Here is a 144,179-nt window from a genome sequence, read left to right as displayed (position 1 = left end):
TTTGGGTTTTCAGTCTTTCCTAGAGTAGCTTTGGGTTTCTCTCTAAATGCTTTGGGTTTTCAGTCTTTCCTAAAGTGGTGAAGGGTAGTGGAAGAGATGAATAAAGGTAATGGAAAACATTTGCTCTCTGCTAGTATTATCTGCTGGAATACATGGAAGACTAAAAAATATTTTTATTTTTTGTTCTGTGCAACCAGATCCCGTCCAAACTATTCGAAAGGCTAATATGCAAATCTCAGAGTTCATTAATGTGGAGAAGCCTAATTCATCTATAAGGGAATTGCATTATGGTTGTCAAATTTCAAGGCCACCTTGATGGTATCCATCTAACGAGGGTGGTTTTCTTTTTAGCATTGATGCATCCTTCGACTATGTTTCTTCCCAAGCTAGATATGGAATCCTTGTGAGATCTCCTTCTAGTAGGTTGTTTGATGGTTTAGTCAAATCTTTTGTGTTCATGTCTCCTTTAGCAGCGGAAGCTATGGCCTTTCGCAAAACTTTTAGATATGCTCATAACCACAATCTACAATCGTGTTTTTTTGAACAGCTAGTTATGCTGTGTTTTTTTCCTTTAACATCAATTTCATGGGATATAGAAGCTTTCATTGAAGATATTAAAGCTTTTATGTATTGTAATTCCGGTTTTTTTTAAGCTTTATTCCACGATCTGTTAACAAGGGAGCTAATGGGGTAGCAAATATGAGTAGACTAAACTTGTTAACTCCAAGTTGGTTGTATAATCTTCCTCTCCAGTAATCCTCACTGTTGTCGGAGGATGTGTGTAAACGTGCTTCTGTTTTTGAATGAAATATTCCTGTTTTGACCAAAAAAACAAGGTTAATATACTTAACAAGAATGAGCTTCATTGAAATGTAAATGATAAACTACTATAAAAAATATATATGATAACAATTTATGCTGAGAATTATGATATTTTAAATTTTAATTTTATTAAAATTAAATAGAAAAAATATGTTATAATATAAATTTTAATTATGATAGTTTTGCTTGAATTAATGCTGAAAAATCTCTTGAGCACTTATTGTTCTTTTTGGGTTAGCTTTGGGTTTCTCTCCAACTTTGGGTTTTCAGTCTTTCCTAGAGTAGCTTTGGGTTTCTCTCCAAATGCTTTGGGTTTTCAGTCTTTCCTAGAGTGGTGAAGGGTAGTGGAAGAGATGAATAAAGGTAATGGAAACATTTGGTTACTCTTTGCTAGTATTATCTGCTGGAATACATGGAAGACAAAAAAATATTTTTATTTTTTATTCTGTGCAACCAGATCTCGTCCAAACTATTCGAAAGGCTAATATGCAAATCTCAGAGTTCATTAATGTGGAGAAGCCTAATTCATCTATAAGGGAATTGCATTATGGTTGTCAAATTTCAAGGCCACCTTGATGGTATCCATCTAACGAGGGTGGTTTTCTTTTTAGCATTAATGCATCCTTCGACTATGTTTCTTCCCAAGCTAGATATGGAATCGTTGTGAGATCTCCTTCTAGTATGTTGTTTGATGGTTTAGTAAAATCTTTTGTGTTCATGTCTCCTTTAGCAGCTGAAGCTATGGCCTTTCGCAAAACTTTTAGATATGCTCATAACCACAATCTACAATCGTATTTTTTTGAACAGCTGGTTATGCTGTGTTTTTTTTCCTTTAACATCAATTTCATGGGATATAGAAGCTTTCATTGAAGATATTAAAGCTTTTATGTATTGTAATTCTGGTTTTTTTTAAGCTTTATTCCACGATCTGTTAACAAGGGAGCTAATGGGGTAGCAAATATGGGTAGACTAAACTTGTTAACTCCAAGTTGGTTGTATAATCTTCTTCTCCAGTAATCCTCACTGTTGTAGGAGGATGTGTGTAAACGTGCTTCTGTTCTTGAATGAAATATTCCTGTTTTGACCAAAAAAACAAGGTTAATATACTTAACAAGAATGAGCTTCATTGAAATGTAAATGATAAACTACTATAAAAAAATATATATGATAACAATTTATGTTGAGAATTATGATATTTTAAATTTTAATTTTATTAAAATTAAATAGAAAAAATATGTTACGTTATAAATTTTAATTATGATAGTTTTGCTTGAATTAATGCTGAAGAATCTCTTGAGCACTTGTTGTTCTTTTTGGGTTAGCTTTGGGTTTCTCTCCAAATGCTTTGGGTTTTCAGTCATTCCTAGCGTAGTGAAGGGCAGTGGAAGAGATGAATAAAGGTAATAGAAACATTTGGTTGCTCTCTGCTAGTAGTATCTGCTGGAATACATGGAAGACAAAAAAATATTTTTATTTTTTGTTCTGTGCAACCAGATTCTGTCCAAACTATTCGAAAGGCTAATATGCAAATCTTAGAGTTCATTAATGTGGAGAAGCCTAATTCATCTATAAGGGAATTGCATTCTGGTTGTCAAATTTCAAGGCCACCTTGATGGTATCCATCTAACGAGGGTGGTTTTCTTTTTAGTACTGATGCATCCTTCGACTATGCTTCTTCCCAAGCTAGATATGGAATCCTTGTGAGATCTCCTTCTGGTATGTTATTTGATGGTTTAGTCAAATATTTTGTTTTCATGTCTCCTTTAGAGACTGAAGCTATGGCCTTTCGCAAAACTTTTAGATATGCTCATAGCCACAATCTACAATCGTGTTTTTTTGAAACTAATTCGCAGCAGCTGGTTATGTTATGTTTTTTTCCTTTAACATCAATTTCAATGGATATAGAAGCTTTCATTGAAGATATTAAAGCTTTTATGTATTGTAATTCTGGTTTTGTTTTAAGCTTTATTCCACGATCTGTTAACAAGGGAGCTAATGGGGTAGCAAATAGGCTAAACTTGCTAACTCCAAGTTGGTTATATAATCATCCTCTCCAGTTATCCTCACTGTTGTAGGAGGATGTGTGTAAACGTGCTTCTGTTCTTGAATGAAATATTCCTGTTTGGACAAAAAAAAATAAGGTTAATATACTTAACAAGAATGAGCTTATTGAAATGTAAATGATAAATTACTATAAAAAATATATATGATAACAATTTATGTTGAGAATTATGATATTTTAAATTTTAATTTTATTAAAATTAAATAGAAAAAATATGTTACGATATAAATTTTAATTATGATAGTTTTGCTTGAATTAATGCTGAAAAAGAAAGTGGTGCAACAATTAGTTTGATTTATAGAAACTATAATTGACTTCAAAGTTCAAAGAACATTGAGGGGCTTTAATTTTCTGGAATGACTAGAAACTTGAGGGTTAGGTTCATATCATAGCCACTGAGATTTATGGTTGTTTTAGTTTAATGTTAGGCAGAATTAGAGAAATAAATTCAAGAATAAACAGGCCAACTTCCATGATCAAAATTGGGATGAATCATCCACAATGGAAGTCAAAAAGTTTACTACTCCAATAGAAATGCAGCGGTAGCACCATTATTCATCAACCCATCAGCTTAATGTTGGTAGATAATCTTACACTAAGGTCGCTATGCATCACTAATATCACGCAAAGGTTTAAAAAAATACAAAATCCATGAGAGCATTGAGCAATATTGAATTTCAACAGGAAGAAAGGTTTTTAAGATTTTGATGACACTATATTAACTATTAATTAATTATTATTTTTTTGGCTAATAATTTATTTTGTATTTGAAATAATAAATTTTTAAAAAATAAAATAAAGTATTATTTAAATATCTTTGTAGATGGTTGGAAATTCTATTTACACATATATAATGAGCAAGAGTTGTGAGGTTTGAAATTGGAATCTAATGGGCTTTTATCGATGATGCCGATTTCAAGTCCAATTTGATATCTTGTAGCTCAGTCAGTTAGTCGCAGCCTTACCATGGAATCTAATGGGCTTTCATTTATCTGACAATTTTTAATGCCGTCACTGCCATTTGATATGCGCAAAAAAAAAAAAAAAAAAAATAAATAAATAAATTAGAAAAACCCCGCCTTAACTTTGATGCTGTGAGGGGGTAAGGACGAGGAGACCTTTTTCCCATTCTAAATCTCCATAACTTTGCTCATATAATATTATATTATTTTTTTTACATAATTTATTTATATATATATTTATATATTTAAACATTATAATTTTAAAAAAATATAAATATATTATTAAAATTACATTCAAAAATTTTATTTTTAATTATATTTTTTAATAAATAAAATTATATTATATATTAATAAATTAAAATTTAAAAAAATCTCCATAAGAAAACTTGCCCCCATCCCATAGCATACCCACTCCGATACTAAATTCCTATAGAACAAGGATGGAGAAGCAATCTTCACACATAATCCATCGTATTGCAATTTCAGATGATGAATCGTATCTAATAATGTGTATAGGTTAGAGTTTTTTTTTTTTTTTTTTGTCTGGGCTACTCTATTATTGCCAAGACTGCAATTTCGGCAAATTCAAAGAAAGCAGTCCAAGTATATATGCAGCTTTTTCATGGCTACAGTGACTCAAAACTTCTCACAACACATTTATAATTAACTTTGTTGTCAATGGTGACTAAGAGAGGTATGAAGAAAAAAATATTGACGAAAATTCTGCGATTAATTGATTTATATAATGAACTGACTGGGAATTCTTTTTTTTTTTTTTTTATCAAGAAAAGTTTCCCTCAATGAGGAAAAACTTTGTTATCTTTATTCAATAAAATTTCATTCAAAATCAACTATAAATTTTATTTTTTTTTTCATATAAAACAATCTAAATAATAATCCAAAACAATTTACAACATAAAATAAATTTAAGTGAGCCGTTCTGTTTTCGAACTGAAATGGGAAGCAAAGCCATGACCAATATGCCACAAGAGAAGCTTGCTTTCTTTTAACTGGGACCATAACTGGTTGGAAAATGTGCATTACAATACAAAACGAAATATGCCAATGCCACTATGTATGTCCAACAACAATCTGCAGACAATTTTAAAGTATCCATCCATCCACATCAACTGTCAGAGGAAAGAGACTTCACCATCCTAATTATTCACCTAAATCTTCCAAACGCCACTGCTACAAGACATTTCATATGAACCACTTAGTTATTGCATTTTTTTAAGCTATTTATTCTCTTGTGTGTATGTGTTTGTCGGCATTTTAAATAGAATAAATAGCTTAATATATATATATATATTGAAATTTAATTGAGTTTTGAGTGCGTTTTAATATTTTTATTTATTTGGAAGATATTACTTTTATATATATTTTTTAAATTAAAGCAAAGAGATAAATATCATATACAATCATATAATATTTATTTAATGTAGAGTTAATTATACTTTTTTTTTGTTATGAATTTTCTTTAATGATAGAGTTAAAATATGAAAAAATATTTACCATAAAATATATAGAATATATTTGTCACAAGAACTCAAAAAATAAAGGCTATAGTTATTAAATTACGAGTTAACTAGCATGATGTTATATTTTACCTGTCAAAATCACTAAATGAGTCAATATATATATATAATTGAGGAAAGATCGTGATTTTAAAATATAAAATTGAATAAAAAAATAATGAGTTTATGATCTTATATATTTAAAATTTTTTAATTTATTACAAGTTAACTCGCATAATGTTATAATTTTACCGGTCAAAATCACTAAATGAGTCAAAACATATATAAAATTGAGGTAAGATCGTGATTTTAAAATGTAAAATTGAATAAAAAGAATAATGAGTTTATGATTTTATATATTTAAAATTTTATAATTTAAAATATTTATTGTTGTCCCTTATAGCAACTCAAGAAGGGGGTAAATTGGGTTCTCATTGCAAAATTAAAGACTAAAAGAAAATTAAACACAAAGAAGAGTAGACGAAGAATGATGACACAAGAAATTTATAGAGGTTCGGCTATCCCAAGCCTATGTCTTCTCCTCAAGGCCCTCCTTGAGAGTTAACTCCACTAAAATTCTTCTTTAGGTGAAGAATAAACCCCTTACAATCACCACAAGTGCAAATCCTTACTCTTTTACAAATCCCTTTACACTCAAGAGCTATTTAAAACTCTATCATACTCAGAATTATAATAAGTGCTCACAACAACCTTGAATGAACTCTCAGAATAAAGAATTTATAATTCAAATATCAAGTTCTCAACATTAACTATGGTAGCTCAAGTTCTAGAGAGAGAGAACGAAGAAAATTTTTAGAACACAATAAATTTCCAAAAAGATTGTTGTTGTAAAACTTTTTTCTAATCATAAATAGTGCTTATTTATAGTTTTTGCAAGAAAATAGCCGTTGGGGTTGCATTAAATGCAAAACTAGCCGTTCAACCACCCAAAACTCTGTTTTATCGAGTTGCAAAAACTCAGGTTCAGCTACTGAAGTTATTTACTTCGGCTGTCGAAGGTTGGAGCGCCAAAAAACTGCTTTTGAAAAGTCACTTTCGGCTGCCGAAGTTCCCACTTTCAACTACCGAAGTGCTCTCTGGATAAAATGGTTTTTAACGCTCAAAAACTATGATTTAAAGAATGAACTTCGGTAGCTAAACTTTCCATTTTCGGCTGCCGAAGTGCTCTCTGGACAGAAAGTATCAAAAGGGCACTTAGGCTTCAAAAATGCGTAACTTTTTTACCGAAACTCGGATTTTCAATCCGTTTGAACCGTTGAAAAGCTAATTTGATAAACTTTTCAATAAAAAAACTTTCAAAAACAAATTTGCATTTCTCAAATGTGAAAATTTTATTTTACTCCCCCTTGATCAAGAAAAAGTTATAAGTAAATACACTAAGAAATTAAGAGTTTAAAAAACTCATAACTTTTTAATCCGAACTCAGATTTTTTATCCGTTTGAACCATTGGAAAGCTAATTCAATGTATTTTGTAACTAAAATACTTTTCAAAATTAATTTTGCATTTTTAAAAAATTTATTTAATTTTCTCTTGACAAAGAATTAGGTGAAAACTAAGTTGAACAATACATTTTTAGTACCACCTAGACTTGAGCCAATACAATTAATTAAATGAGATTTACAACATACAAAATAAATAAAAATTACATTGTAGGGTCCCATAAATATTTGCTTCTTTATCTTGCTCTTCCTTAATCTTGATTTGAAGCAATTCGACAATTTTAAATCTAGGGCCTACAAACTCAACACAAACATTTTCAAAGTATATTTGTAGCACATTAATTATTTATTATCATCAAAACATAGGTTAAGACACCTAAGTCTAACAATCTCTCCCTTTTTGATGATGACAAACAATTAGTGAATGAGGAAAATTAAGCACAAGTGAAGTGTGTATTTTTCAGAAATTCTCCCCCTTAATGTACTCCCCCTTTCAAAAATAGTTTGTGCCTTAATAAATAGAATTTGGAGAGCACATAAGAGAGGCTTTGACTCAATGAATGCAATGCCATGAGTCCTAGGTGAATGATGATGCAAAGTTATTTTTATATCAAAAACAATTTAGAATGTATATCAAAGGATTACCAAGAAGCATCAAATAATTATACCCAAAACATGTATCCCACTAAATCATCATTTATATATCATGTTTAAAGCCTAAAATTTGGAACTATTCATCCGCTAGATAATTCATCCACTAGCTATATATCTCCTCCTTTTGGCATCATCAAAATGCACTCTAAAAGGAAAGACATACAAAAATTATGGCATCATTCAATGGCTTACCACTGTGCCAAAAGCTTAAGCTTAAGCTTTTAGCATCATTGTCAATTCAGTAAGCATTTAAAGGATAATTCCAGTTAGAAGGTTTACATTTGAGCACAAAAAGTGATACCATTAAGGTGGTTATATGGTAGCTTAGCAAATGTGCATAATTAACTTGATTTGAAACTAAACATGAGTATAATTATGTCATTGAGACACTTAGAATACATGTATAGTATATGCTCAATCTAGAGGCAACATAAATAGATATTCTCAAGAATAGCCTACAAAGAGCCAAGAAGACTTCAATACAAATTCACTAATTTCATTTGCATAGGACTTGTAAAACCATCAAGAAGTCTATTCAAAGCAGCAATAGAATTTTGGCAAATAACCTTCATAGAACAATCAAGGAAAACAATCTAAATTAATGAGGAATTGTATTGTGTTCATATGACAGCCAAAAATAGAAAACCAATATTTTGTTCATATGAACAGTCATGTGAATAGTAATGTGAACAATAAAGTGAACAGTAAATCACAATCTCAAGCATCAAGGTTGTCAAGCATACCTAATTCTCTCTTAATGAAATTAAACCTCTATAGAGCTTTTCATCAATCGGTTTTCCTTTTCCATCATTGTCAAGTTTGGAGTTTGTGCTCATTGGAGTTCTACTTGGCTTGCTATTTTGCATTCCAAACATCTTGATAAATTCTTTGGTGTACTTGGCTTGGTTGATGAAGATGTCATCCTTAGCTTGTTTGACTTGAGGCCCAAGGAAGAACTTGAGTTCTCCCATCATGCTCATCTCAAACTCACTCTTCATGGTATTAGCAAACTCTTCACACAAACACTCATTAATAGCACCAAATATAATATCATCAATATATATTTGTACTGCAAGGATGTCATTTACATGATTTTTAACAAAAAGAGTTGTATCAACTTTTCCTTTTAAAAAACCATTTTGCAAAAGAAAGTTACTAAGCCTTTCATGCTAAGCTCTAGGAGCTTGTTTCAAACTATACAAGGCTTTAGTCAATTTAAAAATATGGTTTGGAAACTCATGATTTTCAAAACCAGGAACTCCTCATCAATAAACCCATTTAGAAAAGTACTTTTAACATCCATTTGGAAAAGCTTAAAATTCATGTAAGATGCATATGCAAGCAAGATTCTAATGGCTTCTAATCTGGCTATGGGGGCAAAGGTTTCATTATAGTCAATGCCTTCCTCTTGGTTATAGCCTTTGGCTACTAACCTAAATTTATTCCTAGTTATGTTTCCATCCTCATCTAATTTGTTTATAAACACCCATTTGGTGCCTATGGATGGATGGTTCTTTGACCTACTAACTAAGGTCCAAAACTTATTCCTTTCAAACTGATTGAGCTCCTCTTGCGTTGCAAATACCCAACTCTCATCAATAATGGCCTCATCTATACTCCTAGGTTCTATTTGAGAAATGAATGCAAGGTTATTACATATATTTCTAAGAGAGGATCTAGTTGTTACCCCTTTTGATGTATCACTGATGATTAAGTCTTTAGGATGATCCTTCTTGAATGTCCAATTTTTTAGTAGATCTTATTGAACTTCTTGATATGGAACTGGTTGACCTTGTTGTTCTTGAAGCTCAACTTGATCAACTCCCAAGTCCTTCAAGGGATCTTCCATGTGCTGATCTTGAATTCCACTAGATTGAGGATCTTCAAGAGTCAACTTATCAAGATTACCTACAACATCATCACAAGAAATATCCTTTCTAGGACCAAAGAGGTTAGCTTCATCAAATACCATATGCATTGACTCCTCAATAACTAAGGTTCTCTTATTGAAGACTCTATATGCTTTACCAGATGTTGAGTATCCCAAGAAGATACCTTCATCAGTTTTGAAGCTAAATTTATCTAAATTATCTTTGGTATTCAAAATGAAGCATTTACAACCAAAAACCCTAAAATAACCTATTTTAGGTTTCTTGCCATTCTATAGCTCATAAGGAGTTTTCTTTAAAATAGATCTAATCAAAACTCTGTTTGAAACATAACAAGCCGTATTAATGGCTTCTGCCCAAACTTAAGTAGGCAAATTATATTCATTTAACATAGTCCTCCCCATGTCTAAAAGAGTTTTATTTTTTTCTCTCAACAACACCATTTTGTTGGGGAGTCCTAGGAGAAGAAAAATTGTGAGTGATCCCTAGTGAGTGACAAAACTTATTAAATTTCTCATTTTCAAACTCTCTACCATGATCACTCTTAATAGAAGATATTTGAAAACCCTTTTTGAAAATCTCTCAAAAATATTAAAACATTCATCATTATGAGCGAGGAATGCAACCCAAGTATACCTAGAGTAGTCATCAACAATCACCAAGGCATAATATGCACTACCTAAGCTAGCTATTCTAGTAGGACCAAACAAATCCATATGCAATAATTGAAAGGGTCTAGAAGTACATACCTTACGAATAGATTTAAAAGAGCTCTTGACTTGCTTACCCATTTGGCATGCATTACACACCTTATCCTTTTGAAACTTGATCTTTCGCAACCCATCAACTAGCTCATCCTTGTTCAAGTTTGTAAGAAGGTCCATGCTAGCATGTGCAAGTCTTCTATACCAAGTCCAAGAGTCATCACTAATAGAAACAAAATACTTGACATCTTTGTTAGACAAAGCATGTAAATCAATAACATAAATATTTTCAATTCTTTCACCAATAAACAACATTTTGTTATCACTTATTCTAGACACAAAGCAAGATTTATACTAAAAAATAACTCTATAGCCCTTATCACATAATTGACTAACACTAAGCAAATTATATTTTAAGCCATCAACCAAAAGCACTTTGTCAAGAATAGGAGAGTTTTTCTCACCAACTTTATCTATTCCCATAATTTTACCTTTACCATTATCATGAAAAGTCACTTGCCCACCTCCATCTTTCTTTTCAAGTGAAAGGAAGAGATTGGCATTTCCAGTCATGTGTCTTGAACATCCACTATCCAAGTACCACTTGCTTTCAAGCTTTGAGGATTTCAAGCACACCTACACATAATAATTCAATTTACTTTTGGTACCCAAATGTACTTGGGTCTTTGGGGGTTAGTAGTTTCATTATTAAAATCAAATATTCTACCATATCCAAGATGGATTTTCCTAATAGCACACCTATAGTTGGTGTGACCAAACCTGCCAAATAGTGACAATGACCATTGAACCTTCTTATTCTTAGTCTATATGCATGAAAGTGTGAATATGGTCTCATGTGACCATTCTTTTTATGTCCATTATATGTATGTGAGCATGAGGCATGGTGAGTGTGATGATGGCTATGAGACCTAATAACATGTCCCTTATGGAAGTTTGGTCTAGGTGCAACTCTCTTAGATGTATATGTCTTATTTACATTTTGTCTAGAAGCATTTTGATGAATTGAGATCTTTGTAGTTTCATTTCCACTAGATGTCTTTGGTTCTTGTCCTCTACGATTAGAACCCTTTAGATTAGGCATTTGAGGACTAGGCTCAATAGAACTAGATGTGTCACACCCTACCCGTCCATAAGATGTGACATGATCCCATAGTATACCTAATAAATTACCGTACTTCGCCTACTGATAATCTATTAAATATACTATAAGGGATTTTGGCAGAAAAATTCCATTTAACAATTTGGCTTGGTGATAAAAATTTAAACTAAATGTTTTCAAATCAATTATATGTCATAAATTTTATTTAGGAATAATTAAGCATTTTAAAATTTTTACGGAAAATCTGCGTGGTTACGGCTAAAATTATATAAAAACAGTTATTCATAACCTGTTGAAAAAAAAAAACAATTTACAAAAATATATCATATCCAATTGGAACTCGATCAACTCATGAAGTAATTTAAATGTTTGCATTCATTGAAATAACAAAATTAATATTACAAAAATTTACATGTAAATATAATCTCAAAATACTATTACAATAATTTCAATCCCAAATTTTTATTACAAACTTTTATGTACAACTGCTCGAATATAATTACATACAAATCGCTACATGATTACATCAAAATCTAATGTACAAGAGTATACATATGATATTCCTGAAGATAGTCTCAAAACGTCTTCAAGTGATCTCACTCAGTTGCTCTATATTTTCTTTTACCTGCGACAGCATATAAAGCTATCACTGAGTGGTAAACTCAGTAGTGCACAAACTAATAATTCAAAACTTAATACAAGTCATGCCTTAATAAATCATAACAAAAAGAAAAGCTTGAAATCTTTAAATTCTTCAAAATTCATAACGTCTAAAATCAATATTTTCAACCATGCTAATCATTCGTTTGAATGACATTTTGATCAAATAATAACAATTTATCCACATTTCTCTTGAACCATGAAAATAATATAATATTTTTCAATCACTAACAAATATCTATTTCAATCATGTTTTATCAAAGTATGCAGAATTTAAGGGTGTTGCCAATAATTCACACAGTTGGACCCATGACACAAAAATTCACAATCAATGTTGTGTTATACACCACGACAAAGCAAACTCTCCCAATAACCGAGGCTAAAGGGAGGAACAAAGACTAGCTAGTATATATGAGTACTCATCCAAACTCTCCCTCAGCTGGTAAGCCAGAGAGAAAGCAACTCAACCCTAAACCAGTGGAGGAGATATCTCACTAGACAAGCTAATGAGAAACACAAAGCATATTGCCATGTCAATTGTGGTTTTAAAACATATTTAAAGAAATTTCATTCACAAAATACCTTTATAAAAATAAATAGACGCATTCAATTATGGTAAATTCATGCACAAGGTTGACAACACATCAAGTTTGCAAAACACTTCTAAGAACAACCGGCCCACCCCCTTACTACAATGAAACCAAGGGCTAACATCTGCATTTTCATAATATAAAGTCATTTCATAAATCACAATTTTCGAAACAATGTAAACAATTCTTTAGATACATAGGAAAATCATATTTGGTTCATACAAATTTCATTCAACAATTTAAAGCTCTCAATGCAATAAGAATTATAAAACATTTATATAAATATATTCAAATACATTTCAAAGTGAAAAATAATTAAAAAAGTTAGTTGTGCACAAACCTTATTTGACTTCTCTATTCTTGACTTAATCATTCCCTTTCTTGGAAGGTTCTTTTTATGTTGATAATTATCCCATAAATTCATAATTTAAAATTATAATTTATTATTGTGTCATGCTTGCATAATGATGATGTCATAATTCACTTTAATTAAGTTTTCTTTTCTTTTCTTTCTCCATACCTTTTCATTTTTTAATCTATTTTTTATAATTTTAATTTCCTACATTTTAATGGATATTTAGGCCAAGAGTCATCTCTAAGGGTGAATTGACCTTATTGCCCCTTATCAGTCTGATCAAATTTTCTAGTAACACTGAGTTACTTCCTGAACTCTGATTCAATTATTTGAGCTTGTTCTCTATTCTTTTATGTGGTTTTCACAATACCATTAGCTTCGCAATTATCCTTAGGCCTGAGGTGTCACATGGTCTCACACAAAATTAGGGTAGTAACTGAGCTCGCAGTCACTTCCCATTTTGGTCACCCATCGCCCGGACCTCAGCTCATTTAACTGATTATGCTTTATTTTTCTTATTTTCATTTCACCTTCATATAATTTCTATTAATTTTTATTTATGGCTTTTCTAGATGGTTTAAATATGGTTCTAAACATCCTGATTGTTCAGACAGACACTAGTCACCGGAATAGTAGAATGTATAGAAATGTCCAATGTGAGGGTGTTACAAGATGCTTTAACAAAGATGGTCTTGGAAGGAGGTGCTTGGGCAAATTTACCTTAGCCAAGTCCATACTTAATGCTAGGAGACCTTTGAGAGTCCAAAATTGCATCAAGTTTATCCTTTCCTTTAGCAAATTTGGAAAGAGAAGTTTTTAACTCAACAATTTCATTTTTAACTTCTCATTTTCTAATGAAAGCTCATCTAAGGATTTTTGCACATTGCTATCTAAAGGTCGATCAATCTTAGATGAGGTCTCATTCTCCTTCCTTAAACTAGTAAGCTCACTTTTCAAAAGTTTATTTCTCTTATAACTTAATTCTAGTCCATCATTCATAACTTTAAGAGCATTAACTAGTTCATCATAAGAAAATTCAATAACATCATCATTTAAAGTTATCCCATTGGAGCTTTTCTCCATTGCCATGAAGCACATTTGGGCAACTTGATCACTAATCTCCTCACCTTCACATATTGTGGATAATGAACATTTTATGCTTCTTGTTCTTTTTTATTCTTTTTCGTCGTCTTCCAAAGCAATTAAGCACATGTCAATCATGGAGTGTTCTTTGAAGCTTTGTTCATAAACGTTATCCACTTGCGGTATTTGCTTCATTTGTTGATGAGAGGAATAGTTTTTGGTGTACTTGTGACATCTTCACTTTAGATAGTACGTACGTTCTACTGTTCCGATGACCAATGTTTGTCCGGATAGCCAGAATGTCTGAAACCATATTTAAACTAGAGTAAGAAATCATAAATAACCTAAATAATGACAATAAAAATTAAGAAAAAATTTAAAAAATGAAATGCAATGAGGTTAAATGAGCCAAAGCTACGGCAATGGGTAACCCTAACGGGAAGCGACTGTAAAGACAGTTAGCAATCCTAGACCCATGGGAAAATCCTGTGAAATAATTTTTGGGACTCAAGTGAAAAGTTATTGAGGCTCAAATGACAATAGAATGTTAAGAAAATGCTAGGAAAATTTTATAAATCGGTACAGACAATTTTAGCTCAATAAGCAAAATGAAGGGCATTTTGGTCATTTCATATTCAGAGATGATTCTTGACCAACTTGTCCATTTTAATAAGTAAGACCCATGTCTTAAAATATGAATAAATATTGCTAAAAATTTAATTAAAAATGAGTACAAGAAAAAAAAAAGAAGAAAGAAAGATAAACCGAAAACTCGGTAAGAACAAAATTTGGTCAATGAAATTTAAAGGTCCCACATTAATAAAAAATGAAATTTGTTAAGTTAACAAAGCTAAATTAGTTTAATTAATTAAAATTATAAAAATTAAATATAATTATTTAATTAATCAAACCAAAATGATTAGGAATTTCAATTTAATTACAAAAGTGCCATCTAGAAATATTTACAAGTTTGCCATTATAATTATTAAATAATTATAAATAAATTTAAGAGATTAAAATGACAAAAAAAGTGGTCCATTCTAGCACTTTCAGCCAGTACTTCTCTTTTCCTTCTCTCTTTCTCTCATTTCTTCCATTGAAGCTTAGGAATAAGCTCCCAAATACCCAAAGTTTCTATAGATCTCATAGGGAATTACAAGAAAATGTTGTGTTAAGCCTTGGATTGAAGAAACCAAGCAAGAAAAGAAAGGAATTTGAGAGATTTTGTGAAGATAAAATTCTGCTAGAAAGGGAAACAAGAAGGGATTTAAGTTTTGATTGATGAAAAAGGTTATTGGAGGCTAAGGAAAGCAAGAAACTAAGATTAGCGCTATCAAATCCCTTGGATTTTGAAGTTGTACCAAATTAATTTAGGGTTTGCTAAATTTGGGAATTTTAATTGTTGTATTCTAAATGATGTAATTATGCCTAAATTAAGTCAATTTGACGCTTAATTATTGATATGAATTGATGAGATGACCTAACTATTGAGTGGGTGTGATGTTGTGTTTTGAGGCAGAATCTGGACCCTTAAGTCCAGCAGGTTTAGATGGCCATAAGTAGAGCTAGATAACTTCAATTGGAGTGAGGCCAATTGGAGGTGAAACTTAGGACATAATGGCATATTTTTCATGAAGAGACCCTACCCAGAAAATCAACCCAAAGTGACCTAAAAATTGCCTAAATCTGGGTAATCAAAATCTGGACCTGGAAAATGATCAAATGAACAGTATTTGTTCAAATGGCCATAACTTTGTGTAGAGAGGTCCAAATGACCTGATTCTTAAACCCATAAAAAGCTTAGCCATAATAGAACAACTTTTATGAAGAATAAAAACCCAAATTCTAACCATAACCAATTCAAATTGCTAGCCAAAATTAGGATATCAAAACTGCCAGAAGCCAAAACTGTCCAAAATTCTGGACATGACCAATCCGGCCAGTTATGGTAATTTGACCATAACTTGAGCTACAAAACTCCAAATGGAGTGATTCAAAAAGAAAAATAAAGTAGAGACACTAATGAACAACTTTGATGAAGAAAAGTTAGTCAAAATCCTATTGTAGATTAGTCCAATGGAACAGTAAACTTAGGAGACAAAAATCTGAAATTTTGAAAATACTTCTAGGATGTTTTGAATTGTAATTGGCAACTAATGCTAACAAATTTAAAACCCAAAATATGGTATTACCATGAACTTAGGATTTATATTTCTATTATTTATGATAAAGTCAATATTTTGAGTGAATAGTAATGTGAATAGTAACCCCAATGATATAGAAAATAGTATAATAAATTAGAGAAGCCATTATGATTATTAATATAAAATGTGATTTAGATAAATGGATTGTTAAATGTATAGATGAGGTAAAACTATTGTTAGGAATTATGTCTCTTTTGCAAATAGGAAATAATACCTTGCATAATTAATGGCACATGAGAGACAAAAAGAATAGTTGGGTACAATGGTACCTGAAAACCATTATTGTGAATTGTAATCAATATGGATGATATAATGAATGCATAAATTATGATGAATATATAAACTATGTAGAATTGTGATTTAGAAATTTATGCTTCTATTAGGAACAGAATTAAAATGATAAAAATTATAATTGGAACTTATAATGAAATAATAAAATATATGAACACTTAATGGTACTAAGGTTCCCATGTATTGCCTAAACACGTGTGTCAGATTGGATAGATTGGTATGTCAATAGAGGATTATTTGAGCAGTACTGCATAAGGCTTTATGCCTATATTTATGATGCTCGCATTCATGGCTTATATTGTCACACCTTACCCCTCTGTAAGGCATAACATGATCCCGTAATATACTTAATGAATTACCGAACTTCGCCTACCGATAACCCATTAAATACACTACAAGGGATTTTAAAACAGTTTTATCTTCTTTTGAAGGTGGTGAGCACTTTTGGTAGGTATTAAAAACTTTTAATTGAAGTTAAAACCATATCTCAATATTTAATAAATTTTAGATTTTCGCAAATTTTGTAAAAATTTCGACAGAGTATCGTCTATAATTGGGAAAAGCCAAAACTTCAAAACCTGTGAAAACACTTCCAATAAATTCATTTCACAACCCTAACCTCTAATAATATCACAAATCAACACAGTCAACCACAATTCAATTCAAAATTTACATTTCAAAATATTGTCAAAATAATTTAATGAACTCATAAACGTTGCATTAAGATTAATTTACATACACAAATCTTAGTTTACAGAAAGAAAATCTAAAAATAATATTATTACAATTTTATTTGTGCAACTGCTCAAACTACAAAGATACATATGAACAATATTACATCAAACTAAACTACACGGGTATAAAATAATACCCATACAAAAATTCAGCAGAGTCCCCTATCCAAATAGCAGCTCACTCTACTGCTTTCTCCTTTCCCTTATCTGCGATAGCAAATAAAGCTATCGCTGAGCATGATTTACTCAGTGGTGCACAATAAAAATTTAAAATGCTGGAAATAAACATCCAATGTTAAACAATAATTTAAAGCATTTCGCAGTCACATTTCACAATTATCAAATCAACATTTATAATATAATTTTGTCAAATAATTTATAAAGCACAGTGTTGCCAATCCATACACAACTTAGGTCATGACACAAAATTTTCGTTCAATACTGTGTTGTACACCACGACAAAGCGATCTCGACCCCACTAATCAAAATCAATGAGGGAGGTGGCTAGCTAGCTATATGAGTACTCATCCGATCTCAACCTCCATTGGCAACCCAGAGAGGGAGGAAAAATAATCGATCTCAACCCCATAAATGGAGGAGGAATAATATGGTATTGTCATGCTAAGTGTGAATCCGAAATCAATTTAAAGCAAGGTATTCAAATATTTCATGCAAATCGTAAATCCATTTTCATTTCCATTTTCCATACACAAAAGGGCAACACCATAGTTTTAGAAACTCATAAATAACACAATGTCTTTTTCAACTGAAACACATAATTTTTAGTGTTTCAGTATCAAGTCACATAATTAATCCAATAAATAATTTCATGCCTACTTAATTGCACCCCTAAAATTGCTAAAAATAGAATTCTTTAGACTTTGCATTTTAGGATTACTATTCATGACACTATTCAAGTCAAAATATTAACTTTCTCATACTTAATAGGTATGTGAATTCCCATTACACCCACATACCACATTTTTGGTGTCTAATTTGTTAGCATTGGTTGCCATTTCAATTTCTAAGCCTCCTAAGAGAAATTACAATTTTTCAGTTTTGGTTCACTATTTTCTACTGTTTCATTGGTTTGATTAATGTAGGAATTTGGCTAAGTGTCTTCCATCAAAGTTGTTCCTTATTGTCTTAGCTTTAATTCCCTTTTTGAATCACTCCTTTTAGAATTTTGTAGCTCAAGTTATATCTATTTTTCTAAGGCTGGCCGGATTGATAGCTACCCAGAATTCTTGGTACCAATTCTGTTCTGGCAGTTTTGATGTGCCGATTGTAGCTCACTTTTTGAATAGGTTATGGTCAGAATATGGGTTTGTGTTCTTCATAAAAGTTATAGTGCTACATCTCAGCTTCCCATCGGTATAAAATTCAGATCATTTGGACCTTCCTAGACTAAGTTATGGCCAAATAAATAAACACTGTTTATTTGGTTATTTTGGTACAGTGACAGTGTGCCAACTCCGGGTTTGACCTAATTATTCACTAACTTAAAGTCATTTTCTGGGCAGGGTTTCTACATGAGGATTGTGACATTATGTGTCTACTTTCATATCCAATTGGCCTCACACCAATTGGAGTGGAAAAATTGCAGTTTTGGTCCCTAAAGTGGACCTTGGTCTAGCTGTCTAGAATTGACTCTCACCAATCCGAATTTGATTTCAATTCTCATCACTTCAACACACTCCATTTGGCCCCAATTGATCATTTCAAGTCTCAATTAGGTCCCATTGCATCAATTACTAATTTTCCTCAAAATTTTCCCCAATTTCAATGGTTCAAGAACCCTAATTTCACTACTTAATTTAATTGGTGCAATTAAAGTGTATATTCATCTTCTACACACTAAATCAAGCTTACATACCATTTTAATTTCATCAAAATCATGTAAACCCTAACTCATGTCATGTTGGCTGAAAATCTCTCCAAGTCCCTTATGTATGATTTTGTTTAATTTTTACACAATTTCTAGTTTAACTCATGCACATGAGCATAAATCTAAAGAGAGATTTAAGAGAATAATCACTAACCTCTTGGTAGCTTTTCCCTCTTCCAATTTCTACTTCTTTTTATGAATTTTTCTTCCTCTAATCCTCTTGCAAAAGCTTGATTATAAGTTTTAACTAAGAAATTTAGGGGATTTATGGGTTAAATTTGGGGATTACTCAAGCTCAAAATTGAGCTTTAATGGAGAATGGAGAGAGAGTGCCGGCTTGGTGAGGAAGAAGAAATGAAAATTTGCTTTTTAATTTTTGTTTTTATTCCCATAATTGACTTAGTCAAAATTTTAATTAAATGAAATTTATTTATGACTTCATGCTTAGGTCATGTAGGTGATGTCATGATTCTATTTTTATTTTCTTTTCTTTTTCCTTTGTTTTCTTTATACTTCTTTAATTTAAATCCATATTTTGAAATTTTAATTTCTCACATTTTATTGGACAGTTAGATTATGAGTCACCTCTAGGGGTGAATTGATCAATTTGCCCCTCGCCGGTCTGATCCGGTTTGCCAATAATTCAGTATTTCTTCCGGAACCCTGACCTAATTATTTGACCTACTTATCAACTCTTTTCTGTGATTTTCTCTTTTCTACTAGTTTCGCAATAATTCTTAGGACTGCGGTGTCATAATGTCCCATTCAAAATTAGGGTTGGAACTGACCTCGCAATCACTTCTCGGTAAGGTCACCCATCGCTGTGACCCCCGGCTTATTTAACCTTTTACGCTTTGTTTTTCTTATTTATAATTGACCTTTTGGTAATCACTATTAATTTTCATTCAGGGCTTTTCTAGGTGTCTTAAATATGGTTCTAATCCTTTTAATTGTCCAAACTAATACCGGTCACTGGAACAGTAAAATACACAGACCTATGCATATAGGGGTGTTACATATATACCTGATTATTTGTTATCATGGCTTTTCAGCCATATTGATTGCATACGTGGTTGATGTTTCATTTTTTATGTCCCATGGTATGATAGCTCGAGACACCATGGTGTCCAGTGCCCAGGGACCCGCTTATCCAGTTTAGTTAACTTGTCATAGGTTACTTGGGCAGTAAAATAAATTAAGAATATTAGAAATTAAAATATTAGAAATTAAATAAACGAGTTAGAAAGACCCGAAATAAATTAGATTAGCTCTAAGAAATTATTTATTAGAAAGACATGAAATGATCTAGATTAATATTAAAATTTATCTATTATGAAATAACTCTAAGAATTTTAATTATTATGAAATGATATAAGATAACCTAGGAAATATTGAGAAAGTGTTAAAAAAGATTAGCAAAAGAATTATAACTTAAATAAACTTTGTAAATGTGTCTTACATAATAATATAAGCATAAATTTAATATTTTTATATTATCTTTTTATGTTGTATATTAATATTGTAAATTTATGAACTAAGCACCTCCAATGAGAAATAAACAAATAGGATAAAAGATAGTTACTATTAGAAATTTTGTATGAGATTAAATTAATTCTGGATTACCCAAATCATGCTTTATTTCTATCTTTATTTGTATATTATTTTCTTGTTATATTATTGCACTACTAAGCAGAAATGCTTAGCTCGATGGATTGTTTCCTCGCGCAAATACTGAAAATAAAGCCCAGTGGACATTAGACTGGAATTTTGGAGTCTGGATCTGCAAAGTGTTCAAGATTGTCACCTCCTCAGCAATGTATGTAGATAAGGTCCATACAGATCATAATAATGTATTCTGTACATTTTAAATATTTCTTATAATGTAATGTAAGTTGTGAAAATGTAATTAATATTTATGTAATGTAAATAAATAAATTAGCTAGTTCATATGTAATTAATTTGTATATCATGTAAACTATGAATTTATGTTATGAGTGTATAAATTATGTATCTTAATGAAGTTTAAAAATTTTTATATATTAATTAAGCATGAATGAATTTGTACAAATGAGTATGGAATTGCATTTCATAATGATGTTTGAAATGATGAGATGATTATGGTGAATATGAATTGAAATATTGTTGAGATTTTTAAACAGGTAAATAGTGAGACACGCCAAATGGTAATAAATTAGGGAAAACTCCGTCAGTTTCTTCTATGAATTTAATTTATTTTAAAATATAACTAGTTCAAAATTTTTAAACGGATAAAGTAAGATAAAATAGGGTGTTCCGGCACTGATGTGACATGTCTTACTTGGCTACACTGTAGATGAGTGAGGGGTGTCACAATACTCAACTTCATCAACTTGACAACAATGGTTAGAATTATACATAGAATCAACAGAATCCCATATATCTTTAGCATTGGAGCATTTAGAAATTTTAGCATAAGAAAAATCATTTAAAGAAATTCTCAACATATGCAAAGCTCTTATAATCAAAGAAAACATATACTTGTCATGCTTACTCCATTCACCCTTTGTCTTTGGCACATGCACACCATCTACTACTTTGATAGGAATGAAGGGACCATTTTCGATTATATCCCGTAAATCCACTCCTTCTGATTTAAGGAAGTAATACATCATATTCTTCCAATAGAGAAAATCATGTCCATCAAAGAAAGGAGGTTTTACTATCGATTAACCTTCTTGTGCATTAAGGGTTGTCATTGATCTTTACTCCAAGATGATTATATCTTGTAGAATGGAGACTAGCTCTGATACCACCTATTGTCCCTTGTAGCAACTCAAGAGGTAGGTAAATTGGGTTCTAATTGCAAAATTAATGACTAAAAGAAATTTAAACACAAAGAAAAGTAGAGGAAGAATGATGACACAAGAAATTTATAGAGGTTTGCCTATTCCAAGCCTACGTCCTCTCCTCAAGGCCCTCCTTGAGAGTTAACTCAATTAAAATTATTCTTTAGATGAAGAATAAACCCCTTACAATCACCACAAGAGCAAACCCTTACTCTTTTACAAATCCCTTTACACTCAAGAGTTATTTAAAGCTTTATCACACTCAGAATTACAATAAGTGCTCACAACAATCTTGAATGAACTCTCAAAATAAAGAATTTACAGCTCAAATATCAAGTTCTCAACATTAACTATGGTAGCTCAAGTTTTAGAGAGAGAGAATGAAGAAAATCTTTAGAACACAATAAATTTTCAAAAAAATTATTGTTGTAAAACTTATTTCTAGTTATAAATGATGCCTATTTATAGTTTTTGCAAGAAAATAGCCATTGGGGTTACATTAAATGAAAAACTATCCGTTTAACCACCCAAAGCTCTATTTTATCGAGTTGCAAAAACCTAGGTTCGGCTGCCGAAGTTATTTACTTCGGCTGTCGAAGGTTGGAGCGCTAAAAAATAGCTTTTGAAAAGTCACTTTCGGCTGCCGGAGTGCTCTCTAGACAAAATAACTTTTAAAGCTCAAAAACCATGATTTAAAGAATGAACTTTGGCAGCCAAACTTTCCACTTTCGGCTGCCGAAGTGCTCTTTGGACAGAAAGTGTCAAAATGGCACTTAAGCTTCGGAAATGCGTAACTTTTTTAACGGAACTCGGATTTTCGATCCGTTTGAACCGTTGGAAAGCTAACTTGATAAAATTTTCAATGAAAACACTTTTAAAAATAAATTTTCATTTCTTAAATGTGAAAATTTCATTTGACTCCCCCATGATCAAGAAAAAGTTATAAGTAAAGACACTAAAAAATTAATAGTTTAAAAAACTCATAACTTTTTGATATAAACTCAGATTTTTGATCCGTTTGAACCATTGGAAAGCTAATCCAATGTATTTTGCAACTAAAATACTTTTCAAAATTAATTTTGCATTTTTGAAAAATTTATTTAATTTTCCCTTGACAAAGAATTAGGTGAAAACTAAGTTGAACAATATATTCTTAGTACCACCTAGACTTGAGCAAACACAATTAATTAAATGAGATTTACAAGATATAAAATAAATAAAAGTTATATTATAGGGTCCCAAAAATATTTACTTCCTTATCTTACTCTTTCTTAATCTTGATTTGAAGCAATTTGACAATTTTGAATCTAGGGCCAACAAACTCAACACAAATACTTCCAAAGTATATTAATAGCACACTAATTGTTTATTATCATCAAAATATGGGTTAAAACACCTAGGTCCAACATTTATTTTTAATTTATCAAAATTATTGTCATTTGTTTATTTTAGCATCATTTTAAATTTTTTAATTTTTAAATATAGTAATAACTATTTTTTTTTACTATAATTATCATGTATATATTTTAATTTTTTATATTTTTTAACTGTTTTTATTACATTTCAATTATGATAAATTTGATTTAATTCTTATATATTATTTATCAAATATTTCTATTATTTGTATTTACATCTTTTTAAAGTTGAAATTTGGAATTATACTTTCAAATATGATATATATATATATATATATATAAAATATTAAATTCTTAATGAATAAAATATTTCATTTAAAATTAAAATAATTTGAATATAAAACTTAATAATATATAAGGTTTTTTCCAATAACTTTTAATATTTAAATATACATGAAAATTTATTTATATATTTATATAAATATGATTATATTTAAAAAAAAATATTTTAGTCTGTTGTAAAATCTTACGATTTTAGGATATAATTTTATATTTTTTGACCCATTTTAGATTAAAATGTGAGTTTCACTCCATTTGACAGGACACCTAAACATGAATCTTATTATCTATGATAATCGTATAACTAAGTTTAATAACAATTAAAAAAATAATTTTCATCATTATATTGATACACATATGAATAAGAAATTCAAATTTGAAAATCTCAGACTTCTCCTTTTTTTTTCTGATGGAATATATTTATATGTGTGAGTCCAAAACATGAATTTATTTATCCAATTTGAAATACTAGCCAGTGCTTATTTAATTAAGTAGTTGAGTTTTTAATGATTAGTACATATGATAATTTGAACATTTATTTAAAAATTATGAATATTCAGCTGCTAAAATTTATAATAAAAATGATAGTACTATATGACTTTTAACTATAAATTTTATTTATATTTAAAAAAATTGATTAAATTTTATTTTAATCGTTAATTTATTTATTATTTTTATTTCAAATTTGATATCTTTCTTAATTTCACATAAATGAAATTTTGTAAGTGTTTGAAAGAAATAAAATTAATTCAGATTTTCTCTTATTTGGCAAAGCCATTGAAATGATTAAGCTTTTAAATCAAATGCCAAGGCTCATGAACTTTGAGAATGACTCATGATTACTTATTTATTCTCAAATTTTTAAATATTCTATTTTACCCCAGCCTTTCTTTTTATGAAAATTAAAAAAAATAATATAATAAAAGTAAACAAAATAAAATCTTAATATGAATTTAAAAATATTTTTTTAAAAAGAGATTTTATTAGGTGTCCTCAAAGCACTTACTCATTCTTTCACAATGAGATGGAATCCATATCCCATAATTTATGGAATAACTATATTTTTATGAGTATATAATATATTAAAAATTAATGCACCGAGAGTATTTTTTAATTTTTTTTTAATAAAAATATAATTAATAATGTAGTAAAATATTTAATTTAATTCATGTACTTATTAAAAAAATTTAATTTAGCACATTTTTAATTTTTTATTTAATTTAAGTTAAAATTTTAATTTAAATTTAATTTAGCCCGAAATTTAAATTTATTGATTAAATTTTTTAATTTAAATAAAAAATTAAGAAATTTAATTTTTTAATTTTGAGACTAAATTACTTAATTTCTTGTTCTTAATTTAAATCTAAAAATTAAATAGATTATTTTTTTAGTTTTTAAGTAAAATTAAGCTTAAATTAAAATTTTTAAGATAAATTAAATAAAAAATAAACTACATTGAAATTTCTCATTTAGCTTTAATTCCTAATAAAATAATCTCATAAAAACAAATAGCATTATTCATATTTTATGCATAAAATTATATATAAAAATAATTTGTGCTTAGGAAATTTAAGAGGGTACTATTGTCATTTGGGAGCATGAAATTCAAAAGGAAAAAGACGAAGTTGGACCAAATAGACAGGCGTGGAGGGAAATGGGACCAAAATCCACAAACTAAAGCCATCTTTGTTGCTGTTGCCACAATTATGCTACGCTACCCAATTGGCCTTTTTCTTTCCATTTCCATTTCTCCACGCGCTCCCTTTCCCTCCCCCTCTCCACGCTCTTATTTATCTCGGAAAATTATACAATATTATAATTAAAAAATATATAAATAATGTACTATTTTTTATTGAATAATTCGTCGTTTATTTTTATTGTATTTTTAAATAAAAATAATATTTAATTATTATATTAATATAAAAATTAAAATCAATATAGAATAAATTTATTTTACTAAATTACTATGCTTGATGGTATATTATATAATTTTTAATAAGCTAATAAAATGAGGCGAACCTGAAAAAGAAAAATTTTTCCAAACTCAGCAGCCATCTCTTAGTTTACATTTAAGCGCGTGCAAACCAGTGCAAAAGTAGGAGAAAACTATAACATATAATTAATATAATTAAATTAATAAATTTTATTTATTTTATAATAAATAACTTATATTATTAAAATATATAAAATTAACGAATTTTAATTTTTAATTGAAATAAAATAAAATAATAAATAAAGATATTTTATAAAAAATAATTTATAATTTAAAATAGATAAAAAGAAAGTGAACCTAATTTTATAATATGAAGGGAATATTTGATTTAAGAAAATGGAAATTTTAATCATTTGATGAATTTTTGCTATTTCATTAAAACAGTAATGCAAATCATTACATGATCCTACTCCCACTCTCCTCTGTCAGAATCAAACAAATCAAAAGGAAGCAGCTCCATCCTCATTTTCTGTCAACTCCACCTCTACTCACTTTCCTCTCTCTCTCTCTCTCTCTCTCTCTCTCCTCTAGCGTTTCCGCTCTGCAGCAGGAGACGAAGAAAGCGGCTGTTTGTACTTTGTAATCTCGTTTCATACAACACAAAAAGAAAGTTTCTTTCTTTTGGCGTTTTCGCTGGAGAATTTTAGTGCCATTCCCTCTTCTTCTTCTTCTTCTTCTTCTTCTCTCTAGCCTTTACGGAAACCTAATCTTCCTAGGTATCTTAATTCTCTGTTACTCTGTTTTTTTTTTCCTTGAATGTTTTCTGCTTTTATTTTCTTGTTTTCAAAATCCTTACTTTTTTCTCGACTTTTACCAGCATACATAGCATAGCATTTATGGTGGAGCTTTTCTCTGGTTGGGTTTTGTTGTTATATGGGATGGGTGGACTATGGATTTTGGATCTTATTTAAGGACTTGGGTCGGCTTTGTTTTTAGTTTAATGCATTAAAGTTTGGTTCTTTTAGATCTAATCGATTTAGTGGTTTACTGTGTTTGTTTGAGAAGAGATTGTAATACTGTTTGTTTACTGCTAAGTTCTTTCCTATGACCTACTTTCGTGTTAATTGACTAGATAAGATAATTGGTCTTTATGGTTAGTTCAAACTGCTAAAGAAATTGCTTCTGTACTTAAAAAGAATTCAAATGCTCAAAATTAAAGGTTTCTTTTAAAAAATAATAATTAATGGCTGAGTATATTGATGCGACAGCAATAAAAATTTGGTATTTCAATTTTTTGTATCATGTGAATTTTGATATGATTATAATCAACTTCTGCTGTCATAACCAACTGTTTTGATATCGGGTATCAATTCCCATGCACATACACTTTGGGAAACTCTCTCAGGAAAAATGGGAGTGACAGTTAAGTTGTTTGCACCCTGCAATTTCATAATTAGTGCATAATGGAAAGTACCTGAAAGTTCCTGGAAAGGGCTTGTGTGGAAATTGATAATGGGATGTCACGAGAATAATGCTACCTAGTTAGTCAGCCACATTTTTTTTAATGATTTTGAGCTGGAAATAGGAATATGAGGAAAATACAGCACTTGTTTTACTGACAATTTAAATTTAAGTTTGGACATTTTTGTGCATTTTTAACAATCGTTTGCAACTTCTGCAACATGTACCACTTATTTGAATATGCAGAATGGAAGTTATGTATTTTTAACGTAAAGCTGGTAAGGTTCGCTTGTTTAAAAACCTTGATTTCTATTTGAATGGTTGCGAGAATGTGAACTTTTATCATACAGAAAGACAAGATGTGGACCTTTTTTTATCGCTGCCATTGTTATTAGTTCATGCTATTATTTTTGGAAACTGAGGTGTCATTTTTATGCAGTGCTTAAAGTATTTATGCGATTCACCATTCAATGAAGAATTGACTTGGTGGTGTGTGAATTCTATCAAGTTGAATATCTGAGGCTCTGAGCATGGACAAAGTATCATCAGACTGTCCATACCCAGGATGCTTTTTCTGCGTCATGAAGGAAGGAAATCCAAGCAAGCGCAGAGCAAGTATATTGAAATTTTTCAGGGAACTTCCTTCACAGGATGATGATGGCCAGGTTCTCCCAATCAGTGGTCTTTGGAACACTGCCATGGCACATCCCAATGATCCTGAGTTCATTGAGTTGGGAATATTTGAATGCATGGCTGCACTTATATGGAAGGGTTTAAAGAATCGCAGGTGGCTTTCTCTCGATCAGAACATCTACATTCCTTATTATGCTGCTCATATCATTGGATCCTACACCATGAATATGGAAGAATTTGCGGAAAGTGCTGTCCACGCTGGTGTAATTCCTCCCCTGGTTGAGCTTTTGAGGGGGAGATTGACATGGGTTGAACAGAGAGTGGCAGTACGAGCTCTAGGACACTTGGCTACATATGCCAGCACTTTTCCTTCTGTAGCAAGTCATGGTGAAATACTTGAGCTTTCCATTCAACTTGCAATGAGTTCACTAGAAATTGTTTACTCTCATTTTTACCAGTATGTTGATAGAAGGCTAAGTTATCATTGTGATTTGCTTACTCGTGGCATGGGAGGTGTTGAAATGGAGTCCAGGAAAGCGGAGGAATGGGCTAGTCAGTTGCAATGCTGGTCACTTCAGCTTATTAATTGTTTTGCTTTCAAGCCTGAGTTTATTCCTACCATTTGCAAGCCTGAATTCTTAGTAAAACTGCCAGGCATGTGGGGTGGACTTGTTAATGAGAATTCACCTGCTGGTATTGGTTTATTGAGAACAATTTGTCATCATAAGCTTGGTAGGGGACCTGTTGCTAGCTGTCCTGGTATAATTGAGGCATTGTGCAACATTGCTAGCTCGTCAGATGATTGGCAGTATATGGCTATAGATTGTCTTCTTTGGTTGCTTCAAGATCCAAATACTTGCCATAAGGTAAATGGAATACCTACATGACATGTTCTTTTTTCTTTTTCTTTTTGTTTTCCAGTATCGTTGTTGCCATGAAAACTTTCTTTTGAGTTGTGATGATAATTATATTTATTTGATTTTCTATTGAAAACTGCTTAAACTGCATACTATTGAACTTCCTTCCTGTCCTGTTCTTGTTTAGCACAAATTCATTTGTAACTCTCAATGCAGTAACATTTGTTTACTATAATAGTTTTTCAATTCGTTTATGTTATTGAGGATGCAAATAGTGATGTTTGATGGACCATCTTGCTTACTTTGGAAATTACTGCTGGAGTGAACGTTAAGGTTTTGGAACAGTGGAACTTGGTATAATTTACCCTCTAATTAGTGAATGAGATGTTGAAGATCATCTTGTGAACTCATTCCCATTAAGGATTTCGACTGACAATGTGCCTCAAGGATTATGTTTTAAGGATCTAGACATTTCATATTCTGCATTTTTTTTTTTAAATTTGAGTACTGATTGCTCTATCCATGCATTTTATTGCAACAACCTATTGATTTATGTTGTTTAGGTGCAAAAAAATCATCAAAAAATCAAAGCATGCATATCTACATGTTTATACTCTGTACTCGGTGAAAGAGTGCGGAAAATTCACTAGGAATGATATGAGTTATAATAATGAAAAGTATATGTGTGGATCTGCATATAAGTATGAGTCTATGTGAGAGAGAGAGAGAGAGAGAGAGAAGCTCCATTTAGGTGGTTTCTTCAAATTTGTTCAATCAGGTAATGTAGCAAGCATGGTCCACAGGATGCAAAGTACAAATAATGCAATTTTTACATTATTCTAAGTTTTCTAACATAATGCTAACTATCACAATCCATTGTACATATTAATACTTGTTCCTATTAAATGACAATAAGTATTTCATTTTCTTTGATTTGTGGATGTTTTAAGTTCGAACTTCCAGGGGAGATGAATCATCCAGTTTAACAAGTGCTGATGAAATTGCAACATTATGTCATTTCATATAGAAGGAAACCAATAGCTTGATGCTAGAAATGCATCTCCAAATAGGGATTGTAATAACCATTAAATATTTTGTTTTGGATATTCAACTTTAGAATTTTGTTTTCTTATTGTTACTTTACCTTTTTTATAGGTGATCGATAAGGCAGTTCCTGCCCTGATAGACCTTGCAGAGATCAAAGCTCTGGGTGATCAAAAAAAGCTTGGTGATTCCATTGTTAATGTTCTTCAGGATTGTATTCAATCACAAGGGACAGGGCGTAACTCTGTCAGTAACCACACAAAAGAACTGATTGGGGAATTGTTAAACTCAAAACAAAGAATGAAATGGGAAAAGAATATGCCAAAGGAAGATCTACATATCAAGCAGGCTGCAGCATTAGTGGTCAAGCTTGAAGGAAATTCCTTGTTCTCATCAGGAAATATATCTGGAGCTGCATCAAAGTACTCTGAAGCATTGTCATTGTGTCCAATGAGATCCAAAAAAGAGAGAGTTGTTCTATACAGTAATCGAGCTCAGTGTCATCTTCTGTTACAACAACCCTCGGCTGCTATAAGTGATGCTACACATGCACTTTGTCTTCACAACCCTCTTAATCGTCATGCAAAAAGCCTTTGGAGAAGAGCTCAGGCTTATGACATGCTGGGACTAGCTAAAGAGAGCTTGTTAGATGCCATTCTGTTCATTAATGAATGCTCTCAATCAAATGACCCTGATCTATGTTTGAGGCACAATAAAGTTCCTGACTATGCGGAGCGCCTAGTCAAGAAGCAGATGCGTGCTGCCTGGTTATTTAGAGAGGCAGCTATCAAACATGGGGGTGTCCACTATGAAGGAGATGCTGGTGATGTTTATGGCCAAGACAGTGATGATTCAGAATGGGAAACAGCAAGCGAAAGTGATATGGGAAATGATGGAAGAGGTGAAATGGGTGATGATGATGATGATAGTGAATGGAAGAATGAGGATGAGAGTAAAGATAAATGTGATAAGGCATAATTAAAAGGTACCTTTCAACATTTAACTAACTAATTCTATATTTCTAAGTGATTTATTTACCCAATGTTTGAATGAATAAAAAAAATTAAAAATTTACAATATTTGACAATGTTCTATGGCCCATGAAGGGAATTTTTTAATCGACAATTATATATTATTAACCGCTCAAAGTTATCCTTCGATTGATAATGTATTCAATGCAACCCATGCACTGCTTCTTCTCCTCTCATAGTCATACAGGTCTAACATATTTGTTCCGTAAGTGGTTCCATTTACATATGTGTGTGTGTGTGTGAGAGAGAGAGAGAGAGAGCCCAGTCAATTTAGTATCTCTTTTTTCGATCCATTATCAATGGCCTAGTGAGAGTTGTCTTTACTTGTTTCATCAGATTATGACCTCCTTCATCTTGTAACTCTCCACAGTGTAAATTGTGGTCGAAATAGATTTAAAGGTGTATTTCATGGATGGCCCACATTTTTCTCCCTGAAGTCCTTGTGCTTTAGGAAAATTTGAACAGAGCAATGATCCAGCATATTGTCCACTTTTCACTGTATAGCAGTCCACTTGTTGGCAACAGTCCATATGGCCTTTTTGTCTTTGTTCAGCTTATGTTTGATTCTGCAATTGTTTATCCAGTTCTTGATATGTAATGCATATGCTTATGTTCATTGAACTCTTAAATGTTGTGTTGGACCCTTGATTTGGTACTGACATAAAGCATGGGTACAATGTGCAGCTTGCGGAAATGAATCTTGAATTTGGAAGAGGGATGACATAAAGATGCCTTGAACAGATATCTTGAAACTCATCAGTGCATTTGAGTTTGAAATGGACTACAGAATCTAGCTTGGTTTCATGAGAAGCAGGTTCAATAGAAATGTGTAATTGGTCATTATGTTTAGCAGGTAACAACTGTTCTATAGATTCTATTATTTCTTTAATTTCTGTTCCACAATTCTTGTTTTTTTCAACTGTAGAAAATGGAAGAAAAGGTTTTGAGTGTAGAGAACAAATGTAACCTAGAGGATGGGAAGAGCTATTTTTGAGTGATTTAAAGAAAGCTTTTGTGTATATAAAACCCTTTTGGGTCTTTAAAGTATTAATACTCTGTACTTGGATGATTACAGTAGTCTTCATCAAGGGTTCATCATTTGTGATATATTTGACAATTTTAGGCATAAAGAATCAGATTCCATGAATGTTAACAGGTCAACATTTTGAAGCCCTTTAGGGGTTGGTCTCTCTGCTGATATACAATGGCATGAAACCTTCCATTCTCAACCTCAACTAGCATACTCTATTGCTTGTGTGAGTCACTTCCACATTGTAATATGCTGCACCCTAATTTCAAACAGCTTTTTATATTTCAACCTGGATGTTCCACTCTTACCCTTGTTGATGGAATTACAGGTTTATATGTATTTTTACATGGCTAAATGTTTAATTTTACTCCCATACTTAATGGGATGTTCATTTTAGCCCATTCTTTAATGTGCGTTGAGGTTTGAAATGTGAAATGTCTTATGAAATAGACATTTCATTGTTAACAACATTTTTTAAACCTAAGTGACGGTAAATGCAGTGTGATCATTCAACTTTGGTTTGTCCCATCCCTAAAAAATAATAATAATAATAATAAAGAACTTTGATTTGCCCACAAGAGTAATCCATGTTGAATTTGAATGTTGATTATTAAGTCATCTGTTGCACACCTATACTGCTCACAGGCTCACGCTGCCTCTGGAAAATGGCCTAAGCTAGCAGTGCAAGTTGAACTTCCTGTAGTGCACTAGAACTTCTTAGTGTATTTTACAATTTAGTTTTTGAATTATGATAAAAAATTATAATTTAATCTTTTATATATTTTATTAATTAATAAAATAATTTTTTTGTTGAAGTTCATGATTAGTTAATCATAATGAAAGCATTCATTCTAAATATTATAAGGAATTAATTTTTTTTATAAATATTATAATTATATAAATTAAATTTTTATAAAAAATGAAACGCAATAATAGAAATATATTTTAGGATTAATTTATTTTTCATAAAAATAAAAAAAAAATTATATTTTTATTGCATTTTAGAGATTAAATCTTATTATAGGAGGGTAGGACTGGATTAGAATTGAGAATACTGACACTACAAATATAAATATTATGGAGAGTTTATTGGGCTTTTATCCATTGAACAAAGTAACACTTGCATATTACAACAGAGGGAGAAAGGCATTGAAGTGTGAAGAAAGGCATATTTTAATAGAATTTTTTTCTTTATTAATTTGTCATTTCATATAAGTTATCTTACATAAAATAATCGATACAGTATATAATTTTTTTCAATAGAAAGATATTATTATCCAATACAGTCCAATAAATGAAAAGAAATATCCATTTAAAGGGAAGAAATAATATAAAATTCAATAAGAGTAAATTTTTATCAAAGGCAGCTCTTAGTTAAAAATTATTTATAATATATAATAAATATATTAGATTATATCTAAATAAAAATGAAAGAGACTGATAGAGAGAATTGTTAGGTATATTTAAGTTGAATTGAGATTATAATTTATTAATTTATTAAAATTAGTAAAAAATAACATACTGATAAATGTATATTTATTTTTTAAGTTTATATGTTTTCGCATTGTACAGTTTTTGTATAAGATAAAATAAAAATAAAATTATTTAATAATAAAATAGTTAAATTATGTATTTCATTTTCAGTTGAAGTCTAATTAATGAAAAAAAAAATCAAATTGGGGACTTTATTTGTTTTTTTATTAATTATTCTTGAAGAGTGGGAAGATATGCATAAAACAGGAAGCGGAGCGCACGGCATCAAACGCCATTCCATCGGTAAGCGCAGCCCAACTTCCCCACATGCGCACTCCTTTCTTTTACCTACATGTGGGGTTGCCATAAGAACCGCCAAATACAATTCTTGAATTTAGCTTGAACGAGCATGATAATCCATGGCATGTCATGGACTGAAACAATATATTTTTATAACATTAAATATAAATTTATATTAATTTTATAAGTATTAAATCATAAAAATATAAAAATTTAAATTTTTTAGCACGATTATTTTAAATTTCATAATATTTTTTCTAAAAAAAAATTTTATGTGTAAATATTATTAGTAAATAAATTCATTTTTAATATATTATTTTAACAAAGTAAACATTGTATACTTAACAAAAATTAAAAAATTTATATATTTTAATATAATACGCCTTTTATTATTTAAAAGATGGTCAATAAATTAAATAATAATTATAAATATTTCTTAAATATAAATAATTAATTTATTTTTATTAATTTTTATTTTATTATAAGTGATCAGTCTTACATCATTAAAATTTAGCTCAAATGTTAAACTTACTGGTAAATATTATATAGAAATTTTAAAAATTTTAAAACTTTGATAAATTTGACAAATTACATAACCAATTATGTTAATTAAAAAAAAAAGGTGTAATTTCATTAGATAATTTATGAAATTTGTTAATGAAAAAATATATAATTATAATATCATGAAGCTCAAATTTTTATTGTGCACATGAAACGCATATATATATTATATCTATAGTTATAACATCAATAATTATATTTTATTTATAATTAATTAAAATGAAATATAATATTTTAATTTAAATAAAATTCTTTCTTTGAATTTTTAAATTAAAACTATTATTTTAATTTGATCTTAATTTTTTGAACATAATTAAATTAAATAATGCTATCATTTTTTTATATACTAAGTTCAATTTTAAATTGTTTATTAATATTTTTATTTTTTTCTATATTTATCATAATCTTATTTTGTAATATTATTGTGTATCACTATTTTTATAATTTTTTTTATGTAATAACATAGTGTTTTACATTAAAATACTTAAGAATGAGCAAGAAGAATTTCAATATCACTCATAATAATATTTTATTATTTAACATTTATTAAAAGTAATGTATATCTTTAAAAATTCATTAGACTCGTTTCTATATTTAAAGAAAAATTAACTCTTTATTAGTATCATGTGTATTGCTAATGCATTGGCAATGTTCTATAATTTATCTCGTTTGAAGTATATATTTTTTAATTTTGAAATCAAAATCAAAGTAAAATATTAATTTTCTCAATGTTTCCTTAATTAATGAAATTAAAATTGATATAAGTAACTTTTTCTTTAATCAAGTAGCATGAAAATAAGATTTCTCCATTGATAATTGACAAAAATATATTCAATTTTATACATATAAATTATTTAAAAATGTCAACTAATTATAATAAAAATATCAAAATAGGAAAAAAACATTCAACCTTTTATATATATATATATATATATATATATATATATATATATATATATATATATATATATGTAATAAAATTTTCAAATTCCCTATAATTTAAAATGAAAACTTTGAAGGATTCTTAGATTGATTAAACACATTAAACACAATAGGTTTAGCATATAAAAATAATGTATATTCACATTGTTAAAGTATTTTTAAATTATTAAAAAAAATTAAATATGTTATAAATTACATAAAAATTTAAGAGCAAAGTAATTTAAATTATTTGTTACTTACGAATCAAAATTACACATAAACAAATAATTTTAAATAGATATTATGAAAATGTCTATAAATATTATTTTTTAATACTTTTTAGATAATAATAATTACAAAATTATAACAAAATAATAATAGTGTTGTCACGACCCAACCTATGGGTCGGACCGGCACTAGGACCTGGGCCAGCCTAAAGCCCCCGAGGCCCGTAGTAAGCCTAACTGTTCATTAACCCAACTCTAAGGCCCATTTGGGCCCAAATTCAAGAAATCAAACGAACAGAGTCCGGCCATAAAATGGACTTTCCAACGGGGAGTTTTCGACTCACCCGACCTGTAAACACAATAAATACTCAATTGGGGAGCTCAGCTCACCCTCCACATACTCATCAGCATAAAAAAATAAATGGGAGCTCAGCTCCCTCATCCAATCCATCAAACATGCATAGAATATTAAGTTTACAGGTCCAAAATAATAATTTAGTTTACAGACCCAAATCAAATAAACATTTCTAACACATGCGGAAATTCTAAGATTTAACCAGTTTATACAAACATTAGTAATTGACCTGCGAGGGAGAAAGCAGGTTAACCTCAAAAAAATATCCTCCTGTGGCCTGTAAAAATTTTTGAACAGGAGTGAGCGTTCGACTCAGAGAGTAAAATATCAATTTTAACCATAATCTCTATAACTATCTAGTACTAATGCAAACTGTGGAGTGAAATGCAACATCAGCAATAAATTCACATCAGAGCATCAAAAAGGTAATTTGGAGCACTCACGCACCCTGTAGCATCAATCATAATATATGGGAGCTGATCCCCTATACAGCTCTCTTAAATCTAACCTGGTGCCAGCGAAGAACTCAGCTCGGACTTCCACTTAATAACCAAATCGAGGGTCCCAGCGAAGAACTCAAGCCGTGACTACCCCTCGAAGGATCGGGTCCCAGCGAAGAACTCAAGCCGTGACTACCCGTCCTATCCATAGTCCACACCACATCACACGCACGCCAACGCACGCACACTGCTCCAAATTACCGCAACAATATTCATGGCACTTTAACAGTTATCAATGCAACATAAATCGTGCCTAGAGTTTAACTATATAAATATATGCATATAAGTGATGCATGGGCATGCTGAACATATAATAATATCGAAATTACAATTAAAATTAATATTTTACTCACAGACTTGACGACAATCACTTTGTGGCGGTGGCGGAGGAAGAAGGTCATCTCGCTCACCTGACAATTATATTACAATTATTTAATACAATCTGACTCAATACAAATAAAGAAAAAGACCAATACGTCCTAAGTCGTGCCGAAAATCCGGCAGAGTCTCCCCTATACCTAGGACCTACCCAACCTGCAAAATGGCTCAAAATACACTTCTATACTCACAATCCATATATCCACAACTCAATCACATCACACAGCCCCTCATGGGCCCATCAAATCAATCATCCATCACAATATGTAAAATTTCAATTTAGTCCCTATAATTGACCATTTTTGCAAAAACTGCCCAAATCAGCTCTAAAAATTCTAAACTTTGCCCCGCGGTCATTAGCAATATTACTAAGCTATTGCAAGAAGAATCATAATTTTCTAAGCTACCACGAATATTTTATGGATTTTTAATCCTATTTAAGCACTAGAAAATTATGAAAAAGCAAGGTTCGGGTTTACCTTTGCCGATTCCGACTTCGGGAACGCGCTCGGGACGTCTGACAATAGGGGGCTAGCCAAAACCTCGGTCCAATTCGGAGACTTTTCCGTAGCAGTCGTTTGGCCGGAATTTATGAACTTGGTCAATCGTCGAATTTCCGCGAATCGAGGATACCTACACGAAGCCCATAACACGGGGGTTAGTACATAAATTTTTCAGAATTTTTTAAGCTCATTAAAGGCTCGGAAAAACACTGCGAAGTTCCGTGGGACCCACCGAAAAACGGTGTCGGAAAAATTTGAAATTTATGTCGCCGCGAAACTCTCGATGAGTGGAGCGCGCTGGTAGCCTCGATTTTCTCGTGGGATTCACGGTTTTCGAGAAATCTAGCCCAAAAGTCGAAATGGGCTAAAATCTTCCCGAGCAAAAATCGGACAAACCGCTCGATGGATTTCGGCGTTCTTGGTGTCTATGGAAAGCTCTCGCCGAGTAGATGATTTTAGACACAAGACCCGGTCCAATTGGTGGCCGGATCGGCCGGATTTTGGCCGGGAAGTCCAACCGTCGCGCACGCGATGCGCGTCCGTTCCAAGGCCGTTTTCCGGCGTTCCAGGCGGCGGCCGGCCTTGGGGGAAGGCCGAGGTGGGGCGCCGGCGAGGTGGGGGCCTTGAGGGAAGGCGGCAAGGGGAGGAGGGAGGAGAGAGAAAAGAGAGAGAGAAGAGGAGAGGGTCGACGCGCGCGGGAGGGAGGAGAAAAAGAGAAGAAGACCGGTCCGATTCGACCGGTCCGATCCGATCCGGTTCGATTCGGCCGGTTCGATTCAGAATACAAAATTTTAAATTTTTACTCTGCCTCGGGACCGAAAACGAGGTCCAAAAATTCCGAAAAATTTCCAGAAAACTCAGAAAAATACGTAGACTCCAAATATATTTTTATTTTTGCCACATGGTCTTTAAATAAATTTTTAAAATTCATCAAAGTTTATATTTTCAGAAAATCGAACCCGATTTTTAAAATCCGAAAAATCTCAAAAAAATTCCTAAAATTTAAATAAAATTAAAATACCAAAAATGCTCATAAAATTTAAAATTTTGTGGTGTTACAAGTGTGAATCAAAATCTACTATTTTAAGGTAGTGCTTATAGTAAAAATAAAAATAAAAAAACATTAGAAATCCTACAAAAATAGATCAACAATTTATTGTTATTATATTTTTTTGGGTAATGAGAAAAAAAATGATATTTCATTAATATAATATAATATTGATTTATAAAGTAAAATTTAATTTAACATAAAATGAAGTTATCTATAAAATTGATTTAATAAAGATAATAATAATTAACAAAAATCTAATAATTAAATTGTTAAAATAGATTTTTAACAATTTATTGTTATTATATTTTTTTGGGTAATGAGAAAAAAAATGATATTTCATTAATATAATATAATATTGATTTATAAAGTAAAATTTAATTTAACATAAAATGAAGTTATCTATAAAATTGATTTAATAAAGATAATAATAATTAACAAAAATCTAATAATTAAATTGTTAAAAAAATTAAAACGATAATAACAAAATATAGTAAAAAAAATAATTTGAATTTGCATATAAATATTTAAGTGATTTAAAATTTAAAATAAATAAATAAAATTTGAAAAATCAATTATAAATTAAATACTTAAATAAAAAATTAAAAAGGTGGGATAATATATTGAAAGATTTAAAGATATATCATGTAAAAAGTTTATTTATTTCTAGTGACAAAATAAAAAATTATAAAAAAATAAAAACACAAAAAATAAAGAATCAAAGTAGGATAAATTGATTATAATATCGCGATTAAAATAATAAATTATATTTTATTAAAATTAATTTATTTTAAAATTAATTTTAATAGAAATAATAATAAATAATAATTTAAAAGTAATATATGTGTGTGTTCCTTACCTTTTAAGGGAGCATTTGCTTACCGTCCCATTGGCGTGCGTCATCATAAAATTTAATTTAATAAAGATAATGATAAAAAGTTAAATTTAATAATTAAATAATTAAAAACAATTAAATAACAATAATAGTAAAATAAACTAATAGAAAATAATTTAAATTAATACTTAAATAGTTAAATAAATAGAAATTTAGAAATTCAATTAATATAATAAAACATATAAATAAAAAATTTGAAGGAATTCAAGCATTCATTCTATTCTACTTAAAAAAGTTTAACTAAAAAATTTTAAAAAACAAAAAACTGAATGTATGAAATAATACCGTTATTAGATTTTTATTTACTACTAAATATTTTTTTGATCCGTGCTTTTTGCTACCACCATAAAATCTCTTATAATATTTTATTCAGATTGTATCGTTAACATTTTGAGTAAATTATAATCTAATTGTATGAATCAATATATTTATAAATTAAGTCATTTTATAACATATATCGTAACAAGTATATTATATTATTTTATACATATTTTTTAATTATTTAATTTTTATCTAAAAAATATACTATATAATTAAAAAGTGATTTAATCATATAATTAATAACTATAAAATAATTTTATGTATTCATAATAAAAATAGTAAAATTAATATTAAGCTACAATTATATAATTTTTATCTAAAAAATATACTATATGATTAGAAAGTGATTTACTCGTATAATCAATAACTATAAAATAATTTAATGTATTTATAATAAAAATAGTAAAGTTAATATTAAGTTCCATATATATGTCATGACCCAAATTATGAGCTGGACCAGTACTAGGACTCCAATGGAAAGTCATTGACTCACCCAACCTGTAATCTCAATAAAATACATTTGGGGACCTCAGCTCATCCATCAATTATCCATAACTCTAAAATAAAATCAATGGGAGCGCAGCTCCCTCAAACATCATAAGTAACCAACCACACAATTATACATATATAAAAGTTAATAAATTACAATCCCCGATTTAATAACATTACAGTCCAACTAAGTATTAACTCCGCCTAAGTAGTTTATGCTTAGCCGGTCCCAAGCCCGGATAAAGGAGGAGGGTTGCGGTAGGTGACAACCAGCGTAAAAATTTCGTTACACCCTATGATATGGATTCAAATGATATAAACGTTGGGGCGTCCTCTACTAACGACGTGCTACATCGGAGCCCGGGTGTAGTGAGAAATATGCAAGGGTGTAGGGCGTTCACCGAAAGCGACGCGCCATGCCGGCGCCCGGGTGTAGTGTTAAGTGAGCAAGGGTTCCCACATCATGGACGGGTGTGGGTAAAGAAGTTAGTCCATATGACAGATAGTAGAATAAATAGTGGAACAGAACACAAGATAGACATAGAAAACAATAGAAGATATCATAGAAGGAGACCAATTAGGAAGGAGCAGGATAGGAGAAGGATCAGGGTTGGTACTTGGAATGTTGGATCACTTACAGGAAAATTAATGGAGCTTGTGGATACCTTGGAAAGGAGAAGGGTGAATATTGCTTGCATTCAGGAGACTAAATGTGTAGGAGAGAAAAGTAAGGAAGTGGGTAATTCAGGGTACAAACTGTGGTTTACCGGAAAGGAGAAAAACAAGAACGGAGTGGGCATAATCATAAACAGGACATTGATAGACTCAGTAATAGCTGTGAAAAGAGTAGGAGATAGAATTATACTAGTAAAGCTAGTACTAGAAGGAGAAACAATAAATATAGTTAGTGCTTATGCCCCACAAATAGGACTAGATAGTGAGAGTAAACAAAGGTTTTGGGAAGATATGGATGATTTAATGCAAAGCATACCGAATGAAGAGAATGTTTTCATTGGTGGAGATTTGAATGGGCATGTAGGAAGTGATAGACAAGGTTATGAGAATGTTCATTGAGGTTTTGGTTTTGGCAGTCGAAATGAGGAGGGAAAAAGCATCCTGGATTTTGCTATGGCATACGACCTAATACTAGCAAATACCTACTTTATAAAAAGAGAGTCACATTTAGTGACTTTCAAAAGTAGGCAACATAGAAGCCAAATCGACTTCCTCTTAACTAGGAAGACAAATAGAGCTCTATGCAAGGATTGCAAGGTCATTCCAGGAGAGGCTTTAACAAGTCAACATCGGTTGGTGGTCTTGGATGTCAAGTTTAGGAACAATTCAAGTAAGGTCAGAAGAAATAGTGTAGCTCAAACAAAGTGGTGGGAGTTCAAAGGAGTAAAGCAAGTGAAGTTCAAAAACGAGCTTCTCGAGTCCGAAGTATGGAAGCTGGATATGGAGGCAAATGATATGTGGATACAGATGGCATCAAAGATTAGAGAAGTAGCTAGAAAAGTACTTGGAGAGTCTAAAGGACATGGACCACCCTCAAAAGAGAGATGGTGGTGGAATGAGGAAGTACAAAAGGCAGTGAAGAGAAAAAGGGAATGGTATAAGAAATTACCTAAATGTGATAATAATGAGGCATATAAACAGTACAAGATAGCAAAGAAAGAAGCAAAAAAGGCAGTTAGTCAAGCAAGAGCACAAGCCTTTGAAAAGTTATATGAGAAACTTAGAACTAAAGAATGGGAGAAAGATATTTATAGATTAGCAAGGAGGAGAGAAAAGAAATATCAAGATCTCAATCAAGTTAGGTGCATTAAGGATAAAGAAGGAAAAGTGTTAGTGAAAGATGAGGACATTAAAGAAAGATGGAGAAATTATTTTAATGATCTCTTTAATAATAATCAAAATGGTAATAGCATGAATATAAATTATAGAACAATAGAAAAGAATGTGAATTATACTAGAAGGATTCGATCTTTAGAAGTAAATGAAGCACTTAAGAGAATGAAAGTGGGTAAAGCCTATGGATCTGATGAAATACCAATTGATGTAACACCCCCATTGCATAGCCTGGTATATTTCACTATTCCGGTGACCGGTGTCGGTCCGGACAATTGATGGGATCAGGGCCACACTTAAGACAATTTGAGAAGCCATAAACACAAATAATTAGTAATGTTTAATTAGTTAACTATAAATAAGAAAAACATAACATAAGAGGTTAAACGAGCCGAGAGTCACAGCGATGAGTGACCTCTGCGGGAACAACCGCGAAGTCATTTTAAACTCAAATTTCGAACCGTAAAAAGTGACGCTGCAGTCCTTAGGACCCTTATGAACACAGTGGAAAAGAGAAAATCACGAAAAAGAACTGTTAAGTCAGTCAAATAATTAGGTCAGGGAGCCGGAAGAAATATTGGATTATTTGCAAACCGGGATGAACCGGCGAGGGGCAATTTGGTCAATTGACCCCGAGAGCTGACTCCTGACCTAACTGTCAAATAAAATTTGAGAAAAGAAAGTTTTGGAATCGAGAATTGAACTAAAGAACTAATAGAAAAATAAAGGAAAAAGAAAAAGAAATAAAACATGACTTATAACATCATCTAAATGACATCATACATGATGTCAAAAATATAATTTATTTTATTAAAGTTGACTAAGTCAAAATTTAAGATAATTAGAGTTAAAAACAAATAAAAAAGGAATTGTAAGGTTGTCTTCCTCACTTGGCCGAAATCCCCTCTCTCTTTCCTCTCACTTATTTCATCTTCCACCATGGATAAGTCTCACCAAGCTTTTGAAACCCTAAATTAAACATGCTTTCCCTAAAATTCTCCATATAAACTTCATTCTTGCATCTTGAAGAGTATAGAGGAAGCATAAGAAAGCAAGAAGAAGAAGAAAGAAGAAGAACAAAAAGTCAAGATCAAAGGTTTCACCTAAGGTTGGTATTCTAACCTTCAATTTCTATTTTAAGTGCATGCTTGTGACTTAAATGAGCTTAGAATCCATTAAATGAAGTGAAAATATGGGGGAAGGACCTATACTAAAATTTCGGCCAGCCATGGATGTGGGGAAGTTTGATGTATTTTGAATAAATTAAAGGTGTTAGTAAGTTTGAAGGAGTATAGTAGTAGGATAGGGATGCATAAATGTAGTTAAATACAATAATTTAGTAAATTAGGGTTGAATGCTAGGGTTTGTGAACCAAATTTTGGAGAAATGCTTAAATGATGACTTTGGTCTATTATGAGATGAAAAATGGTCAATAATGACCAAAAGAGATGTGTAGGAATTGTTTGAATGAAAACCAAATTCGTAGGTCAATTGGTCATGCTGCTGGCAGCATGACCAAACCTACTTTGAAAGACCAAAACTCAAATTTTACAAGCCCAATTGATATGCCACCAATTGGGGATGAAAATAGACATAAAATAGCACAATTTTCATTAAGGAACCATGGCAAAAAACTGACCAAAACTTGGTGAAACAATTGACCAAAGTGAAATGAGAGCAGGCTGCCACTGTACCAAACTGACCAAATGAATAGTAACTGTTCATTTGGTCATAACTCGAGTTAGACAGGTCAAATTGACCTGAAATTTGGCCAGGGGTTAGAGGAGATATAGATCTAAAACTTTCATGAAGAACATCACCCCAAATTATGCCATTAACCCATTCAAATTATTGAGCAAAGTTGAGTTACCAAACCTGCAACTCTGCAGATTTTCATTTGAGCAGTAATGTTTGGATGGCTATAACTCTCTCTAGAAAACTCGGATTTAGGCGATTCTTGAACCGATAGAAGCCTAAGACATAGTAGAACATTTCATCTGAAGAAAGTTAGACCAAATTATGAACTTAACTTGATCAAATTACTGACCAAAATTGGATCAAAATCTGCCAGAACCCAAGATACCAGTATGAGCGATTGCGTGAGCGATAAACTTATTTTGGCCATAACTTGAGCTACAAAACTCCGATTGAGGTGATCCAAAAATGAGAATAAACTTAAGACAATAAGGAACATTTTCTATGAAGGAAGTTTTGTCAAATTCTAACAGTAGATCGACCAATGGAACAGTGCAACTTCGGAGCACCAAAACCGAAAATTGGCAATTTTGCCAAAATGACCTACGCTTTGAAAAAATGACCAAAACCAACAAGTTTGGTGACCAAAATGTGGTATGTGGGTGAAGTTGGAGTTCCCATACCTATTAATCCTTAAAAAGTCAACAATTTGACTTGAATAGTATAGTGAATAGTAACATGAAACACAAAAACTTTGAGAACGTCGAATTTAACGCAATAGAGCTAGTTAAAGTGAAGTTAAATTTATTTTTGGACTTATGTTAAGTTATGGTACTGAAACACTATGAAATTATGTGTTTCAGCTGAAAAAGACTTGGAAGCTCGGAGAGACTGAGTCAAGGCCTAGAGGCGACTCTAGTCAGGTTTGTGCACAATAAATTTATGTAATTGTTTTCCAATTGAAAATTTGAGTTGCTATACTTTATGAAATCGCTGTGTTATTTATGAATTGTATTGCCACTTTGTGACTACAAAAAAATGACTTTGAAAATTATTTGGGATCTCTCATAAATTATTGAAAATAATTGTTTTAAATTGATTTTGGATTCACACTTAGTATGACAGTATCACATTTCCTCCTTCATTTATGGGGTTGAGATCGTTTATTTTCCTCCCTCTCTGGCTTGCCAGTTGAGGTTGTAGATCGGATGAGTACTCATTAGCTAGCTAGCCACCTCCCTCATTGATTTTGATTAATGGGGTTATAGATTGCTTTGTCGTGGTGTACAACGCGGCATTGATCGGAAATTTTATGTCATGGCTTAAGTTGTGTATGATTTTGGCAACACTGTGTTTATGAAATTGTTTGACTAAACTGTGTTTAATATATTATTTGGCAAAAATGAGTTGTTATGAGCTTTGATATTTGTGAAATGTGGTTATGAAGTATTCAAATTATGTTTCATCAATAAATGATTTATGTATCGCATTTTAAATTTTTATTGTGCACCACTGAGTATGTTTATACTCAGCAATAGTTTAATTTACTGTCGCAGATAAGAGCAAGGAGAAAGCAGCAGAGTGAGCTGTGGGATTGACAAGAACTTCTTGATCCCTTTTGTACGGGTATTGTTTTATACCCTTGTGGTTATTTTGATGTAAATACTGTAATGTCATAAGTATCAATGTAAATTGAGCAGTTATAAATAAATTATAATAATATTATTTTGGGTTTATTTCTGTAAATTTAATATTTGTAAATATGAATTTTCTGCTTTATGCCTTGTTAATGAAGTATTAAAAATTTTGTGATGACCAAATTTGATTAAATTGTGGAAATTGCTTTGAAGTGATTTGAATTGGGTTGATTTGAGTTTTATTGGAGATTGGGAGTTGTGAAAAACTTTTGGAAGTGCTTTTTACAGGTATTTGAAGAACTGATTTCTCAAAATACAGAGGGAACTCTGTCAAAATTTTTATAAAATTTGCGGCAAAATTTAAATGGACAAAAATTTTTACTAGTCCTTAAGCTTTGAATAAATGTTTTTTAATTCTCACTAAAATGCTCACCACTTCCAAAATGTTAAAAAAAATTGTTTCAAAAATCCCTTGTAGGGTACTTAATGAGTTATCGGTAGGTGAAGTTCGGTAGTTCATTAAGTATTCTACGGGATCATGTTATGCCTTACGGAGGGGTAAGGTGTGACAATTGAAGTGTGGAAGTATTTGGGAGATATGGGAGTAAAATGGTTAACTAAATTATTTAATAAGATTCTAAACTCAAAGAAAATGCCTGATGAATGGAGGAAGAGTATTTTAGTACCTAGTTTTAAAAATAAGGGAGACATATAGAGTTGCTCAAACTATAGGGGAATTAAACTCATGAGCCACACTATGAAGTTGTGGGAGAGAGTTGTGGAGCATCGACTACGTCATGATACTTCTATCTCTCTCAATCAATTTGGTTTCATGCCCGGTCGTTCTACTATGGAAGCAATCTTTCTCATTAGAAGCTTGTTGGAGAAATATAGAGATGTGAAGAAAGATCTACACATGGTTTTTATTGATTTGGAGAAGGCTTACGATAGTGTTCCAAGAGATGTCTTATGGAATGTGTTAGAACAAAATACGGTATTTATTAGGTATATACAAGTATTGAAAGATATGTATGAAGGAGCAACTACTCTTGTGCGCCCAGTGGGGGGGGGGACACAAGAGATTTTCCGATCTCAATTGGATTACACCAAGGATCGGCCATAAGCCCTTACCTTTTTACATTAGTTTTAGATGAACTGACGAAACATATACAAGAGAGTATTCCTTGGTGCATGATGTTTGCGGATGATATTGTTCAGATAGATGAGACATGAGAAGGAGTCAATAGAAAGCTAGAACTTTGGAGAAGTACTTTAGAGTCAAAGGGTTTTAAGTTAAGTAGAACGAAGACAGAATACATGCATTGCAGGTTCATTGAAGGCCAAACTGGTGATAGGGAAGGAGTTAGTTTGAATGGAGTAATACTGCCCCAAAGTAATCACTTTAAATATCTAGGCTCAGTCCTTCAAGTAGATAGGGGATGTGAGGGGGATGTTAGTCATAGGATTAAAGCCGGATAGTTGAAGTGGAGACGTGCCACGGGAGTTTTATGTGATCGTAAGATTCCCAATAAATTAAAAGGTAAATTTTACCATACAGCCATACGACCGGCTATGTTATATGGTAGTGAGTGTTGGGCACTGAAAGAGTCGTGTGCATCTAAGATAAGAGTTGCAAATATGAGAATGTTAAGGTGGATGAGTGGCCATACTAGACTAGATAAAGTCCGTAATGAGAGTATTAGAGAAAAGGTAGGAGTTGTGCCAATTGAAGATAAGTTGAGAGAAGGGAGATTGAGGTGGTTTGGTCATGTGAAGCGTAGACATACGGAGGCTCCAGTTAGACAAGTAGAGCACATTAGGTTAGAGGATAGAAAGAAAAAAAGGGGTAGACCTAAATTTACTTGGAGGAGAGTAGTACAACATGACCTAGAAGCATTATACATTTCTGAGGATTTAACCCAAAATCGTTCAGAGTGGAGAAAGTGAATCCATATAGCCGACCCCAAATTTTTGGGATAAAGGCTTAGTTGAGTTGAGTTGAGTTGAGTTGTACAGTCCAACTAAGTATTATGGTCTTACACATGTGGAGGTCTAGAAGTTATATTTAACAGTATAAAACGTAAGTTAATAATAAGTAGACCTGCCAAGAATGAAAGCAGATTAGACATAAGGAAAAGCTCTCCTGTAACCTGGAAAAATAGTGAATAGGAATGAGCGTTCGACTCAGAGAGTAAATATTTATTTTACTTACAATTTCTATAACTATCTAATTCTAATACATCCTTAGAAATGAAATGCATCATCTTCATATAAGTCATGTCATAACAAAAATAATTTAGAGCACTCACGCACCTATATCATATTCACACACACACACACACACACACACACACACACACACAAATATATATATATATATATATATATATATATATATATATATATATATATATGAGGGGCTGATCCCCTTACCTAGCTCTTTTAATTAAGGGCCTACCAATAAGAACAACTCGAACCAGACTTTCGCTTAATAATCTATATGCGGGGGTTAGCGAGATCAACTCAAAGTCGTACTCACTCCGACTTCCTCAAAAAGGACTAGACCCCAAGCGAGACCAGCTCAAGTCAATTTGTCCGTCCTACCTATATCCACATACACCACATACACACCCACGCACAAACATAGCTTCAGATTATCAAAACATAACAACCAAAGTAATGTCATCAAGTAAAAATGCAAAGCAGGACGTGCCTAATATTTAACTATATAAATATAAGTATAAGTGATACATTAGATGCTAGAAATATAATAGTATTGAAATTATAAATAAATAAATATCTACTTACAACACTTTAAAGGTCACTGTGGTGGCTGAGCAGAAGAAGAAGGCTATTTTGGCTCACCTAAATAATACATCAAAATCTATCAATAAATATCTTGAAACAAAATTATAGGGAATCAAAAGACAGACCTAAGGTTTTGCCAAAAATCCAGCAGAATTCCCTCTATACCTTGGACCTACCCAACCTGCAAAATGGTTCAAACAACACTTATAATTCTCAATTTCCCACAATCACAATACATCAATAACATATGGCCCCCTCTTGGGCCCTCCAAATCAATTAAAACTCACAACCTGAAAAAATTACAATTTAGTCCCTGAAAACAACTTTTTAGCAAAAACCACTTAAATAAGTTTTAAAAATTCTAAAATTTTATTTCGCGGTCCTTAGCAATATTACTAAGCTAATGCAAAAGGAATTATAATTTTTTAACATACCACGAATATTTTGTAGATTTTTAATCGAAATTAGGCACTAGATAATTAAGAAAAATTAGGGTTCGGGTTTACCTATGCCAATTCTAATACTTAAGACTCGTTCGGAACGTCTGAAAATGGTTGGATAGCCTATAATCTTGATCCGATTCTAAAATATTTTCGACAGCCTGTTTGTCAGCCAGAAATTACAGACTTAAGCAATTGTCAAATTTTCTTGAAACGAGGGTACCTATACAAAGCCCACAACAGCAGGAGTTAGAAAAAAATATTTGTGGACTTAATTAAGCTCAAATGAAGCTCAAAAAAAATACTGCAAAGTTCGCGGGACCCATCGAAATTTCGGTATTAGAAAATTATGAAATTTATATCATCGCGAAGCTCTCGTCGTGTAGAGCGCGCTGGTACTCTCGGATTTTTCGTGACGTATCTGATTTGGGAGAAATTTAGCCCAAAAGTCAAAATGAGCTAAAACTTTTGAAGCAAAAATTGGACAAAATACTTAATGAAAATTTATGCTTTTGATGTCTATGAAAAGCTTTGAACGAGTAGAAGGTATTTGGAACAAGATTCGGTCCGATCGGTAGCCGAATCGGCCGAATTTTGGTCAGGAAGGTGAAACGGTGCGCTGCACGTACAAGGGGAGAAATGGCGAGATTTCTGGCGATATGGAGGGTGGCCAATGACGGGGAAAGGTGGAGGTGGTGCGCCGACGTGTGGGGGAGGGCTGGGTGGCAGCGGCCGGCTGTGGAGAGGAGAGAGGAGAGAGAAATCGTGAGAGAGAGGGAGGAGGTCGGGCGCGACGTGGGGAAGGAGGAGGTCCGATCCGATCGGTCCGATCGGTCCACCCGGTCTGGTTCGATTGGATTGATCCAATTTAGAATACTTGAAATTAAATTTTTACTTTATTTTGGGATAAAAAATGAGGCCAAAAAATTTGAAAAAATTTTAGAAATTTTTTTCGAAATTTATGGAGTTTAAATATATTTTTAATTTTATCACGTGATCTTTAAATTAATTTTTAAAAATTAACAAAGTTTATTGAATTTAAAAAATCGAACCTGATTTTTAAAATTTAAAAAATTTCAAATAAATTCTCAAAATTTGTAATAAAATAAAATATTAATATCTACATATAAAATAAATATTTTTAAAATTAGGGGTTTAGTATACACTTGTAATTAAAAGATATATATACTTGTAATTAAAAGATATATATACATATATCTTAATAGCATATAATGCATAATTTTATTAAAATTATATAATATAATATAAAAAAATAAAAAATATATAAAATTAATTCTCTAATTTGATTTAATTTTAATTTAATTTTTTGATAAAAAAAAATTAGAATCCAATCAAAACAGTAATCAATTCTTAAAATAATAATTTTGTCTTGGATTACGGTTCGCTGTAGTTGGAGCTCCGAACCGTGCACAGCCGGCGAATGGTGCCAAACAATTAAGCAGCTTGCTTTTTTTTTTTTTTTTTTTTTTTTAAGTTATCCAAAAAGATGAGGATGAACTGCAATGGCTACAGGGTCTTACGCAAAGGTTGCAGTGATGACTGTACCACCAGACTCTGCCTCCAATGGATCAAATCCCCTGATTTTTCAACCCTCCAAATATCGTTTAAATGTTTTGGAGATTTTCCTTTCTCTTATGCCCATTTCTTTCTGTTTCATCATTCTCCTCGTACGCAATCTTTTTGCTCTGAAGATTCTTGGCAGTCTGCAGCGCTCTCCCGAGATTAAGATAAAACAAAAGCCTTTCTACGGGAAATTCTGAAAAGGTAAGAAGTGGGTCTGTTTTGTTATCTTTGTGGGTTTTACTAATACTCTTCTCTAATTGAGTTTTATTATATACAAAATTACAATTTGCTTCTTAACTAAAATTTTGTGCCTAATTGGAAATGGGATAAAATTTGATTGGGCTTTTGTCCTATTTCAAACAAATCATGGTTATTATGTGGTGTAGCGAAGGATGAGAGGGACAGAAGGATGAGTGTCGTTTTGTTTAATATCGTCAGCTAAACGGCGAGGCATGCTAAAGCTTACTTGCAATTGCTTATGACGAAGTGAATTGATTGCAGCGATATGCTTTTTATTGTTGCTTGTGTGCTTTCATTTTGCAGGTGTCCGTTTACTATGGGGAGCCAGCTACGTTGAGTGTGTCGCCTGCCACGTTGAGTGTGTATGTGTAGTTTGCCATTATATATATATATTTTTAATTTTAATTTTCGTTGTATAGGAACCTTGGGCTTTGAGTTTTTGATTTATATATTTGTTAAATGGGTTTTTTGATTTGATATAAAGATTTTTTCCTTCTAAGTTCTAAATCTAGAAAAAGTTATTCCAGCTGCTGATCTGTTGGTAGGTGAAGGTTTATTTTCAGTCATGCCTTCTCTTCAACTGTTGCAACTAACTGAGCATGGTCGAAGCCTCCTGGCCTCCAGAAGGTATTGATTTTTCTTCCATGTTTTCTTTTTTGTCATAGTTGGAAGAAAAAGTTATTCCATAATGTATTGTTTTTGATTGAATTAATGTTCTGTCACAATGTTAGGTCTTAGTATAGTTTATCTCTTCAATAGTCAGTGAATTTAGCCTAACCAATTGCTATTATTCATCAACAATTCAAGTGAGATTTGTAAGATGAAAGCTCCTGCCATCTCACATTCAGTTTTGTACACTCACTTGAATCTAATTCTTTTTACTGCTGGCTAGTAAAATAGGTAGGAGATGAACTAATAAGGTAGCTTAAGGCTTTTAAGCAAGCAGATGATAATTAAGGAAAGGGGATGGTGTGTTTTACAGGAAGCTTTGAGGATGATCAATTGGTCATGATATATAAATACTATAGGTAATTCAGTAAGTTACTGCAATTGATTATGGGCAACGTTTTTAAAATACTTATATGCCATAATACATAGAATTTAGCATGTATGTGGATAGTTTTATGGGTTCAGATTGTTGCGTGGTGATCAGCATTTAAATGAAGTTGTTATGTATTCATGTAGTGATCACCTTGTAATGACTTTCAATTAACTGAATAATGGATTAAAGAAAGTTATGTTTAGTGTTCCACAACATCTTATATGGTAGGGGTCCTCTTGTGTTTGGCTCCCTTTTTTTTTGTATTTTTCAAGTGATATTTGGTATTCTACAAAAGTGCAGGAGATCTCACTCTGGTTTTATCTTCTAAACTGGGATTTTGGAAACTCTACTCATGATCATTTGTCCTCATAAAAGAGACATTTCAATATCATAACTCCTCTGTCTCTCTCTCTCTCTCTCTCCCCCAAATGGAAATCGCAAACAAAATTGGTCCTTTAGTCTTGAAGTCTTGTCTTTGTAAAAAAAATATAAAAAGCCAAATTAATAAGCCATACTCTAGTTGCCTTAGTTAATATGAGCATCTATTTTAAGGGTGCATTTGGTAAGTTTAGGCACCACTTGTTTCAATTTTTTACTTCTCAAAAATACTTTTTAACAAATTTAGATTTTTTTAAAAAGCCAAATTAATAGTTAGAAAGAATAAGTGGTAAATCCTTCAGATCACATGAGAAGAGCTAAAAATGATTGTAAAAGAACAAAATTTTTTGATGGGAAAATTTTTTTTAAAAATTAGCTACGTCCTACTCTATATAGTACATAAAATACCTATTTGATATGAATGAGCATTAAATCACCAAACCAAGCGAGTCGGTTATCGGGTACTTGGCTACTCGACTGTCCAACCGACTCACTGACCAGCTAAGCCCAACCAAGCTCAGCCAAACCTAAAAAGGCAATGTCAAACCCTGGCATTCCCACTGATGATGCCACTGTAAAAAGTAGAGGTGAAAATGAAGGCATTTCCATTTTGAAGGAATTATAAAACTGAAAATAGAAAGCAGAAAACTGTTTTCTGCAAGTAACAAGCTCTCGTGTTTCAATAATTTGTAAACTTGGTTTATTTTAATGTTAATCTTCAGCTAACACTTCGCTAGACCCCTTTAAGCTTGCAAGCCAAACTCGTTGTAGTTTCTGTCGCACCTCTGTCCTGTTACCTACGTACTGTGTTGTTCCTCTTCCATTGTTATTGTATCTTTTTTCCTTCATTTAATAATAATCTCTCTATCTTTCTTTTTTTTTTTTTTCTTAATTTTAATTGTCATCCATCTGCCATCTGTTTGGTTGGCAAACTCTTCTAAAGAATTGTAGATTTGTTGCTTTTTGTCCATCCAATTTGGTTGTGCTTGTGGCATATACTTATTTATTTTATTTTTTCCCCTCTCCCTTATTAATTCTTATATTTCTGCTCTGTTAGATATCCTTATGGTAGAAGATTGTCTATTTAGTGTAGTGTACTGCATACGATTTTCAAAAACACAATCTGTCTTCTCTATTTCAGTGATGAACTTTGGTATATTTGTTATCCAAACAGGAAATCTCTGCTGCTTGCCACTGGTATCTTACTAGTTGGTGGCACTGCTGCATATGTGTCGTCATGGCGTAACTGTATAAAGTCTGATTCTTTTGGTCATTTGAATGGGCTTAAAGACGATAATGATAAATTGGACGGGCAGGTTACAGATGAAGATAATGTGAAGAAAACTATTCAAAAGAAAGGAAATTTGAAATCACTTCAAGTTTTAGCTGCTGTTCTTTTGTATGATATGGGCAAAATGGGAGCAAGGGACCTTTTCACTTTGATAGCCATAGCAGTAAGTCTTTGTTCTATGTGCACTCAAATATTTTGTTTTCATCCCCTATTCCTCTAAGCTTTTCTTGTAGTGAATTGTGTTTCTTGATTGTCCAGCATGTGCTATATCATAGGATATATTCGAAGATAAAATATACAATAAATGCTGGCACAATTTTCTTGCCTTCACCTATGGTTTTTAAAGTTTTTTTTTTTTTCTCCTTTTCTCATTTTAGTGCTCTCAATCATACTCTTCTATCCAAGCTAGTTATATGTGAAAAATTTGCCATTGCATTCAATTGAAGGTCAAGTTATTGCTCCATTTTGAATATAGGTTAGGGAACAAAAAATGACCTAGTATCAAAACTGAATATAGAAGATGGGAATGAGAAGAGATAGAGCAGTAGGAATAGAGTATATATTATTCATGTTGGTGAGGGTTCCTAATAACATTTTTCCTTGGCTTGCCTTAGATGAATTGGGGTTAATGAGGTTTGATTACTTTTTCCCCTTTGATTTATGTCAAGAAACCTCTCAACCTTAAACTCAAGCTTGTAGATGAGAGCTCCAAGAATAATTTTATATTTCTAACAAAAGTCCGCTTGCAAAAGCCCATTGGACTTCAAGCGTTACCTTTCCTTGCGCTGAAAATTTTGATTAATAAAATGGGAGTGGTTAAGATTTGAACTTTGGACCTTTTGGTTTAAAATGCTTTCTTACAATGTCATGAAGCCACTCAACCTAAAAGCTCAAGTTTGTAGATAGGACTCCAAGAATAGTTTTATATCTCTAGTAGTTGAAGAGGCTTAAGAATCCTTGTAAGATTGGATATAAAATTAGATTTGTAAATTTTAACTGCTCTTTTGAAGCCACAAAGTAATTCTGAGAGTTTGTAGGTTTTTAATTCTAAGGAAATGTTCTTGCATCCTAATGAACCATTTATACCATTAATACACATTATATATTACGAAAAGTTGTCTTATTGAAAATGGTGGAAAAAGAACCTCTATAAGCCATTTGCCTCTTTCACTTTCCTCCCTTCTGCTGGTCAGTTTTCACAAATTTTATTTCTGCATTAGATCAGTCTATCTATAATCTGGTGAGTTGATGGGCTTTTTGGTCCATTCTCTAAAGAGTCTTTCTTGGTCTTCAACCCTTTTAAGTTGTGACAGTCTGATGCAGTCTTGGTTCTTGGAATGTCTCATATTAACAACTCAATGATTGGATGAGCAAACTTAACTGAGACACAAAATTTGGTTTCTTTTAGGTTGAAGAGATACATGGTTGTTCACAATTGTTGAGAAAGACTGGCAATGTCTTTTTAGTTACAGAGTGATCAGACCAGCCTTATACTTCTGCAGATAGAAACCATTATATTATTGATATTTGCTGAACTGTTTTCTTTAAATAAATAAACAAAATTGTAATTTTGGGTGCTTTTACTTGGGAACGAGGTTTATGAACATAACACACTGGAGTAGGATTGGTGGTGTACATAGGAGTTGATCCTTGGTGATGGCAAATTCTTTTGTCACTGGGTTTTGTACTGGCTGATGCAGAGTGTCACCAATTGTAAATAATGCAAAGGATTAGAATAGAAGTTGAGGATTATCTTGGATTTTCCCCCTTAATTTTTTGTTGGGTGAGATTCCACTTTCAGGAGAAAAGGTGTTTGAAGTTGGTAAAGTAAATTTTTTTGATGCCATCACACTGGCATCTAACCTTTACTCTATGCACGATCGGGGAAAAAAAAGAACTGTATTGTTGAAATTGTTGCCATGAATTAGAAAAGAAGAAATAGAACCATGATTGGTTTTTGAATTAAATAATTAGTCTGAGTCATGAGTGTAGTTTGACTCATTTGTTACTTTTTACCTTATCTTAGTTAGCCAATCATAGTGTATTTTGTGTTTTTCAATGCATTTTTTTATCCATTCACTTGATGAAAATCTTTGATTTTGCATTATGCTGTTATTTTTCTGTGAAGTTTTGCTATGTTGCTCTTGGCCCCAAAAGTGATGGAAAAATGGAAAAAAAAAAATGAAAAGAAGAAATAACATATAGTGCTTGTCACAACTCTTATTGACTTCATGGTATGAGCATCAACATGATCCATTGTCCTTTGAATTCTTTTGTTCATTTATTTGCTTGATGCACAAGCAAATACACTGTGGATATACTCATTTGATTTAGCTTGAGTTGCATCACCATTGTGATTGCATACCACTGAATTCTTGAACATGATGATTACTTGAGTAGAAATGTGCTTTTGCACTTTTTTGCAGGTGTTGAGAACTGCTATGAGCAACAGATTAGCAAAAGTACAGGGATTTCTATTCCGTGCTGCTTTTCTCCGACGTGTACCATTGTTTTTCCAGCTGATATCTGAAAATATCTTGTTATGTTTTCTTCTATCAGTCATTCGTTCTACTTCAAAGTATGTAACTGGGACCTTAAGTCTGTGTTTCAGAAAAATATTGACAAAACGTATCCATGCACATTATTTTGAGGTAATCATGGTAACTTTTTATGTTTGTTGGAAAATAAATATTTTTTATTATTTTATTTCTATACTATAGTTTAATTAACTTTGACTTGGTCGCATGAAGTCCTTTTGTTTTCCCCTCGCTTTTTGGTTTTTGCTATAATTTTATTGTATTAACCATATGATTTGAATTTACAAGCTGCATCCTATGAATCTATGCTAAATTACTGAATTCTAAGAGCCAATCAATTGTTCTTTAATTAAGGAGATGGTTTTCTTTGTCTCTTTTGGGGAACAATGTATGTTAAGCAGTGGCAGTGAAAAAAAGCTATTTTTTTTTTTTTTTTGAATCTAAGATTCTAAGTTGACCTTGATTTGCTCATGATTTAGCTTTTAGGTGACTATTGATGCAGAACATATTTTTTTAGACAAATAAAAAAAAATGCAGGTTTAGTTTTAAATTTTCCTATTCTAATTTAGCTTTATTGTTTCCTATTATATTTAGGACTTACTTTATTTCCCTATTCTAATTAGGTTTTAATTTAGTTTTCCTATTTCTGTTAGGATTTAGTTTTTTCCTATTTAATCTAGGATTCCTATTGTAAATTTAGTTTATCTAAACTTTCTAGTTAGAAGATTAATTTTCCTATTAGGATTAGGAGATTAAAATCTCTATAGATAGACCTTAATTCTATGTATTTCGGTTAGAGATTTCTTATCGATAAAATTTCAGCATAGGTTTTTCTCTCAATTTTCACTCTTCATGTTTGAGTGTGTGTTATTTTGAGCTTTACGTTGCATTAGGTGGTATCAGAACAGGGAAATCACCTCAATTGAGATGGTTTACTTTGATGGAGGTGGCGATTATAGTGATTCTTACGACTGTGTTTGGAGAGCTAGAGGCTAGAGCCCTTGATTATAGGGACGAATGTTGCAACGATGAGAGCGACGTCTGCATTAATAGATAAATCTCAAATTCGAGTGTATTGAGAGATGCTTCTAAGAAATTGCAGATTGTCTTGGTGCTTTGGGAATCAATGCAAACGAGGATCGACTGGAAAATTGAAAACCAAAAGATGGTGCAGCTCGTGGTGACCCTATTCAAGATCTTTTCTTGTAAGTAAGCAACATGTCTATGATGAAAATTTGGAAGACGAAGATGACTATGAGCCAGTTTGGTTCAATTGGCTTAAGAGGTATGGTGGTAATAAGAGGAGGCACGGATTATCAATTGAAAATTGATATTCCTAATTTCTATAGGGATCTCGATATAGAAGAAGTCTTAGATTGGATCATAAGGGTGGATAGATTCTGTGACCATATGGACTTAGCACTTGACAAATGAGTCAAATTGGTGGCTTGTTGGTTGAAAGATGGTGCTTTTGCTTAGTAGGAATAGCTACAATCTAGAAGGAAGCGAAAAGGGAAGGGGTTAGTTCGAACTTGGTACGAAATGCAGTATTTGTTGGAATAAGAATTTTTGCCTCTAGATTATGAGCAAATTTTATTCCAGCAAAAACAATGTTGTCAATAGGAAGTCCAACCAAAGGCCTTAGTGGTGGAAAAATGAAAAAGTGAAGAACAAAGGGAGTTCCGGAACTCAACAATGCAACTTGAAGTGGAGGAGTCTAAGTTTGAGGAATCTGAACTAGAAGCTTTGGTTGAATTTCTTTTTGCTATGATTGAAGATGAAGAACTTAGGAATGTGTCAAAGGGAACGACAAACGTCACCTCTTGGAGATTCCAATAGAAGTTGAAATTAACAAGATAGAGTAGAAGGAGCTTGAGAAAAGTGTCCTAGGGAGCAAAGAACCCCAATCCATGGAGGTTTCAATGGAGAGTGATAAATTTCACGTCATGGAGATTAAAGATTTTTCTATTGAATTTATTTTTCCAGGTGTTTTTGTGGATATGAAGGAGAATGTGAAGATACTTTCTTCAGTTTTGTGTAATTCGCCATTATTGACAAACTAAGGAGACAATGTGATGTGTTGGTTCGATAAAGCTTTTGATTCTTCAACACTTAGAAATTTGAGGACTAGTTATAAGTGGGGAGAATCATATGTGAATTGTCGACACAACATTGTCGTATCGTTGCAAGCTGTTCTAACTCGAGGACTAGTTTTTTGGAAGTGGGGGTGTATTATCCGGAGCATATTTTTTGGGACAAGAAAAAAAACTGTAGATTTAGTTTTAATTGTTTACTATTCTATTTAGAACTTAGTTTATTTTCCTATTCTAATAAGGTTTTAATTTAGTTTTCCTATTTCTATTAGGATTTTGTTTTTTTCCTATTTAATCTAGGATTCCTATTGTAATTTAGTTTATCTAAACTTCATAGTTAGAAGATTAATTTTCCTATTAGGATTAGGTGATTAAAATCTCTATAAATAGGCCTTAATTTTATGTATTTCAGTTAGAGTTTTTTTATTAATAAAATTTCAGCAAAGGTTTTTCTCTGTTTTCACTCTTTGTGTGGGAGTGTGTGTTATTTCAAGCTCTACGCTGCGTTATCTGTAAAAATAATAATGGTGACAGTCATAATTTCAGGCTGTGACTTCTCATTTTGTTCGTGCATGTGAACCTTTTCTATGGTTACCTTGTATGGAAACATTTTGTCATTATAATTTTCCCTTTATCTCACATAGGCAGTATTGCATGTGAACTTTTTGATTTGGTTTGAATTAATAATTTGCAGGTTTGGCATCGTCAACTTGGCATTTATAAGTGTGTAATTGCATGTATGCCCACACTTTAGGTGTAGAATTAAGGGTCTATTTGATTTAGCAGTTGTGGTCAGCTGTGAGCGGTCGATAGTTGACTGTCAGTAGCCATTGAATTTCTATTTGTTGTTAGTGGTTGCAATTGATTGTAAAGTATTTGATAATACAACGGTTGGGGTTGCAGTCAAATTATAAAATTACCAATAAGGACATTTTTATTTTTGTTACATTTTATATGACATTTTATTTATCTTTTACATAGATGAATCTTTCTTTTAAATTAAATTCATAGTAATATAGGCATCGGGAGGATGCATGAAACTATATTCATATTTTAATATTTCTTTTAATTATTTTCACAACTTCAATAAGTTGATATGTATTTGGCTACATAAATGTATGTGTATATTCAAAAGGTTAAAAATACAAACAAATAATGTGTTTTTAGTGTTAAATTATTAACAATTATTATCAAAATTATTTTGAATTCAATGGCATATTTTTATGAAAACCTACTTTTGGGTCCCAAAACTAGGATTTCTAGCTTACACAACTTTTAGTTATACAAATCAAAAGTCAGCTTTTAGGATTTCAACTGCTAGCGTTTTCAAAAAAAAAAAAAAAAAAGGATTTCAACTGCTAGCTTTAGTTTTTTGTTTACCAAACAAGTTTTATCCAACAGTTGAGTTTTCAACCACGAACTGCAAGCTCCAAAAGCTGAACCAAATGGGCATTAAATTTCTAGATGATAATCTTCCAAAATCCCCTTCTGGTAAATAGCAATGAAACTTGCAATTAGTACAGAATCTATGATTTCTGTCTCCATTGTTTAGTTTAGAATATGTGGTCTGTATTTTTGAGGCACAGGGAAAAAAAGCAAAATTTTTTGAAATGTTGCCTAATGAATGCGTTTTGATGCCTTTGTTCAGTGCATTAATTGTTTCTGAGTTATTATTCATCTTTTAATTTGGGTTGCAGAACATGGCATACTATAAGATATCACATGTTGATTGTCGGATTACTAATCCTGAGCAACGAATTGCAAGTGATGTACCAAAGTTCTGTTCAGAGTTGAGTGAACTGGTACAAGATGACTTGACAGCAGTTACTGACGTTCTTCTCTATACTTGGCGCCTCTGTTCATATGCTAGCCCAAAATATTTTTTTGGGATATTGGTAATCATTGGTCTCATCTATCATATTTATCAGACTTCTTAGTATTCTTTATGTTTCTGTAAACTATTCTTTTGAATGGCCACTAGTAGACTTTCAGCTTAATCTGATGACATTTCAGTCTCAACAGATTTCCACTTGACACATGATGTTAATGTTCTCAGGCCTATGTGTTGGGAGCAGGAACTATGATTAGAAACTTTTCTCCTGCTTTTAGTAAACTCATGTCAAATGAACAACAATTGGAAGGTGAATATCGGCAGCTTCATTCACGTTTAAGGGCCCATGCAGAAAGTATAGCATTTTATGGTGGAGAATCTAGGGAAGAATCACACCTTCAGCTGAAGTTTAAGGATCTTGTTAAACACATAAGTGTTGTCCTTCATGACCATTGGTGGTTTGGCATGATTCAGGACTTCTTGTTGAAGTATCTTGCTGCTACAGTTGCAGTTATACTGACCATGGAACCCTTTTTTGCTGGCCATCTTAGACCTGACGCATCAACTTTGGGAAGGGCGACAATGTTAAGCAACTTAAGATATCACACCAGTGTCATAACATCACTATTTCAGTCCTTGGGAGCTCTTTCTAGAAGTTCAAGACAGCTCAATCGTCTCAGGTAGTTCATAATCAATCATTTATGCCATTGTAGGCCTCAAAAGAAGCCTTATTTATTGACACTCTCAATATTGGCAGGATATCATCTCCGCCCCTCTTCCTCGAGAAACTTGATTGATTTGTCTTTGAGCATGCCTTGCACCTGATTGTGGTTATCTTGAACCTAATGTTTGTGTTATTGCAGTGGTTATGCTGGCCGCATTCACGAGTTAATAGTCATATCAAGAGACCTAAGTTGTGATGATAAAGCTTCTCTGCAAAGAAGCGGAAGTAGGAACTACTTTAGTGAAGCTGATTATGTTGAGTTTTCTGGTGTCAAGGTACTTACAGATTTTTTCTTCATGTTTTTATATGGTACACATTCTTTGTTCTTATAGTATTATTGTCTCCTAGGTTGTCACCCCAACTGGTAATGTTTTGGTGGAAGATCTGACATTTAAGGTTGAATCAGGATCTAATCTGTTGATTACAGGTTAGCTTTTTGAACTTAAAAGTTAAAGGATCGACGTTTTTTTTTTATTTCTTTCTGTTGGTTTTTTTTTTTTTTTTCGTTGTCCTTTCAGTTTGGTTCTTTGCTAACTACTATGTGCTCCTTGCTGTTAACAAGAATCTGTTTGTGGGAAACCAAGGCACACGTATCTCAAATTTTGTAAATCTGGTGTAATTCCTATGGAATGGCACGTTCACGGGAGCTTTTTATCTGCAATCCCTTGTTTATAGGAAGTACTTGATCAGGAAAAACATTAAATATTTTATTGGCTTATTTTATGGATCACAATGGAATAATGATGGCTAATACTGGATTGGCCATTATGGATTGTTGAATTTGGGTATCATGGATGTTTCATTTGCAGTTGTACGTATTGGACGAAATGTCCAACACACATCATTATGTAGTGAGTAGCTGAGTGCAGAACAGAAGAAGCAGAGGTGAGGGAGAGAGAGCTGTGTACTTGACTACTTGTGCAGCTCTTTCTTTCAATCTTCTTTTTCTTTTTCTTTCATTCTTTCTTTCTTTCTTCTTTATATATATATATTGTAACTCCACTTATAGAATACCTAACTCTTTATTTGGACCTCTTGTTAAAATCATACTAGTGGGCTTCATATAAATTCCTATTTAGGCTTCACTGATAATATTTTAGATGAAAGGGGCTATAATAATAATAATAATAATAATAATAATAATAATAATAATAATAATAATAATAATAATAATAATAATAATAATTATTATTATTATTATATTAATGGAAACACATTAGAAAACTGAAAAATATATAAATCTTAAAATTTTAAATATATTATTTTGAGATTTTCCATCCTCTGACCTTGCTTTAGGGGGATCCTAACTGATTGGCAGCCTTTTCATTAAGTCCCTGGTGCTCGTCTGCCATGAGTATAAGAAAAAAATGTAGACTGTAAGCAAGCTTGAATTATTTATCCTTATGTCTCTGCTATTCTCTATGGTATCTTGTTAACCTACATAAATAGCTTATTTTCCTTATTTTCTATGTTCTCTAACGTTATTCTTTTATTTTTCATTTAATGAAAATGATTGTTTTGTATGACTGGGTGTCAAAACATGTTTTATTTGTGCACTAGCTTTGTTGATATGCTTCCATTGAAAAATGTATTTGTTATTCTTTGCTGAAGGTCCAAATGGTAGTGGGAAGAGCTCACTTTTCCGAGTTTTGGGTGGCCTTTGGCCATTGTTATCTGGCCATATTGTGAAACCTGGTGTTGGTGCCGATCTTAATAAGGAGATTTTCTATGTGCCACAAAGGCCATATACAGTTGTAGGCACACTTCGTGATCAGTTAATATATCCTCTCAGTGTGGATCAAGAGGTTGAACCACTCACACCAAGTGGAATGGTGGAGCTCTTGAAAAATGTAATTATCTTGTCTTATCCCTTTTTTTTTTCCTTGGGTCTTTCCTCAAAAGGTAGAAACTGTTGCTCATTTACCTTTAGCCTTATTCACTGAAATTTTATACTGTTGGAGATTTGGTTGCCACTTTGCAGGTTGATCTTGAGTATCTATTAGAACGTTATCCGCCTGAGCAGGAAGTTAATTGGGGCAAGGAATTGTCTTTAGGAGAGCAACAAAGGTTAGGGATGGCCAGACTGTTCTACCACAAGCCTAAATTTGCAATTCTTGATGAGTGCACCAGTGCAGTCACTACTGATATGGAGGAACGTTTTTGCACTAAAGTTCGAGCTATGGGAACTTCATGCATAACGATATCACACCGTCCTGCTCTAGTTGCGTTTCATGATGTTGTTTTGTCCCTGGATGGAGAAGGGGGCTGGCAAGTTAATTACAAAAGGTTTGATTTTGAGTTAGTAAAACCTTCATTTTATTTTATATTTTTGAAGATAAATAGGTATGTGCGTTCTAAAATCCTTGAGACTTCAGAAAGGATTCTAGTTCCCTGATGACCAATGTCAAGAGGGCTTCTGCGACAGAGCGTAAAAGTGATGCAATGGTAGTTCAACTTGCATTTGCCACAACTGATAAGGTGACCTTCATCCTAAGAACTTCTCTGTTTTTTTTTTTTTTTTTGAGAACTTCTCTGTTTTTTTTTTTTTGGTCAACATTTATTATTGTGTTTCATTGGATGTAGTTCATTTAGTTTAAAACTCAATATAACCTTTGTCTAGGATTCTGCATTCTCAAATTCAAAGGCACAATCATATATTTCAGAAGTGATACTGGCATCTCCCAGTGCAGATCCTGGTCTTCCATTGCCAATTGTTCCACAACTCCAAAGGGCTCCAAAGGCATTGGCATTGAGAGTATCTGCCATGTTTAGAATACTGGTAATGAAGTTTGTGCCTTCATTAAGAATTTATTTATGCTAATCAGCTAACGCTGTGGATTCTTACTATGAGTATTTGACAATATTAGTTTTTATACTCATGCTATGAAATTCACCTACATGTTGAGCTCTATAGTGAATTTAATCTCAAATATGCATTTTCCTTCATCTTTTTTGGCTATTTAATATTTAAAATCCCTGGTGCTTTGAATCCTTTGCATCATCGTCATGATTGACAGAACTTCAGTCCATTTATTTCCCTGGAAAACTGATCACTGTAGGTAGAAGATATACTTGTTTTGTTTATGCTTCAAGAAAAGCACTACTTTTGTTGCTCCCTGAATGGTGCCTGCATGCTCTATCCCTGTTGAAAACACGTGCAAACACACACACACAGAGACAGAGGTGGGGAGGGATTTGTGTGTGTCAAAAAGATAGGGAGAGAGGGGTATGTGATGAGAGGAGCAGGGAGGACTGAGGGATGGGGAGTATGTGTTCTGGGAATTCAGTTTTGTTGAAATTGTTTCAATTTTTTTATTTATTTTATGGATTGTTAAAGAGCTGGTTGCTTGTTCAGTTTTGGGTTTCATAGTCTAAATCGTGTATATATATATATATATATATATATATATATAGAGAGAGAGAGAGAGAGAGAGAGAGAGAGAGAGAGAGAGTGGACAACATTAGCTAAAACGTAATCTCATTTCAGCTTTTTAGTCATTGTTAGTGCATGTGCTCAACACATCTATACCAGTCATGAAAATAAAAATCGGTTGTGTAATGGGTCCAAACTCCAAATATTAGTATAGGGTGCCAATGAACATTTTGTAGCATGTTCAGGGCAAATTTATATATCAGGATCAGGCCCCTTTTCAATCTCATTGGCAACTTAGATGAAGTTAATGTGTACACATTGGTAGAAATTCAATTTGATTGGGCCCCCATTGCATCTCCTTTAATTGGATTCCATGTACAGAGTGGTAGAAATTCAACTCCTATCATGAATTTAATTTGTGTTACCCATTAATGCAGTTGACTCCTTTGTCAACACTTCTACGGAGATTGATCTTAAGGCCATAAACAACAAGATGCACCTCACAAATCTCAGTAGATTGCTTGCTTCTAGGACTTGGAGTATTTTGGAACAGAACATTTCTCATTCTAGAATTCAATTCAATTCACTTAATACAATTCAATTCAATTGATTTTATAATAAAATTATTGTTTTTAAAATTAATTTTTACCCTTATTTATAAATAGAAAACCTTGTTTTAGTTAGGGAAGTTTTAGGCTTTCAATAGCAAGTTTTATTAAAAGAAATGAATTCTTGCAAAATTCGACCACTTTTTGCATGATGTCATTTATTTCAAAATAACTCTTTAAAAAAAAAAAGTTGAAATAACTGGATTCTAGCACCTGCATACTTTTCAAACGTAAAAATTAATCAAATAGAAGTGAATTGAATTGAATTCATACTTTCTTTGACTTCCCAAATGCTCTTTGAGAAATATGAGGCTTCCAGTTGCTAAGCTGAAGTTAAAAGGAAGCCTGACTCAATTTCTCATATCTTAGAAAGTCTCTACAGCAAGACAAACAATAAAAAGCAATGGAACTTTGTGGCCAGTTCCATTGATGGCTGATAGTTCTCTCCATGGCAAACCATTGTGTGCCTGTGTATATCTCTGTTAATTGATTTTTATTTGGGTAATTTACTATGTAGTCCATAAATTTTACCATTATTAGCACTTGAGTCCTTGTATTATAGAAAATAAATTATTTAATCCCTAAGTTTTAATTCTGTCAAAAATGGAAGGTTCTTTCGTTCAATCTTAATTCAATTTGTCATTAGTCTCACGGATTTCAATGGTCTAAGGAGAGAGAACTTTTAAATGACTAAATTACCCCCTCTCCCCCTACTATTTCTCTCTCTCTCTCTCTCTCTCTCTCTCTCTCTCCCTACTGAATGGCACATTATGGCCTACACAATGCCTCAAAATTTTGTCTACTTTATATGTAGCTTGCTTTATACCTTATTCTTAAGAAAATAGGCTAGGCCTAACTCACTCCCAAAAGCTAGCACCAAGGGGGAAGAGTGCCCAAGGCTTTATACGGAGTACATTACTCCCATCACAGCTCAAAATCAAACAATGATACCATTCATTATTAGCCTTGTCCATTTTCTCTACACTTACATATGTAGACTTTCTTTTTCAATGCTTTCATTTCAGGTACCAACTTTTCTTGATAAACAAGGGGCACAATTACTTGTGCTTGCTTTTCTTGTTGTTACAAGAACATGGGTCTCAGATCAGATTGCCTCATTGAATGGTATTATTATGTATGCTTGCCTGTATACTTTTCATAATCCAATGAGTAGTTTCATTTATTTTTTAATGCATTAATTTTTTTCAGGCACCACTCTAAAATATGTTTTGGAGCAAGATAAAACATCCTTTATTCAATTAATTGGTGTTAGTATTCTTCAAAGTGTTGCATCCTCTTTCATTGCACCTTCATTGAGGTAATTATAGTGCTAAATTTACTTGTACAAGAACTCTTAACCATACCAATTTGTTCAAATTATTACTCTAATGTGTGGCAACACTGTTTATTATTGACAACTAGACATGTGATTCATGCAGTTGTCAATCTTTTAATTGCAATTTGATTTGCAATTTGTGATTTGCCTCAATGGTTTATAACCTAGCATTTCTGTTTCCTCCAACAGATCCGGTATGTACTTCCTTTGAGAAATAAAGATTCCTTTATCTGATCTGGCAACCTTTATTCCAAGAAAGTACTTTAACCTTCCCTAATCTTTGATTTCAAACTCCTGTGCTAGTCACTCCTTTAGATGAGCCATTTCTTCCCTATCATCACCAGTTACCACAATATCATCCACATAGACAATAAGCAGAGTGATCTTACCCTTATAGTGTTTTATAAACAAGGTGTGATCAGCATTGCTTTGGCAGTATCCAAAGGAAACCATAGCCTTACTAAACCTGTCAAATCATGCCCAAGGTGACTGTTTTAAGCCATACAGTGCTTTCTTCAATCTATAAACTTTTTCTCTGATCTTCTCATCCTTAAATCCTGGAGGAATTTTCATATACACTTTTTCTTCCAAATCACCATGTAGAAAGACATCTTTTACATCAAACTGTTGCAAATTCCACTCAAGATTTACTGCACATGATAGTAAAATTCTGACGGTATTCATTTTAGCAACAGGAGCAAAAGTTTCTTGGTAATCTACTCCATACGTCTGTGTGAAGCCTTTTGCTACCAGCCTAGGCTTATACCTTTTAATTGAACCATCTACTCTATATTTCACAGTGAACACCCACTTGCATCCAACTAGTTTTTTCCCTAGTGGAAGAGTAATAAGTTCCCATGTCTCATTCTTTGCCAGAGCTTTCATCTCCTCCACCATGGCTGCTTTCCATTTTAGATCAAGACATACTTTCTTCCAATCCTGTGGGATAGAAACAGAGGAAACAGATAATAGAAAGGCTTTATAGGATGGAGAGAAATAATCATAGGAAATGAAGTTAGAGATGGGATGTTTAGTACAGGTTCTAACACCTTTTCTGAGAACAATAGGAATATCAAAGTCATTATCAGAAGAAGGAAAAATAGACTGAGAATTAAAATTTGACTCTTCAGGAACTAAAGGAGACTCATCACATACCTTAGGATGTTCAGGAATTGAATCCAGAGATTTCGATTGATCAGCAGTCTCCTGCTCGATAGTTATATCTGTCTTGTTTCGCCGAGTATAGATTCTCAAATCTGATCTATTTAGTTTCCAGTGAGATTTAGGTAACCCCCCCTGAGTATCATTATTAGGTATAGGCTTTAAACCCAGATTTTCCCTTTGAAGTTGAAAGTTGGGAGAAGACAAAGAAGAAGGGAAAGACATCTCTTCTTCCTTCCTATGCTCCCCCTGAAGAGGTGGATGGAAATAGGATTCAAATTCCCTCAAGGTAACATCTATGCTCACAAAATGTTTTCGTGTAGGAGGGTGGTAACACCTATACCCCTTCTGAGTACTGGAATAACCAACAAAGACACACTTGAGGGCTCGAGGTTCTAACTTCCCCCTATTAGGTTGATGAACAAAACAAACACAACCAAAGACCTTTAGAGGAACAATATATGAATTTTTGCCTTGCAAAACCTCTAAAGGACTCTTAAACTTTAAAGTCTGAAGTGGCATTTTGTTGATAAGATATGCAGCAAAAAGAATAGCTTCCCCTCAGTAAGTTTTGAGAATATTCATTGTAAACATAAGAGACCTAGCAACCTCAAGTAAGTGTCTATTTTTTCTCTCAGACACTCCATTTTGAGCACTAGTGTTAACTAGTTTGATGCAAAATTTCATGTGACTTCAAATATTCCTGAAAAACTCCATTCATATACTCTGTGTCATTATCAGTTCTCAGTATTTTAACATGAGTATCAAACTGGGTGCTAATCATTTTGTGAAACTGCGAAAAATATGAAAATACTTTATTTTTACCTTTCATCAGATATACTCCGGTTAACCTACTGCAACAATCAATAAAGGTCACAAACCATCTATAATCCGATAAAGACACAGTTTGAGTAGGCCCCCACACATCACAATGGATAGTCATAAAAGGAACTAAAGCCTTATTATTTTATTGCAGGATTAGATTGTCTAGTATATTTGGCAAACTCATAAGTATCACATACTAACAATTCAGTTTTGCATTGTTTAAATAAAAGAGGATAAAGTTTCTCTAAAACAGTAAATGAAGGATGTTCAAGTCTCCTATGCCACTGGATAATTTCTTCCTTAGCACCCATAGACTGTCCCAACATGGTCTGATCAACACAATCATTCAATAATATAGCTCATCTTGCAGTCTACCACTGTCAATCGTTCTCCCTGTTATCAATTCATGAAATACACAGTGAGTGGGAAAAAAATTTAATTTTGCAGTTGAGAGCTTTTGTGATAGAACTGACAGACGGAAGATTAATAGGAAAGCTAGGCATATGTAAGATAGAACTAAGACTTATAGTAGGAGTGCATTTAACAGAACCTATTCCAGAAACATTAGATAATGATCCATTCGCAGTGTGGATTTTTTCTTTGCTTGAACATGGAGAATAGGATATGAATTTATTCGAAGAGCCTGTTATATGTTTGTTTGCTCCAGAATCTATAACTCAAAATGAATTATTATGATTGGCAAGAAAAGTATTACCTGAGTTGACGAAGTTAAAAGAGGCAACTATAGTGGATTATAAGTCAAGCTGTGACAGGAATTGCCTTGAGTCTGTACTTCTTCATTGTAAAACATTCCAGTGATAGCAGTATCTTCAGAAACACTCACAGCCTTAGATACATTTGCTTGTGGTTCAGCAGAGCCCATTCTTTTTCCTCCACGCCCTTTAGTTGGGCGGCCATGCAGCTTCCAACATTGTTTTTTGGTGTGCCAGGATTTCCCACGGTGGTCACAATGCAAGTGATCCTTATCTGATGGACCATGTGACTGTTCTCGTAAGGAGTGGGCAGTCAGTCCAGCCTTATCAACAGCTGTAGAATTGATCATGACATTCCTTCTGCTCTCCTCTTGTTGAAGATAAGAATATGTCTGCCTTAAGGTGGGCAAATGATCCTTACCAAGTACTTGGATCCGAATTTGATTATGCTCCACATTTAGCTCGGCAAGAAAATCATATATGCACTTGTTCTCAATCAATTTCTGAAACTTAACTGCATCAGCCGGACATGAAGCCTGAAAGTCCTGACAGAAATCAAACTCTTGCCATAGATCACTCAATTCCGCATAATACTGAGCAACAGTCAACTCACCTTGTTTCATTCCATGAATCTTGTTCCTAAACTCATAAACTTGTGCATCATTCTCAACTTGAGAATAAGTCTGAGAAACAGCACTCCAAAAGGTAACTGCACTGTCCAACAGTAAATACTCGCGAGCTATATGAGGTTGCATAGAATTAATGAGCCATGACATAACAAGAGAATTCTCTGACTCCCACTAATTGTAGGTAGAACTAGCAATTTCTGGCTTTTTCTTATTTCCGGTGGTATATCCCTGCAGTCCTCTAGCCTGAATGAACAGTAGACAAGATCTAGATTGTTATGGAAAGTCAATCACTATGTTATGAAAAGTCAATCACTATATTATTTCTCTGTATATTCTGTATTCTGTATTCCTATTTAGGATTTCTTATTTAGGATTTCTTCCTAATTAGTAGAACACAATTATAGGAATCAATTGTATATATATACCCATGTACAGATTAATTGAAATCAATGAAAATCATCTCTTTCTACATGGTATCAAAGCAGGTCATCAATCTAGGGTGACTATTTGTTCTCACTACCCAGCTCAGGAGAGACCTTGGCAGCCGACCGGCCGTTTCAACCCCCTCATTTCACCACTGTGTGCTGTTGCCTGATCCAGTATACCATTAAAGGACTTCTGAGGTTTGGCTCTCAGATCCTATTTCGGTATTTGCTTGATTTGTGATTTTGGGTTATTTTGTTGCTATAAGCACTTTGGATTAGCGTTTCGGTTAGTTTTCTTTGTCTCAACAAATGGAAGAAAATAAGAATGTTATTTCTGATGTGATTCCGGTGATGACTAAGATCACGGAACACAAACTTAATAGTTCGAATTACCTGGAGTGGAGTAAGACTGTTAGGGTCTATTTGCGTAGCATTGATAAGGATGATCACCTTACTAAAGATCCACTCACTGATGATACACGACAAACTTGGCTAAGGGAGGATGCTTGGTTGTTTTTGCAGCTTCGGAACTCGATTCATAGTGAGGTAATTAGTTTAATTAATCACTGTGAATTTGTTAAGGAATTGATGGATTACTTAGTTTTTCTGTATTCTGGTAAAAGAAATATCTCCCGTATTTATGATGTTTGTAAGTCATTCTACCGTGCTGAGAAAGAGGATAAGTTTCTCACGGCTTATTTTATGGATTTTAAACGGGTATATGAGGAACTTAATGTATTGTTGCCTTTTAGTCCTGATGTGAAAGTTCAAGAGCCCAACGGAGCAACTGGTCATTATGAGTTTTCTTGCAGCCTTCCTTCAGAGTATGAGATCGCTAAATCTCGATTCTCTCGATTCGAGATTTCCTCTTTGCATGAAACGTTCACATGGGTCCTTCGTGCAGAGTACTCAATATTCACAACACAAGAGTGCTCTTATTAGCCATAATCCAAATGGACAATGGTAATAAAAGAGGAAGTAGAGGAGGAATTACAGCAAATGTATCAGCGTAATGGAGAGGCTAGTTCTAATCAGGACTCAAGAGGAGTCATTTGTTATTATTGCCATGAGCCTGGCCATACAAAATATAATTGTTCGCAACTTCAGAGAAAAAATCAGCGATCACAGATGGCAAATATGGCAGCAGAGAATTCTACAGTATCTTCCTCAGAGAAAACTATTTTGATATCTGCAGAGGATTTGGCACAATATTCTCGATGTCGCATCTCTAAAGCCTACCGGTTCTCACCACATCGCGATCACGAGTCGTAAATCCACTACATGCCTTGTGTCTTCTTCATCCAAATGGGTTATTGATTGCAGTGCGATGCATCACATGACAGGTAATTCTAGTCTTCTATCTGCTTTTCAGTCTAATCTCACTTTCTCTACTATTACTTTAGCTGATGGTTCTACTTCTTGTGTCATGGGTTCTGGAACTGTGAACCCGACTTCGTCAATTTCTTTGTCTTCTGTTTTGTGTCTACCAAAATTCTCTTTTAATCTACTTTCTATTAGTAAACTTACTTGTACCTTAAATTGTTCTGTTTCCTTTTTTCCTGACCAGTGTTTGTTTCAGGATCTTACGACGAAGCAAATTATTGGTTGAGGACGCGAGTCAGGTGGTCTCTACATTCTGGAAAATTATGTACCGCGGTGGCTTGTTTGCTCCAGTACCTTAACACCTCTTGAAGCTCATTGTAGATTGGGTCATCCTTCTTTGTCTAACATGAAGAAGCTATGTCCTCAATTTCAGTCTTTATCAGTACTAGAATGTGAGTCGTGTCAGTTTGCAAAGCATCATCGTTTGCCTTCTGTGTCTAGAGTCAATAAACGGGCTTCATCCCCTTTTGAGTTAGTTCATTCTGATGTTTGGGGTCCTTGTTCTGTTACATCTAAAACTGGATTTCGTTATTTTGTTACTTTTGTTGATGATTACTCTCGTGTTATCTGGTTATATTTAATGAAGAATCGTTCTGAGTTGTTTTCTATCTTTTGTGCCTTTTGTAATGAAATCAAAACTCAATTTAATATTTCTGTGCGCATATTAAGAAGTGACAATTTCAAAGAATACTTTTCAGCATAATTTCAGCCTTATATGACACAAAATGGCATTCTTCATCAGTCTTTCTATGTGGATACCCCATCCCAAAATGGCGTGGCCGAAAGAAAAAATTATCATCTTCTTGAGGTAACTCGCGCTCTTCTTTTTCAAATGAAAGTACCTAAACACGGCGGATTCAGTTTCTACGGCATGTTTTTTGATCAATCGCATGCCGTCTTCTGTCCTTAATGGGGATATTTCTTATACTACTTTGTTTCCTACAAAATCTTTGTTCCCTATTGAATCCCGTATTTTTGGTTGTACCTGTTTTGTGCGTGATGTTCGTCCACAGGTTACTAAATTGGATCCAAATCTCTCAAATGTGTCTTCCTTGGGTACTCCCGGCTCCAAAAAGGGTACCGTTGTTTCTCTCATACTCTTAATCGTTATCTTGTTTCTGTAGATGTCACATTTTTTGAGTTCACTCCATTTTTTCCTCCATCATATGTGTATGAGAGTCAGGGGGAGGAGGATGATCTCTTAATATATACTGTCCAAACAATGTCTAGTCCTCTCCCACAGCCTGTTCCTTCTGTCTCTAGACCTACTCGACCTCCCGTTGTTCATGTTTATTCCAGGAGATTGGAGATTCCTGACTCAGATCCTCCACCAGCTACTTCATTGGGAGATCCTGTACCTCATACTGACCATGATTCTGATCTAAACTTACCCATTGCTCTTCGTAAAGGTAAACGTTCATGTACTTACCCTATCTCTTCTTTTGTTTCTTATAATCAATTGTCTTCTTGTTTTCGGTGTTTTGTTACTTCTTTAGACTCTGTTCCTATCCCTAATACTGTTGATGAGGCACTGTCTCATCCTGGCTGGTGTGATGCTATGAAAGAGGAAATGGAGGCTTTAGATGCTAATGGTACATGAGAACTATTGCCTTTGCCCGCTGGTAAGAAAGCTATTGGTTGCAAATGGGTATTCTGATGAGTAAATCCTGATGGTTCTGTGGTTAGGTTAAAAGCATGCCTTGTAGCAAAAGGATATGCTCAGACATATGGGGTTGATTACTCTGATACTTGTTCTCCTGTAGCTAAACTTACTTCTATTCGCTTGTTTATCTTTTTAGCAGCTACATATGATTGGCCCCTGCATCAATTGGATATCAAGAATGCTTTCCTTCATGGTGATCTTCAGGAGGAGGTGTATATGGAGCAACCACCTGGGTTTGTTGCTCAGGGGGAGTTGGATAAAGTTTGTAAGTTTCGAAAGTCTCTTTATGGCTTGAAACAAAGTCCTAGGGCATGGTTTGGGAGATTCAGTGAAGCAGTATAGGAATTTGGTATGCAAAAGAGTAAGTGTGATCACTTAGTATTTTATAGGCAATCTGAGGCTGGTCTAATTCTCTTGGTAGTCTATGTGGATGACATTGTCATCACTGGGAGTGACTCTACAGGTATTTCATCTCTTAAAACCTTCCTTCAAACTCAGTTTCAGACCAAAGACTTGGGATTGTTAAAGTATTTCTTGGGTATCGAAGTTATGAGAAGTAAGAAGGGTATTTTCTTGTCTCAAAGAAAATATGTCCTCAATCTATTGATAGAGACAGGAAAATTAGGTGCTAAGCCTTGTAGCGCACCAATGACTCCAACTTTACAACTGTTAGCAGGGGATAGTGAGTTGTTTGAAGATCCAGAGAGATACAGGAGATTAGTAGGAAAATTGAACTACCTTACATTTACTCGTCCTGACATTGCTTATGCCGTTAGTGTGGTAAGTCAGTTTATGTCTTCCCCAACTGTTGCTCATTGGAAAGCCTTGGAACAAATCTTGTGTTATTTGAAGGGCGCTCCAGGAAGAGGTTTGCTATATGGTAATCATGGGCATTTGAATGTTGAATGTTTTTCAGATGTCGACTGGGCTGGATCTAAGGTTGACAGGAGGTCAACTACTGGATATTGCATTTTTATTAGAGGAAATTTGGTGTCTTGGAGAAGCAAGAAGCAGAGTGTAGTTTCTCGATTTAGTGCTAAATCCGAATACAGAGCCATGGCACAATCAGTATGTGAGGTAATGTGGATACTTCAATTACTAGATGAGACAGGTTTTAAGACCTACCTGACTGCGAAATTGTGGTGTGATAATCAAGCTGCTCTTCATATTGCTTCTAATCTGGTGTTTCATGAGCGGACTAAACATATTGAGATTGATTGTCACTTTATTCGTGAAAAGATTTAACAACAGATCATCTCAACAAGACACATCAAAACTGGAGAGCAGTTAGGAGATATTTTCACAAAAGCTCTGAATGGAGCTAGGATTGACTACATTTGTAAGAAGTTGGGCATGATTAACATTTATGCTCCAACTTGAGGGGGAGTGTTATGGAAAGTCAATCACTATGTTATGGAAAGTCAATCACTATATTATTTCTCTGTATATTCTGTATTCTGTATTCCTATTTAGGATTTCTTATTTAGGATTTCTTCCTAATTAGTAGAACACAATTATAGGAATCAATTGTGTATATATATACTCATGTACAGATTAATTGAAATCAATGAGAATCATTTCTTTCTACATAGATTATGCTAAATAATTAATTCCATCCAACTTTACAGGATTAATTTGTAAATAGGGATTATCACTAACAAATCCAACCTTTGTTTTAGAGGCTTCCTTCTTTCCATCGGTCATTTTTCAATTAAAGGAATAGGTACTGGGCCAGAAAGCAAGAAACTGGGCAACGGAAGGTACCAAAAAAATAAATGTGCAAACCAGGTGTGCAAACACATTGGTCAGAGGCGCGCCAGACAAGGAAGGTCGTTGGCAAGAGGCATGGCCGGAGAAATCACCGGAAAAAGGGTGCAAGCGCTGGCGTGTGAAGAATGACGTGAGGCGTTTGGAGGCACGTGAGCTCACGCGCTTCACTAGACGGCGGCGGAACTCCGAGCGTAGGTCGATCGTCTGGTATCTTTCCTCCTCAGGTGGGTGGTGACAGTCACCTCCCTTCCTAGAACGACGTAGAAGCTCAACCCACAAAAAAAAAATTACCTAGAACTACACTGTTCACGCAAAAAAATTTTGGCACAGCTCTGATACCATATAAAAGACAGAGAATTTAGAGAATTTCTTTTATATTTCTTCATACAAAAATGATTTACAAGAATTCTAATTTATATACAAAGGCTAGGACTAAATAGGAAACTAATAAATACAATGATTCCTAATTATATTCTAATTTACAGCTAATTTACACAAATTAAGGGATTTACACTAATTAAGGGATTCTAACAGGGAAATTAACTGCCGTCAAGATTACTTTATTATAGTGAATTTTGTCACTTCTTAAAATATTCTGGCATGAATTGAAGTGTAACTAACTGAGCATGCCCCTATTTTTTTGGTTTTCCTTTTTCTTAAAGGCTTGGGGTTTTTATGGGAAATTGAGCTTTAATTATCACCTTCTGGATTGAATATAGTTTTATTCCAAAGAAATGGTTGGTATATTCACTGTTTGCCCCATTTATTCCTTTATTACAAACTTCTAGCTCTAAAATGTTCATGCTTGGGCTGTTTTGCGAATAAAGTTTCTGCTCATCACCTATCTTCAAAAAACACTGTAATCTACACCTGTCTTTCTGGGTAATTCTTTCTTCCTTCACAGGCACTTGAAAGCTAGGTTGGCTCTTGGATGGAGGATTCATTTGACTCAGCATCTACTAAAGAAATACTTGAGAAACAATGCATTTTACAAGGTAATCAAGTTTGTGAGTATGTAATATCTGTTCTTGTAATTTGTTTCAGTTGAAATGTACAATGCTTATGTGCTTAGAACACGTTATACAATGGATTAACAGTTGCTATTACTAGCCGGCATTAATGGAAATTTTCTTGGTTAAGCATTTTTTTAAATTTGGATAACTTTATTTTTGAAGTAAGGCTTTAAATGAGTTGAAGCTATTTGTTTATATATGCACATAGTCTTTCATTTAATTCTTGGGTTCTTGCAGGTCTTCGATATGTCGAGCAAAAATATTGATGCAGATCAGAGAATAACTCATGATCTTCAAAAGCTGTCCACAGACTTGTCCGGACTATTAACTGGAATGGTAAAGCCATCTGTTGACATCTTGTGGTGAGTACTTGTGTCAACTTGATCTTATTATTGTCTTATGGTATTAATTTCTTATTTGCGGATACCTGATTTAACATTTTGATAAGTGCTCTTCCCCATTTTTGTGTGCCAATAATGATTCCACTGCTCAATTTTTAAGGTTCACCTGGAGAATGAAGCTCTTAACGGGTCAGAAAGGAGTTGCCATATTGTATGCTTATATGCTGCTTGGTCTGGGTTTTTTGAGAACTATAACTCCCGATTTTGGTTATCTTACAAGTCAAGAGCAACAACTTGAAGGAACTTTTAGGTAATTAAATCTAGTATATGCCTTGTATGGTTGGTGTTGAAGTATATTTTACATGTTGATGAGGGGAAAAATATAATGTATATGATGATTGTAACAATTTTTGGTGCTTCATTTTGCTGTATAAGCTGTTCTCACTTTGTCATGCATAAATTAGGTTCATGCATGAAAGACTGCGTATGCATGCTGAGTCCGTTGCTTTCTTTGGAGGTGGCACACGAGAAAAAGCTGTAAGCTACTTGTGTTTCATCATTTACTTAATTTTATATTATGTACATTATTCAGAGAGAAAAATATGTATATATATATATATATATAGTGGTTATATGTGTACATATAATATCAATTACTTATGGAATAAATTTAAAATTTTAGTGGGATAAAATATTATTAAAGTGAAATATCTAAAAATTTCCCTTTCTCTCTCTTTCTCCCCTTCTTCTGGGTTACAACCAAAGTCGAAATTCGCAAAGCACTGTGACAGCCTTTTTTTATACACATTAAAATTTGATCAACATTATATTGTGATCCTATTGTCTTTATCCTGAAATTGAACTTAATGTAAATGGGATGGTGACTACCCTTAAGCAGCTTGAAACTGTGACGTGCAAAAATTTACAAATGTGGAATTGATGAGATATCAAGGTAGATTCCGTTAGACATATGTCTGTGATGCTGGCATGTTTCTAAGGTGCTAATGATCTTTGGCATCATGACTATATGCTTCATGTTGGAATTGATGAGATTCCATGCTCCAACTTGAGGGGGAGTGTTATAGAATGGGAAGTAAATATGTGTATATATTCCTATATTGGTTAGCATAATTTTAGAGATTTTATTCTTTTCCTATTTAGGGATTTGAGTTGTATGTATATGTGTGTATTATGAATGAATAAAATTAAAAAATAAAGATTTCTAGTTCAAAATTAACATCTAGAGACATGTAATGAAGTTGACTTTTGGTTAGAGAGATTTGCAATAGCTGCTTTACTGACAGTCACAGTTCGGTATGCCAATTTTTTGTTTTGCAATGCACTTCTGGAAATATTTTGCACTGTCTTACTCAACTCTAATATTATGGCTTTTTTTTTTCTTATTAATGTCTTGTCATCCTCAATTTATAAGTTCCGTGTGTTGAGCAGATGATTGAGTCAAGATTCAGGGAGCTGCTTGACCATTCTCTGTTACTTCTAAAGAAGAAATGGTTATATGGTATCCTGGATGATTTTGTCACAAAGCAACTCCCACATAATGTAACTTGGGGCTTGAGCTTGTTGTATGCTAAGGAACACAAGGGAGACAGAGCTCTGATCTCAACTCAAGGTGAGATGAGAATTGTAATTAACTTGAATTGCAGCTTTCTTTCTACCTCTCTCCCCCATTCTCATTAAATATTTTTCAGGGGAGTTGGCACATTCATTGCGGTTTTTAGCCTCTGTTGTCTCGCAGAGCTTTTTAGCATTTGGAGACATTCTTCAATTGCATAAGAAGTTCCTTGAGCTCTGTGGCGGTGTGAATAGAATTTTTGAGCTAGAAGAGCTTCTAGATGCTGCAGAGTTTGGTAAATCCTCCTTCGTTCTCTTGATCATATTCTTTATACCAAAAAAAAAAGTTTTACTGTGCAGAAAAAGAACAGGAGATTGAGAGTTTCTTTTGATGTTATTCCACAAGCAAGCGGGATTAATAGCTTTGCATATCATTTACAACTGCAGTTAAAAAGACTTGAAGTTGAGAGAAACAAACAAGGGAAAAATATGTGTAGGATCAAATGAAAGTAAATGGCCATGTCCTGGAAATAGCATGCCTATTTTCAAAAGAAAACAAAATGAATACAAAGCTAAAAATAACAGTATGAAGAAGATATCTTTATTGAGTAGGATTAAATATACACTTTGATTGGGCATTTGTCAATATGAGATAAAATTGTAACTTATCTTAGCGAACTATCTGTAAATGTATCTTAAATTTGTGGTTATGTAGCACACTATGGATGTAATTATAGTAGCAGTGTCATATATTGTTGCTTGTAGGTCCTTCTGTATGTATAAATATGCATTAAATGTCCTGTTAAAGAGCTGATATGTTCCTATGGAAAAATCAAGGATTTGCTTGGTTTTGCACACTTGAGAAGGTTTGCCTTTATCTTTTGTTGGAAATTTCTGACAGCTAAAAGTTATTGTCTAACTCTGTATGAGAGAAATATTTAAATGCTTGTATTATCACACAAAGGGATGGGGAGAGAGGAGAATGTCACTTACAGAATTAAGGTGGGATTATTTAAATGGAGAAATGTGGTGGGTGGCCTGTCTTTTGCTATTCTAATGTCCCTGCCAAGTTAAAAGGGGAAGTTTGTCAATGCTGCAATTTGGCTGGCTGTGGCAGACGAGAAATCAATGTTGCTTGGTGAATAAGTGTTGTAAAGATCAGGATTCCAGGATAGCTGTGAGGAAATACATAGCAAACTAGAAGTGGTAACTGATGCAGTCGCAGTCAAGAAAAACTAAATATAGGAATTATTTTGATCTAATTTTCCATGTAAAATTAAGAAGTTTAGGTTTCTATTATTTAGGAAGTAATATTTCTATTATTTAGGAGTTCTATTGTTATTTAGGAACATTTAAAGAGTTCTATTAAGCTTAGTATTTTCTAGTTTGTGTTGGTTTTATATTCCTAGTTAGATTAGTTTAATGTTTTCTTGTTTTAGGATTCTTAATCCTATTATTATTAGGACTAACAATTATACTACAAATACCATGTAATCTATGCAAATTGGTAGAGATTATTATGAGAATTTAATTAGAGTTTGAGAATTTTGTTCCTTTTCCCTTTGAGCGTTCTTGGTTCTACATCATTACCCATTGAGAATAAGTTGGGGGAGTGTTGACTTAGATGGTTTAGAGCATAGGTTGATGTGGTACTGAAGACTAAGAACATTGAAGTTGCAGGAATAAAGATGAAAGAGAGACCAATGATGACTTTAAGTGAAGTGGTTCAGAAAGATTTAGCACTGCTAGACGTCTCCAGAATCCCTAAGTGAGCAAAATAGAGGGAAATGATCCTTATATTGACCTGAACTAGTTTAGGTTGAGACTTATTGGACTATTTTTACAAAACAAAATCAAGCCAAAAAAAGAAAAGGCCAAACCTATTACTAAAACTTTGTACTTTTCTCAAATTTGCAAGTATGCCATTCATGGATTATTTTTTCAATTGGGTGCAAAACTTTTATTTTTTGTTCAATGGAGCCCTCTTGAGAATAAAATATTATACAAGTCACCAACATAATAAAAATATTATTATTTTATTCTTTTAACTATTTTGAAATTTAATATTTTTTAAAATTTTAACTAATTTGTAAAATAATAAATATTAAAATTATAATATTTCCAAGGATTATAATGTGTAGTACAACATGACCCAGAAGTATTATTCATTTATGAGGATTTAACCCGAAATTGTTTAAAGTGGAGAAAGAGAATCCATATAGCCGATCCCAATAAATTTTTTGGATAAAGGCTTAGTTGAGTTGAGTTGAGTTGAGTTGAGTTGTATTCTTTTGATGTGGCAGTTCTTAGTTAAACCAGTCTCATCTTTATCTACATGCTGATTATGGCATCAATAATTACAAATGGGTGCTCAAAATAATCCATTGCCTTGGTTTTTATTTGATAATATCTGGAAGCTAATAAAATTGTTGGCCAACCAGGGAATTGGCCGGCCAATAAACTCTCTCTGTCTAAGGAGACTGATGTTAATACAGAAGATTTCATTGCCTTTGTGGAGGTTGATATCATTACTCCAGCACAGAAATTGTTGGCAAAGCGGTTGACATTTGACATAGTACAAGGGAAAAGCTTGCTTGTCACAGGTAGTGAATTAATTAATTTCTTTATCTACTTTATTGTGCAAAGTCACATCTGAGGCACTTGCACTTTTTTGTCATTGTTCAAACTTAAACCTGACATCATGTCAAATGTTTAAGGTCCGAATGGAAGTGGTAAAAGTTCTGTTTTCAGAGTCCTTAGAGGTCTTTGGCCCATTGTGAGTGGTAGACTTGCTAAGCCATCCCAATATATTAATGAAGAAGGTGAATCTGGTTGTGGTGTCTTCTATGTTCCTCAACAGCCATACACATGCTTTGGAACCTTGAGAGATCAAATTATATATCCTCTCTCTCATGATGAGGCAGCATGTATGATGTCAAAGCTGCATGGTGAAGGTAAAGTACTTCCATATATTGTAAATCCTTGATGGCTTCCGTTGTCTACTATTTACATGATTGAAAGTCTAAATAGATTCATTTGGCAAGGCATTGCATATGTTTCGCACTCCTGCTAACTAACATTTTGATTAATCAAAAAATGAGGTGTGTATATACATATATATGTATATAAAAGAAAAATGTTTTTTTTTTCCCCCATCTTTATAGTCTTCTTTTCCCCTTTCTCCATTATGGTTGTTTCCCAGCCCATTGTGAAATGAAGCATAACATTTTATTTTGTAGAAATGCTTATATCATTTTATCAGTTCCGTGCTGGTTCTTTGATGCATTTGAAACTACCTTGAACTGAAAGCAAACATTTGCTGGCCCTTGCAACAAATTATCCAGAGAACCTTGGAATTGTTGATGTAGCTTTCTCTTATTCTCTTTTACTCTCAGCTATGGTCGTTCAGGGACATGCTAGACATGGCTTAAATGTCAAATTTTAGTTTTGGATGGTTTTCCAACAGCTTCTTACTTTAAAGACGTTAACTAATTTCATCAGCTGTAGTGATGAAGTAACAACTCTATGCAACTAGTTAGAAGTTTTTTATGCGAAGTATTGAAGATCTTCTGTTTTTGTTCATCAAATAAGTTTGTAGAATGATTATAGAATTTGCATGCCTGGGCGTTATTATTATTATTTTCTTTTTTGTATTGTAGTTTTCTGAGATATAACTTCTACATTCAATTGTCCTTTGGTATTCTGATTGTGTCAAATTTCAGATAAAATATCTGGTGACACCACAGAGATTCTGGATGCACATTTGAAAGCTATTCTGGAGAATGTTAGACTAAACTATCTTCTGGAAAGGGAGGAAGGTGGTTGGGATGCTAATCTGAATTGGGAAGACATTCTCTCTCTTGGAGAACAACAGAGATTAGGTATGGTGAGTAAAGCTAATTATTGTCATCTTCAAACGTATGTGGAGGAAGAACAGAATTGTACAATTGGATTAATCCACTGTTTGACGTGTTTTTGTTTTGCAAGGCGCGGCTATTCTTTCACAAGCCTAAATTTGGTATTCTTGATGAGTGTACGAAGTATGTCATTTTCTTTAACCTGACCCAAAAATTTTGCCACTTACATGATGATGGTATCTTAATCAAATCTTTTGTATGCATGTCTTTCAGTGCCACGAGTGTTGATGTCGAGAAACAACTTTATAGGCTTGCTCATGACATGAACATCACAGTTGTTACGTCCTCACAGGCAAGTTGATTATAGTGGAAAATGAAATCATGCTGTATTTTGTCTGCTATGAGATTTATGTTCTGTACTACTTGCATCATGGTCATGGTTAGAATTTAGAACATCTTGTTTGATTTGAAAAAACAAGCATTCTTCATTTCAATGCTTATCATAAACATACTAATTTACAGAATATTTGTAATGTGATGTGATCATCTCCAGCAAACTAGGTGTTTTAGCCTTTTTTTTTTCTGTTACTACTAGAAGTTTAATGCTCACCCCACGCTTTTTTTCCCCTTTTGGTATATTCCAGCGTCCTGCTCTAATACCATTCCATTCTGTGGAATTACGGCTTATTGATGGTGAAGGTAACTGGGAGCTTCGTATGATAAAGCAATGAAGTGGCAGTAGCATCAGCATTTTTTGATTGAAGCTGTGTAAATGATGGCATCAGATCTCATATGCAGTCGTGGAACAGACCAAAGTCATTGCCATTCAGAACAGAATATAGTCCTACATGTTTCAAGTTTTTATTTTGTTCAATATACGAGTCGGGCTGAAGAAAGCTGCCAACCACGTTTTGACTGTTCCTTAAAATAGGATCTGATCATTTTGATCACATACCTCAAGTGTAAGTTATTTTGCAAACAAGCACAGCAGAAGATGAAAAAGAAAAGCTAATTACAAAAGAAGTAATCTTCAGAATCCTTAAAATCAAGCAGAGGAGATCAATGAGCTTCAACTTAATAGTCATGAAATCGTCTCGAGTATCAAGTTCAAATCTTAGTGGGAGCTTATTGTACCAATCATTTTAAATTTGGCACAATTAACTAATATTTTAAAGCTTGAAAAAATTTTATTCAATTTTAAAATTAAATTTGGGGAGTGTACTTGTTGGGAATCTAAATCCACATCGGGAATAAAAAAAAAAAAAATCTCAGGCATGCAAATTCTATAATCATTCTGCAAACAATGACATTCTATGGATAAGCACAGCCAACATTTTCATTTTCTTGCAGACGTGTTCATCACAAACAATGGACTCGTCCTCACCCATCAAGATCAAACAACTATTTTAATTTCAATAAACATATAAATTAGCATCTGCTGGAGATCTCTAAGGGATATTAATATAATTGTCTTTAGATAGGCCTTCTCAGTTGTAAAGTTAAATACCTTAGCTGTATTAAGGTTTTCTTTGTGATCTACTTGAGTTTTTAAAAGTGATTCTCTTAGTTCGTTCTTGGATTTCCACATAAAGTTTCTTACTTTTATCCCATGATGGTGATGGATGTTTTTATTTTCTTTTTAAGACTGAATCTTTCTATTTTTTTTATGGATAATACTGAATCTTTTTAAATAACCAAATGGATGTTTTTAATTACATCTCAATTACATCAATATTTTTGGCCTGATGTGGAGTGTGTGGTATAGGCGTGGCATGTTGGTTTGACAAGATAGGTCCTGTGATGCTCAAGTTATCGTTCAAAGTGGGCTAGTGTATCTTGATAAGTGAAAAAGGCATGTGAGCGTCCATGTGTTGACGTTGCTCTAATCCATGTGCAGCGACTCTCATGGTGCAAGCCAATGTTAGGATAGTAGAAATACAATGTAAATTCAAGGTGGTTTATATTTTAAGTTGTGCTGAAACTTCAGCGTTTTGAGAAATTATGGTTTGGTTGCATATTCAAAGCTTGGACAACTAATTTATGATTGTCAGTTTATTTGATCTTGGTTTGGATTCAGTGACAAGCAAATGTAGCAATTCATTCTATTGATAGGATAGTTACTTTTCATGTTAGTCTCACTATTTGGTCTAAGCCTCTAAGTCTGTTGTCGCTGCAAATTTTTTCACTTAACATTCTAAGTTGATTATACTAACTAGGATTCGAAAAGTATATTAATTCAGAATAAATTTATGTATTCAGCCTATTAAAAAAAATAACACCCTAATTTATGTTCACTCATTGCCATATGTATAAATGATTCTTAAGATGCGCATATATGTTTGAGGTTATTTTTAATATCTAGGAATCTCATGTAAAGCAAATAGTAGTTCTGTAACCCATATACCATTTCAACTTGCAAGGGTCGTTTATAAGATTTCCAGGCCTTCATGATTTGCAAGGGCTTATTTTAATTGAATATAATCTAAACGTTGTGATATTCACTTTTAATTATTTCTTAGAAATATTATTAAATTATATATCTTTGTATTATTAATTGTAAATGCAACTAAGATTTTGGTGTGTGACTATAATCCACACTTGTGCACTAATTTTTTATTCGTAGAAGCAGCTGTTTAGCTCTTTCTAAAAAGCAACTCCTTCCTTCCTACCACATTCGCACTATGCATGCAATGCATAGTTGCATACACATGCCCCTATATATACAATCCCATGATCAAATCTTCTCTTCACCACAGAAACCAGAAACATACCCTAAGTCTCCGTTCTTCATACCCAATATTAGACAGTTTCTTGAAATGGGAGCTGCTTCTCTCTGCCCTTCCTCTCTTAGCTGTGAAATAAGAATAGTACAAGCCAAAAACATAGAACTCAAGTCCCATGGTAATCTTTTCGTTAGATTCTATCTCCCTGCTGGAAACAAGAAGAAAATCCAACTAAACAGCCAAGAAATCTCCTCCAAATCCAACCTCCTTTGGAACCAGTCCTTCTCATTGGAATGTTCAGGCACTGATCAAGACTCCATTAGCAACTTAAAGCAAGAGAGTGTGGTTTTTGAACTACGGTGGCGAAACACAAACCCAATTCTTGGTAAAATATCAGGAGGGTCACAACTCTTGGGGCGAGCTGAGATCCCATGGAAAACAGCTGTGGAATCACCAAAAATGGAAATAGAAAAGTGTTTTATGATGCTCTCAAAGAAGACCTGTAGTTTACTTGTTGATGGTGTTAAACCTCCTTCACTGCAAATATCAATGAAGGTTAGAGTCCCAAAAATGGAGAAGAAGAAGAAGAAGATGTTAAGGGATGAGTGTGGGTGCTGCAGCGGAAGTGGGTGCAAATGTGAAGATTATGAGATGTTTGCACTAGTGGGTGCTTTCGAAGCACCATAGACACTGAGGATTGGCAAAGCCAAAGCATATTATTTTACAGTAGTTTGAAAAAAAGTCATTTTATTATTTTTAATATTTTTATTGTATGTTTAATTATATTCAATAAAAAAAAATTTAATTTTAAATTATTTTATAATATTCTCTCATTAATATATTTAAAAAAAAATAAATTTCTCAATGGGCAACAGTAGCTCCATAGCAAACAAACTGTGCTGATTTGAAGTGAAAGAAGGTGGGTGAGGCTGTACAAACACACCCCTGCACTGCACCTGCAGCTTTTTTGCTCATTAGATGTTTCCTGATTAGCAAGAAAATAGGAGTTGATGGGAGTATTGTACCTCTCCTTTCTTAGCAATTTCTTTGTTTAATTTTCTCAATACAAGCAAAGAGAAATGTTGGAGTTCTCTTTCTCTCATTGATCAAATTTCCCTTTCACCCTATACCCATCATCTGAATTTTCCATATCATTTGTGATGTGAGAACTACTCTGAATGGGTTATCATTTTTTCTTTTTTCTCTTAAAAAATAAGTGAAAATTTTCAATCTGAATTTTGCAATATCTTAATAAAAAATAATAATAAATTGCTCTCTTTTCTCTCTATTATCAATTATGGGTTTTCATTTATAATTTTTTTTGTCTTTAAAACGATTTATTTGTTTTTCCTTTACTTCTTATTCATCTTATTGTATTCCCATCTCAAATTGATCATGTTTATTCTCCCCTAACACAATTCAATTATTTTTTTTCTTTTTTTTTTTCCCTTTCAATTCAATTTATTTATTTTAGAAGATATTTTACAAACTTTTATAACCAAATGCAAATATTTTTATTTAAATTAATTATTTAAATAAATATAAATTTTGATTTCATATTTTTATTTCTTATATAAAATTAAATGCTCAATTCTTATAAATGAAGAAAATATCATCAATATTTTTATCTCATAAATTATTAATTTTAAATTTGATTCGTGCTAATCTCAATACAATTCAAGATTTAAATCAGCACGAATGTAGTGTAAATTATTTTTTTTATTTAAAAAAATTGGTTATTTTTATAGCGCCCCAAAATCATCTTTGATGTTGAGAAATTTTGTATTTAAAATTTAATTAAAAGTAAATAAAAAATTATTTTTTTTATCCGATAAAAAAAAATTCAGATTTTTCTGCCCCTCCCTTTAATATCTAAAACCGAGATTCTTCACTCGCATACCACGCACACGCACGCCCGCACGCAGATTTTCGAAAAAAAAAAGAATGGAGAGAAACACACCGGTGAGAAAGCCACACACATCCACCGCCGATCTCCTCACATGGAAGGAGGCTCCTCCTTCTGACTCTGCGCCCACCGCCGCCGCTCACCGCTCTCACCAGGTTTATTTTCTCAATTCTACTAAACTAGGTTCCATTCACCAATAAAAAGAGAAGAAAGTACTGTCTTTATTTATTTATTTTTTATGCATTATCAGCCATCCGATAGAATCAGCAAGGTTCTGTTTGGAGGTCAGGTCACCGATGAAGAAGCTGAGAGTCTCATGAAAAAGTAAGGATCTTCTCTGTTTTTGGAAGGAGTCCAGAATGTGAAACATTTGTTGCTGTTTTCAGCTTTTGGAATCAGATCTAGTGCTGCATTTCCCTTTTTGTTATATATATATATATATATATATATATATATATATATATATATATATATATATATATATATATAGTAAAGCTTAAAACTTTGGATAACTCATAATTCAATGAGCTACTAACTTGAAAATTGAATGATCTGTTTTCCTGATGTGTGAAAAAGTTAAATGCTGAGCCTTCTTTTGTAATACTTTCTAAATTTGTGCTCTTTCCTGACCATGCAAGTAATGCAAGTTTGTTTAGAAAGGTTTTAGAATTCAAATTATTTTTCCTCTTATAAAACAGTCTCTTCCTCTCTCTCTCTCTCTCTCTCTCTCTCTCTCTTTTTAATTTTCTGTAATGAGAACTATTGATACAACAATAAAGGCAGCTTAATTGCTCATTCTTTCGGTTAGTTCTTACACAGCCTATTTCTACAAATAATTTGGTCTATTGCATATGTACAAGTTGCCTTTTCTGTTTGACCCTAAAATTTCAGCTAGACTCTGGGATGTTAGATAGCCTTATCAGCCAATGCTAACTTAACCCTCATCAAAATTCAGATGAAAAAGTAATGATACTGGAGGTGTTGTCTTTAAGTTGGCCGTTAACAACTGCTAACATTATTATGGTCAGTTTGTTTTGCCACAGAAGTTTAAGCAAGATACAGAGTAAGGAGGATTAGGCTCATGCTATAATCAAGCAAACTTCTGCCTTGATTTTTGTGTTGTGCTTCATTTTGTTTTCTCTTTCTTTGGCTGAATATGATAAAAATAATGATAATATGGAGTAAACAATAAAAAGAAGAAGCCTTGGCTTTTGGGTTTTTAAACTTGGAGTTTAGGACTGAGAGAAAGCCCATAAATGGCCTATTTATTCTTGTTGAATAAAAATTCAAATTGTACATAGTCTGTTGGATCATAAGGGAGGAGGGACTTAAAAGCATAATGATTTTGCAAATTCGTTTTCCTTTATTGATCCAAAAAGATTTGATTTACATGATAAAGGTTTGAAATGGAGACTTGAATGTTTATCAGTTATCCACCAGGTCCAAGAAGAGGGGAAGGAGAAGGAAAATTAAGGCTTAATATTTATTGTCGGAGTTTAGCTACTACTAGTCCAACAATTTTCAAAATGTTTGTTGGGAAGGGGGTGATGTTTGTAGATTTTTTAAGAGGTGAAGCACATGGTTGGGATTCCTCAGATTTGATCTGAGGCCTTTAATTATTTGGATGATCCTGAAGCTCTAATTGACTTGTTGAAAGGATTGGAATCGTTTGCGGGCCACTATTCTTTCAAAGTTAATTCTTTGTGCATTCAAATTATTGCAGAATTCGTGAGTAATTGGGAACTGATTGAGCACACATGCTATTTACTTTTCCCCAGATTGGCTTACTCTCCTTGACTATGTATTTTCTCCTAGATATTCTTACTTATTTTATATTTGAGAATCCAGGTGCATCTCTCGAGGCATTATCATAAGAGTTCACCCCATGGACTTCATAACAAGTTTGTGTATCTATTATGTACGCCAACTGAATTGGTTCCTTTGCGGTGTTCAGGAAGCCTTGTTCAGGGTATAAATTGAAGGAGATGACTGGCAGTGGTATATTTGCAGCTAATGGTGGAGGTGATGCATCTGAATCTGGTAAAACTAGTGTGCGTGTTTATCAGGTACTTACTTGATTACTCTATATTTATAATTTAGGATAATAATTCTTGATTACATGTATATCAAAGATTAATCTTAATAGCCATTCTCCTTGTATGATTTCAATGGTTGCATTTTCAGCAAGCAATGAATGGAATTAGTCAAATATCATTTAATACTGAAGAGAGTATCTCTCCTAAGAAGCCTACCTCTCTTCCTGAAGTAGCAAAGCAGCGCGAATTAAGTGGGACTTTGCAAAGTGAGTCAGACATGAAGAATAAAAAGCAGATATCAGATGCAAAATTCAAGGAGATAAGTGGCCATGACATCTTTGCCCCTTCCCCTGAAATCAAACCTCGATCCTTGGCTGCTGCACGCACATTGGAATCAAAAGAAAACAAAGACATTGAGAAACCTGCCCCGCGAAATATACGCACTTCTGTAAAAGTTTCTAATGTGAGTACGTTGGTATTGACTGTGTTATTTAATCCCCATTGAGTTTTCGAAGGCCCTACTGAACTTTGGTTTTTAATTTCTATAGCCTGCTGGAGGTCAGAGTAACATACTATTTGGTGAAGAACCTGTCGCGAGGACATCAAAGAGAATACACAACCAGAAGTTTCAGGAGTTGACAGGCAATGATATTTTCAAGGGAGATGTTCCTCCTGGATCTGCCGAAAAACCACTAAGCAGTGCTAAACTGAGAGAAATTAGTGGCAGTAATATCTTTGCTGATGGAAAGTCAGAATCCAGGGACTATTTTGGTGGTGTTCGCAAGCCTCCTGGTGGTGAGAGCAGCATCACATTGGTGTAACTTGTGGGCCAATCTAACTAGCAATATTTGCATGATTCATTAGTGTTTTATATTATTCCTGTGTGAGCTCTTTATGTTTCGACTGGTGAAGTGCCCTTTTGATGTTAAGAGTGGTGTACGATGGCTGTGGATTATGTGTAAGCTGTTTGACATTTAGATTAAAGTGCTGAATCGGATGGCTAATTGAGTTATTTCTATCCTATTAATCATGAGTTTCTCTCCAACCACCTTTGTTCACTGTCAGTGCCATTATGCGTTGATAGTTGATAGGACCGGTTGATCTGTTGTTGATTTCGATCTGGATCCGATATGTTGTTCATTAATATTATTATTACTACTTATCAAGCTTAATTTCTTTAACTAAAAATATCAGTTGGAGTTTGCTTGTTGAGCATGATATGATCTGTGTTTGCATGTTCAAAGATTTAATTTCTTTGTAATTTCTGGCAAATTCTACATGTAGAGTGTATTTCTTATGTTTATTTGTCAAATTTATTAACTTTCATTTGAGAAACCATGTCAAAAGTGTCTACAGTAGTTCTTATTCATTCTAAAATTATAAAAACATTATCATTTGGAATTTTATTGCTCGTCTCTGAAATTAATATTTGTTTCAAGAGTATAGTTGATGACTTGATGTTAAATATTCATGATATCTGCCTCTGCATTTCTTCTTCTTTCCTTTTTTTTTTTTTTTAATTTTAATGGAAAATTGACATGAGATACTGAATGTTGAGTGCAAAATAAGAATATTTATTGATTTATGAATTATTATATTTTAGGTTAATTTTTATGTATATTTATATGTTAATTATATTATAAAATGATGTTAAAAATTTTAATTTTTTAAAATATTAATTTTAATAAAATAAAAAATAATAATAATAACGAATTTAGTATATAATAATATGAGAAATTATTAAATAATAGTGAAATTCTTATTTAAAAGAAATAGAAACTAAAATTAAAATTTTACTTTAAATATTTATGTTAATAGATTTTTTGCAATAAAATATTAATTAATATGGTAATATTAGCATAAAAAAAATAAAAAAAACAATGGGAATGGGATTTATAATTTATAGAAATAATTAAATATTAAAACTAATATATTTTAAACCCGAAAACTCATTTTTCACATCAAAACATATAAGTTTTGCAGGTAATTGGAGTTGAATTTGGTTTAATTGAATCATAAAAATTAATTAAAATCAGATTTAGTTGACTTGCTATAAACATATAACATGAGACATTGATTTAATTAAATTAAAAAAAGGATTTCAATTTTTTGTGCAAAAATAAAAAATATTTCATTAATTAAAAATAAAGTATAAAAGAGAATCACAATTTAACATATTATATTTTTATATAAATAAAAATTTAAACTAACCACTCACATAAAAAATAATATAAAAAATTTAAAAAATTTGGTAATACTGACAGAATATGTAGATTGGCCAATTAATTATATTCACATCTTAATAAAAATTTAAAAATATATTATTATCTAATATAATTTAAATCAAGACATTCTCATGTATTTAGTAATTTTTTTTAATTAATTTAAAATAGAAAATTTTCTATTTTTAATATTATAATGAAAGATTTTCCAATTTTTTTCTTATTAAGAATAATAATTTAATTAAATTTTTGTGATTACATTAAGGGTATCTTTATAGATTATAAATTATGGAAAAATAAGAGAAAATATGTATTTTACCCTTCTTTTAACAAAAAAAATCCCATCATCGAAGAATGGTAGTCAACATATAAATCTTGAAAATCTCAACTACTTGAGAATGAGTTTTCCCAAAAACTAAACCTGTTTGATGGGCTAGATGGTCCAACCCACCTGCTCAGGGACAGGGCCTTATCCTTATGTGGTTGCAACAGCAAAAGCTCCAATAGTGATTGTTTGTTAGGCCTTGGTGGTGACTCGTGAGTGGGTCTTGTGTCACCGTGTCTACCACCAGCTTCAGCCCTCAAGGGACATGACAAGTCAGAAATAGCCCAAGTTGAAGGAGTAACTTTGAACATACTCTTGTTCTCCCAGAGCCGGTATGGCAGAAGCGAGAAAGAAAGAAATAGGATCGCAATATTCTGTATGTAAAGAGAGAATCTTTGTAAAGTGAGTCTGTGGTGGAAATCCATTATCTGATCTCAATTCTAGCAAAAACCCAATATAAGTATGGGAAAAGCGAAGTCATTTAGGAGCAAAGCAGTTCACTTTGTGTCTGATCTCACCACCGTCTTCCTGAACCCTATCTCTGATAAGCTCTCTAAGCATCCTCCTTCTCCCCCTTCCACTGTGAGTCCCCCTGTTCTCTTTCTATATCTATGTGCATATTGATGTTCTCTTCTTTTGTCTTGAAGGGTTCCTTTTCATTTGGTGTTAGAACTTGGTAATTTTATTAATAAGTTGATAATTAAAAACCCATTTCTAAATTGGTGATGGATTGCGAGACTCCTTGGTGTTTTGGTTTCTGGCATTTTAGAGTCATTTTTTTATGTTTCTATTGGTGTTTCCCTTTGCTTTCTTATGGGTTCTATTGAATTGAGGGTGAATGCATATTCCTTTTTCTTTCTTATATATGATTTTGCTAGAATTAGAATAATTGGGTTGAGAATTCACCAATTAAAAGCTGAAAACATAGCATGAAGGTATCCCTTTACAAATTAAAAATGTCAATCGATAGCTTAATAAATTATACTCTTATTCAAGAAGTGATTGGTGTTCTTCCATTTATTTGAGCATTTTAATGTAATAATGGTTGGGAAGTTGCCCAGTTATAACTCTTCATTTATTATTTGGATAGGACGACCTGAGTGAACCAAAACGGAGTCAACTAGACTCTATTACCGAAGAGGATGATGGGGATTTAGTTGATGGGCCAGATACTTCTTCCTTTACTGCATTCCTCTATTCTTTATTGTCATCTTCGGATACTGGAGATAATTCAAATGCAGATGAGAAAAATGATAATACAGCAGAAATGGTTGACCAGCTATCTGAAAATGTAAGGAAGGAGAGTGGCATAAGGAAGGGCTTACTTTCTAGGGGTAAACAATCTCTTAGAGCTATTTACCAAGCTGCTAGAATTGGTGGATATCGGAGCCAAGAGCGCAAGGGTGAATCTGATATGAAATTAGCTGATGAGGGTGATGATAATTTTGATGGACTCGAAATGAAACATATGCAGAATGTGATAGAGCCTGTTGAGTTGGGAGATCTTCCAGGTGCTTCTGAGCCTTCATTGCTGCTTTCAGAGAAAGCAAGAAGTGCTCTTTATGCTTCACTTCCAGCACTTGTTCAAGGGAGGAAGTGGTTATTGCTTTACAGGTTTAAAAATGTTAAAATTAAATTTCAGCTTTTTAAATACATACAACCTTGCTTGTTGTGGTTATTAATATGATAGTCTTCATTAACTCTGTGTGCATGTGTGTGTATGCATGCACTCATGTGTGTTATTCTTTGCAGTACGTGGAGGCATGGGATATCACTATCAACCTTATATAGAAGAAGCATGCTTTGGCCTGGACTAAGTCTGCTGGTAATGTCTCTTAGTATCTTTTTTCTTCCTTACTCTTTTTTGGTTGCAGGTGCTTTTTCATATTGTTTTCTTGAGGTTATTGTGCAAATTGAAAACTATGATTTTCTTTAGCTGATTTTAATTTGATGTATTAAAAAATTTTAATTCTCTGGAATATGCATGGATCATCGTGTGTATGTGCTGCAATTATGCATGTTGTCTGAGGACATTCTCATCATACAGTTACTTCGCAATAATTTATTGTGATCTTTGGTTCCCAAGGTAAATGGCAGGATAGATCCCACTGATATGAAACCTGCTGGATAAGGTACAAGGATATTATAAGAAAATCTGCTCTAAGGATTTCTGAACAAAATAACAATTTGGTAAATTTGTATCAGCAACATCTAATAAAATATGGACATCTGTCTACTACAGTTACAAGTCAATTTTTAGAGGTGTCTGTTCTATTCAATTTACTATTATTTTATTTCCATATAAACACCAAAGTCTCTCAGATGATTCTGATATGTCGATATGTCTATATTTTTACTTCAAATGAATTACTTTATCTTTTCTTGAGTCATTCATGGTTTATTTCTTATTTAACTTATCAGTTTACTGTGGCTGCTGGGTCAGCTGCAACTGTATAATGTATACTCTCAAGTGTTGTCTTTTATCTTAGCACTGCTGATATTATGTTTCATCGTGTCCATAGTTGTTTCCAGTCAGAGATAAAACTGCTTCTTTGATTGTGTTAATTTTCTTTCAGGTTGTTGGAGACAGAAAAGGTGCAGTTTTTGGTGGCTTGGTTGAGGCACCCCTAAGACCAACCAACAAGAGGAAATATCAGGTGCTGCTAGATTAGATATTTACCTCTAATTCTTTTTGACAGTATTTTCATTAAAAAGCATGTTGACATTGAATTTTGGACAGGGAACAAACAACACTTTTGTTTTTACAAATAAACCTGGCCATCCTGTGGTATACCGTTCCACAGGTATTTCCGTCTCTGCCCCTAGGCAACAAATTTGATTTCTAGCTTGTGCAGGAAAATTATTTGTTTTTATTTTGTTCATGTGTTAAAATGTTATTCCTTATACTGAAAGATTGTTAAAAATGGTTATATTTGCTGCTTTTTTTATTCCTTTTATGGGTAGTATATTCCCTTGGTAAATTGGTTAAAATAGGTGTTTTCCATTGATATTCTGCTCTGTGAATGGCAAGGAAATTTGATTGGCTAAAATGCCTTTTTTATAGCTTTTCTCAAAGGACAAAAAATGTATCATATAAAATGCATTTTACATTTATGAACATTTTTGTAGATGAATGTACCTCATAGCTGTAAGCATATGGTATACTTTCTGCTCTTTATCTCAGAGCTCCAATGGCTGCAACATGAAGGACATAGTTTCAACATGAAATTATGCTAATCCTTCTATACAAGGACATTATACATCATAGAGATGCCAGAACTACTGTTGTCTTAAATGTTGTTCTCAGTACTTCTCTTTTAGTGCTTGGAAATGTTTGAATATAAAATCTTTGAAAGTCATGTCTGAACATCACATTTAGATCAAGTTCGAGTCAAATCATAATATAGATTGGTTTCGAGATGCCAGTTGCATCTAATCAGTGCATGATGTTAACCTATGACATTTATGGATATCTAAAATATGTGGAAACTTAATTGAAGAACAGAAACAATAAAAGGTGTGCTACGTACAAGCACATGTGGCCTGCCTCAGGTGTTTCCCCAAAAGGATGCCGAGTATGAATTGAAGTGTTGAACATCTAGTTTAGCATCTTTTGTTTTAGCAGTTCACTAATGGCAGTATTAAAACAGGTGCAAATCGCTATTTCACTTTGTGCTCTACCGATTTTCTGGCAATTGGTGGGGGTGGCCACTTTGCACTCTATTTGGATGAAGATCTGTGAGCCCATACTTTCTTCTCTATTGTTTATACACTTGTTTTACAACCATTTGAGTGATCTGAATTTGCATATTCACTTCCAAGAATCTAATTTAGTGAAGGTGACCCATTCAGATTATACTGGTTTTTGATATTGTTAATTTCCATCATAGATTAAATGGATCAAGCTCAGTCTCAGAGACTTATGGGAATCCGTGTCTTGCAAACTCTGAAGACTTTGAAGTCAAACAAGTTGAGGTATGCACAGAGCTACTCCCTCATGCACTGGGAAAATTATATACATCAGATGCCCATAAAAAAAAGGAAAAAAAAAAATAAAAACCTCCCTGAAATTCATATTGAACTTACTTTCCACATATCAAGTGGATCCTGCATGAATTTGAGCAAAGAATACACTACTTTCTTTAATGCAGCCAGTGTAGTGAAGAATTTCTCTGTACACACTTGATAACAAGTTCACCAATACTGGAGTGCTTTTTGCTTTTAGTACTAGTTTTTATTAGCATGCAAAAGTTCAATCCCTTTTTTTTTTTGGTCTTTCTGTAGCTTTGGGGCTTTGTATATGGTTCAAAGTATGAGGAAGTACTTGCTTTAAGCAGAATGGAGGCTCCTGGGATATGCCGGTGGTAAATATTTAAGCATATGGCAGATCTTATTTGATTATGATTGTCGATATGGATGAGCTGGTTTTATTTGATGGGGTTGATTTATGCTCAACGGATACTCATTCGGTGAAACGGCTCATTCACTGTTAACCTTTGTACATAGAGCCTGTATGTATGAAGAGTGTTTAGAAGTAATATTGAAAGTTTTGTAACTTTGGACATTGACAGTGTGGTGGCTAATAATATATAAGCTTAACAATACTTTCAAACTTCAGATGTGTTGTGAAAGAACTCACTGAGATATATAAAGCCAAAAAAAAAAGAAAAAAGAAAACCTTATTTGATATATATATTTTTTCTCATTTAGCTCTCTGACCATAATTCAAAACCTTACCACTGGGTAAGCTAATGTGTCCTTGATTTCTGCCAATGGTTGTTTTAATTTCAGAACAATAATTTCAATGTTCTATTTTTATAGATTTATTTGATTAGTTGGCTTAATCTTTCTACTAGATATATGATGTGTTACTATGTGTCCATTAACCTCACTTGTCAAACCTCTTCTTCCCTAAACAAAGAATTGAAGTTCTTGGGCTCATTTCAGAAGGGAGAAAAAAATCTTTGGTTCTTAGGTAGGCAAATATTAAACATCAGTACTTCCAGCTTTCTGCCATTGTTCCATTTTCAGCAAAGGATAGGAACAATCTATAAGTAGGGGACTTCTATACTGATGCGTTGCATTATGCTTTGTCTCCACTCTTCCGGCTGCTTATGGCCACTTCCCGATCATGTTGTACGGAATGCAAATTGCTAGGGGTGCAGCCAGTTCCTTGCAACGCTGACAGCAATCATGTTGATATGCCAACTAGTTGTGAACTAGAGCAGCCAACGCCCAGCGTGATGCTGCGTAAAAAGGAACGTTAAGACTTGAATCATTCCTTTCCACCTAAAAGTTCCAGGGTTAGCATTTAAACCATGGAGTTAGCTATGTAGCAAAGAGGTGAGACAATGGATCTTCTGGTTTGATGAAAGCGCAATTTCAGTGCAGAGGATCCATTCAACCTGTTAAGCAACACATGCATTGATTGAAGTTTGTTTGGAGAGGAAGAAATAGGAAAAGAAACTCGTGTTAAAGTCATAATGGGGCATTTGGTACGAGTAATACCATACTTCATTGCTAGCAAACATTATTAATTATTTTTTAATCCTTAATAATTACTCCTTTAAAAGTAACACTGAACCTTACCTTGCACGAAACACTAGGTGTTGCATAAAATAAACATGAGAAACCTAGCAAAACATAAATGGGGTTCTAATAACGAGGAAGCAACTTTACATAAGCGTTTCGATGCAAATATACGCAACCAGCTTCAACTGCTGATGTGAGGTTGAAGAACTCCATCACAAGCCTTTGTTATAGGATCCGTCACAAAATCAGAAGACTGAATGGCAAACAATACTGGTATCACAAGAGAGAGAGAGAGAGAGAGAGAGAGAGAGAGAGAGAGAGAGAGTGAGAGGGAACTCGGTTTATGATCATCTTCTTCCTTGAAATGAAGTGAAAATGAGTAAGGGGACTTGTGTCTCGTCATCATCTTCTATCTCTCTATGTGTTCCAAAAGTCTGCTGAGAAGTCCTCTATTAAGCAATTATTGCAGTCTTCTCTACAATCCTTTCTTGTAGTGTCTGAGGGGAACCATTCATCAAATTTTCAATCTTGGCATCCTCCGTTCCCTTGTATGCAGCCGCATGAACACCAAGAGCGGCATAAGGATTTTTTGCCCATGCTGCATCCCATTCCACTGCTTTTGCAGTACTGCACGCAACGCTTGGGCCTCCAGGAACCTTCAACCTTGCAGCATTCTGCTCAGAAATGGGAAATTAAATATCATCACAAGAGTTGAACAGAAAGAACAAGGGCAGCATCATGAAACAAATAAATGCATCTGGCAAAATGAATGATGCTCCACTAGATTGCAGAGAACCAGTAAAGAAAAAAAGCTCATAGATTACAGAAGACAGTGATACACCTTAGGGAAGAATTTCTTAAAGATGGTTCTGTAGTAACATGCCTCTTTTGTGGTTGGAGTATTTTCTGGGTAAATAAAGCTTGCATTCATCAATGTTGCATCTTTGACCTGTCCATTTACTACTTTGTTGGTCACATACAGTAAGGATAAATATAAAAATATAATTAAATAAATTAGTTATATACTTCAAACTGAAATTGACAGTATAGGCTAAAAAAAAAAAAAAGCACTGAAACACAGTTGAGATGAAGAATCCAAAATGAAAACCCTCCACAAGTTCCAGGTATACATACTTGTTTGTTTGCATGATCTCTCAGACCATCAATCCAGCTATCACTGAACTGTTCCTTCTGCCTGTACAATATGTGCTGAAACCAAGAGAAAAATAAACATCTTAAAGAATTCTTCCATTGAAATGGTGCAAGGTTATTAAAAGACGAGATAATTCACCAAATGGTAGAAAACACAGCGAAAGCAGAAAGTTATAAACCTTTGGAAGATATAGGTTCTTCTCATCATCAAATGCATTGCGCAAGACCCACTTCTCTATCCTTCCAAGATCAGGCCTGATCTGTGAGGATAAATGCAAGTAACTTTGTAATATCATAAAGAACCAATGAAAGAGAATCTCAAACATCTAACCATCTGAACAATTTGTCAGATTCGTGAACAAAAAGGAATGAATTAATAAAATTGTGTTGTAAAAACAATTACATTTACACAGTTTTGATTTATATGCAAATAAAACTAGTAATGCAGGAGCTGAAAAAAGTGCAAGTTTCAAAACAGTTTCCAACATGCCTAACAATTTACAGCATGCAACCGTCTATCGAGTGCCAAATAAGGGAACCAATACATGCAAAAGAAACAAAACACAGAACTGATATTTAAGCACTAAATGTGAAAAGTGAGATTATGCATATACTTATGAATAAGATTATATATCATTTTCAAAAGGTTGTGCATCTGACCATGAGTTTTACACTTCTTCAGTGGATTTTGTTGCACCCTTCCTATATGAGATGGGTGAGAAAATCTTTTGGTCTGGATTTTATTCAGCACTTGCTCCTGTAATGACTAGGTTATATTACATTTTAATTTGTTCTATTAATAGTTATAATAGCTGATATTATATAATAAAGTAGTTTCTCAGGCATTGCACATCAAAGCATATAATATAAGCCCCAGGTCAATAAAGGTTGTACCATTTTCCACTCTGGATCTATGCTCATTGCAACATTGATGAATTCTTTGTCCAAAAAGGGTACACGAGCCTCAACACCCCATGCTGAAGTCGATTTATTCGCCCTCAAGCAGTCATAAAGATGAAGAGCCTTGATCTGTTTAATTATCAAAGGTACAATCAACAGTTTAAAACAATATTTCAGGAGAAATAACATATTCAGTTAAATGATAACTAGGCCATGCATACATTTGCAATCATAATTAAGGGGGGAAAAAAAGGACTACCTTTTGACATGTCTCCTGGTGAACCTCTTCCTTGTTAGGTGCCTTGTGAAAATACAAGTAACCTCCAAAGATTTCATCTGAACCTGCCCCAGAGATAATCATTTTAACTCCTAAGGATTTTATTTTTCGTGACATAAGAAACATTGGAGTGCTGGCTCTAACGCAGTTGTCACATCGTATGTTTCAATATGATAAATGACTTCCTCAAGAGCAGCAATTCCTTCCTGATAAGGCAACAAAAACCAACAATTCCTAGAACAGTAATTTTAGTAAGTACATAGTAATTTTTCTGATAAATAAGAAATTTTATTAAAATGTATGAAATAAATAGTATTTTTTTTTTTAAGATATTGTAAATAGAAGACTTTACTCCCCTCCACGTACACGTGTAATAATAGTAAAAAAAAATCCGAGTAATAATAATAATAATAAAAAAAAAATCCCTCAGACCTTAACCGACGTCGTCGATAAACCGAGCTGGCAGTGGGACGGCGTCGTATTTTTGATAATCCCTATTTTCGTTTACGAGGATCCGCTCACCGCAAGTGGAAGAGGATTCCTTGATCCCGGAAATAATTTTCTACTTTCAATCACATTCACGGTACAGGGGACCACAACGGAGAAGTAGAAAAGAAGAAAGGAACAGGACCAAGCGTTCCTCCCTTCTAAGCTTGCCAACAATGGCGGCGACGAAGCGCAAAGGAACCAACTCTGACTCTGATGGAATGAACGCAAGGGTTTGGCTTTATTCAATTTTACTCACTCTTCAATACGGAGCTCAGCCTCTGATCTCCAAGCGTTTCACCAGGTAAGTTTCTTTTATTTCAACTACTTGTTCCGTTTCTTTCATTTCAACTACTTGTTCCGTTTCTTTCAAAACGATCGTGCAGCAATGGAATTAGATGCCCATGAAGAGTATAGCTGTAATTGATTATTTGAAATTTGTCACAATCTTCGTTGAATTTGCATCGAGTGAAAGAATAAAAGCCTAAATAAGGAAAATTTTACGAAAAAAAAAAAGAAGGGATGGAAATTCATTTCCCTTTCCATCTATGTGTTTGGTGAGATAGGAAAAAAGGGAGAACACCAGTTTAATAGTCGTAAAATTCATTATTATTCTTTTATCTTCCCGTTCCGCTTCCTTTGGGACGGTAAGAAAAAGGTTTGGTGGATTTTCAAGGAGAGTAACTGGAGACTGCATGTATGCAAATTTGAATTTGGTTTTGAAGATGTATGTTTGTTTGCCCAAATGTGGTTGCAGCATGATAACCCCAAAGCAAAAATGATCTACTGTTATCATTACTTTTGGCATCATTACTTTTGGTTTACTTCATTGGACTGATTACAAGATGCTCTATATGTTTTGGGTGATTTCACTTGGTTGTATATGGTGTCTGAGACTCTGATTCACATGTTGCAACTTCACCTGATTTTTGGGCAAGTCAATTGGGTAAATTCATAATGGAGTTTAAATATGATATGCTTTGGAGTTTAGTATGAACCATTTTGTATACATATTTTTACCCCTCTCTCTCCAGATTATGTGTTCAAATCTATGAGCTAAAATGCGGGACACATGGAAACTTGGGTTTGCATATCCAACCTTGCTTTTAATTGCTTATTTCAAGTCACAACCACCTTGGCATTCTTCCTGTGGATGAAAATGTGTCATTATGTTAGATATGTTTTATTAGTGGTTGACAGGAAAAGCTTTAGCTTTTATATCTTATTATACTGCCTTGAAGGTTGCAGCTTCAGTATTTGACCAATTGCCTTGAGACCAAATGATATAGGATCTCAAGTATCAGGTTTGAGCTTGAAGCACATGTGGGGAGTGTTGCAGCATCCCATCTGTGCAATTATGGGAGTTTTGCATTCTTGATTGTGTTCTTGACAGGATCTATGGGCCATTTTCTCACTTTCTATCCAAAATCAAGTTTAGTGTATTTAGTACATAAATTGGTCATGCTAGTTTTTATTCCTTTTATGTTAAGAATGAATGATTGGCGTGTCATCCTATGAAATGCTAGTGAACTCATTGTGCATTTTCATGCAGGCGAGAAGTTATTGTTACTACCTCTGTCTTGACATGTGAGATAGCTAAGGTAATTCATTTGTCATATACATGAATTTCATCTTCCTTTTCTTGGTAATTTATCCATTATATTATAAAAAAAGTTACTTTACCTGATAAATAATTATTTAATGTTTACTTATGAGCCTCAGGTAATATGTGCCCTGATTCTCATGGCAAAAAATGGTAGTTTGAAGAAATTATCCAATGAATGGACTTTGGTCGGTTCTCTCACTGCATCAGGACTTCCTGCAGCTATTTATGCTGTACAAAACAGCTTGCTGCAGATTTCTTACAAGAATCTTGATTCACTTACATTTTCAATGCTGAACCAGACAAAAATATTTTTCACTGCATTGTTTACGTTTATAATATTGAGGTATGTTTCCCAATGTTAGTTTTGTCAAATGTTCATCTCTTTTGAATGGTTTTAAGATTAAAATGTTGATACTCATTACCCAAACATTTAATATTATAAAAGCAAGAAACTAATTTGTGTTTATGTTCTTTTTGTCCTTGGTTTTGTGGGATGGTCCACTGAGCATCTGGCTCATTGATTTCAAACTTCCTATTCTGTTACCATATGATTCCTTTAATGGTTGATTATCTGTCATATTGTTCACAAATATTGCGAGAAAGATCAGAAATTATTATTTATTCTCCATGCAAATGGCATGTATCAGTAGCTTGGCATTCTATTTCTTGAAATACTATTCTGGACAAGGTTAACAAGGTCATATTCCATCCTGAAACTGAAGCTACTATACAGAAGCTATTTTTTTTGGTATGTTCCTTGAGCATATGACCTTTTATTAGTGACCTATTTTTCTTTTGTAACATAAATGAGGCCATGTCTAGTATTAGAGAAACAAAGCACGTTAGAAATTACTTAGAAAGCTGATTTGTATGGGGAATAAAATTGGACTTCATTTGCTACTTTTGACTATAATACCATTTGTTTTTATTTCGTTTCCCTTTTCTTTTGGTTTTGATTTTTCTGCTAATCAGGCAGAAAGACATGATAAAGTGCATATAGTGGATAAAGACTATGTATATTTAGGATTCCTGGGTCATGTGGAAGCTCCATTTACCTTAATACCTAGCCTGAATGTGTAGGCAGAAGCAGTCAATCCAACAAATTGGCGCTTTGTTCTTGTTAATCATGGCAGCTGTTCTTCTTAGCGTTGGTGAAGGCTCCAGCAAAGGCTCCAGTAGTAGTAACCCTGATCAAATTCTATTTTATGGGATTGTTCCTGTTCTTGTTGCCTCTGTTCTTTCCGGCCTTGCTTCAGCTTTGTGTCAATGGGCTTCTCAGGTTTGTGAAACTGATTTAATATTGATTTAAAATGATTTTCTTACTTGAATTGTGACTCTGCCCTTCTCTTGCTGTTTACCTTTTGTTACAGGTTAAGAAACATTCTTCATACTTGATGACTGTAGAAATGTCTATTGTTGGAAGCTTGTGCCTGCTGGTCAGCACCACTAAGTCTCCAGATGGTGAAGCTATTAGACGATATGGATTCTTTCATGGTTGGACTCCATTGACTATGGTAATGATTGTACTGTTACTGATAAATTCTCTCCTAGATAAAGACTAAGGAAGCTCCTCACGGTTGCTATTTTGGTGAGGTTTAAGATTTCTGATCCTACAAAAATTATTTCCTTTGTAGGGGCTAAGTAGATGCAACCTAAAACGGTATACTTGAGAAAATTTTGATTTGATTCACTAATTGCAGAGAGACAGTCACAAATTTTTCCAGTGTAATGGAGTATGTACAAAGTAGTTGGATGTTGACATGGTGAAGGTGCAGAGGTCTTTGGTTTGAATTGATTTGCAGGCTTTATTGCTTTGTTGTGTGTTAGAATTCCAATTCTCCTCCACCCAGCAACACCCCCCTCTCCTCCTCCTCCTCCTCTCAACCAAAAACAAAAAAAACAAAAAAAAGGTCCCTTCTCTAGAACTTTTGAAGCAGTCTCATGCACCTTAAGAGAATATGAAAATATGGGAAATTTAGAAGTACAAATTATATGAAACTGAACAGGTAAAATGGTTGTCATAATCTCAAGCAAAAAATTCTTACAAAATTTCTTGTTTTGTTGTTCCTCCTATCACATGAGTCATTCATTGCTTAAATCTGATAAATTGCTATCTGTTATGTTTCAGATTCCAGTGATAGCCAATTCTCTTGGAGGAATACTTGTTGGCCTGGTAACAAGCCATGCTGGGGGTGTTAGAAAGGTAATCTCACTAAATCTGATTTGATTATATCCCTGCAGCCAAGTCTAAGCATGTGACTTATAGTCTATCACTTTTTTTTTTATTTAACTTTTCTCAAATTTTCTTTTTTAAAAAACTTGAAATAAATTTGTGCAATTTAGAAAGATTTTAGATTCTACTAGCACTTTTTTCTAGGAATTACAGTGCGGAAGTGGAAGGACCTTTAGTAATGATTAATATTAGTATGCTGTGCAGTTTTTATTATTAAAACATCTTTGACCTCAACAAAAATTTTCTAATGCATGCAGGGATTTGTCATTGTTTCTGCACTACTTGTAACAGCTATGCTGCAGTTTATTTTCGAAGGGAAACCACCGTCATTGTATTGTTTGCTGGCCCTACCACTCGTCATTATCAGTATTGCAATATACCAAAAATATCCATATAGGGTAAAAAAGAAGGAATCATGATCTAAACTTCGCGGTAGCAGGGGAATTATTGGCTCATCCCAGTTCGTGAAGTTTTTATTATTTTTACAGATCCCAGATTTTCAGAGGAAAGTTGAATGTATTCTTTAGAAGTGTATTCACGACTAGCAGATTAGGGCACAAAGAAGGCATACAATGCATTCACAAAATTGATGAACAATTATATTTTCTTCATGAAATCTGGAATTAAGCATTGATTGCAAGGAAATGAAAGAGAATAGGGCGATGTCTGATTATTGACCCTTTGGACAATGCACAATTGTTGAATGAATGATGAATATAGGTGGTTGAAATCTCAACTTAAGCAATAACTTCAAAGTGTTCGTAGAAATCAATGCACAGTTGGGGGATCAATTGATCATCCCCTCGAATTGTAGACTTTGCAGTAAGTCGGTTGCCATTCGGTGCTGGGTCATATCATCCAGCCCAAGGCAGGCATTTGCGTTTGCAAAAAGCCTAAAACGATGATGGCATTGCAAGATGCTATAGTCCATTTGTTGCAGCTAAAACAAGTATGAATTATATTGTCATCGATATTAAATAGGAGTAGAGGTCAGCAGAATTCGATTTAGAAGTAATTTGGTTAGACATTTTGTTTAATTTTAAGAGATTTGATTTATTTAATTCAGTTTAGTTTTTTAAGAAAAAATTAATAAAATCTAATTAAATTGAATAATTTATTTTTTAATTAATTGTTATTAAATCTCAAATTAAAATTAGAAATAGGAAATATAATTAAAATTGAATATGAAATTAGTTTAACATAAATAAAAAATAACATAGGATTCATCAATAAATTAAAACGAATTAAATTCGTTTAATTATTATTATTATTAGAATATATAACTTTATAGGCAACTTTCATAGTTAGATGAGAGGAGAGGCGAATAGGAGAGTTGTGGTTTCCATCATTATATTAGATAACGCGCACATACATATATAAATTATTTTCAAGAAAGTTTAAAATATAAAAATGTAGTAAAGAATTATTTTTTTTAATTTTAGAATGAATTTAATTGTAATTAATAAAAATAAGTTTGTTCAGATAATACAATTGGGATAGAATGAGAACAGAACAAATTTTTTATTGGTACTCAATTCAATCGAATCTTAATAGACTGAGTTTAGATTTAATGTTTAATACTCGTGATGAATTCATATTGAATATGTTGGATATTTGTTAGGTATTTGTTATTTGAAACTTGTTTATATAAATATTTAATTAAATATAAAATATATATTTTTATAATAATTATTTATAAATTTTTATATATTTAATTTTATATAAAATAAAATTTAAATATTTTATAAAATTATTAAAATTTTAAAATATACATTATTAATAAAAATAAATTTTTATGTAAATTATTAATAAATATATATAAAATTAAATAAATTCATATATTTTTTAAGTAATAATAATTAATTTTAAAAATAATTTGTAAATAAATTTTAATTAAATTTAAAATAAATTTAAATTTTAATAATATTAATCAAATTTAAATTCATATAAAAAAATATCCGCTATATCTACCCGGTACAATTCCGAGTTGAAATATATCGAACTCCTATCGCCAAGTTAGAAAAATTAAATTAAATTAATTTCTCTTGAAAAAAAAATTAATTTCGAGAATTTTTAACAATTAATAGCAACAAGTGAATCCATTCCGGCCCATTATTGTAAACATAAGTCCAGCTCAAAGCCCATCTTCAAGACTCGTTACTCATTTGGGGGAGGCACGTGCGGTGAAAAGCAACACCGGTTAAACGCTCCTTTTCATTTGAACGGCTGAAGGAGCAAAAACACAAACAGATGGGGAGCAGACTAGGAAGAAGAGTAGTTCACTTCGCAAACCTCCCGATCAAGCTCCTAATGCCTACAAGCTTCAACTACATCAAAGAAATTGCCTTGAAAACTATACCTTCCGCTTCCAAGATCGAAATCAAGCGCGTCCTCGAGTCCCTTTACGGGTTTGAAGTCGACAAGGTCCGTACTCTCAACATGGAAGGCAAGAAGAAGAAAATACGCGGATTACTAATCGCCAAACCTGACTACAAAAAGGCCTATGTGACTTTGAGAAACCCGCTTTCGATATCTCCGGATCTGTTTCCATTGAGGGTTATTGAGGAGGAGAAGGAGAGAAAGAACAAGCAGAGGAGGTCTAGTATTATGGAAGATGGCGAAGGGAAAAAGCATTGGCTTGACGGGAAGAAGGAAGAAAGGCTTGGGTATGAGAAGGGAACTGGGAGAGGTCGTGGTGGTGTTCGTGACTCCACGGTGGAGAAGGCCAAGTTTCCATGGAGCAGCATGAGGAGTCCTAGATAAATAGGTAGCGTTTTCCTTTCCATTTTTGTTATGAGATATGAGAAATGTTAGTTTGATTTGATAATTTAGGGCTTCTGTTAAGCCTGTTGAACCTTTTTGCTTGGTACTGTGTGGGCAGCTGTACAATATGGACAAGTATTTCTCTTTTAAGAGAAGAATTTATCTTATATTCGGAAATTGTTCTCCTTTTATTTTCTTTTCGTTTTTATTATTAGCATTTTTGTGTGTATTTTTGCTTTATTCTTCATGCAAGTATGCAATTGTTTAAAGTTTAAGCATAAACCAAACCTCTTGCTGACTGGAGCGGCCAGACATGTAAGAAATTGCGGATACTATTTACTTACTAGTTTCTATGGTTACCCTTCACTGAGTTGGAACTTGGAAATGGTAACCTTCAGGTTTGTTTCACAAGATGTTAGGCTTCTCCTTATCTTTTTTTTTTTTTTTTTTTTTTTTCTGTTACTTTATCATTGTGTGGTCTCTATTGCGTTGTTTCTTATATTCTGACTTTAAAAATGGGAAAAGAATAAAAGTGGAGTTTAGAATGAATAGATGAGATGTTTTATATTAGCAAAGAGATGGACTACTTCAATATACTTCTATACGATAGTTTCTTCCCCCCAACACACACTCTCTCTCTGCAATCTTTTTTTCATGGGGAGGGGGGAAGGGATTGGGTGGTTTTAGAGTTGGTTATCATTCCTTCCTGTAGTGTATCATAACCTATGGCTGACTGAGGGATTTATTTGATAAATGTGATACTAGGCACCAAGTTTGAATGAATGAAGCTTCAATTTTACATAGATTTGGAATTTGGATTAATATTGATAAATCTTGAAATTCATCAATTACAATGAGATCTATTCTTGGTGTCGTACTTGCAATGGAGCGTTGAATCACCTATTTCACTTTTTGAAAAACAAATAAATGGGACTTTGATTGGTTAACAACTTAAGATTAAGGGTTGTGCTCTTTCGGTTTGGAGTCTTCCTAGGAACTACAACCAAACCAAACCAAAATTTTTGTATGGTTCTAGTTTGGTTATTCGATGTTTCATTTCCGGTTTGGTTCATAGTTCTTCAGTTTTGGTTTGGTTCTTGAAGTAATTTTATACAATTATTTTCATAAAAAGTCATATTTAAATTACCATTTAAACTTTAAAGTTAGTTATTAATATATAATATATCATATAATATACCTATTAACTATTTTTAAATTATATAATCTTTAATTATAAGGTATGTATATTATTTAGGATTAAGCTTATTATATAATATAATAGTACAAGTATATCATATAATTCATCTTTTAGCTATTTCTTAATTATGTAATTTTTAACTATAAAATACATGCATAATTATGAATTAAGCATATAAATAATATAATAGTACCTTATAATTAAGAATTATAAAATGATTTAATGTAAAAGGTATAGAAAAACGAAAGATAATATTTGGTTATATATATATATATATATATATATATATATATATATATCTATCTAAAAAAAACCCTAGAAAAACATATGTATGAAATTGATTAATGGTTGGGTACATTTTCAGTTTGGTTCTTCATCAGAACCGAGCCAAAACATTAAAATAAGTTTGGTTCGGAACCCCAAGAGCTGTGTACTGTCCTACTTAAGATTCTCATACTGCACCAAATGCTCTCGCCATTGCTAATTTACCAGACATGTTTTTTCTGAAACATACTTTTTTCTCTTTATCTTTGAATAATGGCTGAGTATTAGGTTTTCCTTCTGGTGATTTTTTCGTAAAGATTGTTAGAATCAAGCTTCGTCAGTGCAGTGGAATCTACGCATAGCGTGCTTTTAGTTTTAGCCTAGATGCATGGTCTGTGTCTGAAGCTGTGGTAGTTTTTTGTTTGATCGATGGAGCTGACTGCTGAGCATGCTTGAACATGTTATTTTCTGGTCCTTCACCAGTCAACCAAAGACCCACTTATTAATAATCAGTCAAATGGAATGATCAACTCCTTTATTGCACACTGCAATTTTCATTAGTTGTTTGTCAACATTCTGCTTGATTGCATTGCAAACTTTCGCAAGCTTATCAACATCCTTCTTGATCAGCATCTTAGGGTAAATTATGCAACCTAACACTAATATTACCTTTTATGCAAGTGCTTTGATTCCACAAGAAAATGACTAAATCATTTGTTGTTTTGTCTACTGATGCACTCAAGGAAGATTCAATTTAGGAATTATGTTGATTTAATTTTTCATTGTAAAATTAAGAAATTTATAGTTCTATTATTTAGGAATTCTATTATTTTTATTATTATTAGTAGTAGTAGTAGTAGTTAGGACTATTAGGTTTACAATTATCCTAGTTTGAGTTTGTTTAGGATTCCTAATTTATTTTGGTTTTATATTCCTTATTAGTTACTAATAGGACTAGTTGATAAAATATAAATACCTATGTCGTCTAGGTATTTTATTAGAGAGAGTTTATTGTAATATTATCGTTGACATTGGCAATTAATAAAATTTGAGAATTTGTTTTGCATCCCTTTGTTCCTATCGGTTCTACGTCATCTACCTTTTGTAAACTGTGAGAATTTTATCGGAACTTCTAATAGGTAGAATACTGCAAAATGTCCTATCTACATGTGAACTAAGGATTTATCAATTTTCTCTATGCCTCGCCTTAAGAAAACAGTGCAACTGTGGAATTAAATGAACTTGATCACAATTGATACTTTATTTATATTTCTTATTTGTTTATATTTTATTATTATAAAACTATGATACAGATTGTCTTCTTCTGAATTTGCCTTTGTGGGCCAGTGGTTTAGATCTCTGCTGTTCTTCACTGGATTCATCCCCATCTACTTTTCTATTGAAAAGAGCTGATTTCCTGATCTTTTTCCAACTGAGAATCCAGCCAGACAAATTTTTATGGTTGTTGTTTAGCATTGCATATTCATGTTGCAGCTCAGAGTAGTCTCTTTGCAGTTCTGCCATCTTTTCCTTTACATTCTCAAGTTCTGCTTTCAGGGTCACGATATCTATTTCTGTTGGTGTTTGGGTCACCTCTTGTTCTGAGTTATTGCCAATTGCTGCCAGCTCTTTTCCTCTCATTGCTGCCCTCATCTTTACTTGCTCTGAGAACAATACCTGCATGTTCATTCTCTCTTATTGAGATGAGAAATGTTAATTTGTTGAACTTTTACATGTGACTGCTGTGTTTATAGGGTTTGTATGGGGAGTTTATTTTGTCATTTCTATTGCAAGTGCCTCCCCACTTTGAGTAAATATGCATGCATCATGTAATCTAGGTTTGTAATTTGCGTAGAAGCCCAGATGCTTAGGGATGACATTCTAATCAGCTGTTGTGAGTTTCCATTTCATAGGCACTTTTATGTTTTAGTGATTTTATTAGGAAGGGTCTTTAGTTTTAGCTTAAGGTTTTAGAATATAGCTTATTGCCCCTGTGCTTTATAGAATATCTGCAACTTTGTGCTGTGAGAGTGCAGGCTTTAAACAACAAAGCAAATTGTTGCTCCTTTATTTGTTGTTGACATATGCTTAGCTTTTGTACAATGTCTTAAATGCAAAATGTTCAAAAAGAATTTGAGAAAGGAGCATTTTGAAGATGCTAGAAGCAAATTTGTACATGTTTAGGTTGCCAGAGTTGGTACAAGTTGAAATTAAAGTGGGTAGTAATAAATGCATCTCTCTTGGATGATGCAAAGGGGTAGAATTATTTGGTTTAAAATGAAAAACTGAACTGAACTGAACTGTTGCTGTTCAGGTTCTTTTGTTTGAATTTTTTTATAATTCAGTTCAATGTTAGTTTTCAAGGCGTTTATTAATTTGATTTGGTTTTCATAGTAAATAATAATAATAATAATAATAATAATAATAATAATAATAATAATAATAACTGAACCCACCAGATTATATATTTATATATTTTTATATAGTTATATATAAAAATATGTATTTTTAATCAAAAACCTAAATAGACAATTATTTCAGTTTTTCGTTTGATTTGGTTCTTGGTAGGTTCAGTTCAATTTTCCTTCTAAGAGATTCCAGTTTATTCAACTTTGCTAATTTTCAAACTGAATAAGAACACACCGACCAAATTTTCTCCCTTGATGATACATAGATTTCAATAATGTACATTGTTATACAAAGTTCATAGTTTTGGCTTCTTAGTATTGTGTATTAGGTTACTTTCATAGGTCGATGACCATTGCAAATCCTACAATTTTTTTTTTGTTTTTGTTCATGGCCTCTTTCCAAATCTATAAGATAGATGTTACAAGAAAGATTGTATATTTAAAAAAAATAGTAAAGGACAAGTAGCAGTGACAACTAGTTGGTTTGGTTTTGTGGGAAGATGGAGAGGGAATTATATGATATAAGCAAAAGTTAAGAGTTTAAGAGAAAGGCGAGCATGTTGATTAAAGAGTTGAGAAAAATTGTGTAATCCAATAGACCAGATATGACAAACCTCAAGTTGGTGTTTACCTAGAAAATTTTAAGAGCTTGTGTATGGTTCTATGGAATGCTTTTGGTTTTGTTGGCTTAACCTCAGAAGTTCTTACTAATTTTTGAATATTCATTAATATGGATGAGGTTGTTGTCCTTTTTATTAATTGTAGGAATACATGTTTGACTTATTTTCTAGATAAATTTCAACAATGGTCCTTGAACTTATATGATTGTAACATCAAAATCCCTTAACTTAAAAATGTAATATAAAACTCTCTCAACTTTTAAATTTTGCATAGTAAAATTTCTCTGATCTTCAATTACGGTTTACCTATTAAATGCTGACATGAATAAATCTAACGTGACACTTAGTCAGCATTTCTCTCTTCTCTATAATGCCACAAGTAACAAAATCATCATTTAACTTTACTCAACTCAACTAAGCCTTTATCTCAAAAATTTGGGGTCGGGTATATGAATTCTCTTTCTCCACTCTAAACGATTTTGAGTTAAATCTTCGGAAATGTGTAATGCTTCTAGGTTATGTTGTACTGCTCTCCTCCACGTCAGTTTAGGTCTACCCCTTCTTTTCTTTTTATTATCTAACCTAATGTGCTCTACTTGTCTAACTGGAGCCTCCGTATATCTACGCTTCACTTCACCAAACCACCTTAATATTCTTTCTCTCAATCTATCCTCAATTGGCAATACTTCTACCTTTTCTCTAATACTCTCATTACGGACTTTATCTAGTCTAGTATCCACTTTAACATTCTCATCTCCGTAATTCTCATCTTAGACACATACGACTCCTTCAGTGCCCAACACTCACTACCATATAACATGGCCGGTCGTATGGCTGTACGGTAAAATTTTCCTTTCAACTTATTGGGAATCTTGCAATCACATAAAACTCCTGTGATACGTCTTCACTTCAACCATACGGCTTTAATCTTATGACTAACATCCTCCTCACATCCCCCATCTACTTGAAGGACTGAGCCTAGATATTTAAAGTGATTACTTTGGGACAATATTACTCCATCCAAATGAACTCCTTCCCTATCACCAGTTCGACCTTCACTGAACTTGCAATGTATGTATTTTGTCTTTGTTCTACTTAACTTAACGCCATTTGACTCTAGAGTACTTTATCATTTAACTTCACTAGTTGTAACATTATCGTGTTTTAACTTTGTCATTTATAACACTATTGTCTGTTAACTTTTCTAACATAATAATAGTTGCTTTATTTTTTTTAACAGTATGTTATTTATCATAAAAAATATATAAAAAAAGTTAAATCTATTAACAATTCTTTAAAAAATATTTTAAAAAAATTATAGTGCTCAATAGATTTAAATCTATTAACAATACTTTTTAAACTATTATTACAACTAGTAAAGTTTAAGATGGTCTTGTTACACGTGGCATAATAGAGAAGAGAGAATGCTAAGTTAAATGTGCAAGTAATAGTTTAAAAAAATATTTTAAAAAAAAATTATATTATTCAATAGACAAATTAAGATTAAAAATTTTAGCTGTGATATATCTATATTGGATGGGACAATGAGAATGTGATTTTAAACTATAATGGTGTTACATTGATGATTGTGTTACATTAATAGTGTTGCAAATGGCAAAATTAAAGGACAATGGTGTTACAATTAGTAAATTTAAAGGATAATCTTGTTACACATAGCATGATAGAGGAGAGATAAATACTGACTAAGTGCCACATTAGATTTGTCTGCGTCAGCATTTAACCGGTAAACTGGTAATTGAAGGATAGAGGGATTTTATTATGCAAATTTAAAAGTTGGAAGAGTTTTATGGTATATTTTTAAGTTGGACTGTGATGTTACAATTTCATAAGTTCAGGGTCGGTTGTTAAATTTATCCTATTTTTCCTTTTAATATGAATTTATATCCTACAATCCTGTTTTATGCTCCTTTAGTACCTGGTTGGGTCCTTTATGCCTTATCATTTAATTTATGGCTGACTGAAAGTAAATTATTATATTTACAGTGTCGGTATCCTATCAAACATATCTGTTTGATTCACTAATGATGAAATTTGTGGTCTAGAATTGTTATAAATTTTACCTGTATCACAGTTCTTAGAGGCAATCTTTCATTTTGTGCAGCATGCATGCACGCATCAAGTGATAATTTCTCACAGTTCATAACTTTGCATATCTTTTTCCGGTCGAGCTCAGAGAGTGAAGGATGAGTCTGGAAAGGATATCAAAGTTTTAGACTTGGTAAGTTTGCTTTGTCAAAAGTTTGAGAAACATAGAGAAATAAATACAAACCTTCAGATAGGTATCAATGGCTCTATAAAGACCATCATCACATGTTCGGGCATTTTCTGGTAGTGCTTCTGCTAAAACTTGAAATTTGGTAATTGAAAGATTTGGGTCCCTTGCAATCTCAGATAGGTAACTATCCATGAGCTTACTAACATTTGATTTCCCTGACATTGGTTGCAGTTGCTGCTGCTCATGTTCATGCATCAAAAAGTATTCCACAATTCGTTGTACCACATCTATGTTGTACATTGTGCGATGTTCTTGTTGTCTGTTGTATAGGTTAATGACAATAAACAAGAATAAAAAGATCTATCACAATAAGTTTATTTTACTATTTTCATGTTTTATTTTTTATGCCTAGTCAAACAATCTTAAGGAGAAAGAGAAGGTAGAATTCTCACTTAATCATTTTCCCTTGATCTTCAGTTTTATAATTGGGAATCAAAAGATCATTCACACTGGCATTCTCCAGTGTCAGCCCCACTCTCTTTTCTAGCTCTGCAATTAAAGCTGATGATGCTGAATACACGATGGCCATCTTTAACATCTTCGACAAGAACTTACATGGGACAGCTTCTTGTTGAGGAGGAAGTAGGCTTACTAGGCTTTCAATAATGGTTTTTTGCTGCTTGCTGTGTCCAACGCCCTCATCTTCATTCCTCCCACTCAAGATGCTGAACTGCAACTCGTTCTTTCCATACCCATAGCCTCTTAGTCCTTCTAATTCCACATCCACGCCTGGCAACCATCTTGTTGCATAGTGCATTATGCACTTACCTGTGATTTCTGGTGTTGTTCCTTTTGCTCTTATTGCAGTTATAATCCTCATGAAATGATCAATCCTAAGGGTGGCCACATCATCAAACCACCATCCTTCTTCATTAACTACATCCGCGATTGATGAATTGTTTCTAGAAGCCTTCCATGCAATTGAGTCGCAACATCTTCTAACAATTTGTAGATTTTCTGCCCATGGAGATAAAGCTTCACAAGATTTAAGAACAGTGATGCTATCTTTCCATGAGGAAAGGACGACAAATGTGAGGAAAGCTTCAGTCTTTGAGATGAGGTTTCCATCTTCAAGTTCTTCACTCATCTCTAGGAATTCTGATGCACATCTTAGTGCTGCTATGTTGTGAGGGTTTAAGTCTATTGGAAGGCCATAGCAAAACTTTAGAATGACTTCGAATGTTTCTGATCCACCTGGGAAGTTTTCAAGCTTAAGTTCATAGCCAAAATTTGAGATGGAAGGCTGAAGTTCTAGACGGCCTATGTAGCCACATTTTGATACCAAAGGATACTGTTTCAGGAGAAATGAATGGATGAGCAAACAATACAATTTTATTGTATAGAAATATCACTTCATATGGCTGTATTTTAAGTCTAAGTAAGGAAGATAGATTTATTGTTGTATATCGATTATTGAATGGCCCTAGGCGCAGATTAAATACAGTTGATTACAGATAAAGATATCATTAGTTTCATACATTTAGAATCAATTTTCCTATTTCTTTTTATGTGACATATATACTTTGATTGCTTGAGGTAAAAGAGACGAATCAAAAAATATGTGTAGATGTGGAATATAATTTCAATGATGTGAAATGTACTTCAGTTAAGTTGTGTTACAGGTGTATTTCTGGTGATGTTCAATATTGGATATGCGTGTGCAATAGACTTTATTCCCTCCTGATTGTTTCCATGAGTACTGTAGTTGCATTCTACAATTTCAGTATTAGAGTTGGGAAATCTTCTTAGGTGGGTTTCGGAAGTGCTCAAGCAAAAAGTCCTTGCAGTTTCAGCAGTTTACTAGGCAATTCTCTCATGTCTTCTTTATAGAAAGAATCTATGCCTGTATGCATATGAAGACTACCGGTATGCTGACATAAGAGCACTAGAAAAAGATTTTTGTAAGAGGAAGTGATAATGAAAGTAAAGATTCTCTCTTAATTTACTTACAGGGAGTGGTGCATCTTTCCTGTTTTTGGTATTTAGATCAAAAGAGAATTTCGAGATCTTTCAACGAGGCAATCCAATAGATGAAATTGGGATTCCCCACAACACATCCCCCACCCCTTTCTTTTTGGGTGTGTGTGAGGGAGTCTGCTGAAGCCTTTGGTAGCAGAGACTTTAAAATTTGAAATTTCAGAAATTTTAGGTGGAGTCCCAGTCTACTAGATATTTTTTTAGCTCAAGTGGATTAAATTGTCAAAAGACTCAAAATATCAGACTTGGCCAAAAAAGTCAAATTTTTAGTTCATTTTGCCTTATTCGACTTGGTCTGGCCTGATGAATAATCAGGTCTAGCAAGACTGACTCTTTTATTTTGTGCCTCTTTTAGTGCTAGAGGAAAGGATTGTAATTTCAACCATTGGATTGCCTGGAATAACTAGAATCAAGAATAGTGCTATAAAGAAGAGAAGTGACTTTTTGTTTTGTTGAACTTTTGTAAGTTACCTTGTGGACAGTAAAAGTGATGTCTTGAACTTGGATTGATAGATCTGTTGGAATTGGGGAAGTAACAAACCTGCACGATTCCATCAACATAGAGAAAAAACAGAAAAATTAGTGAAATACACAGGTGTTTGAAAAAAAGACTGAAAGAATGATGAAATGTGTGCTGAGATATTTTAACTCTAGCTTAGGCATTCTCTAGAAACAAACACAATTGCTATAGCTGTCTTTCAATCAAATTCTAATCACTGGGTTGAGAAGGCGTGAGCCATAGTTGATTAATTCAATCTGTACCATGAGTGTTCCTTCTTTTGAAAGCTATCAGCCATAGCAATGACTTTGGTGGGAACTATGATGCTTTGGTCGTAAAGTTGATCGATGTCGGAATCACTCTCAGAGCTGTGCGGTCGAGCCACTGGAAGAGATTTCTTCATGGCGACTGTGTAGCTGCAGAAAAGCAAGTAGCAAAATTCCTTATTAGATGATGAAGGAAGAGAGAATGAAATGGGAAAAGTGGAGAGAATGAAATGGGAAAAGTGGGGACTAAGTAATAAATGTGAGAAACTAGTATGTGGCTGGAATGGGACTGGTGTTAGGTGAGCTGGTGAGGTGAGCATTATCAGTCACTGTAACCAGAAATAACTGCTTCAAAATATATGATAGGGATCACTCAGATTGTTAAAGAAGAGAATGTTGGCCCTGATCTATCAATTTTCAACCACGTGTTTGAGCACTGGACCAATATATCAATGTGTGGTCCTAAGTTGCAACCTGAAGGTTTCTTTTTAGCATTTAGTGTGTATATCTGCATGTCACATTTGCATGCCCCTTCTACAGCGTAGAATTACTAGTGGAGAAAAAAGAATGCATATGCCTTTATTGTAATATCAAAATCTGAGATTCCTGGGTTTATGTAGAAGTTTATGAACCACAAGCCTTCTTTGTTGGGCAATGTCCCTAGAAATGCATAGTTTTTGGTGGGGGTAAGTTTACTTAGTAACCTTAAGTTTTTGGGAAGTTAGTTGAAAAATTCAACTTGTTGGTTGACTTTCTATCTCAACTTCTGTACAAGTCAAGAAAGCTACTTCATTTCTTAGGAAATAACTTTCTCAGACCTTGTTTGGTTTAAAATGAACTTCTTCCTAATAACTCTACTTTTTAAGAAGTAAATTATCTAGTTTAGAATAAGTAACTAAGTAGGAGGTTAAACCAAACTGCCATATTTTCAGTATAAAGTGATAATCTCACTGTTGAAATTGAGCAATGCTGAAAGGACTGTTGTCCTGTGTGGAAGAGATGATAAACTATTATGCTTTGTTGAAAGACAAGATGACTTGCAACTCACATCTTACGGGGCAAATAATAATAATAATAATAATAATACATTATTATATAGAAACATTTATTAATTTTTATTAATGGATTTTAATTTAATGATATAGAATTTATTTTAAAAAATGTGAGGTATTGAGTTTGAATTTCAACTGAAACTATTTGAAAAAAAAAATTAAATTACATAAACACTTATCTTGATAAGCATTAATTTTTAGGTGTATCGTATTAATTTTATGTATACATTTTACTTTTGAAACACTTTTAGATGGTAGAGCTAATTTTAATATTATGCGAAAAATATCTTCAATAATTTAAAAAAAAAAATTTAATTATATTGTAGAAATATTATAATATTATATTAAGTTTTAATTTTTTGTGTAAAAAAAATTAAATAAAATAAAAATTAAAAAAAAGGAAAATACTGGATAGTAAAAATGAAAAGTTAAAACTAAATTTTATTTTAATTATTCATCAATTTTTTTAAACTTACATCATTATAAATATAATAGCGTTTAATTCTTTCCTTAAAAAAATAGCATTTAATTATTTAAATTACATTAAAAATTAATAAAATGAAAAATGGTGAAATTATAAATTTTATTTTAATCTTTTGGCAATAGCAGCTTTTTAAAAACTCATGATTATTCTTATGAAAGGAAAAGAAACTCAATTGTAAAAGTTTTTTTACTGATCTAAAAAAAAATTATTTTTTTATAAAAATATAAAAAATGAAAATGTGCTCATCTACTAATAAAAAATAATTTTTTAATTTTAAAAAAAATTCATATCTTTCATGTCACGATCTGCTCTCACAGGCTGGATCAACACTAGGACCTGAGTTGGTATAAAGCCGTCGAGGCCCGTAGTAAGGCTTATTGTTCTCAAATTCATAACCAAAGTCAAAAATTGAGGTCCAATATGTAAATAAAATATTATATTTTATTCAGACCATCCCAACCCAATAACCATAAAAAACTAAAGTTAGGGGAGTCCATTTCAACCCTGTTACCATCATTTATAAACTATTTAAATATTATAAAAATTTTCATTTATTAATACCAAAAACTTAAATTAACACAATCCCTGACAAGATCAATATTACTGCTAACACATGAAGAGTTCTAAATTGCAAATTAAGGAAATAATAATATAAATGAGTAGCCATTAATAAAACTACAAGAAAGGAAGCAGGTTATTTTGAAAAGAAATCCTCCTGTAACCTGAAAAAATAGGGTGAACAGGAATGAATGTTCGACTCATAAAGTAAGATATTGATTTTAAATACAATTTCTGTAACTATCTAGGACTGATGCATCCCTAAAGATGAAATACAGCATATATCAACACATTCAACCAAGTTCAAATAATGTTCGGACGAAAAATAATTTGGAGCATTTACATACCCATGTGTCACACAATCAAATATATATATATATATATATATATATGTCGCAGGATCGATGGGATATCCAACAGAGATAAAATTAATATAAAGAAGAAGAAGAAAGAATAATAAATAATAAGAAGATGCAGTAAAATGAAAATGAGAATGCAATAAATCAACAAGTTATAATAGCATAAAATTATGGGCGGTAGAACCAGCCACAGATATAGATATAAAGAATAAAACAACAAGTTATAAAAGCATAAAAATATGAGCGGTAATACCAGCCACAGATATAGATATAAAGAATAAAACAAATAAAGATTGTAAGAAGAAAACAGTTAAAGATTGTAAGAAGATAGTTTTATTGAAGCTCTGATATCGGACACTCACAAGGAGATAGGATAAGGAAATGGAAAGGTATCCCTAGGGAAAACTTGTAGAGAAAAACTTGTAAAATGAAGTAGAGAGCCTCTTCCTTTTATAGATGAAGGAAAGAGGTTTACAATGATTATAAGTTTTACTATTACACATGTGAAAGGTAAAAAGATGTATAAGTGGAGTGAAAAATGTCAAAAGTTGTTGCAAGATGTCAAAAGTTGTTGCAAGTGGAGTTCCTGTAGCCATGTGATGACCAGAGTTGTTTTGATGATAGCCGGAAAAGTTGACCTTGAACTGTAGGCCTGTGAAGAGTTACTGGTGCTTTAAGGCAGACAATATTCCGAAGCAGTCATCCTCGTTATCATTACCGAGACTGACGACATCAGAAGATGAGCTAGCTTGGCTTGGAGTTTTTGAAGTGGATGACCTGTTACTCAGCAATTGTTGCATGATAGTAAAATATTCTTCTTCAGACTTGGCCTGGGCCAAGAGAGATTGAGCATTTGATTTTTGGGCCAAAAAAGTCATAGGGTTTTGGGCAGAAGTCAGAGGAAGTTGTCTTTGCTCCTTAGGCTGTTTGAGTAGCCATTGTTCCACAGCTTCTAAGGAGGCCTTTTGATGTTTTTGAAATTTGGACCACCATCTAATTTTGAACTTGCGAATTAGAACTGGCCCTTGGAGAAGTTGACCAGTTTTGTAACCATAGTCCCATGAAAGAACCCAAGGCACAAAGAACTTTGAAGCAAATAGAATGAGGGGGTGAAATATGTCTTCCTCAGTTGTAAGCTTATAGCGAGCCTTGAAAGTTGTATACCCTTGATTGATTTCAGAGGGCAATATTTCAGGGATGGCTCCCATCCAGTTCCACCATTGGGCGAACCATCTAGGAAAGTGAAATTTGGAGACGGTCTAGAAGAAAAATAGCCAAGTGTGACAGTTGCTGGAGTTTTGGATTAGAAAAGCATTCATCCAAGCTTGGTGGCAATCCCAATATGTGAAAGTTGAAGTAGAAGGGAGGCTTTGACCAAATCTAGCTTGAAATTTCTTTGGGGCAGATAAGTCTTGTCCCCAATTGGCAGAGTGGATAACTTTGAGTATAGTGCAAGTGGAATAGTTTGGGACAGGGGAGTTTTCTGGGAAGTGTTTAATTTTGACCGACCCAATTTCAATCAAGATACTTTGGTAGTAGGCTGGATCTTTAGACTTATCCCACGGCTTGAAGTGCCAAGAACCGAAGAACTTAGCTGCACATAAACGAGGGTTAGAATCATAAAATCCATCCTCAATAGTTAAAATACTTTGATAAGAATCTTTTAAAATCTAGTTGAATGCTGAACCAGAGTTTTGAGAAAAGTTTTGTGAAACCACTGGTTCGTTTGATTTTAAAGTCAAATCTATTGAAGGAACAAGTTTAGGAGTTGAAACAGTTTGAGAAAGTGATTTTTGAGAGAGAGTTTTTTGGTTTTGAACAATAATTTCTGTCTCAGCTTCTTGAGAGCAAGCTTGGGTTAAAAGTTTTTTGGGCTGTCCTTTTGGGAGCGAATCTCTGAGGGATTGGCAAAGTTGTGGGTGATTAATGAGGCCTGCAAGCCAAACTTGCAAGTCACTTGGAGAAAGTTGTTCTGGAGGAGTTTGGGAAGTTGAAGGTTGGTCAAGTTGATCTATTTCTTTCTGGAATAAAGCATTTCATGAGACAATAGGGCTTTGGGAAGTCATCTTAGGTTGGCTTAGTGTAAGTTGTTGAGAGGAAGCTTGGGGTTTGGGTGAAGTTTTCTTTGAGGTAGAAGCTGAAGCTTTTTCTTTTATTGATTCTTCAGTCTTCTTTCTTGGGATCATTGTGAGGAGTCTGCAAGAATTCACGAGTTAGGAAGTCAGGGATAGAATTCATATCTTCTCTAATATATTCGATATCAAAGTCAAAAATACTTAAAATAGCTTGCCAACAAGCAAAGATTTGTTTGGAAACAATGTTTTGAACATCCTTTTTTAAAACCTCTTTTGCAGATTTGCAATCAATTCGAAGCAAAAATTTTTTATTAAGCAAATCACTTTGAAATTTTTGAATGCAGATGACTATGGATAAAATTTCTTTTTTAATATTTGAATAATTTTTCTGGGTTTTATCCCAATGTCCAGAAACATACTGAACTATAACTTCTTTGTTATTTTTAAGTTGCTTTAGAATTCCTCCATATCCAAGATCAGAGGCATCAGTTTCAACAATTTTAAAAGCAAATGGATCAGCAAGATGTAAGCAAGGAATTTGCTTTATTTGGGTTTTGATTTTCCGAACAAGGGAAGTGTGTTCCTGTGTCCAGGGCTTAGGATTCTTTTTGAGTCTTTCATGAAGTGGTTGAAGTAGTTTATTTAAGTTTGGTAAGAAATCTAAGACATAGTTTAAACATCCTAGAAATCTTTGAAGTTGAGTTTTCTCAATAATTTTGTCAGAAAACTTATTAGTGAAAGCAATAGACCTTTCTATTGGTGAGATTGTACCATTGGAGATATAGTATCCTAAGGACCTAATCCTAGTCTGGAAAAGACTAATTTTGGACTTAGAAACTGTGACACCCCTTACCCGTCTACAGTATATCCGAGTAAGTTATGTCACACGGTGTAGCGGAATACTTTATTTTATCTTAATTAATTTTCATCATAATTTTGAATATATCTTGTGAAATATAATCTATTTAAGTCATTTGTTGAAATTTTAATTTATTTGAGGTTCCGAAAATTTTATAGAAAATCCGACAGAGTACCGGCTAAAAATGGAGAAAACAGTTCTTCGGAACCTGTGAAAAACACTTCCTATAATCATATTCAATCATCACAAACTCCAACATCAAAATCTCAACATTTTTCAATTTCATTTCTCAATCATTCATCTCATGTGATAATCATGTATAATTACAGATAAACATTCACTTTTCCATTCACAAACACAATTCTCATTATTTACATGAACATCAAAATACATTTCATAAGTTCAGTTACATATGAGAAAATAAAAATTAGTTACAAAATATCAAAATGAAACCTAGTGTCCTACCAATGCACAGAAGATGGTGAGGTGACACGGACACTATGCAGAGCTGCAGGATGGTCTCACCCAGTCTGCGGTCTACTGGGCTCTCGATCAGTATCTCCAGAACCTACGCGTGGCAAAAGCAACGTGCTAAGCAATAATGCTTAGTGGTGCAATAATAAAATAAAAGGAAATAACAGAAAATAAATATGTATTGAATGTATCGATGTTTTACTGGTTTTATACTTGTTATAATCATTTATTTCGTTAACTTTATCCACTTTCATTCTTTTGGTTGCCCAAGTAACCTATACTGGACGACTGGACTGGATAAACGGGTATACTGGCGCTGGGTATCTAGTACCTCGGGCCGTCACACCATCGGTCACGTATGCATCTCGATTATTACCTTGAGCAGCTAATAAGCTGTAATAACAATAGGCACAAGGCCAAATATCAACACAAGGTCAAAATGGCTAAAAGCCATAAAATCACAGAATGGCATAATGCCATGTGTAGTACTGCTAACTGAACCCTATTGGCATGCCAAACTATCCAAACCAATCTTGTTAGGTATACTAGGGTATTTGATACTTTTGAATTCTTCAATTTTTGAATTTCAAGTTTTGGTGTCACTATTCACCTCATTGGTCAACAAAAATATTGACTTTTGGATAGAAAATAGGTACATTGGTTTTAACACCCCCAATGTACCACATTTTGCATTCAAAACTTGTTGGAATTAATCCCCAATACCATTTTTAAGCTTAGAACTAAGAGAGCAGAAATTTCAGTTTTTGTACCCCAATGTTACTATTCCATTTGTGACTGTTACAGTGGGAATTTGAGAAAATGGTAAACATGAAAGTTGTTCCTTATTTTGTCTAGTTGAATTTCTTTTTTTGAATCACTCCATTTGGAGTTTTGTAGCTCCAGATATGGTCCAAAAACCACAGCTGGCCGAATTGCAAAACTGCAAAATTGACCATATCTATAGTGCAGTGAACAGTGACTGCAACTGCCTTATTGGATATGTTCTGGCCATAATTTGGGGTAGGTTTCTTCATGAAAGTTGTTTTTCTATATCTTAACTTATCTCTGTAAAAATTTCAGGTCAATTGGCCCATTCTACAATGAGTTATGGCCAAATGAACAATTACTGTTCATTTGATCATTCTGCAGATTCTGGTTGCAGGACATCCGGGTTGGGGCCAGTTTTTGGTCCACTTGCTTTGGTCTTTTGGGCATGGTTTCTTCACCAAAATTGTGCCATTATGTGTCTAGTTTCATGTCCAATTGGCTAAACACCAATTGAACCTACACAGCCAGAGTCATGGCAGTCCAAACAGGCTGGACTCACAGCCTTCCCTGCTGCCCTCACTAGGCAGCATACCATTTCAGTTTGTAATACTCTAATTCACTTCAAATTATGGTCAACTTACCTCAAATGGTCACTAATTGACCATTAGAATGTTCACTCATCATTTCATAAGCTAGTTCCGAATTTCACTCCCAAAACCCTAGCTCAAATTCAAGGTTCACACAAGTTACCTTAGTTAAACTAACTAATTCATTATCCTTATATATATATACTTTAAACATGATCTCTAGTTCACTACAAGTCCATCAAAAAAACAGTCAATCTTATTCCTTCCTTAGGGCTGCAGAAATCCATGGTGGACATACACATAAATTTTATTCATTTAATTTACAAATTCTTACTTATTTCAAGTCTCTAACATGGAATAAAAGAGGTATATGTATAAATATGCACTAACCTCTTGTAGGGCAGAATTTTCCCAAGCTTGACTTCACTTCCTTTCTTTTTCTTGGCTGCCAAACACTCTAGCAAGGTTGGGTGACTAATTTTAGTGAAGGGACCTAAGGGTTTTGGGTTAAAGTTAGAGAGATTTTTAAGCTTGAATGAAGAAGAAGATGAAGACTTTCATGGCCATGGTGGTGCGGCTGAAATGAGGGAGAAGATGGCTGATAGGTTTTTGATTTTCTTTAGTCTCAATTGTCTCTTTTATTAGTTACTTAAATGGTTGTTTAAATGTAATTGGTGGAAACTTTTTAATTGACATCATAATGATGTCATAATTTGCATTATATAGATTTTTCTTTTCTTTTCTTTTCTACTAGCTTTAAATTAATTTTTCATCAACCTTAATTCATATTTTATGTTATAATAATTATTTACTTAACTGGATAAGTCGGCCAAAAATCGCCTCTGAAGGCGAAATGACCAAAATGCCCTCCGTTTGGCTTAACGGGTTAAAATTGTCTGTACCGATTGAAATTTTTTTCTAAATATTTTCTTGGCATTATAATGCCATAGGAACCTCAATAACCCTTCTCTGGAGTCCCAAAAATTATTTTATAAATTTTCTCTCGGATCTAGGGCTCCTAGTTGCGAGAACCGCAACTTCCCTCTGGGTTACCCATCGCTTGGGCACCGACTCATTTAACTTGGTTGTATTTTATTTCTAAAATTTTTACTAAATTTTTCTTATTAATATTTGAGTTAATTATGGTTCCTCACTTTAGTTTAAATATTTTTCCGAACGTTCTAGTATGGGACCGACCTTTGAGTCACCAAAGCGATGAGAATGTACGGAGTTGCTACAGGGAGGGTGTTACAGAAACTACTAATCCATTTCTTTTAGCAACAAGGATAAAAGTTCTTAGATGTTTGAAATGTTGCTCAATAGAAGATGAAAAGATTAAGACATCATCAATGTAAACTATGCAAAATGCAGAGTATGGATTTAAAATGTCATTCATGATGCGTTGAAATTCAGATGGGGCATTTTTCAAACCAAATGGCATGACATTCCATTCATATTGGCCAAACGGGACGGTGAAAGTAGTTTTGTAATGATCTTTGAGAGCTATTTGTATTTGCCAAAAGCCAGATTTCATGTCAAACTTTGAAAAAATTTTTGCAGCAAAAAGTTTTTGAAGAAGATCCCTTTTGTTTGGAATCGGGTAACGAATCCATTTCAAAGCTTTGTTAAGAGGCTTATACTTAATAACAAGTCGGGGGACTCCTCTTTCAATTTCAAAAGACTTGTTAACATAAAAAGCAGCACAACTCCAGGGGGACCTTGAAGCAGAAATTAAATTTTTAGAAAGCAAATCTTTAATCTCATTTCTACAGTGGTCTTCAAGTTCTTTATTCATTTGAATTGGGCGGGCTTTAGTAGGAATTTGAGATTCTTGAAAATCATTTTCGTAAGGGAGGTCAACAACATGTTGTTTTCTTTCCCAAAAAGCATTCGAAAGATCTGAACAAACAGTATTTTCTATTTGTCGTTAAATTAGACTATTCAACTCATGGATATTTTGCAGAAATCAATCTATTTCCAGTTCTTCTACCTCTGGGACTGGAGAAAAGATAGTTAACAGTGAAGAATTAATTATTGAAGACTTTGAAAAAGCAATAGATAATTGGGAACTTCCTAAAGTCCAAAAAGATCAGATCTATAAACAAAGCAAGTTTAACTTCCTTACCAAAACTGATTATACCATTAAAACTGAGGAAAGAGATATTCCAATCACAAAGCCTTTTGAAATCATTAAGCTTTTAACTTCTGCTTCCTTGAATAAACACAAAGCCAAAGGTTACAACTATGTCCATATAGGATTAGTTCAGGTAGGAATCAAGCCCTTAACGAAAGAAGGTCTGAACACTTCCATCTTAGCTATCCTAAGAGATGCTCGCTTCTATGACTTCTAAGATTCTTTGCTTAGTTCCGTTGAGTATAGTCTTTGCACTGGTCCAATTTCTTTTGAATGTTATCCAAACTGAAAGCAAATCTTTAATCTCATTTCTACAGTGGTCTTCAAGTTCTTTATTCATTTGAATTGGGCGGGCTTTAGTAGGAATTTGAGATTCTTGAAAATCATTTTCGTAAGGGAGGTCAACAACATGTTGTTTTCTTTCCCAAAAAGCATTCGGAAGATCTGAACAAATAGTATTTTCTATTTGTCGTTGAAAAAGAGAAATCCCAGAAAACTCCCCTGTCCCAAACTATTCCACCTGCACTATACTCAAAGTTATCCACCCTGCCAACTGGGGATAAGACTTATCTGCCCCAAAGAAATTTCAAGCTAGATTTGGTTAAAGCCTCCCTTCTACTACAACTTTCACATATTGAGATTACCACCAAGCTTGGATGAATGCTTTTCTAATCCAAAACCCCAGTAACTGTCACACTTGGCTATTTTTCTTCCAGACTATATATATATATATGAGAGTTAATCCCCTACACAACTCTCTTAATTCTAACCTTTGCCAGCGAGATTGACTAGAGCCGGACTTTCTCTTAATAACCTAAATGTGGGGATCAGTGAGATCAACTCAAAACCGTACTCATCCCGATTTATCACAAAAAGGACTAGGCCCTAAGCGAGACTAGCTGAAGCTGATCTACCTGTCCTACCCATATCCAGCACCACACTTCACGTACGCCAACACACGCAGATAGCTTCAAATTACTCTAAGGTGACACCCATATCAGTTTCATCAAATAATAATGCAATACAAAGCATGCCTATAATAGCTATATACATATAAATTATAAGTGAATGCATGAATATACCTTGCATGTATAATAATATTGAAATTATATTTAAAATTAATATTTACTCACAGATCATCGGAGACTACGGTGGCAGCTGGGCAGAGGAAGATGGCTGACCCTGATCACATAAACAATTATATTATGAATTTATTAATGCTAACTCAAATAAAAAAATTTAAAGAGACAAATATACCTTAATTTATGTCGGAAATCTGATAAAATTTTTCCTATATCTAAGACCTATCTAACCTGCAAAGCGGCTCAAATAACACTTCTAATATCACAAGCCCCAAGTCCTCATTTTTAACAACACCACATGACCCCTCCTGGGCCCTCCAAACCAGGCCAAATTCAAGCACTCAGATAATTTAGCTATAATCTTTAAAACTAACATTCTGTAAAAATCATTCAAACTAGCTATAAAAATTATAAAATTATGCCCTGCAAAACTTAACAATATTATAAAGCTATTACAAAAGGATTCACTATCCACGATTATTTTATAAATTTTATTCTAAATTCAGTATCAGGCAAAAATGAATAACTTAAAGTTCGGGTTTACTTATGCCAAATCTGACACCTGGAATACGTCCGGAACGTCTAAAAATGCTAAGATCAACTGTAATATTGACTATGTTTCGAGATGGGCCGTCGAGCTACTGGATCTGACCAAAAAGCTTAGTCCGAGCGTTGGTGAACTATTATCGATCCAATCGCACCTAAATGAAGCCCAAAAATTATCAATAATTATCATAAAATTATTTTCAATTTTTGAAAGTTGAAAAGGCCCAAAAATCTCACCAAGTGATTTAGACCATCCGATGATCACCTTTTTCAAACGGTGTCTGATTAGAGTGGGGTTAATTCCATCTCGAAGGTTTCGTTACCTTGAATCCAACGGTGGACTCGGATCGTGCTAGATTTGACCAAAAAGCCTGAAAAACTTGAAATTTCTCTCCTTCATATCTCACTCATCCGACTATCAAATACTGCAAATTGATATTAAAAGAAAGCTCTCGGAATAAGCTTTTCCAACACCACTTAAATCGTCTTGATAGGATGTTAGATGAAGCCAAAATTGTGCTAGAAAGTTTCTGCCGTGCACTCACGTCTCTCTCTCATCCCCCTTTGTGTGAAAATCCATATACATTTATTATTTATTATTATTTTATTTTAATTAGCTAATAATAATTTAATATATTTATAAAAAATATATATATTTTATTAGATGGTCTACTTATTTATTTTTTAGATATATATATATATTATTTTTGAAATTAAATATATATCTGCAATCTGAACAACCCAGTTCAATAATAACTCTTATCCTATTCTACACCTAATAGGACTTTTGAAATATATATATACCCTAATCATCTCTTCTGCTAAACTTTGCTCTCAAAACCTGTTTGTCACCTCCTTTTTCTATCAAATACTCTCAACAGAGAATCCCTAAATTTTTACTTCTTATTCATCACATTCGATTCTGTTTTCAAGGTAAAAATTATTATTCTTTATTCAATAATGGGTGAATTTGATTTTATTTTCTTTCATTGATTTGTTACAACTACCCTAGAAATTTATTTCCTTGATCATTAGTATTGAATTGGATTGATCATAATTGCTGTTGGATAATAATTGATTATTATTATTATTATTATTATTATTATTATTATATATAGCCTCTCGTCCCGTTCACGTTTATATATATATATATATATATATATATATAAATATATAAAACTGTTCATCCACATGATTTGTGGTGGAGGACGGGACGAGGTACATGTGGATGAACAGTTTTATATATTTATATATATATATATATATATATATATATATATATATATATATATATATATATATATATATTCATATAAAAGTTATTATATTTTATTATTATTTGATATTTTCTTTATATTTTGGGTATGTAGGAAATTCAAATATTCATTCTGTCAGCTGAAATTATCTCTCTTTTATTGAATTTAGCTATTATTTTGGAGGTTCCAGGTGAGTGATAATTATAATACATGGCACCATTTTTATCCCTTTTAAAATTTCTTAGCATTAAATTTATTATTAAATGAAATTTTAAATCAATATTTTAACAATGATTTTATATGTGATTTTCTAGAGTTTTATTTTATTATTGAATTTTATCTCGATTTTGATTAAATAATTGATTTTGCCAACTATCTCTGTATTAGACCCATTAGGATTCCGAGAACAGGCCTTTAATGTATTTATATTGATTGATATTTGACTATAAAATTTACTGATGTATTACTGAATTGATTTGAGATTGATTTGATTTTATTGAATTGATTTGAGATTGATTTGATTTTATTGACTCTCTGAAACTATTGAAATACACTATTGGAATTGCACTATCAGTTATTATTTGCTATCTGAAATTTTTTATTGATTTTGATTGATTTGTATAAAATGATTTTCTATTTTGAATTGGTACCTGTGCCCAGTATCTGTTTCTGTTATCTGGCTCCGCCGTGTGGACTATCACGGTATTAGGTTGCATTGTTGAGTCATGCATCATTGTAGTTTATGGCTTGCATTAGTATCATGTGCATTGATATCTGTGAATGAGGAGAAAGGTATCTAATATCTGGTAGCGCGCTTCCCATCTGGCCTTTGGTGATGTGGGGTATCATCACCCTGGTGCACTGTACCATAAAATTTTTATTGAATAAATTTATTTTATATATATGTTTATGAAGTTATTTTATTAATGATTTTGACAGCATGAGCATGATTTTATTGAATAGAAAATTTATTGTGAAATTAATCAAGCGTCTGCCTGTTCCTATTTCGTTGTGTACTATAATTATCATTCACTGAGCATCTAGCTCAAACCACGTTTTCTCTGTCATTTATACATTTTGGATCAGTAGAATTCTACAGCTGATCTAAATATTCAGTCCATTTTCTGGAGAGGGACAACTTTGATTTGTTCTCATGGTATGCCCGAATTCATGTTTTCGCAGGCTAATAATTAGTTTAGTTTATTAAACAGTTTAAGTTTTTATTGAAATATGTAGAGACTCCGCAGTTTACCTATGGGATATTTATGATGTTTATTCAGCATTTCGTTTATTTGGATTTTATCTATTTTTGGGATTAGTAAGTGACAATATATTCATTCAAGATACTCTGATAAGGCTTGCATGATTTAAGAATACTTAAATTATGCGCCGATCACGGTTTAGAATTTTGGGTCGTGACAAAGTTGGTATCAGAGCTTGGTTGAGGTCTAGTAAACTTGCGGAGTATAGGATCCTTAACGTCTTTTCAGTTTATCATTGCTTCAGATATCTGCGTCCTTCGTACTTTTTCACCTGTCTTAATTTGGCTCACATTTTCAAATTTAATGCTTGTTTACTAAAATGAATAGATGCCTGGGTTTGTTAGACGTAAGAGGAGAACTAAGGCCAAGGGTCTTAATGGTGCAAACCTTGATCCAACAGGGGAGGTACCACCTCAAACTATTAATCAAACATCTGAACAGACGCCTATGGCTAAGACTGGGGCACAACCATTCCAATTAGCTACTGCAGCTCAAGCACCTAGGGCTGGTCAAGTTACTGTGGCAGATCTGGCAGCGGGATTACATGCAGTGAATCGTGCTGTTAATACTATAGCTGAGTACCTTACAACTCAACCACAACAACCAGTGGTTGGCTCTACTTCAGCACCAGCTTAGGATAGGGCTCGATTCCTTGACTCTACAAATTTTCTTAAGCTGAAACCAAAGGAGTTCACTGGAGAGGATGCATTAGCTGATCCCTTAGATTTTTTAGATGACATGGAGAGGTGTTATGACACCATGGGTTGCAGTAGTGCTAGGATGGTGATGTTGGCAGGAAATCAGCTTAAGGGAGTTGCTCGTGAGTGGTATATCTCTAAGAAGAATGGGTGACCCGAAGATTCTATCCTCTGGCCTGAGTTTCACTCTCTCTTCTTAGAGCGATTTCTCCCTCCTAGTGTTCAAGAGGCTAAGGCCTTGGAGTTTGAAACCTTGAAGCAAGGTAAAATGACAGTTACAGAGTATGAGATGAAGTTTACCAAATTATCCCGTTTTGGTAAACACTTGATTCCAAATGAGGAGAAGAAGGCTCGTAGGTTTGAAAGGGGCTTACGAGACAGGCTAATTGATCGTGTAGCTCCTTTACGACTACCTAAATATGAGGAGGTGGTTGATCAGGCTAGACAGATGGAGATGTATGATGATGAACGTTGGGCTCGTGAGCAGCGCAAGCGATTTAAGAAAGATAGTCAAGGTAATCAATTTAACAGAGGACAGAGTCATCAGGGTTCTTATCAGGATAATAAGCAGGGTTCTCAGTCTACAGTTGGCAATAGGGCACATCAATCTAGAGTTGGTCAGGGACGTGAGCAGAGGATACATGCAGGGAATGCTCGATATAACCAGATTAGCACTGAGCCTAGTACCACTCTTTGTCAACATTGTGGTAAGCCACATAAGGGCACTTGTCATTGGGTCACTGGAGCATGCTTTGGTTGTGGACAGCTGGGACACCGTAGACAGGACTGTCCTACTAGTGAGACAACTCAGGGTGCTGGTCAAGCAACACATTTTGCTCCCTCTCAGGTTCAACCAGTTTCACAGTATAGTGGTAAAAGTCAGGGTTTTAGTGGTCGTGGTCAGGGTGGTAGAGGTTCTGGTGGTAAAGGATTTGCTCAAACTCAGGGACAGACATCTAGTGGTAGAGGTCAAGCTAGAGTTTTTGCTTTGACTCAGCAGGATGCTCAGGCATCTAATGCAATAGTGATAGGTACACTTCCTATTTTCTCATTTGATGCCAAAGTACTGTTTGATCCTGGTTCCAGTAATTCCTTTGTTTCTCCATACTTTTCCATGAGATTTAATACACCACCTACTTTGTTAGAGTGTCCTTTATCTATATCAACACCTATGGGGGATGCAATAGACACTGATATGGTGTATAGGGGATGTATAGTTCACATTGGAGATAGGGAATTAGCTGCAGACCTTTTTTCTTTGGATATGTTTGAGTTTGATGTGATTTTAGGCATGGATTGGTTAGCCACTTATCATGTTTCATTGGATTGTCATAATAAAGTTGTACTCTTTAAAATTCCTGGGGAGGCAGAATTTCAATTTCAGGGAAATCGCAGTATGGCCTCTAGTAATCTTATCTCTGTAGTGAATGCTAGACGATTATTGCGAAAGAGGTGCAAAGGGTATCTAGCTTATGTTAGAGATGTTCAGGTAGAAGGTGTAGGTTTGGAGAAAGTTGCAGTGGTTAAGGAGTTTCCTGATGTGTTTCCAGAAGATTTATCAGGTTTACCCCCGGAGCGAGAGGTAGAGTTTGGTATAGACTTAGTCCCTGGAACTGAGCCCATATCTATGCCACCTTATCGTATGGCACCCGCAGAACTTAAGGAGTTGAAGGAGCAACTACAGGACTTACTAGATAAGGGGTTTATTCGCCCTAGTGTTTCTCCATGGGGTGCTCCTGTGTTATTTATACGGAAAAAGGATGGGTCTTTGAGAATGTGCATTGATTATAGGCAATTGAATAAGGTAACTGTGCGTAATAAGTATCCTCTTCCATGCATCGATGACCTGTTTGACCAACTTCAAGGTGCAAAGTATTTTTCCAAGATTGATCTTCGATCTGGGTATCATCAATTGAGGGTCAAGAAAGAAGACATACTCAAGACAGCCTTTAGGACTAGGTATGGACACTATGAATTTCTTGTAATGTCTTTTGGTCTTACCAATGCTCCGGCCGCTTTTATGGATCTCATGAACAGAGTTTTCAAGCCTTTCTTAGATCAATTTGTTATAGTGTTCATCGATGACATTCTAGTGTACTCAAAGAGTAAGGAGGAGCATGACGACAAGATTTGAGAATTGTCCTTCAGACCTTACGAGAACACAAGCTATATGCCAAGTTCTCAAAATGTGAGTTTTGGTTAGATAGTGTGGCTTTCCTAGGCCATACAGTATCTAAGGATGGGGTGTGCATTGATAAGAAGAAAGTTGAGGTAGTGCTTCATTGGCCTAGACCCACAACTGTGTCAGAGATTCGTAGTTTCTTGGGTTTAACAGGGTATTATAGACAGTTTGTTCAAGACTTCTCTCGTATTGCAGCACCTTTAACTAAGTTGACACAGAAGAATGTGAAATTTCAGTGGTCTGAGGCTTGTGAAAAAAGTTTTCAGGAGCTTAAGACTCGCTTAACTACAGCACCAGTGTTAGCCCTTCCATCTGGATCAGGGGGTTATGTAGTATATTGTGATGCTTCTAGGATTGGTTTAGGATGTGTTTTGATGCAACATGGACGGGTTATTGCGTATGCTTCTCGTCAGTTGAAAGGCACGGCGGAATATCCAACTCATGATTTGGAAATGGCTGCAGTAATTTTTGCTTTGAAAATCTGGAGGCACTATCTGTATGGTGAGACTTGTGAAATCTTCACTGACCACAAAAGTCTCAAATACATATTTGACCAACGTGATCTTAATCTTAGGCAAAGGAGATGGGTAGAATTGCTGAAGGATTATGACTGCACTATACAGTATCATCCTGGAAAAGCTAATGTAGTGGCTGATGCTCTAAGCAGGAAGTCTTCTGGTAGTTTAGCCCATATATCTACCAAAATGAGGCCTTTGATTGGTGAATTACATGAGTTGCTAGATCAGGGAGTAGACTTTGAAATCATAGCTAGATCATTCTTAGCACATTTTCGAGTTAGGCCTATCTTGATTGATCGAATTAAGGCTGCTCAAAAGAAGGATTCTCAGCTGTGTGAGATTATAGATAATATTCATCAAGACCAAGCTCAAGGATTCATGTTGAATGATGATGGAGTTCTTCGTTATGGCACTAGACTTTGTGTCCCCAATGTTGATGAGTTGAGAAGAGAAATCATGGAGCAGGCACACCATTCTGCTTACACAGTACACCTAGGTTCAACTAAGATGTACCGTGATTTAAGGGAGCATTATTGGTGGGGTGGCATGAAGAGGGATATTGCAGACTTTATTGCTAAATATTTAACTTGTCAGCAGGTTAAGGCAGAACATCAGGGACCATCTGGGTTACTTCAGCCATTGCCTATTCCCGAGTGGAAGTGGGAGCATATTGCCATGGACTTTGTTGTGGGTTTACCTAGTACACGAGGTGGTTACAATGCAATCTGGGTGATAGTAGACAGATTGACAAAATCTGCTCATTTCCTTCCTGTGAAGACTACATATGACTTTGCTAAACTTGCACAGTTGTATATAAACAAGATTGTTAGTCTTCATGGAGTTCCAGTTTCCATTGTCTCTGATCGTGGTACTCAGTTTACTTCTCGATTTTGGAAGAAATTCCAAGAAGCTTTAGGAACATGAGTAGACTTAGTACTGCTTTTCACCATTAGACAGATGGACAGTCAGAAAGGACCATACAGACATTAGAGGACATGCTTCGTGCATGCGTTATGGATTTTGGTGGCTGTTGGGATCATCATTTGCCTTTAGTGGAGTTTGCTTATAATACTTGCTTATCGTGCAAGTATAGAGATGGCTCCATATGAGGCATTATATGGTCGAAAGTGTAGGTCACCGGTTTGTTGGGATGAAGTTGGAGAAAGAAGGCTTACTAGACCAGAGTTGATACAATTAACTTCAGAGAAGGTTCGACTAATTCGTGATCGACTTTTGACTGCTCAAAGTCGACAGAGAAGTTATATTGATCCTAAGCGTAAAGATGTAGAATTTATGATTGGTGATCATGTATTTCTGAGAGTTTCCCCTATGAAAGGAATCATGAGGTTTGGGAAGAAAGGAAAGCTTAGCCCTCGTTTTATTGGTCCATTTGAAATTTTGGAGAGAATTGGAGCAGTTGCTTACCGTTTAGCTCTTCCACCTGGTTTTGCACATGTACATCCAGTTTTTCATATTTCTATCCTTAGGAAATATGTACCAAATCCATCTCATGTTTTACAACCTCAAACCATGCAATTTAGGGATGATATGTCATATGAGGAGCAACCAGTAAAGATTTTATATCGACAAATTAGGAAACTCCGGTCTAAGGAAGCGGCTTTGGTCAAAGTCTTGTGGCATAATCACTCAAGTGGTGAGGCCACATGGGAGGCAGAATCTGAAATGCGAGCCAAATATCCTCACTTATTTTATTCTTCAGGTTAGAATTTTGTTTATTCAAATTCGGGGACTGAATTTTTTTTAAGGGGGAAGTATGTGAAAATCCATATACATTTATTATTTATTATTATTTTATTTTAATTAGCTAATAATAATTTAATATATTTATAAAATATATATATTTTTTATTAGATGGTCTGCTTATTTATTTTTTAGATATATATATATATATATTATTTTTGAAATTAAATATATATCTGCAATCTGAACAACCCAGTTCAATAATAACTCTTATCCCATTCTACACCTAATAGGACTCTTGAAATATATATATATATATACTCTAATCATCTCTTCTGCTAAACTTTGCTCTCAAAACATGTTTGTCACCTCCTTTTTCTATCAAATACTCTCAACAGAGAATCCCTAAATTTTTACTTCTTATTCATCACATTTGATTCTGTTTTCAAGGTAAAAATTCTCATTCTTTATTCAATAATAGGTGAATTTGATTTTATTTTCTTTCATTGATTTGTTACAACTACCCTAGAATTTTATTTCCTTGATCATTAGTATTGAATTGGATTGATCATAATTGCTGTTGGATAATAATTGATTATTATTATTATTATTATTATTATTATTATTATTATTATTATTATTATTATTATTATTATTATTATTATTATTATTATATAGCCTCTCGTCCCACGACGTCCCGTTCACCTCGTCCCGTTCACGTTTATATATATATATATATATATATATATATATATATATATATATATATATATATATATATATATATATATATAAGTTATTATATTTTATTATTATTTGATATTTTCTTTATATTTTGGGTATGTAGGAGATTCAAATATTCATTCTGTCAGCTGAAATTGTCTCTCTTTTATTGAATCTAGCTATTATTTTGAAGGTTCCAGGTGAGTGATAATTATAGTACATGGCACCATTTTTATCCCTTTTAAAATTTCTTAGCATTAAGTTTGTTATTAAATGAAATTTTAAATCAATATTTTAACAATGATTTTATATGTGATTTTCTAGAGTTTTATTTTATTATTGAATTTTATCTCGATTTTGATTAAATAATTGATTTTGCCAACTATCTCTGCATTAGACCCATTAGGATTCCGAGAACAGGCCTTTAATGTATTTATATTGATTGATATTTGACTATAAAATTTACTGATGTATTACTGAATTGATTTGAGATTGATTTGATTTTATTGAATTGATTTGAGATTGATTTGATTTTATTGAATTGATTTGAGATTGATTTGATTTTATTGACTCTCTGAAACTATTGAAATACACTATTGGAATTGCACTATCAGTTATTATTTGCTATCTGAAATTTTTTATTGATTTTGATTGATTTGTATAAAATGATTTTCTATTTTGAATTGGTACCTGTGCCCAGTATCTGTTTCTGTTATCTGGCTCCGCCGTGTGGACTATCACGGTATTAGGTTGCATTGTTGAGTCATGCATCATTGCAGTTTATGGTTTGCATTAGTATCATATGCATTGATATCTGTGAAGGAGGAGGAAGGTATCTAATATGTCACACCCCGGCTTAGTGGGCCCCAGCTCAAACCCCTCTATGGGTGGCCATCTTGCCGGCGTACCCCTCTAGAGGCCGGCGATGCAACTTAAATCGGTACTGTCCGCTTTGGTGGAGTTCAATCCCTTCGCCCTGCAGAGCTAGGATTCGAACCCATATCACCTCACGGATTTGCTTCGCCTCTTACCAATTGAGCTGTGACAATAAAAAAAGGCGCCTTTTTTATTGTCACACCCCGGCTTAGTGGGCCCCAGCTCAAGCCCCTCTATGGGTGGCCATCTTGCCGGCGTACCCCTCTAGAGGCCGGCGATGCAACTCAAATCGGTACTGTCCGCTTTGGTGGAGTTCAATCCCTTCGCACTGTGAGCTAGGATTCGAACCCATATCACCTCACGGTTTGCTTCGCCTCTTACCAATTGAGTGTGACAATAAAAAGGCGCCTTTTTATTGTCATACTAGTGGGCTGACTCAAGCCCCTCTATGGGTGGCCATCTTGCCGCGTGCCCCTCTGAGGCGGCGATGCAACTCAAATCGATCTTGTCGCTTTGGGGGAGTTCAATCCCTTCGCCCTGCAGAGCTAGGATTCGAACCCATATCACCTCACGGGTTTGCTTCGCCTCTTACCAATTGAGCTCTCAATTGGTAAGAGGCGAAGCAAACCCGTGAGGTGATATGGGTTCGAATTCTAGCTCTGCAGGGCGAAGGGATTGAACTCCACCAAAGCGACGATCATTTGAGTTGCATCGCCGCCTCTGAAATCCGGTGTGACATAATATCTGGTAACGCGCTTACCATCTGGCCTTTGGTGATGTGGGGTATCATCACCCTGGTGCACTGTACCATAAAATTTTTATTGAATAAATTTATTTTATATATATGTTTATGAAGTTATTTTATTAATGATTTTGACAGCATGAGCATGATTTTATTGAATAGAAAATTTATTGTGAAATTAATCAAGCGTCTACCTGTTCCTATTCCGTTGTGTGCTATAATTATCATTCATTGAGCATCTAGCTCAAACCACGTTTTCTCTGTCTGTTATCTGTTTCAGATCAGTAGAATTCTGCAGCTGATCCAAATATTCAGTCCATTTTCTGGAGAGGGACAACTTTGATTTGTTCTCATGGTATGCCCGAATTCATATTTTCTCGGGCTAATAATTAGTTTAGTTTATTAAATAGTTTAAGTTTTTATTGAAATCTGTAGAGACTCCGTAGTTTACCTATGGGATATTTATGATGTTTATTCAGCATTTTGTTTATTTGGATTTTGTCAATTTTTGGGATTAGTAAGTGACAATATATTCATTCAAGATACTCTGATAAGGCTTGCATAATTTAAGAATACTTAAATTATGCGCCGGTCACGGTTCAGAATTTTGGGTCGTGACACTTTGCCGCCGCTTTTGGTGGTACTGGTGGCTTGTCGGCGTCCCCTGAGGCCATAGAAGGTGCTGGTCAGCGCTCTTTGTCGCCGAAGAAGGTGGGAAGGTGAAGGGGAGGGAGAGGAAAGTGAGGGAGAAAAAGGGGGCTGCGTTTTGCAATTTGCCGGGTTTTTTTTTTTTTTAATTTTGGGAATGAATCTGGACAGGAATGTTGTCTAGATTCATTCTTGGAAATTAAAAAATAATAATAATAATTACAATCAAATTAAAAATAATAATTAAATATTAGAACCAAAATTAACAATAATAAAATAAAATATTTTATTAATTGATTCAATATTAACATTTAAAACTAATCATCTAAATGAAAATTAGCTTATTAAATAATTTTACAAAATAAGTTTAAAAACAACATTAAAAATATATAAATAAAAATATTACAAAAAATATAATTTAGTTAGATAATATTAAAATAATAGTTGAATACTGCATAAAGATATAAAATTTATGTTTTAAAAATTTAGGTTATTATATTTCATAGTAAAAAACAAATTATTATAAATATATTATATTTGATTTTTTTATTTTACATTAATATATTTAGTCTAAAAATAAATTTTTTTAAAAATAATTTTGTAATTTTTAATTATAAAAAAATTTATACTATATTAATTTTTGTTGAAAAAAATGTAAATAATAATTTAAAATTAAAATTTTGATACATATAAATATGAAATTTTGTTTTTCAATTTAAAAAAAAATAAAAAAAAATTTAATTTTCTAGAAATGAATAGACTCTAATTTTTTTTTTCTTTTTTTTGCGGAAAGGTGAACATTTTCGAAAAGCAATTAGGCTTGGAAATCAGCCGACACAGTTATCCCACACTAAGTTTTTTTTTTTTTTTCCTGTATAATAGAAAATATCACTTAATTATAAAAATATATAATATTAAAAGTTTATAATTTGTCCTTATAAAATAGGGTAAGTAAATACTGTGATACTGCTACGATGAGAAAATTTTTATATTTTATTGTTGCTAAAGTTATAAATTATTTTTAAAATAATTTAAAATATATTAAATATACAAATTAAAAATAATTTTAAAATTAAATTTAATGCATTTTAATTGTAAATTTATAAAATAGTTAAATTATTTTTTAAATTATATTTTGCTGTGACACTTACAATAAAAGTACTTTTTTAACTTTTGAATCACAATTTCTTCAAAGTCAATTTCAAGTCAATAGTTCATTAATAAATTAACTAATTTCAGTTAAATCAAATAAAATATAATGTATAATTTTATTAATTTAGAATTCATTCATAATGTTTAACAAATTTGATAATATTTAGCTCAATTGTTTAATTTCATAAAATTAATGATGTAACTTGTAAATGAATTATTTTACAAATCAAACATATTAAATAAAAATTTTAAATTAATTCAATTCTATATCAAACTAATTTTCATTGAATAAAATAACATAAATAATATAATTATAATAAAAGGTGAAAAAAATTTTGTGTAAATTTTTTTGTGTTTCTATACATTTATTAGAATAACTATCTAATTTATTTTTAAAAAATAAATAAAGTTTTGATTTTATAATAATTAATTTAATGTCTTTTGCAATTTTTTTTATAATAATTATTTTCACATATTCTTTCTTAAAGAAATAAATATTTTATATAATTTTATTTATTAATGTCACATCATAACAAATTACAAAAAATAATAGGCGTAATTTTACATAAACAAAATTAATAAATTGATTTCTTTTTTTTCTTTAGTAGAGGAATTAAAGAAGTAAGGACTTGAAAAATAATAAATGTTTTTCTTTTTTTTTAAATTCAGAATTAAATTATTATTGATTAAAATTTTAATTTTTGTTTGATATTGAAATTATTTTTAGAATTATGATGTATCAATTTCAATCTCAATTAGAATTAATTATATTTATATATAAAAAAATAATTTTTATTTTATAATTTTTTATGCGTTGAAAAATCCTTTTTAACATTTTCAATATTTGATGAGGTTGATAAATACCTGTGATTTCTATATTGAAATAATAAGGACACAAACATATATTACGTCGAATTGAAATAAATTTTGATAATATTTTTAATAATTAAAGGATATAAATATTATCTTTGTGATGATTTTATTTTAAATAAAATAATTTGATAAATAACATTAAAATTTCAAAAAAGTAAATTATAACTTATCTCCTTAAATTTTTCGAAAAGCATAATTTAATTTTTTTTATTTTTAATTTAAAATAATTGTAATTTTTAAGTTTTATTTCATTAACAGAATAATCTGTCCATTTTTATTAGCGAGGAGTTGATGATAAAGTCTAATTTAAATAAAAGAATTATTTTATTAATAGAATAAAATTTGAGAGACGTAATTATTTTAAATTAAAAATTAAGTAATTAACTTATAATTTTTGACAAAGTTTTAGAGCTAAGTTGTAACACTCCTACTTGTATAGCCCGGTATATTTCACTGTTCCGGTGACCGGAGTCGGTCTGGACAATTAAGGGGATTAGAACCACACTTAAGACAACTAGATAAGCCATAAACACAAATAATTAGTAATTGTCAATTAGTTAAGTATAAATAAGAAAAATAGAACATAAGAAGTTAAACGAGCCGAAAGTCACAACAATGGGTGACCTTCTCGGGAACGACTGCGAAGTTGATTTAAACTCAAATTTCGAACCGTAAAATGTGACGCCGCGGTCTTTAGGACCATTACAAACACAGTGGAAAAGAGAAAATCACGAAAAAGAATTGTTAAGCCAGTCAAATAATTAGGTCATGGATCCGGAAGAAATATTGAATTATTTGCAAACCGGGTCGAACCGTCGAGGGGCAATTTGGTCAATAGACCCCAAGATCAGACTCCTGACTTAACTGTCAAATAAAATAGAAGAAAAGAATATTTCGGAGTCGGGAATTAAATTAAAAAACTAATGAAAAAATAAAAAAATAAAAAAGGAAAAAGAAAAGTTGAGTTGAAATGGGTGACATCATGCATGACATCATGCATAATGTCATAAACACTAATTAAAAAAAAATTTGATAATTTTGGTCTTCCAAGTGGATAAAACTTGATAAAAAGAAAAAGAAAAAAAAAAGAAAAAAAAAAAAGAGAAGAGTGGTCTTCAACCTTGTTGCCTCACTCCCTCTCTCACCCTCTCCCTCACTTAAACCACTATTAAAGCTCATTTTGAGCTTGAGAAAACCCTAAATCCCACCCTAGAAAACTTACTTACCAACCTTAAACCTTGTTGATTTCACTTGAAAAGAAGTTTGAGCAAGAAAAGGAAAGGAAAAAAAAAAAAGAAGAAGAGAATTGAGGAAGAGGAATTTCAAGTGAGGTAAGCAATCTAAATTGACAATTTTAGTTTATTGGTTATGTTTGTGGTTTGAGTAACCTAGAAATTTATTTACAATTAAAAGAAAACATTTGTGGAAGACCAAAGGGAATTTCGGCCAGCCAATGAAGGGGGATGAATTGCATGAGTTTGATTGCATTAAACTTGTTAGAATGCTTGAATGAGATGTAAGAGTATGTTAAGATGTGTTGAATCAATCAAATGTAACAATTAGTGTGAATTAGGGTTTTGCACTTAGGATTTAGGAGACAAAATTTAGAGAAATAGTGAAATGATGTGTTTGACCTAGTTTGAAGTGAGAAATAGTCATTTGTGACCAAATGAAGTGTGTTGGAAGTGTTTGAATTGAGGTTAAATTCGGATTCAATGTGGTCATGCTGCAAGCAGCAGGACCAAGGTTCCTTTGAGGGACCAAAACTGAAAATTTACAAGTCCAATTGGTATGAGACTAATTGGGAATGAAAATAGACACAAAATGACAATTTTCATTTAGGAATCATGCCCAAAAAGTGATCAAAACCTAGTGAACAAATTGACCAAATTCGAAAATTCTTAGTCTGACCTGTACAAACTGACCAAATAAATAGTGTTTGTTCATTTGTCCATAACTTGAGTTAGGCAGGTCTAAATGACCTAAAATTTTACCAGTGGACAGATGAGATATAGACCTAAAACTTTCATGAAGAACACAAACCCAAATTATGCCACTAACCAAGTCATTTGGCCAATCAAATTGTGACCTAAAACTGCCAGAATCAGAATTTGCCCAGAAATCTGGGTTAAGTCCAATCCGGCAGCCATGGTTCAAATGGCTATACTTGAGCTACAAAACTCCAATTAGAGTGATTCAAAAAGGAGAATAAACTTAAGATAATAGGAAACATTTTCTATGAAAATTTTTTTGTCAAATTCTAACAATAAAATGACCAATGGAACAGTGCAACTTAAGACACTAAAACTGAAAATTTACAAATTTGCATAAAAGACTTAGAATTTGAGTAAACAACCAAAACCAACAAATTTAGTGACCAAAATGTGGTATGTGGGTGAAGTTGGAATTCCCATACCTATTAAGCCTTAGAAAGTCAACAAATTGACTTGAATAGTGTAGTGAATAGTAACCTCGAAACACAAAATTTAAAGAACGTCGAGTTTAGCACATTAGAGCTAGGTAAAAGTGAATTTAAATTTATTTTTGGAATTATGCTAAGTTATGATACTGAAACACTGTGAAACTGTGTGTTTCAGTGGAAAAAAACACCAGGAAAGAACCCGAGGAATCAAGTCAAGGCCAAGAGGTGACTCACTTAAGGTTTGTGCACAATGTATAATTTTTTTGTAAATTATCTTCTGCATATTGTTTTGAATAATTTGAAATATTGAATTGTGACATTACTATGATGAAGTATTTATGATGTTTTTTATTTAAATTGTTGAAAGTTATTTGTGTATATTTGAAATGACAATGTTTAGTAAATCAGTTTTGAATTTTGATTCCTTCTCTGGCTGAAGTGTTGAGGTGTGTGCCAGTAGAAGAAGAAATTGAATGGATATCCATATATTTGAGCTAGCTAGCCTTGTGATGTGACTTCTCCTTAGCCTCTGGCTATTGAGATTATATTTGTTTCGAATGGCATGATATAACTGTAGGTTTTATGAAATTGGTTTTGACACTTCAAAATGAAATTATTTTGATTAAAATCTTATAATTCATGCTTCGTGTTTAACTCTCATGCTCAGTCCAATTTTTGAATAAATGTGATTTAAATTCTACATAAAGATTATTTTAGTATGTTGTGCACCACTGAGTCCTAGTACTCAGCAATGGCTATTATTGCTATCGCAGATTTAGAGACTAGAGGAGCAACAGAGTGAGCTGCTGAGGATTGTGGAGACACTTACCTTGAAGTTATATCGGGTATAAGTTATATCCTCATTGTAAATATTTATTTTGATGTATATAATGCACGTAATTGTATGGACATGTAAAATTGATCTTGAGCAGCTTTTACAAAGTTTGTAATAAATTTTAGTTTGGATTTTCCTAATATAAATTTTTAGTATGATGTATATATAAATTTTTTATCTTTAATGAAATATGAATGAATGAAATTGATTGATAGTATCTTGATATTTACTGAATTTTTGGAAATTGAGAAATGAGGATTGTTGAATTTTGAAACTTGAGAAATTGGTTGAGATTGATTGTGAATTTGAATAAGTGGTTGAAATAAATAATTGGAAGTACTTTTTACAGGAATTTGAAGAACTGTTTTCTCAAAATACAGACGGCACTCTGCATAAATTTTTATAAATTTGTGGAAAAGTAAAATAGGCCAAAAATTTTAACTAGTTTCCAACTTTAATTAAATGCTTTAATATCTATTTAAAAATGCTCACCACTTATAAAAAGTAAGAAAATTATTTTAAAATCCCTTGTAGGGTAACTTAATGAATTATCGGTAGGTGAAGTGCGGTAGTTCATTAGGTATTCTATGGGATCATATTATGCCTTACAGAGGGATAACGTGTGACATGTTTTAGTGGTATCAGAGCAAATTTTTGAGGTATGTTTTAACTTGAGAATTTGTGTCTTTCCTTGTTAAGTACAACTGCTCAATGTCCATATTTGTTACATACGGTGCATTACATCATAAATATGAACTAACAGAGGGAAATCTCCATGTGTTATTTGTTTAGGAGATACCCTAATTTCATACTGAAATGGAAGAAGGGGATCGCTCAGTCGAGCAATCTGTTGAAGCTGAGGCACAGGGGGAAGCCCCAGCTCTATAGAATGTCAGTAGGTCAGTAGCACCAGCCCCACAAATGCATGATTTTACGCAGTTTACCTGCAATGAGATGGCTACGATGTTTCAACAAATGGCTAGGGGTATGCCTGCTCAAACTCCACCCCAAACACCTGTGGCATAACCACTGCCTCCAGCCTGACAGTATGATAAGTTATTGAAGTATGGGGCTACAGAATTTAAAGGTACAGTGGATCCTTTAGAGGCAGAGCAATGGCTTGAAAGGATGGATAGAGTGTTTAAGAAGCTGCACTGCCCAGATGAATTGAAGTTTGAATACTCTGTGTCACTACTGCAAGGGGATGCATATGATAGGTGGAAGACCATCCCCACAGATTGGTTGAACCACCAGTACTGACCTGGGATGACTTCATCAGAGAATTCAGACAAAAATACGTCCCAGATGCATATGTGGATCAAAAGTTGCAAGAATTTCTGAGTCTGAAGCAAGGGAGTAAATCAGTGGCAGAATTTGAGAGGGAGTTCTCCCGTTTAAGCCACTATGCTGGGAGTCTCCTTTCTACCAGCAAGGAACAGTGTAAGAGATTTGAGACTGGTTTGAAGTCCAGTTTAAGAATGCAAGTAGTGGGATTCAGACACAGCAATTTTTCAGAACTCATGTCTCAAGCACTTGAGTTAGAAAGGATTGAATCAGAAGCAACCCCAATAAAAGAAAAATCAGAAAAAGTTGAAAAATCAGAGAAAGATAAAGGGGAAAAATCAGTTGAATAAAGTTCGGGTGGTACTTCTGGGAAGAGAAAGAAATTTGGTAGACCTAGCAGAGGTCAAGGTGGAAGATTTGGAAGGGGTTGATTCCCTGGACAGAGACCCCCTAGGTCTGGTCGTGATCGGCGAGGGTTCATATCACCCGCCCTATGAGACTTATGGCAAGATTGATGGGGGAGAATGCTATTGGGCTACTGGAGCCTGTTTTAACTGTGGAGGCAAGGGCCATTTAGCAAAAGACTGCACTAGTGCTCCTAAATATGGTCCAGCTCCTATGATTGCAGAATGATCTTTTCAGAGTCCTGCTTCCAAAAGTTCACAACCTGTTGGCAGAAGAAGAGGCAGAGGTAGAGGCACTGCTTCTGGTAGTTAGGGCACTGTTGGTCAATCAGCACAAGGAAGTGCTTCAGCCAGAGTCTACACGATGAGACAGCGAGAAGAGGCTGAGACTTCCGATGTGGTACCTGGTACATATCAAGAAGTATTTGTGTTGTTTGATCCGGGTTTAGCCCATTCATATGTTAGTGCTAGCATAGTCAGTTTACTTGCTGTTCCATGTGTCCAAATGGGTTTTGAAGTGCTAGTAACTAGTCCGTTAGGATAAGAGGTCCGAGTCAACAGAATTTATAGAGACTGTCCTTTGGTGATCCAAGGAAATGTTTTCCTGTCAGATTTGATTGAAATGCCCTTAAGAGATTATGATATTATCTTGGGCATGAATTGGTTAGCCAAGCATCACGCCATGATTAACTGTAGATTAAAAACAGTCACTTTTAGTCTCCCTTTGTATGGTGATGTGCTAATACATGGGGAGAGGCATTTACTACCATCAAACATCATTTCGACTGCACTAGCCAGAAGGATGATCAAAAAGGGGTGTGAAGCATATTTGGCACATGTGATAGACACCCAAGTGGGGAGTCCAACACTGAGGGACATCCCTACTGTATGTGACTTTCCGGATGTGTTTCCTGATGAATTCCCAGGATTACCTCCAGAAAGAGAGGTGCAGTTTGAGATTGATGTTATACCTGGTGTGGACCCAATCTCCATAACGCCATATAGAATGGCACCAGCAGAATTGAAAGAGTTGAAAGTACAGTTGCAAGAGCTGCTTGACAAGGGCTTTATCCGCCCTAGTGTGTCACCTTGGGGAGCGCCAGTGTTGTTTGTAAAGAAGAAGGATGGCACTCTCCGGTTATACATTGACTATCGGCAGTTTAATAAGGTGACAATAAAGAACAGATACCCATTGCCCCATATTGATGACTTGTTTGATCAGTTGAGGGGTGCAGCTGTGTTCTCCAAAATTGACCTGAGATCAGGTTATTATCAGCTGAAAGTACAAGAGCAGAGTATTGCTAAAACTGTCTTTAGAACTCGCTATGGCCATTATAAGTTCTTGGTTATGCCATTCGGGTTAACTAATGCTCCGGCTGCTTTTATGGATCTTATGAACACTATCTTCAGACTATACCTCGACCAGTTTGTTGTGGTATTCATAGACGATATATTGGTCTATTCGAGGAATACAGAAGAGCATGATAGATATCTGCGGATTGTACTACAGACTTTGAGGGAGAAACAGCTATATGCCAAATTGTCGAAGTGTGAATTTTGACTGAAGGAAATATCTTTCTTGGGGCATGTAGTATCAGAAGAGGGCATCAAGGTAGATCCAAGTAAGATTGAAGCTATCCTTA

General features: G+C 33.2%; 9 protein-coding genes across 16 annotated transcripts; 7 read left to right on the top strand and 2 right to left on the bottom strand.

Moving 5' to 3' along the window:
* The first annotated feature begins 25,920 nt into the window (after positions 1-25,920).
* LOC110662084 (uncharacterized) lies at positions 25,921-31,901 on the top strand. 2 transcript variants are annotated; one of them, XR_002496250.2, is made up of 5 exons: positions 25,921-26,225; positions 27,350-28,409; positions 29,556-30,429; positions 31,160-31,328; positions 31,632-31,901. XR_002496250.2 is itself a non-coding variant. In XM_021820958.2 (4 exons), the coding sequence occupies exons 2-3, from the start codon at positions 27,441-27,443 to the stop codon at positions 30,420-30,422; spliced, it is 1,836 nt and encodes a 611-aa protein (XP_021676650.2). In that variant the 5' UTR covers positions 25,921-26,225; positions 27,350-27,440; the 3' UTR covers positions 30,423-30,429; positions 31,160-31,582. The 2 variants fall into 2 exon arrangements, 1 of the variants encoding a protein (XP_021676650.2); XM_021820958.2 differs by lacking the exon at positions 31,632-31,901 and having other exon boundaries at positions 31,160-31,582.
* Positions 31,902-49,401: 17,500 nt separating this feature from the next.
* LOC110662083 (ABC transporter D family member 1) lies at positions 49,402-81,342 on the top strand. Of its 5 annotated transcripts, none has more exons than XR_009150121.1 (27): positions 49,402-49,689; positions 49,875-50,090; positions 50,274-50,355; positions 52,323-52,602; positions 54,866-55,090; positions 58,767-58,964; positions 59,126-59,580; positions 59,764-59,899; positions 59,973-60,051; positions 61,236-61,474; positions 61,606-61,910; positions 62,000-62,102; positions 62,245-62,403; positions 64,631-64,730; positions 64,815-64,923; positions 74,415-74,505; positions 74,761-74,885; positions 75,025-75,174; positions 75,329-75,401; positions 76,314-76,494; positions 76,574-76,732; positions 78,878-79,039; positions 79,154-79,390; positions 80,159-80,317; positions 80,424-80,476; positions 80,567-80,645; positions 80,938-81,007. XR_009150121.1 is itself a non-coding variant. In XM_058150328.1 (27 exons), the coding sequence occupies exons 3-27, from the start codon at positions 50,294-50,296 to the stop codon at positions 81,022-81,024; spliced, it is 4,011 nt and encodes a 1,336-aa protein (XP_058006311.1). In that variant the 5' UTR covers positions 49,403-49,689; positions 50,032-50,090; positions 50,274-50,293; the 3' UTR covers positions 81,025-81,342. The 5 variants fall into 5 exon arrangements, 4 of the variants coding, with proteins under 4 accessions (XP_058006311.1, XP_058006314.1, XP_058006312.1 ...); XM_058150328.1 differs by having other exon boundaries at positions 49,403-49,689; positions 50,032-50,090; positions 80,159-80,322; positions 80,938-81,342; XM_058150331.1 differs by having other exon boundaries at positions 49,403-49,689; positions 50,032-50,090; positions 50,256-50,355; positions 80,159-80,322; positions 80,938-81,342.
* A 1,327-nt stretch (positions 81,343-82,669) lies between these two features.
* Positions 82,670-84,251, top strand: LOC110644090 (uncharacterized). Its single transcript, XM_021796717.2, has one exon. It carries the CDS (start codon positions 82,975-82,977, stop codon positions 83,701-83,703), a length of 729 nt encoding a protein of 242 aa, XP_021652409.2. The 5' UTR covers positions 82,670-82,974; the 3' UTR covers positions 83,704-84,251.
* Positions 84,252-84,735: 484 nt separating this feature from the next.
* LOC110644692 (uncharacterized) lies at positions 84,736-88,003 on the top strand. The gene is made up of 5 exons (XM_021797599.2): positions 84,736-85,077; positions 85,173-85,246; positions 86,877-86,988; positions 87,107-87,421; positions 87,507-88,003. The coding sequence occupies exons 1-5, from the start codon at positions 84,961-84,963 to the stop codon at positions 87,777-87,779; spliced, it is 891 nt and encodes a 296-aa protein (XP_021653291.2). The 5' UTR covers positions 84,736-84,960; the 3' UTR covers positions 87,780-88,003.
* A 1,750-nt stretch (positions 88,004-89,753) lies between these two features.
* LOC110644701 (oxidation resistance protein 1) lies at positions 89,754-94,122 on the top strand. Its single transcript, XM_021797610.2, has 8 exons — positions 89,754-90,087; positions 90,596-91,119; positions 91,258-91,330; positions 92,082-92,162; positions 92,246-92,309; positions 93,156-93,243; positions 93,396-93,480; positions 93,790-94,122. Exons 1-8 carry the CDS (start codon positions 89,968-89,970, stop codon positions 93,871-93,873), a joined length of 1,119 nt encoding a protein of 372 aa, XP_021653302.2. The 5' UTR covers positions 89,754-89,967; the 3' UTR covers positions 93,874-94,122.
* A 1,367-nt stretch (positions 94,123-95,489) lies between these two features.
* On the bottom strand, positions 95,490-97,925 carry LOC110643982 (asparagine synthetase [glutamine-hydrolyzing] 3-like). Its single transcript, XM_021796542.2, has 7 exons — positions 97,799-97,925; positions 97,349-97,600; positions 97,084-97,218; positions 96,369-96,449; positions 96,172-96,246; positions 95,879-95,986; positions 95,490-95,711 (listed from the first exon to the last, which is right to left on the bottom strand). Exons 2-7 carry the CDS (start codon positions 97,490-97,492, stop codon positions 95,490-95,492), a joined length of 765 nt encoding a protein of 254 aa, XP_021652234.2. The 5' UTR covers positions 97,493-97,600; positions 97,799-97,925.
* Positions 97,803-102,380, top strand: LOC110644710 (UDP-N-acetylglucosamine transporter ROCK1). The gene is made up of 7 exons (XM_021797623.2): positions 97,803-98,156; positions 99,405-99,453; positions 99,575-99,801; positions 100,539-100,737; positions 100,829-100,972; positions 101,587-101,661; positions 101,949-102,380. Exons 1-7 carry the CDS (start codon positions 98,029-98,031, stop codon positions 102,108-102,110), a joined length of 984 nt encoding a protein of 327 aa, XP_021653315.2. The 5' UTR covers positions 97,803-98,028; the 3' UTR covers positions 102,111-102,380.
* Positions 102,381-103,870: 1,490 nt separating this feature from the next.
* On the top strand, positions 103,871-111,790 carry LOC110644713 (uncharacterized). 2 transcript variants are annotated; one of them, XR_009150120.1, is made up of 3 exons: positions 103,871-104,458; positions 111,067-111,183; positions 111,658-111,790. XR_009150120.1 is itself a non-coding variant. In XM_021797633.2 (2 exons), exon 1 carries the CDS (start codon positions 103,942-103,944, stop codon positions 104,452-104,454), a length of 513 nt encoding a protein of 170 aa, XP_021653325.2. In that variant the 5' UTR covers positions 103,871-103,941; the 3' UTR covers positions 104,455-104,458; positions 111,658-111,676. The 2 variants fall into 2 exon arrangements, 1 of the variants encoding a protein (XP_021653325.2); XM_021797633.2 differs by lacking the exon at positions 111,067-111,183 and having other exon boundaries at positions 111,658-111,676.
* On the bottom strand, positions 107,154-116,872 carry LOC110644722 (BTB/POZ domain-containing protein DOT3). 2 transcript variants are annotated; one of them, XM_058150326.1, is made up of 7 exons: positions 116,798-116,872; positions 113,980-114,132; positions 113,689-113,758; positions 111,633-112,531; positions 111,235-111,499; positions 111,026-111,154; positions 107,154-107,593 (listed from the first exon to the last, which is right to left on the bottom strand). In XM_058150326.1, the coding sequence occupies exons 2-7, from the start codon at positions 114,117-114,119 to the stop codon at positions 107,219-107,221; spliced, it is 1,878 nt and encodes a 625-aa protein (XP_058006309.1). In that variant the 5' UTR covers positions 114,120-114,132; positions 116,798-116,872; the 3' UTR covers positions 107,154-107,218. The 2 variants fall into 2 exon arrangements, with proteins under 2 accessions (XP_058006309.1, XP_021653337.2); XM_021797645.2 differs by lacking the exon at positions 116,798-116,872 and having other exon boundaries at positions 113,980-114,932.
* Positions 116,873-144,179: the final 27,307 nt, after the last annotated feature.

This window comes from Hevea brasiliensis, chromosome 7, assembly GCF_030052815.1.
Source record: "Hevea brasiliensis isolate MT/VB/25A 57/8 chromosome 7, ASM3005281v1, whole genome shotgun sequence".
NCBI classification, from domain to species: Eukaryota; Viridiplantae; Streptophyta; class Magnoliopsida; order Malpighiales; family Euphorbiaceae; genus Hevea; species Hevea brasiliensis.
The sequence above is the reverse complement of the archived record's forward strand: the minus strand, read 5'-3'. Positions and strand labels throughout refer to the sequence as shown.

Excerpts from the sequence above, each read along its gene's own strand:
- LOC110662084 (XM_021820958.2), top strand. The coding sequence starts at position 27,441 with ATGGACAAAGTATCATCAGACTGTCCATACCCAGGATGCTTTTTCTGC. Across the intron at positions 28,410-29,555 it reads ATCCAAATACTTGCCATAAG|GTGATCGATAAGGCAGTTCC; the intron begins GTAAATGGAATA and ends CCTTTTTTATAG.
- LOC110662083 (XM_058150328.1), top strand. The coding sequence starts at position 50,294 with ATGCCTTCTCTTCAACTGTTGCAACTAACTGAGCATGGTCGAAGCCTC. Across the intron at positions 59,581-59,763 it reads AGACAGCTCAATCGTCTCAG|TGGTTATGCTGGCCGCATTC; the intron begins GTAGTTCATAAT and ends GTGTTATTGCAG. Across the intron at positions 61,911-61,999 it reads TGGCAAGTTAATTACAAAAG|AAAGGATTCTAGTTCCCTGA; the intron begins GTTTGATTTTGA and ends TTGAGACTTCAG.
- LOC110644090 (XM_021796717.2), top strand. The coding sequence starts at position 82,975 with ATGCATGCAATGCATAGTTGCATACACATGCCCCTATATATACAATCC.
- LOC110644692 (XM_021797599.2), top strand. The coding sequence starts at position 84,961 with ATGGAGAGAAACACACCGGTGAGAAAGCCACACACATCCACCGCCGAT. Across the intron at positions 85,078-85,172 it reads CCGCTCACCGCTCTCACCAG|CCATCCGATAGAATCAGCAA; the intron begins GTTTATTTTCTC and ends ATGCATTATCAG. Across the intron at positions 85,247-86,876 it reads GCTGAGAGTCTCATGAAAAA|GAAGCCTTGTTCAGGGTATA; the intron begins GTAAGGATCTTC and ends TGCGGTGTTCAG.
- LOC110644701 (XM_021797610.2), top strand. The coding sequence starts at position 89,968 with ATGGGAAAAGCGAAGTCATTTAGGAGCAAAGCAGTTCACTTTGTGTCT. Across the intron at positions 92,163-92,245 it reads CCAACAAGAGGAAATATCAG|GGAACAAACAACACTTTTGT; the intron begins GTGCTGCTAGAT and ends AATTTTGGACAG. Across the intron at positions 93,244-93,395 it reads CTCTATTTGGATGAAGATCT|ATTAAATGGATCAAGCTCAG; the intron begins GTGAGCCCATAC and ends TTTCCATCATAG.
- LOC110643982 (XM_021796542.2), bottom strand. The coding sequence starts at position 97,492 with ATGTTTCTTATGTCACGAAAAATAAAATCCTTAGGAGTTAAAATGATT. Across the intron at positions 97,219-97,348 it reads ACCAGGAGACATGTCAAAAG|ATCAAGGCTCTTCATCTTTA; the intron begins GTAGTCCTTTTT and ends ATAATTAAACAG. Across the intron at positions 96,247-96,368 it reads AGAACCTATATCTTCCAAAG|CACATATTGTACAGGCAGAA; the intron begins GTTTATAACTTT and ends TCTTGGTTTCAG.
- LOC110644710 (XM_021797623.2), top strand. The coding sequence starts at position 98,029 with ATGGCGGCGACGAAGCGCAAAGGAACCAACTCTGACTCTGATGGAATG. Across the intron at positions 100,738-100,828 it reads TGTGTCAATGGGCTTCTCAG|GTTAAGAAACATTCTTCATA; the intron begins GTTTGTGAAACT and ends CTTTTGTTACAG. Across the intron at positions 101,662-101,948 it reads ATGCTGGGGGTGTTAGAAAG|GGATTTGTCATTGTTTCTGC; the intron begins GTAATCTCACTA and ends TAATGCATGCAG.
- LOC110644713 (XM_021797633.2), top strand. The coding sequence starts at position 103,942 with ATGGGGAGCAGACTAGGAAGAAGAGTAGTTCACTTCGCAAACCTCCCG.
- LOC110644722 (XM_021797645.2), bottom strand. The coding sequence starts at position 114,302 with ATGCTCACCTCACCAGCTCACCTAACACCAGTCCCATTCCAGCCACAT. Across the intron at positions 113,759-113,979 it reads CAAAAGAAGGAACACTCATG|GTTTGTTACTTCCCCAATTC; the intron begins GTACAGATTGAA and ends GGAATCGTGCAG. Across the intron at positions 107,594-111,025 it reads CTCTAAGAACTGTGATACAG|GTATTGTTCTCAGAGCAAGT; the intron begins GTAAAATTTATA and ends ATGAACATGCAG.